Source organism: Suillus subaureus, assembly GCF_016647635.1.
Source record: "Suillus subaureus strain MN1 chromosome Unknown BJ212scaffold_68, whole genome shotgun sequence".
NCBI classification, from domain to species: domain Eukaryota; kingdom Fungi; phylum Basidiomycota; class Agaricomycetes; order Boletales; family Suillaceae; genus Suillus; species Suillus subaureus.
Window position 1 is genome coordinate 1 of NW_024538624.1, and position 119,442 is coordinate 119,442.

Genomic DNA, 119,442 nt, shown 5'->3' on the forward strand with positions numbered 1-119,442 from the left:
AATTTCCTACTCCCAGTGAAATCTTCCTAGGCAGAAACACATACTATGGAACAGGATGATGAAAAGGAGGTTGGTGTAGGCACTAATCAACTGTCTGAGCATGCAGTGCAGGGGCTCTGGGATCAACCACAGGGTGAATCTAGTAAGCAGAAGTAGTATCTCTATTCCACTAGAGATCTAACTGCAAAGGGAAAGTTCCAAGCTTGCAGGATGCACTAATGCAGTAGGATAATGGCCAATGGTTGACAGATGGTAATTCTGAGGACTCTGGCAATACATTTCCTTACCCTTATCCAGGTGGTGTTAGAGACAGACCTTCTGAATCTACAGTTGCAGCTGACTCTGGTGACTCCACCTACTCACCTCCACTCATCTATTCTCCCATCATAAATAGTGTTTCCCTTCTATTCACTTGAGTGTATCCAGGTATCCTGAGGAATACAATTTATTAGAAATGTTCAGAGATAGCTTGATGAAGTCCTTCCACTTGGAATATGAGACAAGCATCAAACAGTTTGTGAATAATCTTAGAACAAGATTATTTTGTAATGTTTGATTTGGTTCAATTTCAGCCATTCATTTTTTACCCATGTTTTATATCCAAATACCTTGCAGATATTTGCCTGTGATGGGAGATAGTACTCTGGTGTATTCCAGAAATAGTGCATATGGTAGGATAAATCCCTCCCCTGTACTGGAGAGGCATCTAGGCTATATGGTCTGGTGGAGAAGATGGCAATGATGCTTTGCACTGCCTACATATCACACAGAACACACCTTGTAAGAGGTAGGGAGCTTTAGATTACTCTTTAAGGCCTGTTTAGCAGCTATGGCTATGCTTTGTGAATAGCACATTTCTTAGTTTGACTAGAATATCCTCATTTCCTTGCAGATCTTCTGCTAGGCCTTACCAGGTACTATGATATAATGCAAGGGTTACAGGTGACTTTACTGGGTTCCATATTAAACTATCTTACAATTAATTTCACCAACTTATGGATGTGACTGTTGCAACCTCTAGAGATGCCATTCTTTGTGAGGGAAAGCCACAGATAGAAAGACAAATTAGGAATACATCAAGGATTGGCTCTTACTATTTAGAGATTTCATTGTCAAGTATATAAGCTAATTACTCACCAGCCTCTATTTAACTACCAGAAAAATGGCTACTCTACATTGGCAAAGGGTAGGTGTTCCCAGCAGCTACAGATTCTGAAAAAAAGACACAACTCCACAGAATAATGCACTTCAGAAAGGAATAAATGAAGCAGTGAGATTTAGAGATGAGAGCTACCATCCCATGACATCTCCAGAAGTGTTGACATAGACAGAGAGGATAACCTGAGATATATGACTGAAATCCCAGGCAGGTGACTGAATGAAATATATGCCAGCTTCATATGTTCTATGAACTGCTCATTTGGTGATCCAGTTAGTCTCCAGCTGCCTAATGTCTGTACCAATACCAGTTTTCTTAGACAACAATAAGCTCAAAAACACAAAGAGGGAGTGCAGAGGTTTGATAACAATATTTTCAAGAAATGGAGTGATCTGAGTTTCCACAGGTGAGGAATGGGAGATCTCATGCAGAAATTTGCCACTGATTTTAATTAGATAGACTGGATTTTGATACATGACCTTAATCAAGATCATTTGGATATGGTTTCTGGTTGCTAAGTTAACTGGCCATTCCATATAAATGCAACAGTAATGGAGGTAGGTGTCTACTGCCATTCAATGTTTCATAATGAGTTAGTGACCATCAGGAGTGCTGCTCAATTCAACCAGTCCTTGGTCCCTGATGAAATTCAAGTGAAAGTTTGTTATGTGAGGGGACAGTTATGGGATCTTTTAAGATGGACAGGAATGGCCATTCAAGCTCATTTTGTCTGCTTGGCCATTGCCAGTGAAAATACACTGAACTTCCAGGTATCCAAACTTCTTTAACAACTCAATGATTTCCTGCAGATTGGTCATGCATTGACTACATTCCTTTGTCATTCTGGAGAGCATTGACCAAATCTCAGCATACTCATTCATGATGGTATGAAGTGCAGTGAACAGGAAGTGCTGCCTGACCTGCCAAGACATTTGATTATCCACTTGATATATGTCAGATCCTGGAGGCCAAGCATCCTGCACTCAATACAAGTCCAAATGTTAAAGATATCAAGCCAAAGGTACTCCTTCCCTACTATCAGGTAACTGGCCCAAAAATGATAAAACCATGCAAAGCTTTATTTATTCTAAAATACATATACATAATATCTATCATAAGTATAGTCCAAATAAAAAAGCTTTAAATACCTAGACTAAGTCAGGTGGAAACTACCAAAGGTACAATCTCAATAGTCAGTTTGCAATTACCCATCAAGTTGGCAAATATCCACAAAGCTTTAGAAGCCTAGAGGGCTTTGGACAAACTCACCAAAGACTCAAACATGTTGAATACTGTAGATGACTCATAGTTTATTTTTAAAAACCAATTTTATTAACAAACACATACATGTGCTACATACTAGTATATAGTAGGCTATGAAAGAAGAAGGAAAGTAATACTTGGAGGGACTATGAAGGAGGAACCACCCAAGAGCCCAAGAGGAGGGGACCATGAAGGAGGCCATAGAGAGACCACCAAAGAAGGCTGGGGAAGAGGGACCATGAAGGAGCCAGGGAGGAGGGACTACCAAAAAAGACTAAGGAGGAGGGGATTACAAAGAAGCCATGAAGGAGGATCCACTAAAGAGGGCCAGGGAAGAAGGTTCACCTAGGAGCCAGAGTAGGAGGGTCCACCAAAGAAGGCCAAGGAGGGACTACTAAGAAGAGGGAGCTGGAAGGACAAAAAACAATCTCAAGTAGAGGATGGAGCTGGTGTCAGAGTGAAAGAGTGAGCTCACAAGGACTTCAGCAAAAAAAATTGAATTCCCAGCTCCCATGATATGTAGTATGTATATACCTTAGTAAGGAGCTTTAAATTACATAATATTGCAATTGCATAAATGACTATCTTCAAGTATCATGAAGTCACACTCTATTAATGGTCTATTAACATTTATTTACCATGGGTCACACTTGCAACATCTTACATACTGACATCAGACTTATGGTTTTCTTGTAGTTTCTTGTCATGCTCCACTTGAGCCCCTTTGAGCCTCCACTTTGGCTCAGACATGTTGTTAAGATCATACTCAAGGGCTAATGAATCCTAAGGGCTTCAGCCTCAGCTCATGTGCTGTGCCCCTTACTGAGTATTACTCCTTATTTCAGGAGGACAAGACTAACATGTCCGGAGGGTTGGATGAGTAGCATAATGGATCTGGATGACTTCTAGATGTAGAATAAGTATTGTAAGACTAATCTGGATAAGTCCAGACTAGAAACTATTGGTAATGGGCTGTTGTAGACAGAGTGTTAAGAACCATGCTCAAAGGAGAGAGAGACTGACTCAGAGGGGCTTGGCCTCAGCTCGTATGCTGTGCCCCTTACCCAAGTATGTGCCCTTCATTTCAGAGGAAGTCCGATGATGGTTCGATGAAGTCTGGAGGACTTCTGGAGGAGCACAGGAAATGTCCAGAGGAGCATGGGAGAGTTCTGGAGGAGTACAGGAAGCACTCAGGAGAGTTCTCACTGCAAGGTAATACTTCTACAGGAAAATAGGATGGAAGGATAGGAGGTCCAGAGGACAGGAGGACAGGATGTCCGGAGGTCTGGAGTATGGAGGACAGGAGGTCCGGAGTATGGAGGACAGGAGGTCCAGAGGTACAGTGGACAGGACACGGAGGTATGGAGGATGGAATGTCCGAAGGTACAGAGGGTGGAAGATATGGAGGGCAGAAGGTATGGAGGGCAGGAACATCTGAAGGACAGGATGCCTGGAGGTCTGGAAGGAATAGGGGCTACATCAGACAAAGTCTAATGCAGAAGCAAACAGAGGTAGACTACCCTAAGGTAGAGTCGGAGGGACAGAAAGTGGACCTAAGTCCAGAAAGAGGGTAAGTGCCAGAAAGGCAAGACTCCAGTCTCAGGAAGCAATCCCTAGACTTGGGACAGAGACATAGGGGACAAATCCGAAGGTCCAGAATTCCGGCCTAGGGAATCCATCCCTAGGCCTTATGGAAAAGGACAAACTCAAATGGACTGAAGTCCAGAAGAAGATTGGGCAAGTCTAAGTTGATGAACAGGATCTAAGATGATATTCAGACTGAGGACTCTACTGTAGTTGTACAGGGGTTATATACTAGAGGCTATCCAAGAGGATCAGTAAGCAAAGGAGTAAGGCTATATACGAGCATGTGGAAACACATTGGTAAGTAAGACAGAACATAAGTAAATGAACTCGGAGATGAAACTAGTACAAGGATCAATCAGCAAGACAGAAACAGAGATAACCAAGAACCAGAAAGGTGGAGATGCCTAAATGAGGATAGGTGCAGGATCTTGGATGAAGGGTGGGAATAGGTCCTGGAGATCTGGGGATCTAGAAGGCAGGACAGAAACAGGACTGAGATATGTGAGGTGGTGGATGTAGTCCAGAATCTGAGAGGAGGTAAAGTCCAGATGTCTTGCTGGATGGAATGTGTGTAGGGTGGACAGGATAGGGGATCCAGGAATGAGTTAGATATGGGGTGTGGAAATAGGTCTGGAAAGTGTGTGAATATGATGGGATCTATGTCTGGCATACAGGATATGACACAGAGGTGGATTGTTAAGGTTGTACTCAAGGGCTAACTGGATCTGAAGGGCTTCAGCCTCAGCTCATGCACTGTGCCCCTTACTTGAGTATTTCCCCTTATTTCAGGAAGGCAAGACTAACACATCTGGAGGGTCAGATGGGTAGTGTAGTGGATCTGGATGACTTCCGGATGTGGGATAAGTATTATAAGGCTAATCTGGACAAGTCTGGACTAGAAACTAGCAGTAGTGACTGTCATAGACAGAGGTGGATGCAGATAGACTATAGGAATCAATCCTAAGTCTCGGAGGGTGACAAGAGTAGAGATACTCAGGTCTGGAGGACAGGAATGAGCAAAACTAAGTTGTTATTCAAACTGAGGTGCTACAGAGAGTTACAGGAGGTTATATACTATAGGTATCTAACAGAATGATCAATCAGCAGAGTCCAAGGCTATGTACAAAGCATATGGATAGTCTATTGGTAAGTAGCAATGGATCACAAATCATGAAACAGAAATGAAGCATAGGTAATGGATCAGTGAGCAGGATGGATATACAGGTAACAAAAGTACTGGAGTCAGGGGGTTACTGAAAGGAGATGAGCACTGGTTGTGGATTTAGATGAATTGTGGACTGAACTGAACAAGTGGACAGATTGGATGAGGGGATGTTGGATGGAGATAAGATGTAGATTGGATCTGAGATCCAGATATGCAGATATGACAAGGGGGAGGGAGACCTTGCATATCTCAAGAATGCAATTTTTTCTGGGAAATCTGGCTTAACCATCATGTTCAGAGGGTTCAATAACCCCCAGGACAAATAATCCTGGAGTCCTGGCAAGTCATGGGAAGCCTAAAACAATTGATTTTTGAGGCAGAGTATCAGGCAAACTCACACATTACAATTCATATTGGTTCAAAACACTCAGAAATCATCTCCAATCCATTTGCATGATCATTAAACAGTAGGAACACCATTTTGCACATCAGCATCAATATAAAATCATGCCTTTGGGTGGAGTAGGCAGGGGGAGAGGGTACCACAACTCTGAAACACAATTCTTTTGGAGAAAATGAGCATTGCCATCACATTCAGATGGTTCAATAACCTGTGTATCAAGTCCTATTTGAAGCCAGGCAAGTCACATGGAGGCTATAAAAAAATCAATCATTGGGTGAGGCAGCATTATAGGGGTGACTCTGCTTACATAAGCAAAATTGGTCAATTTGGATACAGGGAAGCAACTTTGGAACTTGACTTTGACAGATCAAATGGCTGTTGCTGCTTGATATATATGAGTTTAATGACCTCAATGACCTCAGTAATGAGCCTAAGTTCCATCCATGCAAGTCATATGAAGGCTGAAAAAATTGACCTTGGGGTGATTTATGGCTCTGAAGCACAATTTTTCACATCAAATAAGCATTGCTGCATTCAGATGGGTTCTAACCTTTATACGCTCTATGGCTATATTATATATATATCTTCATACATTTTCTTATTGTTTTGGATGTCTTATCTGATGCACTGCATCACTGGGATTGCATTGCACTAACTTTTAAGGAATTTGGTGGTCAGGATAATGAATTATGCTCATTTTACTGTTGGAACATTCATACTGCTGAATAGCTATATTAGGATAGCAAAATTCTATTACATGACCATGAGATATCTTAGACATGGCTCTATATATACCATACTGATGTAAATACATGGTTTTGAACAAATTTACAATATTTTCATAACATACCTCATAATAAAGGAGGAGGAGAAGGGCTATCACACCACAAAAAATTCCTGGTACTTCAAAATTTGCTGCATCATTATCTGTGGCATTAACAATGCTGGGAAGAAGTTTGTCTTAATGGCAAGGGGTCTAGGATTTATAGCTCCAGGTCATGCTCTGACTACCACATGCATCTAGGCTATCACATCATAAAAAATTCCTGGTGCTTTAAAATTTGGTGCACCATTTTCTGTGACCTCAACAATGGTGGGAAGAAGTTTTGTTGGACATTGATTGATGTCTGAGATCCTTAGTTCCAGATCAATCTTTGAATATTACACTCATCTAGCCCATTACCTTCTAAAAAATTCCTGATGCTTCAAAACTTAGTTTATCATCTTCTGTGACCTCAAAAATAGTAGGGAGAAGTTTATATAGAAGGTTAGTGATGTCTGAGATCCATGGTTTCAGATGGCCCTCTGACTATCATATGCATCTAGGCTATCACCTCATAAAAAATTGCTAGTGCTTCAAAACTTGGTCCATTATCTTCTGTGACCTCAAAAATAATGGGAGAAGTTTACATAGAAGTTTATTGATGTCTTGGATCCATGGTTTCAGATAACTATCTGACTACCATATGCATCTAGGCTGTCATCTGATAAAAAATTGCTAGTGCTTCAAAACTTGGTCCATCATCTTCTGTGGCCTTAAAAATAGTGGGAAGAAGTTTATTTAGATGATGAATAGTGAGACAAAGCTTATTTCAATGTTTGCTTATGTCTGGAATCTCTGGCTACCACATACACCTAGTCCATCACCTTGTAAACAATTCCTGACATGTCCAAACTGGTTCTATCATCTTCTATCATCTTTAAAATAATGGGAAGAAGTTTGATTAGATGTTTAATGAGGTCTGGGATCTCTGATTTCACATCCACCCCTGACTATTACATTCATCTAGTATCTTACTTTGGGAAAAATCACTGGTGCTTCAAAACTTGGTCTATCATTTGTTGTGACCTTTAAAATGGTAAAAGGAAGCTTACTTGCATGTTTGGAGATGTCTGGGATCTTTGGTTTCAGATTACCCTCTGACTACCACATACATTCAGTCTATCACCTTATAAAACATTCCTAATGCTTTAAAATTTGGTTAATAAATTTCTGCAGCTTCAAAGAAGGTGAGATACTTAGATGGATGTTTTCTGATGTCTAGAGTGTGTACTTTTAGATTAATCTTGGCTATCATATGAACCTAGCTTGCTACCTTATCAAAAATTACTAGTGCTTCAAAACTTAGCCCATCATCTTTTGCCACTTTAAAAATAGTGGAGAGGTATATTTGAATGTTTGATGATGTCTGTGATCTGTGGCCTCAGGTCAACCCCTGACTGCCATATGCACTTAGCCTATCATTTGCTAAAAAATTCCCAGTGATTTAATGCTTGGTACATTATTTTCTTTCACTTCAAACATGGTAGGAAGACAGTTGTTTATATGTTTGGTGATCTCTGGAATGTCTGGCTTTAAGTCATCCTCTGACTATCATATGATTTGGTGTGTCATCTGAGAAATAGATCCTAATGATTCAATAATTGGTCAATCATCTTCTACAAACTTGTGAATTGAAGTACATGAGTATATCAATCCCTATGCTAAGAAATACACTTTTGTCTGCTAATAAAGTGGACAGAGCATTGGTACCAGGTTGTTCAAATGATGATGTAAATGTCATGTGAATTTTTAAATCCACATGTCCATATATGTGCTTGTCTATCTCACATATGGAATCTTGCAACCCTTGTCTTGCAAAAAGCTTAAAGATGCATCATATCTTTAAAATGCATGATGTACTTTTTCTCATCTTTCAGATGGTCTATGCTTTTATTACCAATGGAGGTTCTGGAAGACTTGGTGCTTTTGCTGCACTGGCTGCAACATCTTCAACTATCTCTGAGACTGTCCTCCAGCTTCTATGGAGGAAATTATTTTCTATGGAACCTCTTATGTATCTCCTTCCAAAACATTTCATCCAAGAACTCAGACATTCAAATGAAGCAAGGAAGTTGGTAAGATACTCAATATATTTTGTGAGACTTTTAGATGCCTATGACTCATGCATCTTATAGGGATTTAATAGGACTCTGAAGCAGTCTGATCTGGCAAGGTTTCATTCATATGCACAGAGAGTCAAGGCTATCTATGCTGAGAGAGAAGCATTATCATCTCAATACAAGCATATCTTTCAAACTCTCTTGACCTTGCATAGCCAGATTAGATTTGCAGGCTCCCTTCTGCCACATCTCTACTACATAGAGTTGAGAAACAAGAAAGACTGTCTAATCCAATGCCTAGACAACAGGACTGGAAACTCTAATACTACTACCTCATATGCCTCAGTTTCCTAATGTCCAGAACTTGCTGCCTCATCTCCAGACCTTGGTCCACATCTCCAACTCCTTTCATATGGCCATCATTTTAAACTCTCTTTCCAGTTGCTTCTCTATGCACCACCTCACTTTGTCTTTCATCCAACCTACTATGATGACATCCTTGGCATCCCTTCAGCATCTCACCAGTCTAACTCTTGTTATCATTCCTAGATTATCAATCATGCAAAAGACTGGCTCTATTCCTAACCACCACATTTAGACTGAGGTTCTCAACATCCATGTAGAATCTGATCCAAGTCCTTCAAATAACATGGAATCCTCATCTGCCAAAACTGGTTTTCCAGCTCTCATATCACCTGACAAGGTCTTAGCATCAACATCCATCAAGAATATTACTCAGTAGATGTTCTGCATTTTTTCAATACTCTCACATCACTGACACCAATTGATAATGATGATAGATTCCTAGCTTGGGAGGATCTGACAAGTCTCAGATTAAAAATGCCATGGGATGAGAATTTTTTTGTGTTGGATGAAGAGAGTCTCCAAATTCCCAGAAATGGATTGAATGCTCTGCATAGACTAACCTATCTGACTGCTCTGGAACTGGAGGATATGGGAACTTGCAGGATTAATAACAATGTCTTGCTAAATCTGGCCCTCAGCTTGTCTTATTTTCAATGCCTTTTGTTAGGCACAAAGCCATTTTGGGAGGAACTTCCAAGGGCCACTCTATGGGGTATGTCTCTTATTCTATGCCACTGCCCTCACATGAAGTTACTCAGTCTTCTCTTTTGCTGCACTTTAGGAAATCACAAGATAGAATCTGCTGATATCAACACCTTCATTACCACATTGCAGGTTAGATTCTCACTACCTCACAGTTCTTTTACCATGACAGCATTTTTTGCTCACTCACTGCCCAACCTTGACATCATCATGGTGGAACCTAGAGAATCCCATAGGAAATATAGGACCAGCCAGACAGATCTTACTCTTCCTGACTATGATATCAGAATGCAGGAATGAAGCAGGATCTTGGAGTTGACCAAAGAGTTTGCAGATGTTTAATCAGAGCCATTCTGTTCACTAGCCATAATTATTTTCTGCACACTTCATCAAGTCTCTGAAGTTGCTGCAGATCATAATTTGACTGCTCTATCTTGCTTCATTATAAATCATAATTACCCAAATCAGGCAAAATTTAGTCATCCTATGGATCTGGCAATTTGGTCAGCTTGTCTGGTCAATCCTTATATTACATCTCTACTACAACTCCATGGCTGTCAATCACTACTTCTATCTTCAACACTTTGACAAGTGGTGGCATGATTCAAGTCCTGCTCATTTGAACTTGTCTGCCCTTTCAAGTTATCATCTTGGAAAATTTATCCCAGACACCAGATCTTATGAGCCATTTCACAACTATGAACTTATTGTCACAATTCCTGCTCATTACAAGAATGGCTTGAGGTTTCTTAACCACATTATCATTTGTCTGTAAGAACTGTTCCAGCATCTGGGGTCTTCATCTCATTGGGACATGATACAGCTCAGGTATGAGGCCTTTGGAAGGGAACTCTTGGTGCTAAGAAAAATAAGAGAGGAGTTTATTCAGGAGGTCAGCAATAGATATTTGTTTGACTAGCCTGGGGTGCAAAATGCACAGTGAATGTTACCTGTTATAAACTTCTTTCTGGCTTACATGTATTACTGCAGATCTATGAATCATCATCATAAATCTTATATGATGAGTGTGCTCATAGATGATCCTCAGACATACAGTAAGTCTGCAATTGATTTTTTATAGGTTAAAAAAGAGACTAATCCAACCATGAAAGATTAGCATGGTTGGGCAGAAAAACAAGAGATCCCTGGATTGTGGGAAAGACTGCCAGAGCATCCTATAGAATATCAAACTGCCATGTTTGATGGACTTCCAATAATAATGCCTACTGTACTTGGCACCAGATCACCTGTTGTGCGGCTACCCTCCTTGTGAAATTTGTGAGGGATGTATCATTGACCACACTGTCAACTTCAGTGAGCTTAGTTAGGGTACTGCTGTGCAAACACAATAATGGCTAGACACTAGATAAAGTGCCTAACCAAAAATATTGTTGTAGGTTGATGCTCTGCCTAGCTGCTACACTTGCAAGCAAGAACATTCAACCCTAAAGGAAATTGCTACTGAGAATGGCCGATGATACTAAAGACCTGAAAGTGTGCAGTGCACAGGTATGTAGAGCATGGGAATGTGAAAGTGCAGTCAATAAGCAGTCAATGAGTGGTTGATGCAGAAGTGTGTAATGCCAGGGTAAGGGGTAGGGAAGTCTTAAGGAATGGCACAGGTAACAAGTGAGGGCAAGGGTATTGATTGCACAGGTAAGGAAAGTCAAGACAAGGTATCCAGGTATAAGGTAACTAATAGGGGCTACAAGGCACATACTAATGGTGACTGCTCCTAAGTAAAACCTAAGGGAAGTAAATACAAAGTAGTCACTCTAGGCACTTTATACTAGCTAAACCCTCTTAGAAACAGAAGGGACAGGACAGACTGGCAGTAGGAATATGTAAAGACATGTAATAAGACTGCAACACCTGTTACAACACATGAGGCAAGGCAAAATACATACCAATGAGGTAGGGTGGACAATGGACTGATGCAGGACATCTGTAAGGTAATCTGAAGGTGTGGGAAATCGACCACAGGTATGCATGCAGCACAGTAGTGAATGTACAGGAATACATGTCCAGAGCAGGTTGAGTGCAGGAAAGGCAGTTAATGCAGAGTGGTTGTGTACTGATGTACCTAAAACACTTTACCAGGTGAACTGACAGTGTGTGAGGTGTGGGAAATGTGTGGGTTAAGGTGTGGGAACATGAATAGCAATGCATGTTGCACATAGGCATCACAGGAAAGCGTGGCCTAAGAAGTAGACAATGGTTTGTAGCTAAAACTAATGAAGGCCACATATAGGGGAGTGATGAGTGATATAAGGGCTACCTTTCCATCACCTATATCAAAAGATGGCCATTGCAAGCCTAGTGGGAATGTGATCATCACACCACCTTAACTCATAATTTTGAAGAGGATTACCTGTTCTCATCCTACCTTCTGTGTGAAATTTGCAAGTGTTGTATCACTGACAACACTGCCCACCACATGCCTCTGTCATGTCTATTGGCAATATTGCTATGCTCATCTTTTCACCCACACCCGACCCAGCTGAAGATTCTTTACTTCAATGGGCCCCCATACACCTGCATCATTTGCTTATTTGCCTTAATTGATGGTTATGCAATTCATGCAAGGTCTCCAACCATCCAGTACCCTATCTCTGGCTGAAATCCAAAGCTAAACAGAAGACTCATCAAACTCAGTACCACAGTAATGTCACTGTTATGTAGGAAGGCCAGAAATGTACATAATACTATAATGATCTGATAGCATACACTCACTGTTTTCCAGGGGTTGTATCCAGAACTTCTCAAGGGCAACTCCACTGTCCATGCAGGTTGCCTTCACATACTCATGTTGACTCACACCTCTTTGAAAGCCTCATGAAAAAAATCATGCACCCTGGCTCCATAGACAAAGTTGCATTACCTGATCATGAATCTCTCCTAGCTGCTGATGTTCCAATGGATTCTGCTGATGACGGTTACTATAAGTCAGCCATCGCAACACACTTAACACAACTTACACATCCCTCTCCACATTAGACACACTTGGTGAGCTCAAGTTCAACAAGGGTACCAATGGTGGTGCAACAGAAGACAAGGACAATGACAATGAACTATCCCATGGTCTATGCTCATCTGATGAGACACTACCTAATGGCCAGCATTCATGCTCCAACAACACCTCTCCAGCCACCAATCTCCCAACCACTTCCATACATGCAGCTTTTCATGCTCGCATACATATACCACTCAAAGTAACCTCCACACATGGCAACACATTTTCCCTCACTCATTCATTCAAAGGTGACACACTCCTCAATGTCAACCACTCTACCCCTGAATGCAAACCAAAGATCAATCAAACAGATGATGAGTGCTTCAAATCTAACAGTGACCCAAATGCAGATCAATCAGATGAAGATCAATCAGACACAGATGACAATGGCAAGCTGATGACACCCATGGACCTCAATTCACCATCTGACCTTGCTAACCCACTTGCCTGCATTCTCCAATGTAGCATTCATGTTGATCCTGTCTTCCATTGGACTATTTGTCTGGACTGTGCCATTGCCATCCCATGGTACAAAATGTGGGGCCATTGTCACAGGCATCATAAACAAGTATATCTCCTGCCAAAAAATTACTTTAACACCATCCTTCATCAATTAAAAGCTTATACACCAAATCACATCCCAAATGCCCCAGTATTCACCATTGATGGCATGAAAATCATCCTAGGTCTTTTCAAATGTACTGTGTCAGGCTGCACCAGCCATGCTCCCTTTAAAACCAAAAAATGCCTTCACAGCCATTGTGTGTAGGAACACAACAGTATTCTGTTGTCACATTGCACACACCATCAAACCATTGGTCACCAGATTGGGACATTTAGAGGTGATTTGTGCTATTTCAAATTCAACCCACTTTCTCTTGGATCCAAAAAAGATGCTCTAAGAGAAATCTAGGCTTTTGTCACTGAACATAGTCTCCATGCAAAAGAAATTAACCACTGCTCATTGAATCAGAGACCCAGGGGTCTTCTTCTCGCTCAAACTAACTGGGAACACTGTATTGAGAACATAGACCTCAAGACCCTCAGGCAAACTGTGTCTAACCCTGATGGCAAGCCAGACTTTCTGTACCCCATCAAGGTCATGCAACAATATTACCAGAACATTGCAGCTAACCTCATTTGTCTGTCAACCCTTACTCTCTGTGCACTGTTATTCACCAGTCCATCAGGTGAATTGGAGAAAGCACCATTTCAATGCCCCCAGGAAGATCCAACTCTTGAAAAAATATGGCACCTTCCTCACCAAATTCATCATCTCTACCACTCTATTAAAAACTTCAATGTTCCTTTACATCCGCAACATACTGCCAACCTCACCACACTTCATGCCCAATTGCAAATCATGATCTCCAAATGCTCACCTACTATCAACTTACTTTCTATCAACTCAGTACATGAAGTTATATTTTCCCTCCTCACTCATGTCAGTCCAGAGTTCTTGACAAATGAGATGAAAGACCTATTTATGCTATTCCTCACTACCTATCACCTCTCTGACAATTTTGGGAATACCAATCATGTATGCCAAGTACCCCCCCACAATCAGCAAGGCCCAGTGGTACTTCAGGGCAATGGCTGGTACAAAGATTTATATGAAAATAGGGTAATTCAATGACAACTCATTCAAGTATGTATTCACTGTCTCTATGTATCATACCATTTACTTACATTGTTCTCTCAGGACTTATCTTGCCCTTGTCTGCCCTTATCTCATCAATGGCAACCAGGTACTGTTTACCTGCCTTCATCAAAAGATGGCATTTCTGTCAACCCTATCTTACACAGAACCTGGCCTTCTAAGGTTCAGGTGGAACCCTGAAATGACTGTTCTGTCCATTGACAGGTTTGTGCTTCTGCTCAACAAATGTAGGGCCTTGATTGAATCATCCCTCCTTGATCTGAAGGAGATGATGGACTCCTTATTCTGTGGTTGTCCATGGCAAGACATTCTGGATTACATTGACCAACACACCAATCCTCCTGACTTGGATAAGTGGTTCCTAGACTGACTCTAGCAATCAGATCAAAACACTTCAATATTCAACTTTCAGGAGAATGGGTTCAATATTTACAAAGATTGCCTTCTCAACCACCTTACAAAACACCTCTCATTCTTTTCCAAAATACAAGGTGTTCACAAACCCTACCAAGGTCTGACAGTCCAATCATTCATGCTGTCCCTGCTAACCCTGGTAGTGGCAAGAGTCTAGCATTTTTTGTGACTCCCTTGATTCACCCTTGCACACTCTTCATGGTTATAACACCCCTTGTGGCATTGAATAGAGGATATGGCATGATAGTTGGTCATTATATGTATTGAGGGAGGCCAGCATCCCCACATCCAGAATGTCTTAACAGCTCAGATTGTGATTGTATCTGCTGATTAGGCAGGGACAGATGACTTCTTTCATTGAGTACAATCTGTTAAACAAAGGCTTATGTGTGTCTTCATTAATGAAGCCCATCACATTTTCACCTCAGACAACTACTGCAACTGTTTCAAACTGTTTCATCTTATCACTACCTTAACTAAACCCATAACATTTCTCTCAGCCATAATGTCCCCTATCTCTTTACCCAGATTGTGCTTGCAGATGCAGATCCCACAATCACTCATACATGTTATATGTAACATCAGCTACTCTGTTATCTTGGTATCTGCCCCACAGCTCAAGGAAAAGGTCATTGAAACTCATCACTCAATCATCCTCCAGGAGAAAGATAGGGGCATCATATATTACACCACTCTCATGCTGAAGTCACTCCTTCTCTCTATAGCAAGGTCATATTACTCCTCCTATCCATCAAATGCAAAGATACCACATACTGGGTGTACTGTTACAAGTGCTAGGTACCCTTTCAAGAACCTTGCATGCACCCTTCTCTACATTCAGGATCTCTGAGCAATCACCTATCATGCCCTTATGGCACCCAATTCCCATTCATCCTCCCAACAGTCATAGCAGTTATTCACAACAGCAAGGTTATCATTGATGGCCAACCCACAAACCCCTATCTACAAAAGATAGCAATGAGACTTGCTAGTTGATCCTACTCACTTGGCCTCTACTAGATCATTACAAGCATGGATCAAGCACAAACCCAAGGATGCAGACAAAATTCCACAATGTCACTCTTTCATGATTACATTTTACATTGAACCTATTCCACTGGATCAATTGGACAATGTTCACATGGAGGATGTTCAACCCAATATTACTGATGATGTGGAGATGGCTAACACTTGATCATAGATATATTAATGCTCACAAATGGGTTCATGCTTCCATGTTTTTGTTTTTTATTTGTCCACCCATGTACTGGTAATGGAAGAACTGTCATGAGAGGAATCAAAGCTATGTTGGGGACCTGAGGCTTTGCCCCAAGGTAAAATGTTTCAATAGGCAATGGACCAGTCACTGAATATATTCAAAGTCACATCTTCTGTTCTTGATTCCTAACTTCTCAGCTAGTCATTGGCACTTCAGGTATGCCTATTTTCACCATTCTGCAATTCCTGACATGTGATTCTGATAATCCATATAAGAGAACCCAAAACTCAAGTACTCACAACCCACCCTGACCTTCCTTGCAAAATTTGTGAGGGATGCATATTCACTCACCACCCCTTTTCACCTGTATACTCAACAATGCTTTTAACTAGCAAATCCCTTTCCCACCAAACTGCCTTCAATCATATGTTTTCTGTGGCAAGCAGTCAAATGAAATTGAAAGACATCATCTCATCCATAATGAGGACCCATGCTTGAAAATCAATTTTCTTGGCAAGTAACCCTGTCACTGTTCTCAACCTTTCACTTAATGACTTCATAGGAACCTTACTAACTGCCAAGCCAATGTCTAAGAAGTGCTATTATTGTCCCTTTGTAACTTGCCCCTTCATAGACCTTCCTGCTGCCCTCCATATGCATATCCTCACCCACATTAATGTAAGTTGACCTCTCGTGCCTTCCCTCTACACTAATTAACAGTACAAAGATCAAACCTCTCCATGGTGATGCACCTGCTCACTGCATCACCCTGCAAAAGAGGCCACTAGAAGACCCCTTTTCTTCATACGTGGCTCCTGTCCTAACTGCCCTCTTGGAGACACTGAAACCCCACTCAAAAAGAAGTGTGTATCACTGGAATCCCCCACCACACACCTCTCCCCTACTCCCTTGCCCAGTGATATCAACGAGAAGATTGTCATCCTCAAATCCTATCTGAATGACTATGGGTGGTTTGTGCTCTCCACAGATTATTGTTCTCACTCCCTCTTCTCAAGCCCCATACAGATCTACACACCTGCAACCTTGTTAACACCAACTTCTACCTCAGACACTACTGCAAGACAATACATTGTTACATTAACAAATGTATCTTGTGCTCCTCATGTGGTGGGTACAGAAGGTTCAAGCACCCTGTCTTGGCTTGTGACAATAATTCACTCCAAGACTTTTGGCTGGGCATCCCCTACCTTGTCTTTACCATACCTGCAATCACCCAAATTGTCTTCAATCTCCTTGGCATGCACTATACTGATGAAATCACAGATTCCATTCACTCATTTAGCACCTGGTTATACACACCTTCCACTAATGACACCATCCTCAGCTTAGGATACCCCTGATTATATGACCTTATTCATGCATTTTTTTAATCAGCCTCACAACTTTGGACCATAGATTGGGCAGTCACAACACAGGAAGCAGCTGCTCACATGACGTCCTTGCAACCACTCTAGGAACTCCAGCACAGATAGAAAACCCTGCAATTTATTCTCAATAGTAACTCTCTCATGCACCATGTACTTGTAGCCCCTATAGCCCCTGTACTGTTAGTTGGAGGTTGTTAGATTTGGGTCATTTTCCCTTGCAGGTATATGTAGGTCAGAATTGCACTCATAATTTGTTCTGTATTCAAAATTAGCATTTGCTTGCTGTTGCTTGTAATATATAGCATAATGTCCCAGGATTTCATGACTTTATACCTATGTTGTAAACTTACTCATAAGCAATGCATCATAAATTTACTCACAACAAGTCACCTAAGTCATGCATGTGATGTTGCATAAGTCCTTAAATATAGAAGCCACACTCAAACCTTCATTTCCTCAGATCACAGATTCATTGTCTGTGGTCTACGTATCTTTGGCCTCTACTTGGAAATTCCAAGTGGACACACTTGTACACTTCCTCACCCTTAATCTTCTCTTGTAATCCTACCCAGCTCCATGTCCTCCACACAACCTTCCAGTGCTATCTCATGGCATCCAAATCTCCTTGCCATTCAAGGAGGCTTGTCATTACTCACACCTCCTTCATAGTAAGCAGCAACTTCTCTGCCCACCACTAACATGCTCACATGTATTGCAGCTCATTCCCAAAGGACAGAAACTATTTCTGCTTAAAGGAGGTAGACTGGATCCTCTTTTCAGCCATGCAAACTGTGTGCCCATTCCCTTAGCAAATCAAACCAGATTTCACTCATGATAATCCCAACATTGAGACCATATTCTAACTGTGATCCTACCTCTCTTGCCATATCCAGGTTACTGCCACCCCAAACAACTCAGAACTAAAATATACAGGCCCACTCTTCCAGTGCCTCACTACCATCCAGATCATTGGTTCTGGCACTTCACACACTCCGTCTACTGGACAAAAAGCCAGCTGGAAATGGCTAGAGGACATGCTACACCACACCACCTCTATCTTCAGCATGGACTCCATACTCCCCTTGGAGTTCTCCATGCTACCCCTTCCCTCCTCCTACAGCTACCTTCACATCCACAAGAAGCAGTCCCATGCTGTTTGGTGTGCACAGAAATCAAGACTTGCATTCCATAGTGAGCCCCTTCAGTGACAAACTCTGTATTATATGGGTATGGGTCACCTGACCTACATAATATCCCATATAAGACAGGCCAGTGGACTATGGGCTGATGTTATGTATATCCTTGATGTTGATGGGTGGGCCCATCTATGCCAATGTTATAATATCCTTAATGATGCGGATGGCTGGATATATTCATGAGTGGGGCCATCTGGGTAATATGTAGAGTAGGATAGATATATATTATAGACAGCTGGGCTGAAGAGAGATGTATGGCAGATATTATTATATAGATGGGTGGGCCAATGGGGCAGTGAAATATTTATTATATATACAGGTGCATATACCTACCATCAACCATGGAAACCCAAAACCTGAAAGCCTGAATACACCATGTCTGACATTCACCAAGTACTGAAACCCGACACCCAAAACTCAAATATCAAAACAAACTTTGAAACTCAACACTCAAAACTTAAACATTTTTATGAGTTTCAAGTTTCGAGTCTCAAATCACTGAGTACCAAGTACTGAAACCTGAAACTCAAACATCAAAACTTGAAACTCTTCACTATGCCAAGTACCAAATGCCGACACCTGAAGTTTCATGTTGGGTGGGCCCAGGTAAATGAGTGCAATAAACATAACTAGGCTAAGATAGTTGGATAACATATGAATCAGTGTGCTGATGTAGGCACCAGAGAATCAAGCACATGGAGTACTTACCCACTATATGAGTGCATATACCTACCATCAACCACCAAAGCCCAAAGCCCAAAAACCTGAATACTCCATGTCTGACATTCACCGATTACTGAGTACCAAAGCCCAAAAGCCCAAAAACCAAAACCTAGTGTGCAACATATCCATTTTTCATTTACCATAAATCACCAAGTCTCAAAACCTGGACACCCAAAACCCAAACACCCAAAACCCAAAACTTGAGGCTCAAAACACAAAGCCTGAAACTTGAGACTTGAAAACCAAAAACCAAACACCAAATCTCAAAAAAATGTATATAACATGACATTTTTTATTTCATTACACAATTCACTGGTTGTTGAGTGCTGAAACCTGAAACTCAAAAACTGAACACCACAAACTGAATCTCAAGAAAATGTATATAACATGAAGTTTTTTTATTTCATTGCACAATTCACTTTGTCAAATGCCAAAACCCAAAACCCAAAGCCCAAAACTCAAGACTCAAGTCTTGAGTTTCAGGCTTGGGACTTTGGGTTTCAGGTTTTGGCACTTGACACTCAGTGAATTGTGTAATGAAATAAAAAAATTTCATGTTATATACATTTTTTCAAGATTTGGTGTTTGGTTTGTGATTCTTGAGTTTTGGGTTTTGAGTCTCAGCACTTGATACTTGGTGATTTGTGTAGTGAAAAATTCACATGTTGCATACTGTCATATCCTGTATGCTGGACATAGATCTTATAATATTCCCACGCCTTCTGGGCCTATTTCCAGACCCCACATCTGACTCATGCCCAGATCCCCTTCCACTGTGTGCTCCACACCTCAGCAGGATTAGCTCCACTATGGATTTACCCCTGAGCTCTGGACCTCTGGATCTTCACTACTAGCCCAATCTGTACACCCCTATCCTGCCCACCATATGCACATTCCATCCAGCAAGACATCCAGACTCTATCTCCTCTCAGATTCCAGATTACATCCACCACCTCACATATCTCAGTCCTGTTTCTGCCTTGCCTTCCAGATCTCTGGACTTATTCCCACCCTCTGTCTGAATCCTGTGTGCAACCCCATTTAGGCATCTCCCCCTTTCTGTTCTCAGTTACCTCTGTTTCCATCTTGCTGATTGATCTTTGTACTAGTTTCATTTCTGAGTTCATTTACTTATGTTCCATCTCACTTACTAATATGTTTCCACATGCTTGTACATAGCCTGACTCCATTGCTATCTGATCCTCTCGGATATCCTCTAGCATATAATCCCTGTACAACTCTTGTAGAGTCCTCAGTCTGAATATCAACTTAGACTTGCCCAATCTTCTCCTGGACCCTGGTCCACCTAAGTTCTGTCCTATTCATCAGGCCTAGGGATTGATTCCATAGGCTGGAGCCTTGCCTTTCTGGCACTTACCCTCTTTCTGGACTTAGGTCCAATTCCTGTCTCTCCAACTCTACCTTAGGGTAGTCTACCTCTGTTTGTTTCTATATTGGACTTTGTCTGATGTAGCCCCTATCCCTTCTGGACCTCTGGATGTTCAGTCCTCCTGTCCTCCTGTCCTCCAGACCTCCTATCCTTCTGTCCTGTTTCCTGTAGAGATATTACCTTGGGGTCTTTCCACTTTCTGTGCAGTGGGAACTCCTCTGAGTATTTCCTGTACTCCTCTGGAACTCTCCCATGCTCTGACTTTGAATTATTACCTCCTTTGATTTGGATGATATACAACTATCTAAGCTCTGTCATGTTACAATTATCATTCACCTGGGCCCACCTGTCTATATTATATACCACCCTTGGCCTACCTGTCTAATATAACATATTGTTACCTTTGGCCCACCCATCTAATATAATATACATCTGGGCCCGCCTGTGTATGTGATAACAAGTACCCTTGGCATACCTGTCTATCTGATACACATCTACAGTGGCTCAACAAACTGTCCGCATGTTTTGACATTTTTCACTATCTATGATATTGTGTGAGAATGAACAAATGCCTCAAGGACATGGTTATACCACATTGTAGTATGGTTTCAGGGCTTTCATTTGAGCCCTACACCGTGGGAATCGGTGGAGATATGGTGGAGACATAAGGCTTATAAAATGATGACTCATGTGGACAGTTTTTTGAGTGTATATTAAAACTATAGGGCTATATGGGATGGAATGGTGTGGGAATGCTTGCTGAGGTTGAGGGGAAGATGAATGCTGAGCAGTATGTGGACATTTTAAATGACCACTTGCTGCCTAGCTTGGCAGAATCAGGGATTGATGAAGAAGATATCATTTTCCAACAGGATAATGATCCCAAGCACACATCCAGAAGAGCTAAGGAATGATTTGAAGAACATAACATCAATGTTCTTGACTGGCCAGCACAGTCTCCTGATGTCAATGTCATTGAACATCTCTGGGGAACACTCAAGAAAAAGCTTCAAGCCTATGAAAACCCCCCTAAAGGAGTATAGGAGCTTTGGGAGAGAGTAGCAGTGGAATGGGGAAAGATCACAGCTGAGGATTGCCAGAAATTAATTGAGAGTATGCCTAGAAGGATAGAGGCAGTAATTAAAGCCAAGGGAGGTCATACAAAATACTAGAATACCTGGTTATTATTGTAAAATACTTGAGTCAAAAAACTGTCCGCATGAGTCACCATTTTGTGAGCCTTGTATCTCCACCATATCTCCACCGATTCCCACGGTGTAGGGCTCAAATGAAAGCCCTGAAGCCATACTACAATGTGGTATAACCATGTCCTTGAGGCATTTGTTCATTCTCACACAATATCATAGATAGTGAAAAATGTCAAAACATGCGGACAGTTTTTTGAGCCACTGTATGTTGGTACACCCATCTACATAATATCCAACTACCTTGGACCATCCATCTATAGAATATTCATGTCCATTGGCCCACTCATCTACTCTACATATTCCCCACATGGGCCCACCCACCTCCATTGGGAATAATATCCCTTCTGGCTCATCTGTCATAGTTGAGGATATCTTTACCTTCAACCCATGGTCTGCTGGCCTGTATCATATGGGATATTATGCACATCCATTCACTTGTATAATACAGAGATAGGTTACTGCAATATGTGCCACAGTCTCATAGGGCTCATCAACTGGTTCTATGGGTGTGCTCTTGTACAATACAAAACTGCCAACTATGCAGACCCTTAATGCCCACTTTCTCCCTCTTGTACTCTCATTCAATCTTGTCTCAGTGAGACCCACATATATGATATCCTTGATGCACTACAACTGGAGGTGCTTGGCAGATGTGTCAGTGTTGTCTTTGACCCCCAATTCTCAGCACTTTGGATACTATACCCTTATCTCAACTGCATACATGTTCCTGTATTGGTCAAGATAGGAATGTTGAAAGGTGTCATATCCCGTATGCCAGACATAGATCCCATCATATTCCCACGCTTTCCAGACCTGTTTCTGGACCCCATATCCAACTCATTCCTGGATCCCCTATCCTGTCCACCCTACACACATTCTGTCCAGCAAGACATCCGGACTTTACCTCCTCTTGGATTCCAGACTACATCCACTACCCTCAGTCCTGTTTCTGCCCTGCCTTCTGGATCCCCAGATCTCTGGACCTCCGGATATTAACTGTACTATCTCCGGACCTATTCCCACCCTCTGTCCGAGATCCTGCGCCTATCCCCATTTAGGCATCTCCACCTTTCTGGTTCTTGGTTATCTCTGTTTCCATCTTGCTGATTGATCCTTGTACTAGTTTCATCTCCGAGTTCATTTACTTATGTTCCATCTTACTTACCAATGTGTTTCCACATGCTCATACATAGCCTTACTCCTTTGCTTACTGATCCTCTTGGATAGCCTCTAGTATATGACCCCTGTACAACTACAGTAGAGTCCTCAGTCTGAATATCATCTTAGATCCTGTTCTACTTGCCAATCATCTTCTGGACTTCAGTCCGTCTGAGTCTCGTCCTTTTCCATAAGGCCTAGGGAAGGATTCCCCAGGCCAGAATTCCAGACCTTCGGATTTGTCCCCTATGTCTCTGTCCCAAGTCTAGGGATTGCTTCCCTAGGCTGGAGTCTTGCTTTTCTAGCACTTACCCTCTTTCTGGACTTCCTGTCCCTCCTACTCTATCTTAGGGTAGTCTACCTCTGTTTGCTTCTACATTGGACTTTGTCCAATGTAGCCCCTATTCCTTCTGGACCTCTGGACCTCCTGTCCCTCATATCTCTGGGCATCCTGTCCTTCAGACGTTCCGCCCTCCGTACCTTCAGACGTTCCGCCCTCCGTACCTTCAGACGTTCCGCCCTCCGTACCTTCAGACGTTCCGCCCTCCGTACCTTCAGACGTTCCGCCCTCCATACCTTCAGACGTTCCGCCCTCCGTACCTTCAGACGTTCCGCCCTCCATACCTCCAGACCTCCTATCCTTCCATCCTGTTTTCCAGTAGAAGTATTACCTTGCAGCAGGAACTCTCCTGAGCATTTCCTGCATTCCTCTGGAACTCTCCCACGCTCCTCTGGAAGTCCTCCAGACTTCATCAGACCATCATTAGACTTCCTCTGAAATGAAGGGCACATACTTGGGTAAGGGGCACAGCGTACAAGCTGAGGCCAAGCCCCTCTGAGTCAGTCTCTCTCTCCTTTGAGCATGGTTCTTAACAAAAGGCATATTTTATACCAATACTACAAAAATCACACCTTCTATCTCGCTGTTCCTTCCACAGAAGAACAGCTCTGAATCTGTGCAATGATCAACAAAACCATCACAGATAACTTCTGGCCAGGCTTCTCTGATCTCAACCCTGACAGCCTTCATCAATGGAACACCCTTGTTGAAGGCTGGAAATCAGCACACAAGCTATTCACATCATGAGCATTTGACACTGTAAAGGAATGGGTCAACAAAAGACTTCAAGCTGCTCTTGATTCTATCAGACCCACTCAAAGAGATGGAACAAGGTTCTTTGTATGGTATTGTTTGGAACAAGGCAGGTTCTGCAGAGAGCTCAACCTTGAAGATGCCAAGAAGGAGTTCAAGACCAGACACTGGGTGGAATTCACCTATGACAAAATCTCAAACTAATGGGACATCTGCTCCCTATTTGACAAGGACCGAGATTTACTTCACAATAACACACAATTTGACCAACCATTGCAGGAAATTCTTGCAATGCCAGCTCCCCTACTCAGCAAACCCCCTACCCTCCCATCCAACCATAATAAGATGGGAAGAATTGTGGTGCACCAAACAACTACTGGGCAGGACATGCTGTTTTCTACATACCTGGAAGACATTTTATACAGCTGTTGTGGACTGCTCTGCAGCACACAAGACAAAATACAGTCTGCAAGCAACTTTATGCACATCAAAGACTCCCAGATCATTGATACCTACACTGTTTGCAAATACATCATGGAGGCCAATCTCCCACTTCAACACCACAGCAATGAATTTGCTATCCAGTACTTTATATCCTCTTTCACACTTGAGGTTCAACCACCTTCAATCCTATGGGATTTACATCCCAAGCATGCTCAGCAGCTCCTAAACTGCAACATATATTTCAAGGTCAAGCAGGTGAAGGACAAGAGTCTACCTGGCTACCTGGTCCTCCCTCTTGTTCCAAAATATGCTTGCACTTGGAACTTGTTCCTCGGAAATGCCACCTCCATCATTTAGTGCATTAGGGAGCAATGGGGACCATCCTCAGAGGGCATGATACTCCACTTATTCAAGTGCAGTATACTGTTCAAACTGCTGTTCCATGTCACCTACCCTGCCATTCCCTGTCTCATCCCACACATATCTCTATGACACATTAAGTGAGCATGAGATTGAGATCCTATGCAGGATATACTACATTGACACAGGTACACCTCTTTTCTACTCCTCTGATGTATCCCCCTCATAACCTTGTCCACAGACAGATGTGCTCAAACCACCACATTGGCATGGTGGTCCAATCCTCAGCTATAAGATTTATCTGGGCTGGACACAGGATATTGGACCCTTTCCTGTGAACAAATGTTCCAATGCAGGCTAGAGAAAATCCACACAGGATCTGTGTACTTGCTCACCACCAAGCAGTGGAAGTCCAACCTTAAATATTAAAAGAATCAAAGCAAGGAAATCTTCAGCCATATTGACACAGAATGTCACCAGTTGTAAGAATAATCATTGCATGCATAGTAATCACATCACTGGACTGGTCTCACAATTAATTAACATATTAATACCTATTGACATATCTCATACATTTCCTTAGTAGTAGTTTGCATATGTTCACCCTCTAGTTGCTCACACACATGTATCCCACACTTTGACATTCCAATCAATTCCTGTGTATCTATTCAATTTATGTGGGAAGACAGTGTGCCCATCGCACAAATAATAAATGTCCAAATATGATGTGCTCAAAGCCTTTGAACTCTTTGAACTCTTCCAACTATGTCTTTGAGGTCTAAAGTTACACATGCATCTTGAAAGTTTTGAAAGTCACATCCATGGCCTCAAAGTTGCATATGTCCTCATGAGTTTGAGGACATAATAAGGCTTCCAAGACATACCACAATTCATCATCTTTAATGATCTTATGTAATTGTCCACTTTGTGACACTCATAGTAATATACATACTCTTGTTTGACCATGGCCCTAACTCTCATCTTATCACAACCTCCACACATTAACTTGTGCCTAATTCTAACCTGTCTCCATTTAATCTGTCTCCATATATCTTACTGAGGAAATTCCTTGCTGACATTACAATATGATCAAGAAGCCAAGACTTCAACACACCAATCTCACTCACTCTGACCTCACTCCTGAGGAAAGGCAATGTGAATGGATAAGACAATGGCTTGCCAATGAGAAATCAGATCCAGTTAGGGCCCTTCAGATCAAGGAGTGTAACACCACAAATAAGCAGGCATGGAGAAAATGCAAAAGAAAAGAAACAGAGAAGACCCAACAAACCACATATGCAAGCACCCAAGGTAACCCTCCTCAAAAGCAGTGTTGGCCTTCACCTACTGAAGCATCTTCCAATATTGCTAGGCCATCTAACTCTGCCCATGACCCCATCCCCACTGCTGAAATGCCTTCCAGTCTTGATGGGCCATCTAACTCTATGCATGGACCCATCCCCATCAATCCCATCCTCCTGAACCAAGAGGCCCCCATAGTTGCTGGGACTCCCCATCTAATGTGTGATATTGAAGTGATGACAGACACATCTGACTCCCTCATCTACTTGCCCTCCCCTCCACATGTCCAAACATCCCCCTCACCTGCCTTGTCTGTATTCACTGACCTGGACTCTCATGATCTCTCCATGCCAATAATTGGCTCTCAAGTTCACAAACAGTCAGAAATAGTTTAATGGTGTGATGGATCCACCACTGTCCTTCCATGCATCATGAAGGACAGCATCAACAAATGTCAAGAAGACGCCAATGCAGTGTCTTTTTTTGTGATGCTTCCAGAGTCCCTCCCCAAGATGTCACAAAATGTTATTGACTTACAGTATAGTGACTGGTGTGCCAAAAGTTGACAGTTATGTGACAAGATCTCTGCAGTGAGTGCTTCACATCAGTAAAGCTGTCATCATCCAGCAAGTCAGTGCACCTGAGCCCACAACCTTTGATTTGGATTATATTGAAGATCACAGTATGTCTGACCTTATGTGTGTTATGGTGCATAGTGAGCCTGTTGAAATCCTTTATTTTCTGACTTGATATAATGCAATAACCAGATGCCAAACAATGAACAAAGGATTTCATGTATCCCCACCAACATACCACCCTTGTGCAATTTATGAGCAATATACACAATCCTCACAAGATCCAGTGTATACTCAACATCCCATTTTTATAAGGCAGTCTCCCATCATTTGTGAGGTGCATAAATAACTCTTGTATGTCATTACAACAGTAAACTGTCTATCCTCAGCACTCTCAACCATGGTATCATTAATGGATGGAACCAATCTACTGTTGACTGCCTTGTCCATAAAAATGTGCACCTGGACAACTTCACTGTGTGTTTGTAGGCTTTTCTCCACAGGCCCACCTATTGGATCAATCCTGATCACAACTCTGATGGTGGCACAATTTTTATCCAAATCAAAACTGGCCAGAAAAATAAGGCCTTTTTAGGCTGATTAATGAGGACATGGTTACTCATACCAACCTCTTCTAGATGGCCCTTACACTGGTGGATCTTTACTGAAACCATGAAAATATCCAGGAGAACTGGCATGGTGAAATTGTAACTCTCTTGCCTGGCAATATACTGTGAGTCCATCCTGACATAATATTGAGTGTTACTTAGAAGTGTGAGTATACAACCTGCTGGGCAGTTCCATGCAGTTTACACACCTGTTGCCTCATTTGCAACAGGCAGGCACTTCTACAACTACGAGTTCATGCATTTAACTGAACTGTCTCATTACATTGACCACACACTAGGAAGGACCCTCACTAACCAAGTTCATGAATACTCCCTCACAACATTTCATCAAAATGTTTGTCAACCTACCATGCATATTATGTTGTGTTAGTCCGTTCATCTATGAATCACTTGATGTTGGGCACCTGTGACATGACTTCCAGAGTTATATAGCCACTGCCTCATCACCCTTTGTATGATGGTCTTAGAGTGCGACAAATATGTGGCCATTGGCACTCAAAAATTGCAAGCAAAAATGAGCACATGATATTGCAAACACTACAATTAAATATTTCTGGAAGAACATGAGGACTGCAACCAAGGTGTATTGCAAGAAGGAAACAGATGGCAGTAACAGCCAAATGCATCCAGGGCAGCTTATCAGCAGGGAAGAACTACTTACATGCCTTGAGACATTTATGACACTTTGATACCAAATTGCTCTGTGCATACCTACCTAGAATATACCATTGCAGACACTGTATACAACCATAACACTGGATTGGTTAGCATTTTTATTTCAGGACTCATGCTTACCAATGGTAGTAACATCTGCCTTGTCTCCTCCATAGTACAAATATTGCTTAGGCTAGTTAAAACAGCATGGAAGTATATGGACCAATCAGTGCAAATGCCATATGCAAACTTCAAATTTGCCAAGCCAACCTCAACATCCAATGTTGCAATACCTGTTAGCCACCCTTTTTGGACCTTTTCCTTGTAATTCAAGGAATATGTCTGTCTCCCAGTTACTACTGCTTCAACACAGTGGCTGGCATGCAAAGTATTAATTGTCAATAAAAATATACCTCATCTGATATTGCTTGACACATCATGTTTAATAGATCACAGTATCAATGATAACCCTCATATTTTTGACCCAGTTAGACTTTATTGCACAAAACTTGTGCAAGACTAAACTCCCCTTTGGAGGAATCTGCATAGGAGACTTGCACTGCTCCCTATCCTTCTAACTCATTTCATAGATCATAATGTCAGGTGATTTTCTCCAATTGCTTCTGATACCATTGGGAGGCAAATCTGTTCAATTTGCTTTCCAATCTCTGGCATGGGACACTGCCTTCAAATAAAATCACATCAGGTTAACCACTGTATATCAGCAGAATGAAGAAGGTACACTTGTCCTAACTACAACTACTGATGACTAACAATCCATCATACAAGGGTTACTCAACATACTCAAAGAAATCAGAATGAATAATATCATGCCCCAGTTGCAAGCACTGCTGGCCAAGCAACAAATGCCAATCCCAGCATCCTACCTACCTCATCTGGAGACTGTCTGTCTGTATTGTATGCTAAAGCTGGCCAACCAAGTCAACAGCAAAAGGCTGGACAGAATCAACAGTCAAGCTATGATATACAGCTCAAAGTTGGAGCATACATTGTCCTATGCAAAAACATAGTCAAAGGTCTCTTTAATGGCAGTATGGGGATCATCTTAGGTTTCTATTACTCACACCACATTTTACCACCAGATCAGAGGGCCAAGAAGCCACAAACCTTACATTCCATTCATAATATTAGAGTTGACAACAATGGCCTCCTGATTCATGCACTGCCAGGTCCAGTTTGCACACTCAGAGGCCACAAACAAATGCTTTCCTCCCTAGTCAAGTTTGAAATCAGCTCAATGCATGAACATGTTCTCATTCTTGACGAGGACTTTGTGTTTCAATCAGTCAAAGGCAATAAAGAATATATGGCCACATGCTTTCAGGTCTAACTCTTATTTTCCAATTGCTTACCCATTTAGATATGCATTTAGATCCCCCTCTCATTAGGTTGGGCCATGACTATCCACAAGAGTTGGGAATTGGGCTTTGAAAAGTCATTGTTGATTGTAAACAGTCATTTGCTGATGGTAAGCCTTGACCATAATCTTCTCAGTTCATGTACAAATACTGTTTCAGGACAAATATATATGGGGCTGTCTTGGGTGCAGTCTCTTAAGGGCCTTCAAGTTGTAGGCCTAAATGTGGCAACAGCAAGTGCATTGATCCAGTATACTTTACCACTAACATACCTGATCCAAAGGTCAAAATGAATGCTATCACTGCCAAATGGATGAAAGACAAGTTTGGTTCTGTGTAGCTTAGCACTGTTCACCCTTTGGTCCATGTATAGAGGACTCCTTTTTTGCCCAGATGGATACTTTGCACACTAGATAATAACTCAATCATACTGGTACCAGATCCCTTCATCATACCAATGTCCCTTTGTCTTAAAAGTCCCTAAAGTTGCAGAGATCTCTGTTGTTTGTCTTGGAAGTCCCTGAAGTCATAGTATGGCTTTGAAGTCTTCAAAGTCACACCTGCAATGATATCCTCAAAGTGTTTGATATCTTCAAAGTCTTAGGTTTGAATACTGTGCCTGCCTTTTCTAAAACTCTAATCAAACACGACTGTTCCATGGCTGCAATGTATCCAAGTCATACTTTCTGATTGAAGTTCCCTATCATCTGTCTTGGAAGTACCTGAAGTCATAGTATATTATTTGTCTTAGAAGTCCACTGTTTAGCTCAATTTGGCAACTATAGATAACCGAAATGAAATTTCCACTAGTTTCATTTTGTTTGCTTAATTTAGTCCTCATCACTTGTTCCTTCCCAACATCATCACATACCCAATACCACTTTGACTTCTTGTTGGAAATTCCAGCAAGTCGCAGTTACCATGACTACATATGATCATCAACAACATCTGCTTCACATCAATATCACACAGGGCCAACTTGCAACCTCCATGGAATTGATCACTCATCACCAACACCCTCTAAACTTCTCCTTGGAAATTCTAGCAAGTCATTTCTGTGTCAAATGGAGCCCTAATGCCCTGCTATCCTTACAACATTAAACCCAGGGCTCCAAGCTCCAAGCCCTGCAAAAAGGTTCCAGTCATGTTGGTGCCTCATCCAATCCAGGTGGAGAGAGCCCCTTCAGTGACAAACTCCATATTATATGGGTCACCTGACCTACATAGTATCCCATATAAGATGGGCCAGCGGACTATGGGCCAATGTTATGTATATCCTCGATGTTGACAGGTGGGCCCATCTATGCCGATGTTATAAATATCCTCGACAATGGCAGATGGGCTGGAAGAAATATTATTACCAATGGAGATGGGTGGGCCCATCCAGGCAATATGTAGAGTAGGATAGACATATATTATAGACAGCTGGGCTGAAGAGAGATGTATGGTAGATATTATATAGATGGGTGGGCCGACATGGGGGTATATTAGATAGACAGGTGGGCTGATGGGGTGGGGAAATATGTATTATATATACAGGTGGGCCAATGTAGGATATATTAGATAAACAGGTATGCCCAGATACATATCATTTAGATGTATGGGCCGAGGTATTGGTATAATATATGGACATATGAGCAATGCTGTTGCACTAGTTTTGATCCAAGTCATCAATGACATTCAGACTCAGATCCTGTCAACATCAATCAAAGTCAACACAGCGAGTACTGAGTCCTGAAACCCAAACATCAAACCCCAACCATCAAAACCCAAAACCCAAAACTTCAAAACACCAACATCAAAACTCAAAACTCAAAACTCAAACATTTGTATGACTGTCAAGTTTCCAGTCTTGAATCACTGAGTCCTGCATACTGAATGCTGACACCCGAAGTTGTGTTGGTACTTGGACTTTGGGACTCAGTGATTCAATACTTGAAAGTCATACCAATATCTGAATTTTGAGTTTTGAGTTTTGAGTTTTGAGACTCGAATCACCAAGTCCCAAGTCCAAAACTTCTGGATATCCGGATCCAAGATCCAGATCTCAAATGATCTGATCTATCTTTATCTCCCTTCTGGAATCCAATCCCTATATCAGTGCCCAACCCCATTTAGACTGCCCCTGTCTCCGGATTGCAGTTAACCATGTTTCTCTTTTGATTATTGATCTGTTACATACATTTCATTTCTGGTGTTCATTATTTGTGATCTGTCCTACTTACTAATAGACTCTACATATGCTTCATACATAGCCTTTATTTTTGCTGACTGATTCCTATATGATACCTACAGTATATAAACCTCCTGTAACTCTCAGAAATACTCCAGTTTGAATATCATCTTAGTTCCTGCTCATTCCTGTGTCCTCTGGACTTGAGATAAGTCTCTTGTCATATTCTAAGTCTTAGGATTGCATCCTAGACTACATTTATGACTCTACCTTAAGGTAGTCTATCCTCTGATAGTTTCTAGTCCAGACTTTGTCTGGATTAGTCTTATCTGCTTGCCCAAGTAACATCCGGATGTCTGTCATATTTATCTCACATTTCAGATCCGGATGTTTGTTATCCGCCCTAGTCAAATCCCAGAAACTCCAGATAACTGTTCTAGCCCCCAGAAATTAAGGGCACATACTTGGGAAAGGGGCACAGCATACGAGCTGAGGCCAAGCCCTTGTGATCCAACCCCCTTGAGCATGCGACCTTAACAGAATCACTGAGTCCTGAGTCCTGAAACCTGAACATTGAACCCCTTATATTGAACCACAAAACCCAAAACTCAAAACTCAAAACTGATACATTTTGACAAGTTTTGAGTTTTGGGTTTTGGGGTTCAATATAAGGGGTTCAATGTTTGGGTTTCGGGACTCGGGACTCAGTGATTCAAGACTCAAAACTTGAAACTCATACACTGTTATGACTGTCAGGTTTTGAGTTTTGATGTTTGTTTCTAACTTTCAGGTTTTGCTACTCAGTACTTGAGACTCAGTGATTGAATAAATGGACTGGCAGAGGTAACATTCATTGAAAAACTTGTACATATGTATATCACTATGCAATTATGTAGCCATGTCAACCTCCTCAGAAGATGCTTCAACCTTCACCTCAACATCCATGTCATTGGAAGAATCATATTCTGGGACCAGGTTGCCTGGATCACCTGGGTCCACAATTTTGCCAGACATATCTGGAACCTCTGGTTGAACAACCTGGTTGTACTCAAACAGGAGGCCCTCAATGGCAGAGGCATCCTCAAATTTTGAGGGTGTGGGCATCATCTCTCCAATCGAGAGATCAATGAGAGGGGGGAGTGCAGATGTGGATGGTGACATGGACATGGGGACAGATTGATCAAGCAACAAGGATGTTGCATTGGCCAGAGGTTCAGGAAGTGGGAATGTGGGGTGCTGGTTGATGATTTTGTGCCTAAGGCCTTCATGGAGGCATTGCAGGGTATCAATCTTACCATCCTGCTCTGCCACATGAGCCTCAAGAATGGCAATGTGAGCTGTGCCATCCCAAATCACAATTGCCATGGCATGGAGATCCGGCATGGGCAGGTTGAGTGCTGCAGCAGGGACTGCTGAACTCAAAGACAGAAGTGCTACAAGGGAAAATTAAGGTCAGACAGTGATGAAACAAAACTTGGGTGACTTATGAGCTGGTACAGGTGCGGGTGCCTTGACAGCAGTGATGGTCTTGCTGCAACCACATGTCTAGGTCTTGGGGGTTATCATAGCCATGACACCTGGAGTTCCAGACTTGCCACAAGACTGACTGCAAGTCTAGGCCTTGGATTGGGAGGTAGGGGGAGCTTTGGAGGGAGCCTTGGAGGGCATCCTGGATCTTGTGTTCCGGGTGGTAGAGGACCCATGAACACATTTTGGCAGGGTACCCATAGTCACTAGGATGCACTTGACCTTCTTTGTTGTGCAGTGGACGCATGACATACACAGATTCCCAGTCCTCTTGTCCAACTGAGTTGTGCAGGGCCACTTTAGCTTGATGCAAACCTGGCATGGGTTGTTGTGTGGGTCGTGTTAGTGAATGGACACTTGTCAAATAAATCAAAGTACTCACTTGTCCAGGAATGAGAATATCACCTCCATTGATGACTGGGGGTGCCTCCACTGGGCTTTTGGGAGTTGGCTGGGAGGGCTCAATGACTGCTGGGTGACTGCTGGCAATCACCTGGTACATTGTGAGCATACACCTGAGTCCCAAACACATAAATGTGACTTACTGTAGCAGGGCAAAAGGGCTTTTTGGTCAGAACCTGGGGTGATCTAGATGAATTGGAGAGCCGGGGAAGGATGTCATCCAGCACTCCACCCAAAAATGGCTACAAGAAAATGTGAGCCAAGTCAAAGATGAACCAGATGACATACCTGAATACCCACATCTTCCTCATCTTCCGAGTCCACTAGGGGCTTGGATGTCACCCAGTGAGAGGACTTTGCACGCTTGCGAGTCTTCATCGCAGACTTTGGTGGTTGGAAGAAGAGTCCCAAAATCATGGGAGACTTCCTCTTCCAACTCCCTTCTGCTTCAGGCTCTGGGTCAGCATCAATGGCCTTACCTTTCCCCTTGTCCTGGAACTCAGTGGTGGTACTGGTGGATAGACCAGTGACATTGCCAGCATGGATGGTTCACTGCCTCATAAGACTTGGTTCTTCTTTCCACTATTCTCAATTATGAAGTCTATAGTGTATACTGTATTGGATAGTAATCTTTAGAAACAATATGATTGACTTTAGTGTAAGACTGGAACTTTTCCTTTCTCCATGTCAATCATGATTTCACTAGGTTGAAGATTCTCAAGATCTATTTTGACTTCAGGATGAGAATTGTCCCACTACTTGCATTGTTTGTTCCACTGCTTGTATTGGTTGTCCTACTACACTCTATCCACATCCCAAGATGCTCTAACTTCATTGACAACAGAAGAAAGGCAATCTCACTCAAAGGTTAGCTCTGCTAGCTTTGGCTCACATCTGCAATGCACTATTTCCTTCTCCTTAGCAGGCTGTACTACAACCCTAGCAGCCTCAACCTTGGTCTCCAGTGGTGAATGTGCTGAGTCACATGCTAAAGTATGAAGTGGCTCTGGAGTCTCACAGGGCCCATTGTTCTAGTTATTGACCTTATTCATGGCTGTGTGAATCTGCAGAAAAGGTAAGTCTAACCATGAACTTAGCATAGTGATACAATGCATACCTCAGGCTTGCCTCTATTAATACCCTGTCATCCCTGTATGCCCTCAGCACTGTAATCTTCATTATCACTTCCACTTGCATGAGGGTCATTCACATATGAAGTACTGCCTCTTAGGCCTACTGTGTGGTTAAATTCCACTAGCTGGGCTTAGCCCTGGGGGGTATTACTGGGGCTGCACTGTGGGAGGGTGAGGTAGTGGAGACAAGAGCCTGGCACCAATAATCTATGTGAGTGTAATTTTGGTGACAACTTCCACAAAGAATTCACCTTTAAATGACTATGGCAGAGTGTTGCCCCTGCATGACATAACAGTGCATCACTTCTCATGTTGCCTAAAGCAGTGTTGTTGTAACCATTGACTGGGTTGCTTGGTGTGTGGAGTCACTTCTTTTTGAGGGTGGGATCTGGGATATGCTTGGTGGATGCATTGACTGCATATTTGCACTTTGGAGACTAAGGCATTACAGTAATTGTAATACTGCTGTGTATGTATGTGAAGCACATACCTGGTGAGAATGGATCAGTGGCTATGGCAGATGTGGGTTATCTTGTCTGATCTAAAATTAATAATATTAATATTAATTAATGCCTGGCATTAGCATGGCAAAGTTATATACTGTGATGCTCCTACCTTGCTCAAGCCAATCCAGCAGGACTCAACACTCCTTAAGTGTACCCCTAGCTTCTCTAAGGATGAGTGGCCCAAGTAACCTGGCTTTGGACAGTCAGTATGGGAGCAGTAGCAGGTAAAGCAACCATCACCATTTTTGGTGACAGTGATGATCTACTGACTAGGACTGAATTGAAAAGTCTCGATAGCACCAAAGCAATATTTGTGGTAGTTCCTGCACTCCTTTTCTTCTGGAAATGTTACAGAACACTTAGTGCAAGAATCAATGTTTGAATATGGCATCCCATGAAAGTCTAGCCAGTAAGGGGTTTGAGGGAATTGTCTCAGTCCAAGTATGCAACTTGAAGCCCTGAACACATTCTTGCCTGGAGAAAAAAAATACCAAACTCATCTGGACCAGTATTGGAACCACCTTCAAATGCTTTCCAGAGGAAAGTTCTGCAATGATTATGCAACTTTATCACCTAGCATTCCTGTTGGTGGAGAGGACCTATATGTTACGAACTCAGATAGAGTGTCGTTCCAATAAAGGAATCAGGATCAGAGTCAATCAAGGACTAAGCCTTATCAAGTTAACGCCTCCCTCAGGAGTGATCACTTAGACTCCCGAAGGATCTAAGGTTCAAATGGGACAATGGCTAGCCTCCTTCCCAAGGAGCTAGAGTTCGAGTATCAAAGAGAACTGAGTAGATTCAAGTTAGAGAAAATACAAGTGGTAACTAGGGTTTATATATGTAAAGGAATCATGCACAGACCAAGCTGGGCAAAGGGTAACTAGTACTGGAAATGGAAGGTTCATGGGAAAACAAGGTATGAGTTAGAGATAAGAGAGACCATGAGGAAACAGCACAGTGAAAAGGAAGCGTTAGAAGTACAGCCATATAGGAGTCCGCAGTGATGATGAGAAAAAGAGTGGGGCATTGTAACACTATACATATAATGTAAACAATGTGTTAAGAACCATGTTGCTCAAGGGGGAGAGAGATTGACTCAGAGGGGCTTGGCCTCAGCTCGTACGCTGTGCCCCTTACCTGAGTATGTGCCCTTCATTTCATATGAGGTCTGATGATGGTCTGATGAAGTCTGGAGGACTTCCAGAGGCTGGCTACTCTGCTGGAGAGCACTAGAGGACTTCTGGAGGAGCGCGGGAAACATCTGGAGGAGCACGGGAGAGTTCCGGAGGAATGCAGGAAGTGCTCTGGAGAGTTCCCACTGCAAGGTAATACTTCTACAGGAAACAGGATGGAAGGATAGGAGGTCTGGAGGACAGGAGGACAGGAGGACAGGAGGACAGGATGACGGAGGACAGAAGGACAGGATGTCCAAGGGTTAGGAGGACAGAACGTCCAAAGGACAGGATGCCCAGAGGTACAAGGGACAGGAGGTCCAGAGGTCCAGAAGGAATAGGGGCTACATCAGATGAAGTCCAATGTAGAAGCAAACAGAGGTAGACTACCCTAAGGTAGAGTTGAAGAGACAGGGATTGGACCTAAGTCCGGAAAGAGGGAAAGTGCTGGAAAGGCAGAGCTCTGGCCTAGGGAATCAATCCCTAGGCCTGATGGGTAGGACAGACTTAGGTGGACCAAAGTCTGAGAGGGGATTGGGTAAGTCTAAGTTGATATTCAAACTAAGGAACTACAGGAGTATCTACAGGGGTTATATACTGAACAATATCTGAGGGGATCAGTAAGCAAAGGAGCAAGGCCATGTACAAGCATGTGGAAACACATTAGTAAGTAAGTCGGAACATAAGTAAATGAACTCGGAGATGAGGACTCATACAAGGATCAATAAGCAAGATGGAACAAGAGGTAACTGAAAGCCAGAAGGCAGAGAATGCCTAAATGGGGATAGGTGCAGGATATTGGACAGAGGGTGGGAATAGGTCCGGAGTTAATATCCGGAGGTCTGGCGATCTGGGGATCCAGAAGACAAGGTGGATACAGGACCAGAATATGAGAAGGTGGATATAGTCTGGAATCCAAGACAAGGTGAAGTCCGGATGTCTTGCTGGATGGAGTGCACATAGGGTGGACAGGATAGGGTTGTACAGATCAGGCTAGCAGTGAGGATCTGGAGGTCCGGAGCTCAGGGGTAAATCTGGAGCATAGTTGATCCTGCTGAGGTGTGGAGCACACAGCAGAAGGGGATTTGGGAATGAGTTGGATATGGGGTCCAGACATAGGCTTGGAAGGCATGGGAATACTATGGAATGTGAGTCCAGATTGTGGGATATGACACAATGCTAGCATGCACTTGGCTATTCATAATAGAAGTATGGCATGCCCACTCTGAGGCTTTCTACTTCATAGCAGGAACAGTACTTTTTCTGCTGCCAGGCACAGTGATCTGCTTTGTGGCTAGCTCAACTTGCTCTGGGATTTGTTCAAGCCTCCTTAGTAGTCAGCTACTTACATCCTGGGCCTACTTATATATTTGCACCCACCAGACAATCTAGACTGACAGAAGCTTCACATCCAGTGAACCCCATGAAGGTAATGTCTAATTGATTATCTGTGATAAATTTGTCTGAATTAGTATATTTCACTTCTCTAGAGACAGTGCATGGCATGTGTAGCTATACTGCTGTCACTCAATAAATCACATTCAAATGCACATTGTAACTCACTATTTTCTGAGGAAGAATCATCTGATGGAGATAAACCCTTTCCTCAAACATCTATGGAAAGTGCAGATGGTGATGCTGGTAGAAGTTAGTACCAGGGAGATTCTCCCTCTCATCAAGTCAAGAGGAGAAAGACTGGCCTGCCCCAGGACTCACTGTTTTCTGAAGCAGAGTCAGGAGCAGATAGTGGCTCCAATGCAAGTAGTAATGAGGATATTTCTCCCTCTTATGAAGTCCTCAGGAGAAAGACTGGCTCATCCCAGGACTTGCTTTTTTCTGAAGTGGTACTGAGTACAGATGATAGCTCCAATGCAAGTGATGACAGTGATTTTTCTTTCATGAAGTCAAGAAGACTGACCCAATCCTTGTAAGGTACACACAAGGATACATGATTCCAGAAGCACCTCATCCTGTGGTTTGCAGGCATAGTAATAAAACATGCACTAAGGTATATCGCACAGAGCCTCACCCATTCTCTGGCTTATTTAGTTCTTTGAATAGCTCTTGCCCAATTCTCTTGAATCTTCATATAACTTTTACACCATATAGTTTTGCCTGTCATATTCATGCCATGCTAATCTCTCCTTCCTATTTAAACATCATATGGAAAAGCATTGTATGACTGGGAGTAGAGATGTCTGGAAGGAAGTCATGGCACACTTTCTTGGCAGTTACCACATCACAGCTGAAACAGGCTGTCAGGAACTCATGGGCAATCTTACTGAACCAATGTCAGGACTAGAGGTATGCAATGCCTTTAAATGTCCAATTACTGGCTGTCCTGGATGGTATACTGGTCAAGATTCACTTTGATATCACTTTAAACATGACAATTCCCTTCCTAAAGTTCCCTCCTCTCAACTATCAATGGAATGCTACATAGTCATCTTTATTATAACATCATTAGTCATGGAGATAGCCTTGGCCATCATATGTTTGTCCCATCAGGCATAGTGATCTTGTCCCCTCACTTGTGTCTTCATCAGCACTGTTATGCATGGCATGTGATTCATACCATGATACATATACAACAGGAGTGATAAAGGAGCCAATTCAGTAACTTTTTCCTATGTTAGATCATCACCCAAGGTGGGCCCATATTAAGATTGAGTTAAACTGTCACTATCAGTTAGGACAGAAGTGCTGGATATGAAGAGAACTCACTTGGATTAGTATATACATTAATCAAAGTCAATGCCAGTTGTGCACAGCTCAACATTATTTGGACATCAAGTTCTATGGGTGGAATGATGCATGGAGACTGAGAAACATGGGACCAAAACTGATCCTTGATGTACTGGCTGGCTAGACAGACCTTGTGTAAAGCCCAATCATTGGGCATGTCAACATTGTGCATGCAGTGTTGATGAATGAGCAGAAAAACTGTGGGCAATATCTGCAAGGATATTTTTTTATGCATAGGTTTTGTGATGCTTACTTAATTCTTTAAGGCTATGTGATTAGACTGAAAGATGAAAGATGAGCAATTTTCATTGGTTAACTACACTGGGGGAGTATCATAAGATACATATTACATAATGTCATGAGTCACAAGATAATTGCTAACATTGAGAGCTTGCTCAAAGATGACATACATGTGATATAATACAATTCATTACATGTAATATTGCTATGTGCAGGTGGACTAGCATGACTATAAAGTGGTGATCATCTGTCTTGCACAATTAACCAGAGAAGCTTTGCTTCTATAGCATGGCTGATATTGAGGTCCTCCTGGCAGCTGAGAGACTTGGCACTAAGGATGGCCTTATTCAGTGAACTTCATCTATGGCACATGTTGCTACAGCCCTGACAGCAAGAAGCTGTCTGCTAAGCAAACCTCCTTGAAAATCATGGTGATGGGTAAAGCAGCCAGCAATGCACCTTCTGGCTGCCCTATGTCAGCTGACAAACTGAAAAAATGCATCTGAATGCTCACTCATCGCTCAAAATGTTCTTTGACAAATTCCATCACTTCTGCAAAGCTCAACTATACACCTGGAGTCTGTTATATGCCATTCCAGACTCCTAACTCTAAATCCAAGATCCGGATCTCTAATGATCTGATCTATCTTTATCTTCCTTCTGGAATTCAAACCTTATATTAGTGCCCAACTCCATTTAGACTTCCTCTGTCTCCAGACTCTGGTTAACCATGTTTCCCTTCAATTACTGATCTGTTACATAAATTTCATTTCTGGTATTCATTATTGGTGATCCATCCTACTTACTAATAGCCTTTGTGTTTGCTAACTGATTCCTATATGATACCTACAGTGTATAAACCTCCTGTAACTCTCAGAAATACTTCAGTTTGAATATCATCTTAGTTCCTGCTTATTCCTGTGTCTTCCAGACTTGAGTTGAGTCTCTTGTCATAATCCAAGTCTTAGGATTATATCCTAGACTATATCTGTGGCTCTACCTTAGGGTAGTCTACCTCCTGTCAGTTTCTAGTCCAGACTTCATCCAGATTAGCTTTATCCACTTGTCCAAACAATATCTGGACATCCGCTGGATTTATCTCATGTTCCAGATCCAGACATCCATTGTCCACCCTGGTCAAAACCTGGAAACTCTGAACAACTGTCCCAGCCCCCAGAAATTAAGGGCACATACTCAGGAAAGGGGAACAGCATACAAGCTGAGGCCAAGCCCTTGTGATCTGACCCCCCTTGAGCACACAACCTTAATAGAGTCTGAAAATGCATGTCTTAGCTGTCATTCCACCAGGAATAGGGGTAATGATCCACCAACCAATGACCTTCCCACAGACATAGATGCTTCTCTGCATGACAAGCTGGGAATGCAATAGCGATATGCTTGTTGCAATACAACCCAACTTTCTACCTGCCCACAAGACTAATAATTTGCTCCAGAAAGAATGGTAGGATGGACTGCATGTTTGTACCCATGCAGATGTTCACAAAGGTTAAGACAAATATCTTCACAAGGGATCAATGCAATGGTAGCAGATTCAAGAATCAAACTTACCTGTACTTCCCACATAATGTGCTTTCTGAGCATCTGGTTGACTTTAGGTGTGTGCTTTATGGTAGCTCTTGCCAAGAGCAGTCACTGCAGGCATTTTCCCATTTTCCTCCAAAAAACATCCAAAAAACATTGATTGACAAGATAGAAATTTCCTCTCATTTTACCTGTCAAAACATTGAAAAAAAAAATTCATGTGTCACAGATTTTCTGTGCATGGGACATGATGCAAAAATTTGTCATGTTCTCTCAAGGATAATACTGGATTTTCTATCTATTGTCTTTTAAACAGCAGTTTATAATAATGTTAATTTTTAGTCCAAATATACTATGTTTTCAAATGTTTTGTGTATATTTAAAAACACAGACCAGAAATTTAACCTCATTGTAAACTGCTGTCTAACAGAAAATAGATGGAACATCTAGTATTATCCTTGAAAGAACATGACAGATTTTTGCATCATGTCCCATGCACAGAAATCTTTGACACATGAATTTTTTTTTCAATGTTTTGATAGGCAACATGAGAGGAAATTTCTATCTTCTCAATCAATGTTTTTGGAGAAAAATGGGAATATGCCTGCAGTGAGTGAATGGCAAGGAATCTGGATATCATGAACTCAAACACATTGAAGCATCACAAAGTGTGAAGTGTAGTAGTGGGTCATTATTGTCAGTTCCAAGACTATTTTTCTGAGTTGTTAGCTAATAAGGAGCATAGAAATGACTTCTGCATGAAAGTTTGATAGGCAGAGAAGACTAGCCTTTGCCTTAGCTCATCAACACTGGACTGTAGAGGACTGGAAGCATGTTATATGGTCAGATGAGACCTTGTGGACTAGTAGATATATTGTGTGATGGCATAACTAGATACCATACTTACTGTTACCTTATATCTCTTGGACTCCCTTATGCACTGAGGCCAGATGTTATTTTGGTTGCATAGTGCAGTCAAGTATATTGATCTTTGCATGCAATGTGACATTATTAGTGTATTGTCAGACCTTCTTACATGTAAATATCTTACAATGCTGAAATAACCAAGGCCAATAATGATTTGTTGACTCCTGATACATGTTGTGGCTGAATATCTCTTGACAAAGTGACCTACAGTCCACTTCATCAGGAATTTCCAGTGAATGTACATTCAACAGGGCATTGTTACTCTTGGGTGAAGTGGCCACAGAATGCATCTCAGCCAACAGCAAGATAGTCCGCTTGTTCTAAAATCACCATTATGCCTACATCCATATTTGAACACCACTATAAATTATTTGCCCATGCTGATCAATCAAGGTCATCACTCACTGAGCTTAACATTTGAAGATGTAGCCATTCCCAGTATGCACAGTGAGAGACCCTGGTTGTGCCTCCTGCATGGGTCAGCCAGATGAAGCTTGTGTCACCTGCCATGAGCAGTGCACAAATTGTATGTTTATTTTTTGCCCAATGTTGCTAATTTTTACTATTCTAAAAGTGATCATATCATAGTCATCCAAAATAAAGATCCTCCACATTCACATGGGAGTTCATGTGATTCTTTGAGTGATGGGATACTGCTGGGAAAATGGCTGAACAACTGGGATGTGAGTGCTAGGAAGAAGAGAAAGATTGATCAAAAGAAGTTTGGAGGTAAATGTCAGGAAGGTGGAGCAGCATCTCGAATGCATGAGGGAAGTTGGCAAGAATGCCAAACTCAGGTGCAAAGAACTAAGGCAGCAGCTACAGTGCATCAAAAGGCATCTAGGGAATGAGTAGTTGTGGTGCTTTCAATATATTGTACAATTCTCAAATTGCTTTTTATTAAACTGTGGTTGTCCTAATGTCAATAATATTGTACACATTTGATGCATTCTATGGAAGAAATTAGGTTCTGCATTGCAGCCATCCTGTCCTTGCCTAGTGATCTTTGCCTGAATCACAGTCAGTATCAAAGGAGTTGAAGAAGGGTGTCATAGATTATATGTGTCTGAAGTAAGTTATAAGGACTATTATATGGTAATGGTTAGTGGTGTGGGAAACATTTAATATCAAACACATGGGTCCAACTGATAGGTTACAGGAATGCATGATCTATGAAGTTGATGATTGTGTCTCTGATAACAGCATCAGCTTGGTACCTCTCCATCTCATCTTCAATGTGAGGGCTGGTGAGGTCCTCTATCTTCTTCCTCTGAGCATTTGTTTGCATGTCAAGCCATTCCACATTGTTCATCCAGATGTTGAGTATCACAATTTTATATTGAACCTCTTCTTCCAAATCATCAATATGGTCACAATAGCTCTCAAGGTCTTCATATTTCTTCCTTATCTCATCTAACTCTTCTTTATGCCTTTCTATGATCTCCTCAAGCTCCACATAATTACAGACTTCATCATTCTCAAGATACTTGATGTGGAATTTTACTCATTCAAGTGTCTCTTGCAATTGGACAGTGTATTCCCTCTTTGTGGACTCAGATACCAGATACAGAGCCTCCTTCTCCACCCCACACTGTCGCTCCAGATTGCTCGCATAACTGCTGCTTGCTACATCTGGCCATTCTGTTCCTGTGTGTCATATGCCATTCTCAACTCTAAATCTGCTTCTCCAGATATCTGTTATGAACTAGGATGGTCATAACAACAGCAGCTCAATAAGAGCAATGGCTGCAGTTATAGTCAAGACCTTGCAAATGCAAGGGTCGTAAGACAAGACAAAGAGAGTGTCTCTGGCTTGAATATCAGTTCAGACAACTTAAGATTGGAGGTCTTAAGTGAGAGAATGTTCAGGTGAAAACCTAGTAAGATTAAAGTAAAGAAATACTAAGTACATTGTCAACTATATATATGACTGTAGACAATTCAGGGCAGGCTCAACAATGAGTCAGAGATAAGAAATGAGTCATCTAGCAACAGCAGTGGCGATCGTGATGTAATACAAATATAGGAAACAGGTCTAGTGGCAGCATCATGCAGCTCATGACGTAATACAAGGATAGTAAGGAGAAAATGAATAGGGGCACTTGTGACTGTAACAATATCTGGATCTCCAATTATGTGATCTATCTTTATCTTCCTTCCAGAATCCAAACCCTATATCAGTGCCCAACCCCATTTAGACTTCCCCTGTCTCTGGACTCCAGTTAACTATGTTTTCCTTCTGATCATTGATCCATTACATACATTTCATTTCCAGTGTTCATTATTTGTGATCCATCCTACTTACTAATAGACTTTGCATATGCTTCATACATAGCCTTTATTTTTGCTGACTGATTCCTATATGATACCTACAGTATATAAACCTCCTGTAACTCTTGGAAATACTCCAGTTTGAATATCATCTTAGTTCCTGCTCATTCCTGTGTCCTCCAGACTTGAGCCAAGTCTCTTGTCATATTCTGAGTCTTAGGATTGTATCCTAGACTACATCTTCAGCTCTACCTTAGGGTAGTCTATCCTCTGTTAGTTTCTAGTCTGGACTTCACCTGGATTAGTCTTATCCACTTGTCCAAGTAACATCCGGGTGTCCATCAGATTTATCTCACATTTCAGATCTGGACATCTGTTGTCTGTCCTAGGCAAATCCTGGAAATCCCAGATGACTGTTCTAGCCCCTGGAAATTAAGGGCACATACTCAGGAAAGGGGCACAGCATACAAGCTGAGGCCAAGCCCTTGTGATCCAACCCCCCTTGAGCATGCGACCTTAACATGCTCCATACCTCTCATCCCTGAACTCTGACACCTCCAGCAGATCTCATTTTTTCAGATATACATTTCAAGCTTCTAAGGCACCCAGGTGAGTGTTTGTTTTATTGAGGTCTGATGGTTCAAACTTACTCCTCTGGCACAACTTTGTAGTTTTGATTATAAAATCACTGTCACAATGACAATCTCAGCCTGTGGCCCAGGAGGAGCACTTTCAAGTCTGTCTGAGGCAGCAGTGAGGGATGTTGTCAGGTTTCCAGACAACTTGCAAGCCTTCCACAAATTCACCTGTAGGTCCTGATATTTCTTAACAACACATGCACACAAGTCTCCATCACTGATATCATGAAGAGCAGGACTATTTCCAGTGCAAATAGTAGCAAAACACAGATCTGTGATAACCTGTGATAACCAGATACTCTCAGATTGTGCGTGTGAAGGCAAACATTCACCTGTGATAACCAGATACTCTACTTGAGGTAAGTAAAAGTGAAAGTAAGTAGATAACAGGTATCTTACCTCAGATTGTGTGCATGAAGGCAAACATCTGAGGTAACAGTGTAGAGAATGAGATTCCTCTAAGCATATATCGCATATATTTTGACTCACAATGATTGGTATAGTGCACAACTCACTACCTATGACTTTCCTACAAAACACACCAGAGGCACAACACATTCCTGTGCTTGGTTGCCTTATGTCATGTAGCATCTGGGAGCATCCATCTATCATCCAACCAGTTCCCTAGTGAGTCCTTTCTCATTTATTCTTACTATCAGACCATTTCTGGTGTTGTATGATATTTTATTCCATCATGGACCCTTACATTACATCACTTACATACATAGAGTGCTCCCTATTCACTTCCAAGCCCTTGGAGTGCACCTAGGCACAGCTTACCTATGGCCTAGGAAGTTTTTCATATACCAACCACCATCATGTCAGTAGTCATCATCTAGAGTCAGAATCTATTGTCTTCAGCCAGCATGCATCAGTCATCGCCCTAGCCCTCAGCAACAGTCCATTATCATCAGTCACCATTCAGCAGTCTTAGTTCACGTCTTCATGTCTTCTACCAGTCTTTATATGTTCATGCACTGCATGCACCTTATTCCCATGCTTTGCACACCTACATGCTCCATATTCCTGCACATGCACTTGTTGCACTTCACCAGAGTTGACCTGGTGTCACTTCATGGGTCCTTGCTTTCTTTGCTTCCCTTAAGGGTCAAACATATCACCTGGTGCACTTTGACCAACAACTTAGAGAGTCAGTAGGCTTTTCTCTCTCCCCAGAGTGAGAGCCATTCTTTCTTTCTTCTGCTCTGGAAGCCAGCAGAGTTGTTGAACCTTCAACGGCTCTTATCAGCAGTAACTAAATACAGTGACTTGCAAAACCATTACAATGTTTGGTACTTTTTCAGTGTACACAATATAGCACCTATGCACATGGGAATCATGCTTAGTGTTGGTGGGGGCGTGTGAACTACAAACCCTTGGCTACAGACTGACACTTGGATCATGTGATTTGGTTAAGGGGATGCGAAGATATGCCTATTTTAAGACAGAGATACCATTGTAATGGTTTTGCAGCTGTTGATATAGATAGAGGGATCTCAGTCAAATCAGAGGATGGTTACTGTTATTTGCTTATACAAATAAAAATATACATAAAAATATTATGTCTGAGTTTGAAATTGCTCCCATGCATCTTTATTCCCAACCATTGCTACTATTTCCTTAGGGGAATGCTCATACTCTGCAAGTCTCCTTTTGACAAGGTCCCAGAGATATTCCAATGGGTTAAGGTCAGGAGATTGTGCAGACCACACCATAGTCCTAAATTCCTGCCAATCTAGTCACTTCTTGATCTTTTTGCAGGTATGCTTAGGGTTATTGTCTTGCTGAAAGATGACATCAGAAGCATTAAGATTATAAAACTCCAGGAAATCCTGAAGTTTATCCTTCAAAATTTGAAGGTAAAGATCTCCACCCATTCTACCATCAATCTTAGCAGCATAGCCAACTTCTTCACAGGTCATACAGCCCCATATCATCACAGAACTTCCATTAAACTTGATAGTTCCTTATACCAATCTGTCACTATGCCTCTCTCCTGACTTTTTCCAAGCCTATTTGCAACCATCTGACCCTAGGTGATTAATTTTGGTCTCATCAGACCATATGACCAACTTCCAGTCCTCCAAAGTCCAATTTTTGTAAGTATAGGCAAAGTCTAAGTATGCTTTGCAATATTTGGCAGATAGTAGAGTGTTTGGACTTGACTACAGCCCTTATCCCAGCTTTTTCATGTAGCAGCAAGTGGTACTTGGGCTGGGGGGCTAATTGACAATATTTGAAAAAGATTTGAGCACTTGGATAGCAGTTTCTGCCTGCTGAGTAAAGATGAAACAAATAGGATGACAAATATTGACTGAGGAAAGCTTGGTTGAATGACCACCAGTCAACTTTTGCAAGTAGGAACACTTGTTTTAATGAAGCTTGGAGATAGTAGTAGTGCTAACACCAGTTGTGGAGGCAATAGAGTGAATAGAATGACCAGCATTAAGCTAAAAGAGAATAGTATTCTTTTGAGTAGTAGAGAGAGATCCCATGGTGGTAATGATTAAAAATAAAGAAGCATGGGAGCAATTTCAAACTCAGGCATAATATTTTTATGTATATTTTTATTTGAATAAGCAAATAACAGTAACCATCCTCTGATTTGACTGAGATCCCTCTATCTATATCAACAGCTGCAAAACCATTACAATGGTATCTCTGTCTTAAAATAGGCATATCTTCGCATCCCCTTAACCAAATCACATGATCCAAGTGTCAGTCTGTAGCCAAGGGTTTGTAGTTCACACGCCCCCACCAACACTAAGCATGATTCCCATGTGCATAGGTGCTATATTGTGTACACTGAAAAAGTACCAAACATTGTAACAGTTTTGCAAGTCACTGTAGCTTGAGTGCTCTTATAAGTATATGAGACTGTGACAATGGAGGATGGCGCTGGCCATAGCAAACAAAAGTTTTTAGTGTACATAAGAGCATATAATTGAATGAGAAAGACAAAGGTGAAACACAATAGAATGAACAATGCACACTTTGTTCTGTCAAACAGACTTGGTATGAGCATGCTCGATGTCCAAATTTCAACAATTGGAATACAAATAGTTGAAATGTTGATGCATATATCTATGATACTATGCACTACTCATGAGACTCACACAACAAATGCACACAACCTGAAGTCAAATCAGAGGTAATATATCTGAGAAAGGATAAGAGGAATATCAAGCACAAGGTCATGAAACTTGAGATGATGATTGCTTCCATGGAGGGTGCTCTTAAATCAACATATTTTTGGAGTATCTTGAGTGATATTGATTGACTTTACAAACATGGAGACAAAAATCAACATTATTTTAAGCTGTTATTTAAAAGACAATAGACAGAAAATACAGCATTATCCTTGAAGAAACATGATTGATTTTTACATTGTGTCCTACACACAGAACATGATTGAAACATGAATTACTTTTTTTCAATGTTTTGACAGACAAAATGAGGGGAAAATTCTATCTTCTCAATCAATGTTTTTTGGATGTTTGGTGGAGGAAAATGGGTAAATGCCTGCAGTGATGTGTATTCACTAACTGTTACAAACTCAGATAGAGTAATTCCAATAAAGGAATCAAGGATCAGGGTCAACCAAGGATAAGACCTTGTCAAGTCAATGTCCTCCCTCAGGAGCGATCATCTGGACTCCTGCAGGATCTAGAGTTCAAATGGGACACAGGCTAGCCTCCTTCCCAAGGAGCTAGAGTTTGGATATCAAGGAAAACTGAGTAGATTAAAGTTGGAGAAAAGTACAAGTGCTAGCTAGGGTTTATATACGTAAAGGAATTGTGCACAGACCAGGCTGGTAAAGGGTAACAAGTACTAAGAAAGGAAGGTTTATGAGAAAGTGCAATATGAGTCAGAGATAAGAGAACAACATGAGGAGATAGCAAGGTGAAAAGGAAGTATAAGAAGTACAGCCATGAGGTGTCCACAGTGATGATGGGAAAAAGAATTGGGTACTGTAATACTAATGAAATATTAGTCTCAGGGGGAAGTATAAGGCTGCAACTGATCATTTTGGGATGATTAGTGCTGGTGTCAACCCTCTTGACCCTCTATCTAAAGTAAATCTTTGAGGCAAGTTTTATTTTAAATCATTTAGATTATCTGATCAAGCTAGAAACATTGCAGTGCAAGTATTATCTGAATTTCCATGGTTTGAAGACCTTGATGCACTGTGGAAGGACAACCCTGCCTTTGCCCCAAAGACCTTCTCCTCCATTCCTGGAAAAGATTACAGCTGGTGCCCTCCATGCACTAACAGAGCCTAAACACAAACAGACCTCTTACCCTACTGGTAAGCAGGTTGCCTCTCATCCTGCAAATTCCAGTGCCACCACAGATGATTCCATGGTGTACTCACAAGCAAAGGGGAAAGAGAGGGCTTCAAATTTTGAACCCAATGATGCCCCTCATCCTACTGCCTCCCAAACTCTTTCCAATACCAACCCTAACCTTGATAATATGGACGCTGATCTCAATGATATGGATGCCAACAATTCACTTAACAAAGGTGTGCCCCCTGCTACCTTTATTTGGGCCCACAACCCTCCATATAACCCTACATACAATGATCCTGACCCTGCACTTGAGGAGTGTGACCCCAGAAATTGGGATGATGGCACTGAGGAGTTGGAGATGGAGGTGGATAATGAGGAACAGGATAACACTCAGCATCCAAGCAATAAATACTCACACCAAAGGTCCCTCTCACTATTCCACATCTTCAAGCCAACAAATCACACCTCACAGTATCATTGTCATGAAGTGGCCTTCACTGGCAAGTCTCATGTTACTCATGCCATGGAGCATGGCTCCCCTCATGCAAAAAAGCCAGCATCTATGGTGTCCTCATCAGTGAATACCCCCAGCTCATCTGCATGGACATTTGCTTCATTATCCTGCATGGTATCACAAGACTTGCAGACCTTGCTCAGACCTGGCTGGAAAAAGACTGCACACAAGTGCAGCCTTTCAGAGCATGTTCAATTGGGAACATCAGATGTGCTTGACCAAGTGGGGTCTCTCACTGACAATATGAGCTATATCTACTCTGCAAAGCAATTTGCCTCTGAGTACAAAATTGCCAAGGTCAATGCACTCTGCCATGAATACGATATACAATTCCAATGGGAGCAGGGTGTAATCGAGCACAGTAAAGCTGATTCAGTGCACCAGCGGTCACAGGAGGCAAAGACACTCAAGCTTTGTCTTCTTGAAGCCCTAGGCCAAAGTTTAGTCAGAGAAGGTGGTGGCCCTTTGCCTCAAAATTGAGTTAATCACTCTTAAAGAAGGGTTGTCATCAAAAGAGACTTGATTTGTTGTTTGCTCGCTCACAGCTGTTGCTGTACTTGTTCATGTTTTCATGTTGGAGCTTTCATTTGCCATTTGCATTGGCTCACTTGTTCACATGTATTCATGTTCAAAGTCATGTGCATTTTTTGTATGCCTAGTGTACCTTACATGTTTTATTCACTAATGTTATGCATTGTACCTTGTTCTTGCCTACCCCTGCCTCCTCTCCAGGGTTTTGAGCAAGTAGTCCATCAACCAACCATGAGATGCCTGTCCAGGTGTTCCATCATGCAACATATTACCAACTCTGTCCTCACTAGCATCCTCCTCTCATTCCTCCTCAAACCTGTCCTGCCCTGTGGCCCATTGAGTAGTAGATATGTGGTGCTCTTCCTCAAATTGGATAACCATGTTGTGGAGAATCAAGCAGCACATGATCCAGTACAACATATACTCAAGGTGTTTCTTGGTTTGTATCAGATGCCAAAGCTCACAGAGAGATTGGAAATGGCCTTTGAGTGCTGCAAAGACATGCTCAATGCGAATGCAGACCTAACCCCAAAAATCAGTAAATAGATGTAATGAAAAAAATAGTATACATACCATAAAGAGATTAGAGTTGAATTTGTTTTGCATCCTGCTTAGTGTGCCATTGCATGGCTTCTTGAATGACATGATGCACCATGGTTCCAATGGGTAAGTGCTGTTGGCCCAGATCCAGTGGTTGTCTCTAAGGAGCACCTCATGGTCTTGAAAAACATGTGTAGAGTAGAAAGTATATGTGTCATGCGCACTACTGACATGGCCAATCAAATAATCCATGATAAGAAGATTATGAGGCATTGCTACTACCTAGACATATATTAGTTGAATGTTTTAAGAAAAAAATAAGAAATACTTACCTGGCAATTGAGGGAGTAGTCAGATTTTGTATTGAAAAATGTCTCTCCATAGAGCCCTGGCTTGTTACAGAGATTGATCATAGAGCCATCAGTAGCAAAGATACTATTGCAGCATTGTGGGCAGATCTTTGAGATGTACTCTTGGGCATGAGCAGTGTCATTAGAATTGAGACTTGGGAAGAAGATGAACTGGTCATGATACTCAAGTAGAGCAATCATGACACAATTGGTACAATTGGTGACCGATCCAATGCTAACACCCACCCATTGGCAGACATCTTCATTAGATATCATGTTGCCATAGTACCCCATGTAATTGAGAAAAATAGCTAGTTGCAGGGCAATGGGGAGCTGGTGGTTATTGGAATTGTTTTGAAAGATGGGATTGTTGCTGATACAGTCAAGGATGTTATCAAAAATGTTGGGGTAGACACACAGTTTCTGGCAAAAAAGATCTGGGTGATGGGCAGCAAAGTGTGGTAAGAGCTGAATCTGTGGTACATGCATGGGGGGCTCATCAGGGTGATGGAGGACTTGTGCTCTTTCTACTTCATCATGAAGTGCCGTGATATCCCCCAAAAGGTGCAGATAGTGTAGATCAACATTGCAGAAGTTGGTACCTAAACTGTCAGTTGAATTATCTGATGTAGTATCCAATATATTTGGTGAGATAGGGGAGAGTGGGGATATGATCATGGGACTTGGTATCATACTATTGGAGCCTGAACTGGAATCATCAAGATCTAACTCATGCCTAGTGTGCTCTATCTGAGCTATTGCAACTTCTATTGAAGCAGCATCTAGCTAGTGTAAGAGGTTTTGATGTGCAGATTGTCAAGGCATTGTGTCTAAGGTAATCAAGCAGAGCTTAACATCACACTGAAAAAGTTTCATGGCTCTTTCAACATAAGTTTCAACACACTTTCAGTGTATTTCAAAATCTTACTTTGAATGCCACTATAGTGTTGTAGCCATATTTTGTATCCAGAGACTGGTTTGTAAAGTCTTTTGATTTGGTGGGTGAGACTACTGCAGTAATTGTGATGCCTGCAGCAAAGTTGTTTTCCATCATTTTCTTGATTTTCTCATGTTATGGCAAGAACATTAATGTACAGTCATATGAAGTTACCATATTACATCAGGTAACTGACCTGAAAAAGATAAATTCTTAGCAAGCTTTATCTAGCATAAAATTCCTATAAAAACTACCAGAATTATACCCCACATGAGAAACCTTTGAATACCTGGGCTTACTTAGATGGAATCTGCCAAATGTGTAATTGTGACAGTCTTGTTGCAACTTATCACCAAGATGCCAGATAAGGCAACACCTACCTGCCATGGCAAAGGAAGATGAAGTTGTTCAGAGTGACCATGGTTACCAACTTGAAGATTGCTGACAACACCCTATTATTTTGCCTTGAGCTGGTTATGACATGTAACAATTGGCTGTTTTTGCTTCCTTCACACTCACTGAACAAATGTTAGCCTTGGGTAAGTGTCTATAGGGCTGGACTCTATATTAGCACAGTACTGTTAAGGTCGCATGCTCAAGGGGGTCAGATCACAAGGGCTTGGCCTCAGCTCAGTATGCTGTGCCCCTTTCCCAAGTATGTGCCCTTAATTTCCAGGGGCTAGAACAGTCATCTGGAGTTTCCGGGATTTGACTAGGGTGGACAATGGATATCTAGATCTGAAACATGAGATAAATCTGACAGATGTCTAGATATTACTTAGGGCAAGCAGATAAGACTAATCTGGACGAAGTCCGGACTAGAAACTAACAGAGGATAGACTACCTTAAGGTAGAGTTGGAAATGTAGTCTAGGATGCAATCTTAAGACTTGGAATATAACAAGAGACTTGTCTTGAGTCTGGAGGACACAGGAATGAGCAGGAACTAAGATGATATTTGAACTGAAGTATTTCTGAGAGTTACAGGAGGTTTATACACTGTAGGTATCATATAGGAATCAGTTAGCAAACACAAAGGCTATTAGTAAGTAGGACAGATTACTAATAATGAATACCAGAAATGAAATTTATGTAACAGATCAGTAATCAGAAGGAAAACATAGTTAACCAGAGTCCGGAGACAGGGGAAGTCTAAATGGGGTTGGGCACTGATATAGGGTTTGGATTCTGGAAGGAAGATAAAGATAGATCAGATCATTTGAGATCTGGATCTCGGATCTGGATATCTGGAGAAGCGGATTTAGAGTTGAGAGTCCAGAATGGCATATGACAAGTACCAAGCTGTGCCTGTGTACTTGGGTGATGCAAGCAGAGCTTGTCATTGCACCACTGACAATAACTTCCCTGATGCTAATATTAGACATGTAGTTGTGACACTAGCCTGCAATGCTTAAGTCTGCTAAGTACATACTTTGGACTATGCATAGCAGTGGATTAACATCTAGCCCAACCTTGGTGAGCTGCAATAATAAAATACAAAGAGGAATGCTAACTCTAAGATGTTGCTGACAATGAGCAGGAAGCACCTGGCTGGAACAGTGCTACTGGAGAACCCCATCACATCCTTTGCAATCCCTGTATTAAATGTGGAAGCCATGTTCAACAGGACAGAAACTCCAATTGAATTCCTTGTCCTAGATGAGATTAAAGGCATCAACAATACATCAAAGGAGACCTTCCAAACTTGCTGGGTCCCCACTATGAAAAGTAACAAACTCTTAGGATACATACTCCTGCCAATGTGGTACCAGGCCACTTGGCTTAAATTGTCTTACTGCATAGTTCTTCACACCCAGATGTGAAATATATGGGTGGTAGAGGAGGAAAATGCAACAAAGGACTTGGTAAAGGCTAAGGAGATTATTCTCTATGAGAACTGCAGTACATTGGTGGCACAACACATGCTCACCAGATTACTTGTGGTGGATGAACTGGTTGCCTGGGTAGAAGAGCATCTGTGTTCTTGATGAATGGAAAGTCTGTTGGTGCCAGGATTGGTTGAACAGTAAGTATGTAAAGGTCACTTACACAGAAGTGCAATTCCTCAATGCTGATCAAATCAGGCCAGAAAACAAGGCATTCTTCAGTGAGGACTTTTTCTCAAGTCTCATTTCTTACCTTGTAAATGTAGAGTAGGATTGGAACATAAATACCAAGGGCAAGGGCCTGTTGTTTCCTCCTGACAACCTGCAAGAATGGTTTGATGATGAGATCAATGGGCTCAAAGAGCAAATATTGAAACAAGAAGCACTTGTGGCTTTAAAGAAGCCAGACAAGTACACTGAGACTCATTAGTATGAAGGGGCAAGGTTACCAGGAATATGGCACAAGGGTCAGAAGCTGCTGCCATATTTCTGGACCAAGTGGGTATGGTTACAAATGGTGACACAACAGTTGTGGATGAGAGTGCAAATCTATGTGTAGCATGAGGCCTCAGACAAGATTTCTGAAAAAATAGGTATGCTATGATATATACAATCATGCATGATGGCCAATTGATCTGGCCCAGATGCTACCAACATGTTCAATACATTTGAGGCTTGGTTGGTCCTTGAAGGACATGTTTGCAGGCATGATGAGCAGGAGCATAATTAAGCCTGGGATGTTAAAGATGACATTCTCTGGCAAGCACTGACCAAAGTCAGCATCAAAAAGAACAAATCTGGTTGGAAATGGATTGTGTCACAGATCACCTTGGGCAAAAACATAACAGATGTGTTGAAAGCAGCCATGCTTTGATGGATGGAGAAGTTGGCCAGATTACACAAGGATAAAAAAGCCAGAGAGTGAGAAGCTCAATGTAAGCAGGAACAAGAGAATGATGAAGTGAATGTGAATCTGGGTGGTGCTGAATATTCAGGTGAGCACAAGACACAGTTTCTTGACCTAGCAATCAAAATTACAATCCTTGGTTCTAGGAGATGTGAACACACAGGTGAACAATAATCATGATTGATCTGGATCTTCTTGTTAAGACACAGAGGTCATTGATGCCAGAAAAAAGACTAGTAATCTCACTTTGCTTTGCTTTACCTTGTGCTGACATGCAATGTAGGGCACTCTGTTACTCTTTGTGCATCCTTTCATTTTGCATTCTTTGAACTAACTGCCAGCAGCACTTCTATCTATTTCATCTTTGAATTGTTGTAGGCCATGCATGTCCTTCCAAGTGGACTGCTACCTTTATGAGATCTGGGGGTTGTTTGGGTTGTGTCCTTCTAAGTAGACTGTCACTTCTTTGAGTTCTGGGAGCCCTCCTCTGCAGTCCCAACTATCTACCACACTACTCCTTGTATGAGGAGGCAACTCTGGCATTGGCCAGCCTTGTGATAGGCAGGATGGTGCTCACTCTGCCCTTTAGAGGGCAGAGTATCAGGTCATATGGCTTGGGTGGAGTTGTCATCAGGGCTGCTGTCTTGTTTTTTTTATTGAAATTTCAGAACACAGAGGAGCTGAGGTCAATCTTTCATCAACACTTGTATGAGTTTTGATTTGTGATGTGTACTTGTATGTTTGGGCCAACTGTAAAGAGCTGAGCTTGGATCAGACAGAAAGATAGTGTGGCTGGATGTCCACATGAGGTATAAGTGATGACAATCACAAAATCATAACTGTTTTCATTAATCACCATTCAAATATATCAACTTCCTGGTGTTGCATCACCCAAATATGTGTCCTAAACAATTTGCTGATGCTGCAGGACTGTCCATGAAAAAGGCCAAGGTCAGTGCAATTTTCAGTGGCATCTCAAGATCTGCTCCTGGCAACATTAACATTGGCAGTATGGTCAAATTGTCCAGCAATCCATCACCTCAACTCAAGGCAAATAACCTTATGAACAACCAGAGCACCATAATTCCTCTTTCTATGAAGGTAACAACTGGCACCTTCTGGCACTTCTGTGGCAACCACACAGAGTCTCTCTCCAAACATGAATGTGTTGATTGTAGGGCTATCATATGTGAACAATTTGTTCTGTGCAGCAATGGCTGCATCTACCATAATACTGTGGAGATTGCTGAGAAGCATTTATGGTGCCCCACATGCTCATGAATGGGAGACAGGAAGGACAAGCCCTTGCAGTACATGTTTATTAGCTTTGGGAGGCAAAAAAAAGTAAAGATAATGTGGTTGATAAACCTAATTAACCTGAACCTGGAGTTGATGAAGGATGACTACCTGGCCAAATCAGTGATTCTGGAGGTGAAAACCCACTTTCAAAACTTTAATGACAATGTAAGTGCAGCAAATTGCTACTGTGATTTTAGCATCCAATAATTTACCTACTTCATCGACAGTTGTTCACATACATTTGAGTCAAAGAAGCTGGCCCCTGGCATACAATTCATTACTCACAACATCAAAGCTGGTTTATCTCCCAACACCTTTCTTGTCATGGACATACATTATAATGAATACACTGGTGGTACCAACACCACTATCACCAAAATATTGACCATGTACCTTGGACATGACTTTCTAAAATCAATAGCATTATCTTCCAATGCTGCAAGAAGTGATAAGACTGTCAACAGAATGGTGAATGGGAATGCACCTTGGTACAACCTAACTCCTCATGCTAGGAGAGGATGGAGAGGATTGTTTATGGCGAGCTGTGGCCCTGCTATTAGAGTCAGTCACCACTTTGAGGCCATGAAGGGTTTGGTGGAGAAGTACATATGTTATTCATCACATCAGCAGCCCACTCATCTTTTTTCAGCAATTTTATTGATTTCATTCTGGCATTCAGCATATCTGGGACTTTGCTGGCCATGGTGTCCAATATAGTCCACTCACTTGTTATGGATACCAGCATCTTTGGATGCACTAACATCTGGTTAGTGCTTTGCAAATTGATGGCTTTCTTCAATGCATTCTTGGAGTATACCACTGCAGTGATTGTATTCATCAGCACAGTCAATGAACACTGTGTTGTAGACTACCATCAGATTGCACAAGAGATTCCCAGATTTGGCACCTTTGGATATGAGTTTAAGTCCTGTCCTATACCAGGTTGCCAGCCCTCCCCTGCTGACATGCACATGTGCAATCATGATGTCAAAGTGCACCTCAGGTGCTTAAAATGTAATTGGAGGTTGGTATCTGCTAGGACTGATGCCAACAACAAGCATTTCAAGAGAGTAAACAAGGTGGTGGCACCTTAACTCTTCTGGCATCATTTCCCTCCTTCAACTGACCTCCAAAATTATTTCATTGAGCTCACTCATATTGAGCAAGTTCAAGGTACATTATCCTACCAAGAGAAGAAAACTGGAGATAAGAAATAAAGAGAACAGCAAATGTTGGGAGCAAATCATTGTTAGTATCCAGAAAGATTCAGAGATGGCACATGGGGACTCTTATTGTATGTGTTCATGATGCTAGTGAAATGATGTACTGCTGCCCTTTTGATTACTGTACATGCACATGGTGAAACAGTTGTTCATGTAGATTAAGACTTCTTTGCCAAGCAACCTCATACTGTTAATGCATGTATGATCCTAGATGCATCATCTTTGACTTGAATGAATTGAAGGCCTGTGAAGTTGACTGTTGAATCTTGTCTACAGATACCATATTCTATTGCTTTACAAGGAGAGTATGCTCAAACAGACTAAAGAGAAACAATAACAGTATCCACCTGGTTTCAGCTTTGGAGTTGAATAATAGAGGGTGGACCAGTCAAAATAGACTGAGCACTCTCTGCAGGTATGGTATATGCTTCCAGGGACTCCTTCACTAGATTTTGGAATTTCCTTTGGTTCTGATTTGATCACACTGATTAACATTTACTCTACCAGTATTTTAGACTGTGTTCTATAGGTGTCCAAGCTTAAGCAAATAGCAACAGTTACCACACAAGACCAGGATTGTATATAGCAGAGTGCTTCCAGCACATGATGCAAAGGTAGCTAATGAACATGCTGACTTTGATGTTACAGTATATTGGATCCCAGGTCACTTGGACATCCACACCAATGAAGATGAATATGTAAGAAATTTCACTCCCCCACCCCAGAATGAGTGTCATATCCCACAATCCAGACCCACGTTCCATCATATTCCCATGCCTTCTGAGCCTACATCCAGACCACACTTCATATCTAACTCATTCCCAGATCCCTTCTGCTGTGTGCTCCACACCTCACCAGGATTAACTACACTCCAGATTTACCCCTGAGCTCTGGACCATCAGATCTCCACTGCTAGCCTGAACCATAACCCCCTGTCCCATCTACCCTGTGTACACTCCATCCAGCAAGACATCTGAACTTTACCTTGTCTTGGATTCCAGACTCTATCTACCTTCTCATATCCCAGTCCTGTATCCACCTTGTCTTCTGGATCCCCAGACTTCCAGATATTAACTCTGGACCTATTCCCACCCTCTGTCTGATATCCTGCGCCTATCCCCATTTGGGCATCTCTGCCTTTCTGGCTTTTGGTTACCTCCTGTTCTGTCTTGCTGATTGATCCTTGTACGAGTCTTCATCTCCAAGTTCATTTACTTATGTTCCATCTTACTTACTAATGTGTTTCCACATGCTCATACATAGCCCTGCTCCTTTGCTTATTGATCCCCTCAGGTATTCACCAGTATATAACCCCTGTAGATACTCCTATAGTTTCCTTAGTTTAAATATCAACTTAGACTTGCCCAATCCTCTCTCGGACTTTGGTCCACCTAAGTCTGTCCTACCCATCAAGCCTAGGAATTAATTCCCTAGGCCGGAGCTTTGCCTTTCTGACACTTACCCTCTTTCTGGACTTAGGTCCAATCCCTGTTCTCTCCAACTCTACCTTAGGGTAGTCTACCTCTGTTTGCTTCTACATTGGACAAAGTCTGATATAGCCCCTATTCCTTCCAGACCTCTGGACCTCCTGTCCCTTGTACCTCCGGCATCCTGACCTTCGGACATTCCATCCTCCTAACCCTTGGACATCCTGCCCTCTGTACCTTCAGACATCCTGTCCTTCTGTCATCCATCATCCTGTCCTCCTGTCCTCCTGTCCTCCTGTCCTCCTGTCCTCCTGTCCTCCTGTCCTCCTGTCCTCCGGACCTTCAGACCTCCTATCCTTCCATCCTGTTTCCTGTAGAAGTATTACCTTGCAGTGGGAACTCTCCTGAGCACTTCCTGTGTTCCTCTGGAACTCTCCCATGCTCCTCCAGACATTTCCCGCACTCCTCCAGAAGTCCTCTAGCACTCTCCAGCAGAGTAGCCAGCCTCTGGAAGTCCTTTGGACTTCGTTGGACCATCATTGGACTTCCTCTGAAATGAAGGGCACATACTTGGGTAAGGGGCACAGTGTATGAGCTGAGGCCAAGCCCCTCTGAGTCAGTTTCTCTCTCCTTTGAGCAACATGGTTCTTAACAATGAGCCTCCTTGGGCTGATCAAACACATGCAAGGTAACTGGTTCTCTCTGGCACTATGGTTGTATTTAGCTATAGGGTTCAACAGGTAGTTCTGAAACTATTATAATTTTCTCTCTTGTGAGCTCTTTTGCTGGTATTACTCTTCTATGGGGATCAAACCATTTATAATGCTGTCAATACATTTTGCTTGTGTAGCTAACTTGGCAAAGTGGTAAATTATTTCTAGGTTGCTGCCAGCATGTGGAACTGTACTAGCACAGTGTGAGTAATGACTCAGTTAATCCTATCATATGAATGCATATGTATTGTACAATGATTTGCTATGATGGATCATTTGTCTCAATGCAGCATCCAGGCCTTGCATGCACATACATGTTACATTGATATCTACTTATCCCTGCATTTTCTCAGGCTGTGATTCTTCTCTAGTATAACAAAAATCATGGGTGTAATTGGGACTTGCACTGTTGGTGCTATTGAGCAGGTTGCAAAGCTGCAAGAATAACTTCAAAGTATTTGTTGTTTCTACCATGAACTAGCATAGACACACACAAGACATCTGGCAGAGGCATTACTGAACCTTCTTTATTCCAAATATCTTCACAGGTATCCCACATACTTGGATGAATGTAGGGCATTTATTTCAGGTTTTGATGATCCAGCCAGTGAGAAGATGCTGTGTCCCCACTGTCATACTGACTTTGGATCTCAAGGAACATCCTCTAGCTTTCTTTTACATATGCTATTGTGACCCCAACTGAGACAATACTGTGTGGGAATGACTTTTGTGCCTGATGTGGTATTAAGACATTTCTGGGCCCCAGACTCACCTTCACCATCACCACTCTCCATTGCTTCTAGGATTCCCTGTATAAGCTCTTGTGATCAAGAGAATGATGTTAGTACCACACATTTTTTACACTACATCATTTACAATGAGTCACTTGCAGGTGACAAAGTGACCAGCCTCACCTATTGTCCAAATGTGAACCAACAAGTGCTACCTACCAACAAAGGAAAGGCCCAGGAAACAGCCAACATAGATGCCAGTCCAGTATGTTTCCTCATTTGATATAACTTTATGGTATTCTCTAATTTGCTTTATAGAAATATAGAAATATGTGTGTGCTTTGTACTGGCTAGTGCATTCACACCCTGCTGGAATGATCTATCCACCAGTTCCAAGGAGGTATGTGCTACATCATGGAGAACATCCTATGTTGACTCAGGACACTATACCATGGATACAAATGATGGGCCATGGCACACACAAGTGTTGTCATGCCTACTGGTTTGATAGACTGTCATACTGACTAGGTTTTTCTACTACTACATGTCAGCTCTTCAACACTCAATAGCATTTGCATGTGAATAGTGGGCAGTATAGTAGGAACAGCAACCTTACTATTATATTACACCCTGTTGACACATGTAAATGCCTATCTAAGCTCCTAACACCATCAAGAATCATATCTACACTGTAGAAGTAGAAATTCGTCTCACTCTGTATTTTTTGTCTTAACAAGTCACATTTTATTGAGAGACCACAAACCAGTTCAATCAGAATCATCACTTCAATGTTTATCGACTTCTATTTATGCATATGAACCTCTGAATCATCAATTATCACTGGGTGGCAATCCTGAATCCCAGTACATCACATGACCGTGTCATGTCTGTGAATGGCATGAGAATGTCATGTGATGTGAAGTTGATATATTACACTTTGGCAAATTTTGCTCTTTCTTTCTTACCATTACCTTCACAGGTGGTTTCTCGCCTCTATGGGCATTTACTGTCAATGATGGTGGCCATCTTGCTGCCCATTGGTTATTTTGGTATCACTGTTAATGGCTACCTTTTGCTGGCGTTGCATTTCTATATCTTTGTATCAGTGTTTTCCTTTGTCACTGTGAGATTGTAAGTGTACTATAGTGTACGTGAGATTTAAATTAATTAATTCATGTTTGAATACAATGTGTTCAATGTCAATTGTATTGTATTTCATGATTATGCTGCATCATTCTTGTGTCATTTGGCTAGGTATTCAAGTTAAGATGAGTGTCATTAGATCTTGTAGGTGAAAGTGTTGTGCAATATATGATTGTGTATCATGCACTTGATGTTGTGTATTGCTCCAAGAGGTATTTTCAATGTGCCAACAAGCTCAAGTAAAGTATATCAATTGTACCCACTCATCTGCATGACTGTCTTGTCACTCACTTTCTCATTTCCCTTCTGTCACCCAAGTGCCTCCAATAAGCAGGGGACCTCAATCAGGAGTAAGAAAAAACCTGGAGTTCATACTGATTGGTGGCACAACAGGTTCTAAAGAGCATGAGAGGTGGCCCAACACTTGGAGTTGTGGAGAGGTTAGAAAACATTCAGACACTCATTGACATAGATGACTATATAGCCTTTGAGATGGTATCATGTAGTACCAAATCATGCACATGACACAGGATACCCCATTGGAAGTTATGTGGCATGACACTAATGAGCAGTGACTATCATATATATACAAAATATGATGGAGATGGAGTGATAGGTCAAGGAGACAGAACATAGATAAATAATGTCTGAAGTGAATGATATTTGTACATTTGATGATCATCCACAATCATTATACAATGCTCAGTAGGATCTATATCTTGCTAGTAATCCTGTGAAGTGCATCACATGTCCAATACATCTTCAACAACAAAATGCTTACCATTCACTGCATTTAACAATTGTGAACATTAACTATGAGCAGTGTGATTGTGAACACCAGTCTGTCTTAGTCACTCATCAATAAGGTGAAGTCTGTCCTCACTTCACACTTTCTACAGCCTACATCTCAACCACATATGCCAACTATCAACCATCACTCCATTTGATCCTTCATTATGCCTTCCACTGGTGGATGACCTGCAGGACCATTGAGACTGCCAACTAATGAAGGTATGCACTGTCTTGTGTTCAGTTCACATATTATACTAACTTCAGCCAACTACATCAGTCATTGCAGAACAACCCATTGCAGATTGCATGGATGTGCATGAGCACCAGGCACAGGTCATTATGCATGTCAGAATGTACTTGCACAATGTGACACTCAGCATATATGACATCTTTCAGGTTACTATTGATCTTGACAAAATGATTATCTTTGACAACAACATTGGCAACCGCAACATAGAGCATAAGGCCATCATGTAGCAGAACTGTATTACTGTGCACAAAATGATTAATCTTGCTAAGGTGCAGAAGCTTGAGGTGAACAAGGTGATGGAGGAGTGCACAACCTGGGAGGAGACTGATGATGATGGGGCATATATTGACACACTAATGAAGAAGGTATTGGAGATGCTTGGTGAAATCATTGCAACAAGTGCAGTAATCCTCAAGACCATTGATCCAGTAGTACTCCATCACAACCATACAGCATTATGCATGGAGAGGAGAGCCATGAAGGTAGAGACAGATGTTTCATTCATTGTCACATTGTGTACTGAGTTACAGAAAGAGGTGGATGATGCCCTTGCACATTCAGAGTTCTGGTAGATCTAATAGACCTTAGGGTACAAGGTCAAAAATGCTATTATAATGATATGTAATTTATGTAGGGTGTTCAAATGTTGAATAAATGGTTCCTTCATGTTGCTGCCACCATTGTCGAAGGCTCTATGACCCAGGAGCTGCTTCTAGAGTGGCTTGAGAATACTGTCATAAGTCTTGACATAAATATGTACTGTTGATGTAGCAAAAAAGACTTTGCCAGCTCCCAAAGTGTACAGCCCATCCTGGTACCCTCAGTGTCCATATAATGGACAATGTGAAAATATATTACAGTGCTGAAGTTCACAAGGTTGTTGATTGTTTTGGTGTGTGCTTTACTATATTTTGTGTTTGTAGGTGTGAGTATTCAATTAAATAAAACACTGACTCCATCACCATCAAGACTACTATCTAGCATACAGTATATATGCAGGCTATTAGCACCATTATTTGCAAAGAAATCCATTTGTGTAGAAGTCCAATCTAAGGCAAGGACCTGTAACATTACATTTTTGTATCGTATCAAACACATAGGACAGATGAACCTTCAATGGCATCACATAGTGCAGCAATCTAGCCCAATTGGAAGCTTATCTCTTTCAACTTGGCAATTGTAACAATGTATAAGGACTGAGCTTCCTTATATGTGTTCTCAGTGACATTTACACAGATATTTTTGCTGAACTCATATTCCGTGCAGAATTTGTCAAGTGGTACATCCATCCCTTGAGCATGAGATGGGTACAAGAGTGTAGCACAAGCAGAGTCAGATGAGTCTGACACAGAGGATACTTCTGGTGTGGCAGTAGGCACAGGCAGTTGCTGTGAGTGAAAAATATGGAGAACCTCAGTTCCAATAGTGAAGTTGAAGACTGGTGTAGAAGGTGTTGTGAGAGTCTAGCTGTTGCTCAAGAACAGGACTGATCTTTCGAATATGAAAGAGCTTATGATAAGGCGGCTTCTCCAGTGTTGCTGTCAGGTTATCTTTGGCCTTTATGAATCACCATGTGTAGCAACAGGCACCTCTTTGATAAATGACTTGCTATTGCAGATGCATACAAAACACTCAAAAACTGCACCTACTGGTTTTTCCCCCTTCTCATTCACAGTCAATTCAATCACAGCCTCATTTTCCTTGAGTTTGTGGTTCTCCTTCTGAACAATTGTGACATGAATGGCTGGATTGTTGCCTTTCAGATCTTTTGCTTACTTCACCAAAACATTGAAATCTTTCTTGTTAAGGAGGGATAGGACAGGTTTGGAGAGGACACATGGAATAAGCCAGGAGACCTTGTAATCCTCATGGCTAAGAAGTTGAGGGTTCAGTGCATGTGAGATTCTGATAGAAAACTGTGCTTTCATGGTGTCCTGAGGCTCATCAAGATTCAGTGGACAGGTTTGGTTCCTCAATGTATATTTGCTTGCAGGTTTCTTCATCTCAGCTGCATAGGTGATGCTCATGATGAAGGTGACCTCTTTGACACCTGTTAGAGGGTCAGAATCAGATGGTGCTGCAAAACAAGCAATCAAGCCATGGCCCATGTATTAGGCATCATTTGTAACAGATGTTGGCTCTGCACATTCACCATTTGGATGGGTTTGGAAGTGATGTAAGGATCTTTGTGGGCTAGGAACTGCTCAAGCTCATCATCTTTAGCATCATTGTCAGAGTCAGCTTCCTCTTCCTCCACAAGTTCTTTGATTTGAGTATTGTCCTCATCAGACTCATTGGAGTCAGGATCACTGTCATGCTCTAGCAGGCCCTTGTGTTTTTGGGAGGCAGGAATAGGTATGGATAGGATAATGATATTAAATTACAGGAGATGAGTGCATAATGAGCAAAATTTCACTAAGTCTAACATTTTTGCTAATTGAATAAAAAATTCACACCAGTGCCATCCTTTATGCAAAGAGCTGACAATCACACAATTACACATATACTACAGTACACTCATAATCTCACTGATGAAGAAAGACAAAGAAAAAGTACTTAGTGAGAGATGTGGGAATGTGACAATGAAGCAAGATGGCCACCATCATCAATGGTGAATGCCCATAGAGATGAGAAACCACCCAACATAGTCCAAGGTTTGCATATGGATGATAAGAGTTGGATTAAGAAGGGGGAGGTGGCCACCATAATTGATGGTGAAAGCCCATAGAGGCATGAAACCATCTGTGAAGGTTATGGTAAGGAAGCAAGAATGAAATTTTCCAAAGGGCAGTATATAAACTTCACATCATGTTACATTCTCATGCCACAGCAATAACAATTGGATTGATTAGTAGGGCTGTTTGACATTGGCAAAAGGTCTGTGACCCTGCCTAAAGCATACCATGCAGCCATGACCATATTGATGACCTCAACGAGCTTGCCAATCACTCAGTGAGTGTAGTATAAAAAGATGTTGGTTAGTGGTCATATTGCATTGGGTTGAATCCATGAGAAGTCCAGTGTCTTGCACATTAGCTATGTATAGCTAACTCTATAAGTATCAACTATCTCAATGACAACAAATTGACTTGCTCGATCCTGAGCATGGAACTGCACTTGAGATGAATCAAATCAGGTAAGATTCTTTTGCCCAGATTGCCCCACTCATAAGAAAGGGTGGTGTCTTACATTGTGATTAACTTTGTTGGACAATCCTTTCATTATCAAGAAAGGTGTCAACTGCACTGACATCCTTGGATGATGGTGATAGAGTGATCTGATTTTGCATTGAATATCAAATCATTCCATCAGTCAGGTAGGGGATTCTGTCCAGCTGACCCCATGCTGATTTCCGATGACTGAAGATCTTGCATAATATTGTTGCAAGAGCATGTACCAGTGATCTGGCGAAACCAATGTTGTCATATCCGCATATCCGGATCTCAGATCTGACCCTTATCTCATCTCAGATCCACATCTTATCTCTGATCCTATCCACATCTTATCTCCCTCCAACATCTCATCATTCAATCTGTCCACTCATCTGGTCCAGTCCACAACTCATCTGAATCCACAACCAGTGCTCATCTCCTTTCAGTAACCCCCTAACTCTGGTGTTTTGGTTATCTGTATATCCATCCTGCTCCCTGATCCATTACCTATGTTTCATTTCCATTTCATGATTTGTGATCCATTTCTACTTACCAATAGACTATCCACATGCTTCATACATAGCCTCAGACTCTGCTGATTGATCATTCCGTTAGATACCTATAGTATATAACCTCCTGTAACTTTCTGTAGTACCTCAGTTCAAATATCATCTTAGTTCTACTTATTCCCATCCTCTGGACTTGAGTATCTCCACTCTTGTCACCCTCTGAGACTTAGGATTGATTCCTATAGTCTATCTGTATCTGCCTCTGTCTCTGACAGTCTATTACCATTAGTTTCTAGTCTGGACTCGTCTGGATTAGCCCTATGATACCTATCCCGCATCTGGAAGTCATCTGGATCCATTATGATACTTGTCCGACCTTCCGGACATGTTAGTCTTGCCTTCCTGAAATAAGGGGCAATACTCAGGTAAGGGGCACAGCACACGAGCTGAGGCCAAAGCCCTTCAGATCCAGTTATCCCTTGAATACGACCTTAACAAATGTCAAGAAAGAAGCTTTCTGCTCACTTGGCCCAACACAGTTGGGAATGACTATTCTTATACAATAGATTGGCCATTTACTATTAATGCTGGTTCCAATATGCCCCATCAGGTGCTCACTATATATGGGGCATCTGTAAGCTAATCAACATCCATTTCCTCATCTTGCTCCACAGATGCTGTTGTGTCCATTGGAAATGGCCTGGATTTCCAATGATGTGGGGAAGGAGGAACTCACTTGTTTCTCTTCACCATGGTCATTTTCTTTTGAATCTCCCAACACTTTTGCCTCTCTGTTTTCCTTCTTAAATTCTCATCAGTGTTGAATAGTTGTGAGTCCATCAGGTCAGCTGCAAAGATACACTTTCCCCTGATCAGCTTCATTGTGCGACATGCTTTTGGAGCCTTTCTCTGACTCTCCACCCCCTGTCCAACACAGTCAATCCTGTAAAATGCAGGATTTGTTGTGAATACTATGGTATCATGCTTCTGCATCCACATTCTTATGCCACTTGCAGGGAGATGCAGGTCAGAAAACACCTCACACAACCCTTGCTTCAGCACTGCCTGCTGATCCACTTCCATCAACTTCATCATCCTGTGAAACTCCATGATATACTCATCTCCCTCCCATAGTGTAGACCACTGAGTGTTATTTTTATGTGATGCATCAGGGTCAGGAAAGAATAGTAAGCACCTGTCCACAAATGTTCTCAACCTAGGACTCATGCAACCTGGAGTTACACCCATACTGTTATGCAGCCCAGAATTGTATGCTTCAAATACTACTGCAGTGAGGGTGTCATCAATGCTAGTAATCATCTATCACTTCATGGCCTCCTGAAGTGAATTTGGGCAGAGTCTGATGCCTTTAAATACTTCAGGCATGAGCATCAGCCACATGTGCCTTGTGAATATCATGATCAAATGCCCAACAGAAAGTAGACCATTGAATAATTTGGGCAACCATGTCCATGGTCTCATGATCATTGCAGGTAAGTGTGCAATGGCTGTCCTGAGTTGCATCCATATAGGTGTCCAACCAAGGGGACAGTCCTCCAGTTCTGACTCATGGCCTTGCCATGCATCCATCTGTCCTACCACTCTATCCCATTGAGCCTTTGCATTGATGCCCATGAGGGCCAGCACATTCACATCATCAATTTGCTATACCTCATCCAGGCAAGTGTCACTGTCAAGATCAAAGTCTGGTAAGAAAAATATCCCTGCTGTCTCAAGGACATTTCTATATTCAAGGAGGGCAAGGGATTTGTGGACATGAAAGTTGTAAATGATAGGGGTTGATGTAGTAGAGTGAAGCATGTGATTCAGCAAGCCAGTCAGTATGCCAAGATTTGGAGGATTCTTCTTGACGATAGATATCTGTGTTCTCTGAATCTCCTGCACCTGTCACCTGATTAGCTTGAACCAGATCTTGGATGGGATCCACAGGATTGGATCCAACTGCAGATATTCTCTAGCCTGCATGCCAATTATTACCAGGAACATTTAGCTCACATGTCAATAATGCATATTATGTGGATTACTAACCTTCATATCAATATTATCCAGCATTATTCTAGCCACATGTCCAGTGACCCTATACTCATCTCTAACACCATATGTTTTCTCCTTGCATCCATTGACCACCTTGGTGATTTCAAAACATTCAGCCATGTGGGGGGGGATAGCTTATATGCATCACTGTCAGATGCAAAATGTGCTTGGTTGGTGTTTGATCAGATTGCCTCATAGTATAGGTTGTACATGCTCCTGAATGCAATGTGTGTCTGCTGTGATCTCTCCTGCTGTATCTCAGCCTGGATTGTCCCATATCAAGAGTGTGTTGTGATGATGCATATTCCCTTTCTTATAGCCTCCTGCTCCAAATGAGGCTTCCAATGCATCCAATCTCCACACTCCAATGACCAGAATATCTTGAGAGTGAGGTGTGAATGAGATCCCGACATTCACCAGCAGTTCACTGTGTTTTCAGTTCATCATATATAGCCAGTCAAGGTTGGACAGGTTTTGATACAGTGCCTCTTCTGGTCCTGAGAAGCACCCTCTCTGACCATCCTTCATGAGCAGCTTGATGCTCTTTCCTTCTAAAATAAAGAATAGCAACCCAAACATGCTCAGCTTGCCTTCCCCATTGCATATGTAAGCTTCCATGTGTTTCTGGACATCCTTGAAGTCATCATCGGACAGGGGTATTGTCTTAGGGGGTCCCTATTCACCTTTGTACCCATATCCACCTCTGGCCTTATATCATGCCTCCTCCAATGTCTGTTTAAAGTAAGATGCCCAACTCACATCAGTACAATCTCCTATTGATGGAAGTAGCACTCTATCCCAGAAGATATTGAGAATGTCCTTTGGCATCAGTGTGATTCTTTGCCCATTCACTAGGTGTTGATGAATTGTCCTTGGGAATGCAATATACAGATTAAGGGTCAATGAAGCTGAGGATATGTGCTCGATACAGGTGTGAGGGATGGCAGATATTGGAAATCTTTTGGACAGCCATTCAGTCCTACCACCAGGTGCACCAGCATTGGCTTCTGACTGTGGAATCATGATGTTGACATATGTGTGATTGTGCTTGAATATACCAGGTTTCATTTGAAATGGTGGAGTAAGATAAATTCCCACAGACCCCTTGCATCAAAAGACCTTTGTGGTCCAAATGATACTGTCTATGTCAACCAAAGTCTCTATCTTATCTTCTGAGAATCTGACAGCATCTTGTTCTAGGTCAATATACAATGAAAGGCCATTACCAAAACAATAACTAGTGTGGCCACACACGAATGCATTATGTCCAAACCTGCATTTATCATATAGCAGGGGATCATGTTGAGCAGAAATGATGAGTTCAGAAGCAGACAGTATTTCTACATCTGTGATCTGTGTGTGGTGTCCCCCCTCCTCTGACCCTAGCTGGTTTAGGCTGTATGCACCTGTCACTCAATCTGGAACCTGATTTGAAGGATCATAGGAGTCAGTTGTGCCAATTGGCATAATATGATCCATGGTGGCTATGGGGTCATATTGATAGAATATGTGAAATGAGCCAGGGGTAATGTGGTACCTGTGGTCAACCCAGTCCACCCAGACAGTAGAGATCTGAATTCCACTAGCTTGGAATGTCATCACTGGATTAATATCTCTTGGAGTGATTAACATTTCAATTATTGGTCTGCCATCATAATCATTGAATGTGTGACTGTCCTGGAGCCACCTCCTACCTGCATATGCAGTAAGGGCAGGTGGTGCAATGGGATGTGGAAATTGTTTGTTGCTTCTGAGATGCCAGTCTTTTACCTTCCTGTGAGATGCTGAAGCAGATACAAAGCATTGTGAGTCATTGGTAGCCTCAATATTAGGTAGCATGTCCAGCTCCAGTTGAAGGTGTGTGCCAATGGCATGGGAGACTATAGCATTGCAATTTCGAGATCCAGTGTGGGAAACACAACAAGATGAGAACTGGAAAGTAGATTTCTAATGTTGGGCTAAATGTGCTATGCCTAGCTGCTATTCAACCCTAAAGGGTTTCTGGACTAAGCTCAGTGCTCAGAGAGGATAGGAAATCATGCTAATAACTCTCAGTCTTAGACTGGTACTGGTAGATGGTGAAAACTATGATGATTACATAAGCACCAAAAGTGCGAACATAACACTAAGTAATATCTGCCTATACAAGCCCACAGAATATGAAATCCCTATACCAGTCAGTAGCCTGCTTGCTTTAAAAAGCTTTGCAAGCTTCACATTTCTGTCTACAGGCAGGGCCATGCCCAGGGACTCCTCATCATCACTGGGGGGTTGTTACTATCCTAATAAACCATTAGACATTAACATTTGGAGTAGGTTACACTCACTATGGTCAATTTTCACAGGAGTTTTAGGCATTCAGACTGATGACGCCCATTTTAATTGCATTGATGATATCTTCATCTAGTATATCATCCTGTCACTAATCATCCAGTGAGCTGTCAAGAAGCATCAGGTAGTCACTACAGCAAATCTTGATACACCCAGTGATTATATGCAGCATGTGAATCCACAGTCTGTAGCTGTGTTAAGGTCACATGCTCAAGGGGGTCAGATCACAAGGGCTTGGCCTCAGCTTGTATGCTGTGCCCCTTTCCTGAGTATGTCCCCTTAATTTCTGGGGGCTGAATAGTTGTCCAGAGTTTCTGGGTTTTAACTAGGGCAGACAATGGATGTCTGGGTATGAAATGTGAGATAAGTCCAGTGGATGTCCAGATGTTGATTGAACAAGGAGGTAAGGCTAATCTGGATGAAGTCTGGACTAGAAACTGACAGAGTATAGACTACCCTAAGGTAGAGCCGGAGATATAGTCTTAGATACAATCCTAAGACTTGGATGATGACAAGAGAACTAATGCAAGTCCAGAGGACACAGGAATGAGCAGGAACTAAGATGATATTCAAACTGAAGTATTTCCAAGAGTTACAGGAGGTTTATATACTGTAGGTATCATATAGGAATCAGTTAGCAAACACAAAGGCTATTAGTAAGTAGGACAGATTACTAATAATGAATACCAGAAATGAAATTTATGTAACAGATCAGTAATCAGAAGGAAAACATAGTTAACCAGAGTCTAGAGACAGGGGAAGTCTAAATGGGGTTGGGCACTGATATAAGGTTTGGATTCTGGAAGGAAGATAAAGATAGATCATATCATTGGAGATCCAGATCTTGGATCTGGATATCCAGAGAAGCAGATTTAGAGTTGAGAGTCCAGAATGGCATATGACAAGCTGCACTGAATTTGAAACACCGGCAAGTCATCTGCTCCCAATCCACAAATATCACAGATACATCAGTGACATCCCCTATCTTCCAGCCATGAAGCACTCCGATTCTCCACCAATAGTCCAGTCCATTCTACTCATTCCAGTTGTCCAGATCCATGTCATTGATATCCATCACATTGTCATTAGCAGTAATATAGTGACCAAGGACATGTGCTTTGCATTGTAAGATGACTGAAGAAATGTTGGGAATAATGGACTACAAATCTGATGGGGAGAACAAGACATATCCCCTTGCAAGGCAAGAGATTGTTCCTCTGGAAGTTCTCTACTTCTTCATCCTCTATGTCATTTGCAGATACTCTCACTACATGCAGACCAATATATCTCATGCGTGATTTGCCAAGCAGCCCATACCATGTGTGGGATAAGTCAAAGTCTGCCACTATCACCTCAAGCCACTCATTCAACCCAAGGGTTGCCCAGGTGTCTAAAACAGCCATCCACACAACCAGTTTGGCCATTGCATGAGCTTTGGTTATGAAGAATAAATACATGTTTAATGCTATGTAGGATTTATTGCAAACTAAGCATTCACAAGCAATTTCCTTGACTGTCAGTTTAGCTGTAACAGGTGTTGGCACTTTAAGTGAAGGTGACTGGCCAGTTGCTTGTGGTGGTGGAGATGGCCTGTACTCATTGTCTTGTAGTCTCTGTCCAGATGGTGCCATACTCCCTAATTATTAATATTTAATTGATGTGTATAACAGCTGCAAGAACATGTGAGACTCCTACATAATTCTGTGTCCTGCAAATATTCATTGCCCATGTAGTTCACTTAAAGACTACCTGAAGGTGATTGCTGAATGAGCTGACATTGTGATACATGAAGAAAGCATGCAATGTGACACAGATTTGGTTGTCAGACCTGTCACAGACAGCAAGAAAGATGTCATACAGACTGTCACTCATGCCACCCCTCAAGATACTTGTGAAGTAAGTGAATGGACACATCTGGGGACACAATGTAATTATTCAGATAGAAATAGTTCCGCATGATGACTCCTGTGTCTCCATGACATGATGCATTCTGTGTATTACAAAAGGATGATCACTGTCAGGATGACACATGCCTGAGCATCACTGTTAGTTGTACAAAATCAATTGATACACAAGGTCATATAGTCTCAAACATTCTAAGCATGTGTGAGACTACCAGAAATTGTGACTGTAATCTAAAGGGCAGAGATACTGACTTGATGTACATGATAAGCTACTTTGAGCAAGGCACTTATGCCTGATGTCATGCTCCAAGATTGTCCATTGTAGTGCATGAGTTATTCACCACATGATCTGAAAAGCCTGCCCTAAATCCTGTGTTGCAAGCCATTCCAGTTCCATCATATTGCTGTCATTGTTTAATGACCATAATGTCATTCAAAAATCATCTTGATTTCACCATCAGCATTGTTGGAACACAGGTATCATGAACAAGCCCATCCATCACATGGAGAAATGGGTATAAGACTGTCCTTCCCATGATTTTCAATGGTAATGATATGAAATTATGTGATGAAGTTGATATCCTGCTGATCAAGTACATGGTGCAATTGCCAATATCTGATGTCCATTCTCAATGTGTCCATCACCTCACCAGTCATTCATTATCAACCTCAGACATCATGAACATCATTTCTAAATCTCTGTCAATCAATAAATGTGTAAAAATTACCAGAGTACCATTCACATCATTGCACAATCAATTTAACCTGTACTACCTTGATGTGGAATTTGGGATTTTGCCACCTAGGCCCATGCAAGTCCATGGTATACTGTCCATATGCATTTTGATCACAGACATTATTCAGATGTATTATAGATGTTGAGGCGCAATGCCATGATCATGCTAAGCCTCAGATATTTAGCACCATCAAATCCTTTTTTGACTCACTGAATAATCCAACAAAGATCCAATGCATCCTCAATGTACCTCTCATGCAGATTTCAATGCCAGACCAATTAAAGTATCTTAACAATCTCGTGCAATGACAATCTCAGTGCTAATGCTTTGCCTTAGAAATCTTGATCATGGCATTGTTCACAGGTGGAACCAAACATGCACCTGTGTGCTGATAATATCCAAGCTCCATCTGGAGAATTTCACCACCAAAGGATGGGGACTGCTTCATTATGCAGGTTTCTTAACATATCCACATCATGACACAGAGGGGACACTGATGTGGCTTGGAATGGAGGTTGGTATTGTTATAATCATGTATGCCCCTATTCATTTTCTCTCTCTTTACTGTGTATTACATCACATGCCACATGCTGCCACCACTAGACTTATCTCTGACTCATGTGTATTACACCATGATCACTACCACCATTGTTAGGTGACCTATTTTTGCTATCACTTACAGTATCCTTTATCTCTGACTCATATCCATTCTCACATCTGCCCTAAAGCACTTGTAGTTCACTATATAGCTCTCCTGTACACTTTAGTTCAACACTTTAATCTTACTAGGTTTTACCTGAAACATCCTTCACTTGAGACCTCCAATCTCTTGTCATCTGAACTGTACTTTAAGATAGAAGCACTCCTTCTGTCTTAGCTTACACTGAACACTTGACTTATTGTCTTGTGTAGAATCTCAGCAGAAGTCTTGACTCTTATCAAGTCATCTGTTGTTAGAACTATCCTAGTTTGTAACAGGTATCAAGTTCTGGGTCATTTTCAGGTTGAAAAGTGGAAGGAGTGATCATATTCAACTGTGGAACCTCTCTATCAAACTTGCAGATTATACCAGGAATATTGCATGGATTCAGAAGAACTGTGATGTGAAGGTCATCACACTTATGCCAGGAGACATGTTATAAGTCTTGGGTCATCTATCCCATGTCACATTGACATTTCAATATATCAGAATACTTTCTCCTGGCATTGTGCAAGTGGTCTATATGCCAGTGCCATCATTTAGCACCAGAGGTCACTTCTACCATTATTTGTGCATGCATCTCACCAAACTTTCACAGTTCATCAACACTGGATCCATGACCATGACCACCAACCAAGATATGGAGCATGTATTAGAGACATTGTGTTGTATGGTTATTGTGATTCCCTATCTTTCACCCAGGATAGGTCAGTGAATCTGTTCTGCATGTCACAATTGAGTTTCACTAGCCATCAGTTCTTTACAAGAGACCACTTCTTAGTCTGTGCATGATGGCAACAAAGGGACAATACTACCATGTGAAGGGCAGTAGTGCACAGTGTGCAGAGGATACCAAGACTGCACCACTGACCAGAGATATTGCTGACATCACCTATCAGCATTTTGGCATCACAAAGCAGGTGTGCACCAGTGATATCCTATATACTGGCGACCAGTTTGACCCAGGTTCTGAGATTGATCATGTGGAGGTACTTCTATGGTGTTAACAGATGATGCACCTATAGGGTGTGCAGTCTTTCATTCCAGTTATGTTAACTCTAGCATTGTACATCATATGAAATATACAGTGGCTCAAAAAACTGTCCACATGTTTTTGCATTTTTACTATTTACAATATTGTGTGAGAATACATAAAGACCTCAGTGACATGCTAATACCATATTGTAGTGCTGCTTCAGGGCTTTGGATTGAGCACCACATCGTAAGAATCAGAGGAGATATGGTGGAGATACAAGGCTTACAAAATCATGACTCATGCAGACAGTTTTTTGAGCACATATTAAAACTATATAAATCATCATTTATGACACCATAACAATCATGCCACCATTAAATAAATTATAAAGTGGTGTCATTATGTCATTTTAAAACCATATCTAACTATACAAACCAAAAATTTCCATATGTCATGGTTATATTCACTATGAAAGCCACCCCCCCTGCTCAAAGGGATAATATCCTCTCTCTTTCCTATTCTGGCCTCTCTGCTTGTCAAATTTCCTCTAGAACTGGAGTATCCAAGTCCACTGTGGCCAAGTTCATCAAAGAAAGTCACACAGACAAGGAAAACTTCTGTGAAGGGCATCCATCCAAGCTCACCTCTACTGATAGGAGGGCTATTATTCAACATATCACTACAGGAAAGGCTGATAATGCTGTCCAGGTCACCTATTACATCAATTCCACCATCACATTCTCTGTCTCTTCACACACTGTGAGAAACATTCTCAAGACAGCTCATCTCAGGTCAGTAACAAGGAAGAAAAGGCTCTCCTCTCTATCACACATATGCAGAGATGACTAACCTTTGCCTTAGCCCATCAGAATTGGATTACATGGACTGGAAGCATGTTATATGATCATATAAGACCACAATAAATAGGATTGGGTCAGATGGCAAGGTATATATGTGAAACAAGAAGGGTGCTAGTCATCTCTGCATATGTGTGATAGAGAGGAGAGCCTTTTCTTCCTTGTTACTGACCTGAGATGAGCTGTCTTGAGAATGTTTCTCACAGTGTGTGAAGAGACAGAGAATGTGATGGTGGAATTGATGTAATAGGTGACCTGGACAGCATTATCAGCCTTTCCTGTAGTGATATGTTGAATAATAGCCCTCCTATCAGTAGAGGTGAGCTTGGATGGATGCCCTTCACAGAAGTTTTCCTTGTCTGTGTGACTTTCTTTGATGAACTTGGCCACAGTGGACTTGGATACTCCAGTTCTAGAGGAAATTTGACAAGCAGAGAGGCCAGAATAGGAAAGAGAGAGGATATTATCCCTTTGAGCAGGGGGGGTGGCTTTCATAGTGAATATAACCATGACATATGGAAATTTTTGGTTTGTATAGTTAGATATGGTTTTAAAATGACATAATGACACCACTTTATAATTTATTTAATGGTGGCATGATTGTTATGGTGTCATAAATGATGATTTATATAGTTTTAATATGTGCTCAAAAAACTGTCTGCATGAGTCATGATTTTGTAAGCCTTGTATCTCCACTAGTATCATAGATCAGTGAGTTTTAACTAAGCTTTCAAGAATTGTATCACAAGAGAGCTAACCTTCATGTCATCAATAATTTTGAAATGTTTTTGTTAATATTCTTCAAGGATCATCAGTGTCATTTTTGTGCAATGAGGTATATCTTTGTCACTGATCCTATCATGACCAAGGTAGAGTCATTACTCCGAAAATTTGGGGCATTCAAGATTATTGATACACTGTGAGGATTGACACACACACTGCTATCCATTCAGTTCACTAGCAATACTACTGGCAGTGGGAGCATGATTTACATTGACATTTGGCATCATGTGACCTGTTAACTTATGCCTGAGAAATGAGTTTGTAATTCCTGTTGGTGTGGCATGGGAGCATCACATGATGTCAAGTTGATATATTTTCCTTTTGCAAATTTCTTTGTTCCTTTCATATAATTACCTTCCATTGGTGGTTTTCTTGCCTCTATGGGTACATACTGTTGATGACAGTGACCACCTTGCTCTGTCCTCTTTTGCATGCTCTACTTCACATCTTCTTCTCCTTGGGCTATGTCTATTGGTTTTCTCGCCTCTATGGGCATGTACTGTCAATGACAGTGACCATTTGGTTCTGTCCTTTTTCATGTACTCTACTTCATATCTTGGACTATTTCTGGCAGTTTTCTTGCCTCTATGGGTGTGTACTGTCAATGACAGTGACCATATTGCTCTGTCTTCTTGCACACACTCTCTGCTTCTTATTTTCATGCTTCTTCTGCTGCAATCAGTATATTTGATAGTCTAGTCCATGCAGTGATCAATACAACAATGTTTGCATCCCTTTCTATAAGTGCTAGCAGTTGCACTGCAGATAAATGCAGATTATGTCTGGGACACATCTGGCACAAATCTAGACATTCACACCACATTTGTTGCACATAACACTTACATCACAGCAGCACTGGGATTTTATACTAATCCTCTTATGATGACCAGATCCTAGCAATATTCTACCCTAGATCTGTTGAATTCAGGATCATTTTTTTGTCCAAATCCAAAGTTTTGTGTGCATAGAAACCCTTAACCCAGCAACAACACTTCTTGCAATGACATGACAATGAACACTATCTGCATACAACTCCAAGGCTATGTTCGTCCATTTCACATATTTGCCTGCTATACTAATAATATCACATGGTTGCTCATGTACCAGCCCAAGGAGATAAGAGAATGTTGAAATAAGCATCTGCCCCAGAGTACCAAATGTTTTCCTTGCAATAGTGAGGTAATGACACTGCTTGCAGGAGTTTTTATATACTGAAGTATGGCTTACAGATCTTCATTTCTTGAGACATGGTGTAGGCACCTTTAGCAACCAGTGAGAGTGATTAATTTCTCTGGTTCTGGTTCTGTACATGGCTAATTCTTCCCTGTAACAGTACAATTTGTGTCTACTGAACAGAGTAGTGTTTTCAAATGGGTGAGTGCTAATCAAAGTTTTCAAATGTTCTACTGGTATGAAATCAAGTATTTCCTTATGGCAGGATATTTGCACCATTTACCCTTCCCTTCTCCAATATTCATTGGATAGTCTGGGAAGTGCTATGCATTGACTTTCTGGATGCCTAGCAGAATTCTGAAGCTTTGACCTACTAGATCCTTTGTTCAAGCATTCTGTTCTGTTTTTTTTGCCACATGACATACTAAAAGGTACGTACCCTGAATTGCATCATCAACTGCATGCTGTTGATCATTCTTCTCTCCCCTCACATTCATGGTAGTTTACTGCCCACTGCTATCTACCTGCTTACCCTTGTCATTCATTCTCTATACCTGTACCATCATCTGCTTCAATATATTCAATGCTGACTTACACTTTGATGCATCGCAAACACCCATCTGCATCTTTCCATTGTAACTTCAGGTGCAAGTTTTTGGCTTTGAGAAGCTTGTTTTCATTCTAAAGGAACTGGAACTCATTTTGTGTTTGGTCTTCTAGGGTTGAAATTTTTGTTTCAAGCTACTCATGGGTGACAATTGTGGTATTGGGTCTCACAAGGTTCACAGACACAGTGAGGGGGAGAATTGAACTGTACCATTACTCAGACATCATACAGTGCTTGTAACTACATCTGAGATTCACCAGCAGAACTGCTATATGATCTGCTTGTCACTATGGCCAATGGGTTGGAGTATGAACAGTAATCAGTGCACTATAGCAGGCTGCAGCTGGTGGTGGGGAGTACTGAGTAGGTGGTTGGGGATTATAAAGCAAACAAATTACACAAGAATCTATGTGAAATGAGATACAAATGCACAAATATTGTGACCAATTATTTAACATTACAGCTGCAGCAGATCTGACAAGAATCTCACATGAGTCTGCTATGGATCTGGAGGTTTTTGCCACATCTGTCCCATACATAATTGGCCTTTTTCTGCAGTGTTTATTGCCTCCTTCAATAGGCCCTGTTCTTTGATCCATCTGCTACCTGAATTGACCCATTAGAAGCAACTCTTGCCTGTAAAATGTTTGAATTAACACAGTAAATACAGATATAAAATGAACATAAATGAAAGCTATCTACATTTCCCTCACATGTGGGGTCAGCTTGGTAGGAAACACCTTTCAATGTAACAAGTGGACTTAGCTATGGGGAAAATCCTACCTGACTGCAACTACAAGTTCTGATAGTTCAGATTAATATCAGAACATGCAGTCATGGTGAGGCAAGGGCATTATTCCACCTGACCCCTGTGGTAATATAGAGTTGCTGACCAGTGAGTCAGAACATCTTGTATCCATCAGGAGATGGTCCACCCATGTAGCAAACATTCACCAACCATGATGGTACGCTCAGATATTCAACTGTAAAGTATTCCAAATGCTAGGTGTATTAAACACAGATGGCAAAATCACATCTTGCATTACTAACTACCAGGACAATGAATCTATTAGGACTTCATCAAACTCTTCCAATGACTGATGATATAAATTGACAACTGCCCACACACATGATTCCATGTTGCCTGCTCTCCCCTTTCATGATTGTGCCTGCTCCTTGGTGTAGAACTTCATACAACAGTGCCTGAGAATTGCCCTACTCCTAACAATTAGTTGACTTGTGAGATCCAAGATTGTGTTCATTTGATGGTCGACATATGCCTTCCTTGGTCCTTCCAAATTATTGTCATCCAAAGCATCGCAATCATTCTTCACATGCTGCACCTCAATCCTGAGTGCTCACACCAGCTCCACAATCCTCCAGACCATCCACAAGTCCAACTTTGTGCTGTAGATCACTTGTGCTAATGTGGTGTGTCTCTTCCTCTCCTGGCTCAATATGGCATCCTCAGGTAGCTTGCTCCTGGTGTCTTCATGCAGGGATAGCCCATTCATTGGCATCATTGGTGTGGCAAGCAAGCTGAATGACTCTGCAAGAATGTTATGGAGGCCCTTAGCACAGATGTCCATGTGCTAGCATATGCACATATGGACTGCCAAGGCATGTGGATTGCCTGCATGGTCAGGATCCATTCTGTCCATTGATGGCCTGTATTCCACAATGATAAGATCCTTGAGGATGGAAGAATATGATGTTGCAGTATCATCTGCTACATCTATCACCCATCAGCAGTCAGTCAGTGTGTGGAGATGAACTGAATGTATCACAGGACATACAGTGACCAGACATTGGCATCATAGGCCCTGGAGGCTTTCCACCTATGCATGACATGATGTTGAAAACAATGTAATGTGCCAAATTGAGAATATATTGAGGTTGCAGTTGTTTCTGACTAGTCATGGAATGTGTCTGACCTCAGTTGTAAGAAGTATTGTACAGTAACAGCTAGTAGTGTGGGAAACATTTAATATCAAATGCATGTGTCCAACCAACATGTTACAAGAGTGTGTGATCCATCAAGTTGATGATTTTGTCTCTGATGATAGCATTAGCTTGGTACCTCTCTATCTCATCTTGAATGCAGAGGCTAATGAAGTCCTCTATCTCCTTCCTTTGAGCATTTGTTAGCACATCAAGCTGCTCCACATCATCCATCTGGATGTCAAGTATCACAGTGTTATATCATACCTCCTCTTCCAAATCATCAATATGGTCACAATAGCTCTCAAGGTCCTCCTCATATTTCTTTCTCATCTCATCTAACTCTGCTTTATGCCTTTTTATAATCTCCTTGAGCTCCATGTGACTATGGACCCAATTGCTCTTGAGATATGTGACATGGGATTCCACTTGTTCAAGCATCTCTTGCAACTGGATAGCATGTTTCCTCCAAGTGGACTCTGGCTGTGGGAAGTCTCCAGGGATGCACATGGAACAAGGTATGTGCATTTAGTGGGCCCTGAATTGACCACTCTCTCATCTGGACAAATGTCCCCAAATGATTCATTGATACCACCACCGTCCATCCTCCTACAACTCACACAGCTGAACTTCCAACCTCACATGATAGAGTCATGGAGCTGGGGTGTAATGCAGACCAAGCAGCTGTTGTTGCTGCTGACAAGGTATGTTGTTATGCATTACAACTTTGTGGCTAATGATTGATTGATTGACCTGGGTGACCACAAGTGCTAGTATTAAATGCCCAGGCAGTCTTCTCATTTTGAACAAGTCCTGTACTACTACATACTTGATGCTCTATGTACTGATTCAAATATCATACTGGGATAGAAAAACAATCGGTAACACGGATGTGCTTCACTAGTAAATTACTCAAAATCACTGACACTCTATGTCCACATCAATACCTGACTGATACCCATTCATGATGCAGAACAATACACCTACAAGACTCACCACTGTTATGACACACTCACATAGGTACTCTATTTACAAAACATTGATGTTAGAAGAGAAATGAATGCTTTTGTATGAATTCATCTATGAGAGCATTAATGGTTTGTGAGATCAGTCATTTGTAGAAGAAGGGTTACAATAAGATATAAAAGAAGTTTTACACAAGTTGTTCATAGGTGAATGGGTGCAACAGGTAGCAAATGATGTTTTCACTATGAGATAAAGAAATATGTCAAACAATCAGTTGTTCATAGGAGAAAGGGTAATGTGTACAGCAAGGATTACAAGTTAGTGCCATCAAACAGTTGAACAATGTCAATGCAAGTGTCTCCCTGCAGTTCATACCATCTTGAATGCCTCTGCTAATAAATCCATTAATGTCCTTCTTATTATGATCATTGTCTACCTCTAGCCATTTGACGTTGTTGTTGAGGATGTTGAGCATTGCCCACTGAAATTGCACCTCTTCTTCCAATGTGTCAATGCACTCCTGCTGCCTCTCAAGCTCCTCATCATGCTTTCTTTGCAACTCATCAACCTCTTCAAGATGTCTCATGTGTGCCTCCTCAAGCTCCCCTCTTTTGTGGAACTGATTGGCCTCTAAATCTTCAACCTCATATTCAACCCTTTCCAACATCTTGAGAAGCACATAGGCATGCTCCCTCATGGTGCAGTCTTGTATTGATGAAGGACAGCAGTTGCATTGGTTGTCCTTTGTATCTATAGTGTAGTTAGTATCAGATATATATTTAAGAATAATCCAAACATACCATTGTTGTCCCTTCAGCTGACTTTAAACAAGGGTGCATTCATTTGCTTGCTTTTGTAGGTGTAAGATCAACATCAGCACCACACTTCGATCTAGACAAGCACATAATTGATAGAGGTATGAGGGCAAAGTCAGTGCGTTACTGACTACAGATAATGTTTGGATTTGAAAGCAGAGGGATGCAGGAATGCAACATTTGAACATTGTATCAAACACATCTTAGGTAAGCACAAATGCTATCTCTACATACTAACTGGCATTGCTTATACATAGCTGATGCAATTATGGGTGATACTGTAATACAAGTATGTCCTGATTTCCATGATTGTATTACATGTTTTCATTTTGTCACACCTGTGTTAATAATACATGTGATTCACCTGCACTGACTTGCACTTGCATGGACTTGTTTGAACAATTCCTGGCCCTCATGTACTTGGGCTAGCTCCTATTAACTTGCCTGTCACACAAACCTGTCTGCATGCCTCTGCACTCACATGTATGTGCTTTTACCCCATGTACATGTCTGTATCATAGCACAAATGCAAACAATACAGTGCTAGAATGATTTCAGTAAGTAACAGTACACCTTGATAACTGACTTAGTGCTTATCATTGTCCAAAATCAGCTGGGGGAATACCAATCACTCAAGAAGGCTAACAAGTGGTGCTGTCTTCTGACAATCACTCCAGTTGTTTTCTTGTGATCTGGGTGGTATGCTAATGATAGAATACCAGACACAGAGCCTCCTCCTTCTCCACACACTGTTGCCCTGGATTGCTTGCATAACTCCCTGCTCACTGCATCTGGCCATTCCTGTGAACTGATGTCCGAATTTGCATATCTCACACAATCTCTGTGGCTCAGGCTCACACTGGTCAGAGCCTTCTGGCCCATGACAGCTTGCAATCTCTGGAGCTTCACATCCCACTTACCATCAATCATCAAGCCTCGATGGGTACAGCCAATATGAACAAGACATTTGGTCCTGCATATTCTGGGTGGCTTTTGCATTCGACTGGTTAAATGGCATTCTGAAACACATTGATATACCTTATTGCTCTTCCTGCTGATACCCATTCATGACCCACTTATAGCTTGCCTCAATTTCCTCAGGATCCTTTGGATCTCCTCATGCATGGTGATTGTACTGGGTAAGTCATGTTTCATGTTTTCTTCCTTTGCAAGCCACTTAGCTAATTCTATTGATTGATGTGCTTGATTTTCAATTTGCATTTTGACATCTACAATTTTTATCAGCATAAGTGTCAGGCTTCAGCAGTTGTTGTGATACTCACAACATTATGTTGATATTTTCCAGCATCCAATGTGAAGGGTCCTGCCTTTTACCCCTGTTCATTCACTTTATCCTTATCCTGTGACATACAGGATTTTGTTAGTTCTGCTACTCACTTCTCATCCCTGAACTCTGACACCTCTGGCAGATTCTCATTTTTTTGGATATGCACTTCAAGATCATAAATGTCAATGCCATCATCATTGCAAAATTGGTTGAGGCCATCAACAGACATGCTGGTGTGGTCATGGACCTTTTGCCAATGTCAAATAGCCCTCTATTAATCAAACTCCAATTGTTATTGCTGTGGCATGAGAATGTCACCTGACATGAAGTTTATATACTGCCCTTTGGCAAATTTCTTTCTTGTTTCCTTACCATTACCTTTACAGGTGGTTTCTTGCCTCTATGGACATTTGCTGTTGATGATGGTAGCCACCTTCCTCTTCTTTATTCAACTCTTGTCATCCACATGCAAACCTTGGACTATGCTGGGTGGTTTCTCGCCTCTATGGGTGTTTGCCATCAATGATGGTGGCCATCTGATTGTCCATTGTCCATGCTTTGTAGCATATCTGTGTCTTCTTCTGGAACATGGGGGGCTGGTATTTTGCCTCTATGGGCATTCATCATTGATGATGGTGGCCACCTTCCTCTTCCTTCTGTCACTCTTGGTATTTATGCAACCCTTGGACTATGTTGGGTGGTTTCTCACCTCCATGGGCATTCACCATCTTGTTTTATTGTCCCATTCCCATTCCTCTCTGTTTTCCATGGAAGCTTATAGGAGTGGTAGCACAGAACTTCTTCCAATCACCTCCCCATGGGATGTTCTTGAGGTGATGTTCAACATGCTGCATACTGTCAAGAAACTCACTTGCTGACCAGATCCAGGCCAAGTACAACCCTGTGACAATTAATAAGCTGCAGGTATACTGACAAGAATGATTGACAAACAATATCATTGTACTAATTCCAGTACAATGTCCAATCCAGCTCATGCTGGTCAACTTCCTAATGACCTATTATGTCTTTTGGACCCTGGACACAAAATATTGGCTCCTCATGCTACCAATAAATGCAGGAACACTCACATGATCCTCATACCACTTAGGTGTGTATTCAGTACCATGGAACTTTACTGTTATGACTAAGCAAGCCTGCAAGCAGCAGTTATAGTTTGATGGAATGTTGATCAGTCAGGCAGTGTACTCTTAAGCAGCATGTATCATGCACCTGTGGGACACCAAGTCAGTCCAAAACATGTTCATTATCATCACTCACATAATACATGGGTCTATCTAACCCTAAAGCCTAAAGGTGCCTAGACTAAGAACCAGAGATTCAGTCACAGTGGCAGCATTGATATCTAATGCTGTCATTCCAAACTTGCCATGTCATGGCAAGGCATGCTGTGACAGTCTAGATTCCACATGAAATGCACAAACAGTCAGGGTTTAAGTTATTGCCAGAAACCATTGAATAATATACAAAAAGAACACTGCACATGATGCTTCTATTCATCACTCCCACCACTCTTTGGGGGACACTTGAGGGACATTGGACTGCAGAGGGTAGTAGAGCATGGGATCATTTGAGGACAACTGGGGAAGATCCACTTTGGTCACCCCATTTTAGGTACCTCTTAGGTTGTATTATGTCTATAGCAGTAAAGGCCTAAGAGGTGCTTTTGGGAGGTCTAGCCCATGTTCAAGGGTATTTCCCTGAATATATAGGGACCAAAATGTGATGTATTGGGAATGGTCCAAGGATCATTATAAAAATCAGGCAGAAAATACCACAGAGTAGCTTTGGACCACAGATACATTGGGATTCCCTGTAGTGAAGGGGTGTCAGGGGTCCTACCATGGCCAAATTTTCACAATAAATTTTCGAAATTGATAGCAGGATTAGGTGCAGGTAGTGCTCATGGTACCCATGGTTTTACTGTGCTAATGCATAAGCTGAGATGAGAAGATGATGAAATCACTATCCCTGGTGAATAGGCAGGATCTCTGGTCTCATAAGATGCTGGAATCACTGTATCCCTTGAGAATATGCATATCCTGAGGGGGGTCAGCTGCCTTGCAAGACACTGGAATTACTGTATCCCTTGAGAATATGCATACCCTGAGGTGGGTCAGCTGCCTCGCAAGACACTGGAATCACTGTATCCCTTGAGTATAGCTTTGCAAGACGCTGGGATTACTGTATCCCTTGAGAACATGCATATCCCAAGGGGGGTCATCTGTCTCGCAAGACGCTGGAATCACTGTATCCCTTGAGTAATATGAGTATGGGTATACTGTGGGTACAGATGCGGGTAGACCTCAGTCCCCTGGGAAAGACCAGATTATGAGGGGAAAGACCATTGGTACTTTTCACCATCATCGGGAAGGACCAGATCATGAGGGGAAAGACCATATCAGGGGGAGGGGGGGCGTGGGAAAGACCAGATCATGATGGGAAAGATCATTAGTATGTTTTAATCTAACTGGGAAAGACCAGATCGGAGGGAAGAACCATAGTTACTTTTTAATTTGCACTTATCAAGAAAGACCAAGGTGTTGTGCACATATTAAATTTATTATGTAATATCTATATGCAATACTATCTTGTAGGACATCTTGTAGGGGATGATGGCATAAAATCATCTTCAATGTCATCTAGGTCATCATCAGGGTCTATATCATACCTATACTCATCCACCAATGCAATGTCTTCAATTGCATCCATCAGTTCATCATCTCCAATCTCACCACAATCTGAATCACCCTCGTTATCCTCTTCCACAGGTCCTACACTCTGGTCATCCTCATCCTGAAAAGATGGCTGCACCTGTTCATGTGTGGCCTGAAGCAAGACTTCATCTGAAGGTCCCCAGCTATCCACAACTGACCAGGCACATGGAATACACTGAACTTTTCTTCTCCAAACAACACAGATGTTAGCAAGCTCATCTGTGCATGATGTGAGATGGAAAGTCAACACAACATCCTCCACTACAATACGAATTGAGAACAGACATGACATAGGGTCACAATCACGCACCTGCATTTGACAAGGCATCCTGTATACCCTCCCACTCCATCAACATCCACTCCTGCATAACAGACCACTTGCGCATCAGTTGAGCCTCCTCCTTGAAGCAATGATCTACTTCAAGTTGCAACTGGATACCGTTTCTGATGGCCTCATCTGATAACCACACTGGAGGGTTGACAGTGGCATTGTCAAGTCCAATGTCTTGCCAGATATTGTCGTCAACATCGAGTTGGAAGATGCCATCATGCAGAATGGAGTGAGGGGGGATAGCAAAAGGTGGCGCTCTCTGTTGTCATATAAGCAAGCATATGTGAGAACACAAGCCATTGTAAGTTGAGACTAACTTGAGAATGCCAGGTTTGTGACGTTTGATGGAGTGTTGCGTATTTGCGTGAAGTTTTTCAGCTGTAAAGACCTGAGATTTGTCATCCAAGTGGTGAAGTATAAATGAATGCACCATTGATAGATGCTCTGTATGACCTCTCAAGTCTCTCCAATTTGAACTTCCGTTGACGAAGACGGTCCTGAATGCGAGTTTTCACAGTGCGAGCATTCAATCTGGCTGTGAGATAAACGTCCTTCTTCATCTTCTCGAGTTCAGCCTTATCTTCCACTCCAAGTGCAGATCTATGATGTCGGATAGTATTAGTAACTTTGGTACATCGCAAACGAGCATCAATCAGCTGCAGATTGAGCTTGACCATGTCATCAACATGACCACCATGTAACCATGCCTCCAGTTCATGGACAGAAGTGTCATGTGCGTCTAAAGTCTTCTCCAATGCAAGAAGAGTGGTAATGACCTTGGCTGCCTTGTTCCTGGATTGACCTAGACACTTCAGTAAGACAACAACAACAGGTATGTATCCTCTTATGTGGAGCGGTGTAGGGATTTCATATTCTGTGGGCTTGTATAGGCAGATATTACTTAGTGTTATGTTTGCACTTTTGGTGCTTATGTAATCATCATAGTTTTCACCATCTACCAGTACCAGTCTGAGACTGAGAGTTATTAGCATGATTTCCTATCCTCTCTGAGCACTGAGCTTAGTCCAGAAATCCTTTAGGGTTGAATAGCAGCTAGGCATAGCACATTTAGCCCAACATTAGAAGTCTACTTTCCAGTTCTCTTCTTATTGTGTTTCCCACAGCGGGTCTTGTCTGGTGCACAATCTGAGCCTTCCACTCCACACAAAGCATATCCTTGTTGAGGTCCAAGTCTTGTAAATTGTCCAGAGCTGCATTCTTCTTCATCTGGCAGTGAATCCAATGCCAATGAAGCCAATGGCCAAATCCTTGCAGTGATCTCATATCAAGGTGGCAAATTTGAGTATCAAGCACAAAAAGATGCTGATTGAACTAGAGTAGAGTTAGACTTGTAGAATGATACATGGGTGGTACTTACTCCAGAAACACGTAGGGGGGGATGAGTTGCTTTAGAGAACTCCATAGTCGTTCACACCCCTCACCTATTAGACAGTCCCAAACCTTTGTGTTTCCTGGGATGGTAGATAATTTGACAAGGCCACTGGTGACCATAAGTGTGGAATACAGCAACTGCAAAGGTGATTTGCGATAAAATAGATTCATCCAGAAGACTCCATTTGTGACAGCTCTGTTCAAGTTGGCATCTGATGTCGTACAGAAGCCCAATGGTCATTTGAGGGGGTAGATGCTTGAACAGATGGTCCAATAGAGCAAGCAAGTAATGTTGTTTCTCCCCCACCGATGTGAGGTTCATGATCCAGAGAACACAATCATGTCTACAAAGCAGTGCCATAAGGCCTGTATCAGTAAAAAAAATGAGTGCTTGCCTTCTCCCATTTCTCATCTGCAGCCATGAAAGATTCTCCACATCCATCCAGGACTGATACTGGCACACTCATCCCCATTTCATAGCAATCCTCTTCTGGCTCCATCCTTGAGACCCTCTCCCGATGTCTTTCTCCTTGACAGCACTGCATGAACTCATCCATTGCTTGCACATCATCCTTTGGTAGAAAAAAGGATGGTGTCAGGTTGGGAGGGTTGTGACCATTGGCACCATGAGGGTTGGTGGAGCACTTTTGAGTAAAGCATGCATCTATGCAAATGATAATATCTGGCCTGAGTGTGATCAACTGAGTATGCAGCACCATAGCTACATAAATGAACTTACATGAAATGAGAATCTTTTGCCTTTTGCCAATCATTTGCCCCTCAGCAAAGTGGGCAGCATGAACAAAGGTATTCAGTAGGTTGTTTGACTGCCATTGGTTGCAAACAGATCTTGTCCTTCCAGGTGTCGGCAATAAGATTGGAGATGTGATCACGAGCTAAAATGGTCAACACCTGGTACCAGTGAAATGCATTGGAGAAGTGATGGCACAGGCTATGCTAATACAAGGTTAAACATGCTATGTACATGGAGGATCAAATGCTAACCATCAATGTCAACTTGTATCCCATTCCATCTAGAAACATCTCCACTGCATTGCACCACGCAGTATGGTTGGGGGACTGACGAATGAAAAGAAGGTGGACAAACTCTAGAACATGTAAGTCCACTGCAAGTGAGGGAGCAACAGGAGCACATGGGAACAGCCCATGACGAAGGAGCTGGAGAGGGGCAGGAAAACAGGGGCATGCAATGATATTAATTTCTGACAGGCCTGTAATGTACATTAGATTAGCCATTGGGGGGAGAAAAGAAGGTAGACAACATACTGTCAAAGAACACACATGCAACCTTGATACTGCATGTCCCACATCCAGCATGACAAGCTACAGTATCTCCATGTGGCTGTTGTACCATGTTGGCATAGTGTAGCATTGAAGTCTCCTGCATGTATGCTAGATAGGGCACTATAAGCAATAGAATAACTTCTTCTGACCATCTGCACCACTGATTGGTCTTTTTCTGCGAGCTGGTGAGATGATGGACACTGGGATCATTGAAGAAATAGGGAGTTACTAAAAGGATCTGTGGGTCCATCATGATCTTGGGGGGTAACCATCCTAGGTGCAGATGGAAGAGATAAATGCTGAGTGAAACACTGATGTCTGGGCATAATCAAGACAGGGGGTGGGCCAGGAAGATAGAGGTCTAACTTGCGAGTCTGGCGGGGATGTTGCCATGCCTTGTTCATCCAAGGTTGACAGACTATAGTATTTGGGGGCAGTTCTTCCTGTGTGGCAGATGCCACTTCCAGAGTGGATACTTTGTGACGTCCAGGCTTAGGACAATGGACTGCCATAGCACAGCACTGTAAGAGTCAATATAACGGGCACCACACACCAATGACACAAAGTCAATTGGAGTAAGTGAGACACCAATGATGCGAAGTCACTTGGATGAACTTGTGAATGGAAGTCACCAATGATGTGAAATCAGTTGGAGTAGCTGTGGGGCTTGATTATCAGCGACAGACAGGAGAGATCAATAAAGGTCAAGCATGCAGGCTGACCCACACATTGAATGAAAAGGGAGGGAAAAAAAATGAAGTATAACAAGTGGAAGCAAATGATCAATGGGATAATAATTCAGTATCAGAATGGGAAAATATGGAGGGAAAAGGTTTGCATCGTCCCTTCAGGTTAGCCTGATCAGGCATCGACCACATGTCATGGATGTTCTTGTCATCTCACTCAGGGAGGCACAACATGCGGCAGAGTAAGATAATGGAAGGAAGTGGAGGATGGAGAAGGTAAATATAATAAAAATAAGAATAAGTCAGGACAAACCACTTAAGTTGGTGGCCACAGAGAATATGAACACATTATGTCCCATGCCTGCACAGAAAAGTCAAGCAGAAGGCTGGAGAAACAAATACACGCACCATGTCACTAAAATGGGATTAGAGGAAACCATGGAAGCATCCATTACAGCTGAGGGAACATAATATTTGTACACAAACACGGAAGAAAATGTAATATGCGATGTAGCATTATGAAATCATGATTACAGAGGGAGCGAGTGAGGAACAATGGGAGGCCTACTGAAGTGATCGAAAAATGTCTGAACATAAAATGCAGTCACAGCGTGAGTGACTTCCCACAATTTTGTGTCTGTAAAAGTCTCTTGCATGAGCAGTGATGTAAGAAGGGGGGGCACATCATCCCAAGAGCACAGCAGCTGTCAGAAACTTTCAAGGTATGGAAGAACACCAATTAAGGTATGATTCCACATCCCATAATTGTCCATTCGGAAACAGCTCCAACCACATGACAAGGCCAGCCTCACCAGGGAAGATGGCATGCAGCAACTGTTTGCGACCAACTGGATCTTCTGCCCAGCATCCCTTGGCCAAGTGACAATCAAGATCCCTCAATTCATAGTGGAATCCAAGCTCAAACAACTCCCAGGTAATCTTTTGGGCAAGGAGCTGGGGAGGGTTGGTGAGACTGGTGACAGGGACCTGTTCACCATGAAATTCTACCATTCCTTCTGGCACAAATAAATCTCCATGAGAGTCCACCATATCATCTCCAAACAAATCCTTCATCATTCCCTTGCACTTCTCTGCCACAGTAAGAACTTTTTTTTCAGGAGCTTTTGCTTTGGGTGCTGCGGCTTGTGATTGGGCAGAAATCCCGCTACTAAGGAAGTCATGCCATAGTTGAGGGGATGGGTAATTGTGAGGAGGGTTGTGATCAACCCATCTGATCCATATTGGATGACAGGCGAGCCAAGTGGTTATGTATCCCTGAAGGTGCTCCGGCAGCTTGGGACTGAATAGGAGACCTGGTTCGGGGAACCTGTATCCTCAGTCAATGACATAGGGAGTGCGGACACAAGATGAATCCTTGATGCATCTTTTGAGGGCATTATCCCAATGAAGCATTGATGGCGGGAAGTAGGGGCTCTCAGGATCTTTCCATTTGTCCCTAATGGATTCACCTGACTGGTTGTGGTGCGCGGGCTGAGCATCTTTGACGTCTAATATTTAGTAGTTAGTTGTGATACATAAGAAAGAGGGGCAAGTAGTACTTACAGGGCTGGTGCCTGTGCTTCTTGTTATGATGTTTTGGAAGGGCCTTGCCTGCAATGGATGGTTGAGAGGATGGCCCAGCAGTAGAAGAACTGGGTGTAGATAAGCTGCTCGACGAAGGACCCAACAAAGGACCTGGCTTGGGGTCTCTGAATGTCGTGCCCCCATAGAGGTGGCGAACATGAAGCTGACAATTGTGGCTGCCTGGGCTGTGATAGATGATTTTGTACAGTTGAATTTTGTTGCCCTCTGCGTACATTGCAAGGATGATTTGATCAGGACAGGTGAGTAAAATGGGCTGTTTTACTGTCATATTCGAAGGTATGTATGCCATGGTGTGGACATACCAAACAGGGATACCAGCAATGTACAGCTTGTTGCACATGTCGCTGTTGTGCATGAAGGCGCCCATCCACTCCAAGTTGACGATGGCAGTCCTGTCACTGGCAGTGATATGAGGCTGAGCAAGGAGGATCCAGTCCATGAATGAATAAATCTCAAGAAACAGCTGTTGGGCATCAGTCACAAACATGAGAAGGTCGCGGAATGTAAGGGGATGCATCTTCAACTGTGAGATGCCATGTTGAAGGGACAAGACACAACTGACAACAGCATCATTCTTGCCTTGCCAATTAGCTCTCCAATCCTGCACCCACTTCTCTGTCAGTTTGTGAAGAGAATCCAAGCCTTCGATCTTATCCAGTTGCGAGTGTGCCTACAGGGAACAAGTTGCCTGGGATTGGCTTGAAGTCTTCTTGGGTGGGAGTGAACCAAGCCCAATGTAGTGGATGCGGGGAAGGGAATGCCTCCTTTTAAGGAATGCAAGTTGAATTGCAATACTTTTTCCTCTATAGGATGTATGGAATGATCGTCTGCTCGTCAATACTGACTGAACGAACTTGGTCCTCCTTGTTGATGCCAATGATACCATTCATTGCTTCATGCTTATGGTTCATGTACACACATGTGCCACTGTCCAGGTCATATAGGTGAATGAAACTGTATTTCATGACCAGCAAGCAATCTCACTGTTCCCACTCATTCATCTTGGGTTCTAGCTTGGCAGGTACCACTGTCATGTTGCATGCTAGCTTGTTTGGCTGTTTGGTATGAGTGTCACTGCCAGGGAGGAGATACCCTTTCCATTTGGGTGAGTCTGGAACTTTACTGTCCTGTGATCAATCACTGATTGCGATGTCAGGCTCTTTTTTTGATGTTGTAATGCAGGTGTTATGTAGTCATCACCTCCGATCTTCTTCAATAGAGTATAATATTTTCAAAGCTAGCTTTTTATGCATACAGCACTGTACATGGTTAACACCTCTGAATTATAAGAAACCGAATTAATTCTTTCATTTTTGGTGCTAGTGGAGTTTGGCTTTCAGGGTGATCACAGTAGCACCCATTCATGTTATAAAGGCAATCCTCCAAATTCTGAGCATCTCATCCCCATAATATCATTGCAAGCATTCTTAGCATTTCCCTACCAATTATTGCCTTGCCTGACTTCGTGTCGCAAAACATTGTTGAGAAAACTTTGAGTTCTCAACTTAAATTCTACGTATCTTCGTGATCATTGGAATATTATTTCAAATGCCTACAACCCATTCAGGCCATCAAGCCAGACCCTCACGTCTGCCCAATGGAACCCTGGCATGCAATGTGACGAAAACCAGAATGGTAATAGCTCTTGATATTTTGTCTTCACTAACTAACTGTGCCCTATATCAAGACCTGCAGGGCAAAACATCCTATGGAGTCCAATGCTGATGATGTGGAGGCAAGTTGATCTTTTTCAAAATTTTTGAATGATTTTTGATGTTATTGATGTTCTAGCCCCCCGAACATCCCTGCATCAACCCCAACCAAAGCCCTGTCCCCTTCCATGGTCCTCCACATGGTCAGGTCCCATGACCTCATCAGCTGAGGAGGGGATTTTTCTCTTGAATTTTTCGAGGTGCCAATCCATCCAAAAGACATCCACCTACAACAATTCCAAAGCTGATACTGATGGGTAGCTATGGATGGTGATGAGGAATCAGGCAAGCCCCTTTCATTTGGTGAACATCTACCTTAACTCAATGTTTGCTAGCTCCTGCCCCTGTCTGCAATTCAGTAGTTGTCACAGTAGGCGACAAGAACACTCTGGGTCTGTCACTCCAAATGTTGCATTTTGAGGTCGACTAACTGTAGTTTTAGTCTCCACTGCTCAAAGCCAATTGGACAAGCCAAAGGATGCCACTGACGTTTGCAAGGATACATCAGGTATGTAATTTTGAGCCATTCTTATTGTCTATCCCACTTACAGTTTTTGGTGTCTACTGCCCAAAGTGAATCAAATGTTGCAGTTGCTCTCCCCTTGTGTAGGTCAGATGCCACCAAGACAACACCTACCACAGTTGATGAAGCTCTGAATCGACACCACTCAGGAGATGTCACAGCATGTGACAAGGACACTTCGTGTCTGTCGCTCCCAGCATTAGATTACTAGGTCACACCTAACTATCCCTTTAGTCACCACTGCTCATTGATCGGACAAGCCAAAGGAAGCCACTTACGTTTGTAATGATACCTCAGGTATGTCATTCTGAGCCATTCTTATCTTCTAATTCACTTACAGTTATTTTAGTGTCTACTGCCCAGAGCAAATCAAACATTGCAGTTGCTCCTCGCCCGCATAGGTCAGCTGCTGTGAAGTCCTACACACATGACCACAGCGATGGCGCAGAGAGTTCACCCTCTGACAGTGACTGGGCTGCAGATGAAGAAAAGTGCAAAAAGCTGCACATCCTTTTGCCATTGACAGTGACAATCCCCCTCCATCTCCACTCCGATTGACCTGCAAAGGAAAAGGAAAAGGCAAAGCCAAGGCATTTGATGAGGGTGACAACAATGAGCAGGACTATAATGAGGAACAGGAGGTCAACGAGGATAAGAGTGATGAAGGCCCTGCCAAGAAGGGAAGGCTGCCATTGGAAGCAGTCTCCAAGGCACAGGAACTTGGGCGAACCACTGTCGAAGCAGTGAAAGCATTAGGGATAGAATATGGCAAAAGTGCGAGGGTGATCCTCATTGAGGCAGGGCTGGCCACAAAGGCAATGTGCAATGAGTCTCCTTAGAATCAGCACCAAACGTGGTTCAAGACTTTTAGCCCCCCCTCTCAAGAACGTATGTATATTCCTTTGCAGGTGTGCATGGTATGCTTACATTCTTCGCAGAGGATATCAAAGCTTGGAAGGAGGAGCAAGCAGCACACTACAAGGCCCATCTGTACAAAGACCCCAAACATGCAGCATTGTGGCAGAAGATTCAGGAGTATTGGGATGGTTCACTTGCTGGTGCAACTGAGGACTTGATGTCACGATCTGCTAGTTCTCTGATGCTGCATGTTTGTGATGATTTTTCAAAGCGGTGAGTCTCGCATTAATAGGACATTGATGGAGAGACTAAGTATTACACAGGCTGGTTACTGGTACCGCACCCATGGTATTCATATTTCTGGTGTTGCAATATTTCCTGGTCATGAGGATGCTGGCCACCAAGCATCAGGGTTTTTCTCTGGGTCTGATATCATGAAGGACATCATCAATGCACAACAACTTGACATCAGTTGTATCTTGGATGAGCTCACAACCATACTCAAGTGCATTTTCTGACAATACTGCCGGATATTGCTCACTTCATTATAGGTACAAAGACTTAGAGGCTGCGCAAGCAGAAGGGATATCTTTTAGTTTTCTCCCTTGCTCTACTGCTGTCCCAAATGGCATGCTTTTGTGCAATGGCAAGTCCGCTAGGGACAGGAACAGAAAAGTCGCACCAATGATCATCAGTGAGAAGTTTGGTATGTTTTATTTTATTTTATTGTGTCACTAATTACTGATGGTGTGTCTCATTGGTAGCTGAAGCTGGCCATCCACTCAAAACCTTGAACAACAGGTGGTTGGACATGCTCAATACTCTTTATGTTGAGCAGCTGTTCATCCTTAACTGGCCCGCTGGTGTACTGCCCCCTGGCCCCAATTTTGATCTCAAAGCGTTGTCAGTGAGCCAGTTGCATGCACTGGTAGTTCCTTACCTGAGGATGCATCTTGGGGCAATGTATGAGGTTGACTTAGGTCAAGATGATGAGGACGACAATAGTGAGGCAGAAACTGCAAAGACAAAGAAGTGTAAGGGTAAATCCAAGAAGTTGAATGACAACAGAAGGATGAAGGGTACAATAGTGGAGGAGCTGGATGTTGTGTTGTCCATTAGAGAGTGGTCTGAGTGTATGTTTTTAGTTGTCTCTTTCATGCACGCACTAATGATACTACAGTCAATGTTGAACATTTAGAGTCTTAGTCTCCCTCAATGTATTCGATCCCCTTGGTCATCGACACAAATGGCGAGGTCCTCCGTGAGCTTCAGGACTTGGTCAAGTTTTTCAAGGACTTCCCCCTCCCAGATCAAGCTAGTACCAAGCAGGTAACTGAAGAGCTCCCTTTGTCTGACCAAGAAGCTGTGCACTTGACTCCAGTAGCTTTGTGCCCAACCCAAGGGAGGGCTTCATGCCCAACCCAGGTGGCTTGTGCCCAACCCAGGTAGCTCCACGCTCCAACCACAGAGCTCCATGCTCCAATCATAATGCTAGGCAATCTTTCCAGGAAGCTTCATGCTTGCCTCAGCCTACTCACTGGGAACCTCATCAGGGTCTTTCACCCTCGTCTCCTCCACTAACACTGTCAACAATTGTCTTGTCTTCAAGTCCTGGGTCTACCATTCTAGTTTCCTCATATGCCCATGATTCTGTGCATCCCCCTACTTCTCGGTATGAGCATTCTCAGTATGAGTGTCCTCATTATGAAGGTCAATGTCAACATGGTGGCCTATGTGACAACAGTCATACTTTGCCCTATGATTCAGATACTCACAAGCGGACACAGGAACAACTATGAAACTGCACACTGAGGCTGGTGACTTGGAGAACAAGATGATAGTGGAAAGGTACCATGCCAGGTTGCAAGGTAATAAGTATGTTGTTCTTCTAATGTTAATGTATCTCAACTAACTGTCATATATTTTCCTTAGTCACTGTATCCCATCTGGTTGTCCTCAGTCACACCCACCTCCACCAATTGCCAGCACCTCCTATTCTCAGTTGCCAGCACATTCCTCACACGCACCTGTCTCTCACCATTCTCAGCTGCCAGTGCATTCCTCACATGCACCTGTCTCTCACCATTCTGGTTCCTCTCTGCACCATCATCATCCACATGCCCAATCTATTGCCATCCAATCATTGACATTGATGAGGTGGATGAAGATGAGTATAACTAACTTTTACAGCCTCAGCTTTCTCCATAGTGTCTACAACTTGAGTCCTTGGCTTATAATTCAGTGATCTTCATTTTGTTTATTCTACTTCCTCGTCATCCTATGCATCCCATGTCTCTCAATCCTATGTATCCTCCTCTCGTGTATATCCACCCTCATATGACACATGTCTCCACCTATGATATCACTTATGTGCATTATATATGCCCACCCCATTATGCTCTATCCTCCATTTAATTCTAGTGATTGACTGCCTTGTTTCAGATGTTGGCACCTTAGAGAACATTGAGCTGCAACATTGTCTTTTTGTATTGATTGAGCTGTTGTGCTGTTTCCTCCTTCACCTTTCCAGTAAATAAGACTTTAACTGGCAAAATGAAGGAGGGGTCCAACATTGCAACAATATCATGGTGAGGTGTGGGGGGAAAAGGGTGAGGGCTTTCTGTCAAGTCTGTGACTCAGTCTGCCCTTATTTACATCTTTCAATTGAATTGTAGTGGGATTCTTACCCTCAGAACCGGAAACCATTTGAGATAGTGAGTCTAATTCTGAGCACCATGACAACTAGAGGGAAGGGCTGGACTTTGTGTCCTACAAGATAGTATTGCATATAGATATTACATAATAAATTTAATATGTGCACAACACCTTGGTCTTTCTTGATAAGTGCAAATTAAAAAGTAACTATGGTTCTTCCCTCCGATCTGGTCTTTCCCAGTTAGATTAAAACATACTAATGATCTTTCCCATCATGATCTGGTCTTTCCCCCGCCCCCCCTCCCCCTGATATGGTCTTTCCCCTCATGATCTGGTCTTTCCCATTGCTATGTGGTCCTTTCTGATGACGGTGAAAAGTATCAATGGTCTTTCCCCTCATGATCTGGTCCTTCCCGATGATGGTGAAAAGTACCAATGGTCTTTCCCCTTGCGATCTGGTTCTTTCCAATTACAGTGAAAAGTACCAATGGTCTTTCCCCTTGTAATCTGGTCTTTCCCAGGGACTGAGGTCTACCCGCATCTGTACCCACAGTATACCCATACTCATATTACTCAAGGGATACAGTGATTCCAGCGTCTTGCGAGACAGATGACCCCCCTTGGGGTATGCATGTTCTCAAGGGATACAGTAATCCCAGCGTCTTGCAAAGCTATACTCAAGGGATACAGTGATTCCAGTGTCTTGCGAGGCAGCTGACCCACCTCAGGGTATGCATATTCTCAAGGGATACAGTAATTCCAGTGTCTTGCAAGGCAGCTGACCCCCCTCAGGGTATGCATATTCTCAAGGGATACAGTGATTCCAGCATCTTATGAGACCAGAGATCCTGCCTATTCACCAGGGATAGTGATTTCATCATCTTCTCATCTCAGCTTATGCATTAGCACAGTAAAACCATGGGTACCATGAGCACTACCTGCACCTAATCCTGCTATCAATTTCGAAAATTTATTGTGAAAATTTGGCCATGGTAGGACCCCTGACACCCCTTCACTACAGGGAATCCCAATGTATCTGTGGTCCAAAGCTACTCTGTGGTATTTTCTGCCTGATTTTTATAATGATCCTTGGACCATTCCCAATACATCACATTTTGGTCCCTATATATTCAGGGAAATACCCTTGAACATGGGCTAGACCTCCCAAAAGCACCTCTTAGGCCTTTACTGCTATAGACATAATACAACCTAAGAGGTACCTAAAATGGGGTGACCAAAGTGGAAGATCACCCACTAGCACTGTAAAATTCCCCAATATCAGAAACAATGTCTGAGGATCTTGAACATATTGTGAATTGGATGAAGTCTTGGAGAAACAAATAAGTAATGATGGGGACTCTGTTGGAGTGTCACATACTCTTCAAGTTGTTGTGGTACTGCTAATTCATCAGAGTTTGATATGTAGTGGGATGTGAGCTGCTCGGCCCAGGTAGGCTAATCAAATTGACTTACCCATTAATGTCAGCATTGGCTAGGCCCCCTGTCTGCGCATTTTTGTCAAAGGCCCATAATTCCTTGATGTTGTTAAACAATTGTTCAGAGGCCATGAGTTTGAGTAAATGTTTTGAATGTGCTAGAAGCACATACTTATCCAACTAGGCATGCAGTTCGGGAGATAATTCGCCACTTTGGCTTTGGCAAGCCATGACCAAGCTAGCTATGTCCTCTGGGGTAAACATAATGAAATTTGGGTCGCCAGGGAGTGGCTAGTGGTCATTTAACATAGGGATAGACTCGCTAAGAAAACAATAAGATGAAGTCTGTCATTGAACTCAAGATTGAAGACCAACCTATCAATTTGCATTTGAAGGGAGTGAAATGAAGAACTAGATGCAAAAGGCATTATTAGATATGAAGATATCAGGCTGAGATGTGAGTAGACTTACATAGACATATTGATCAATCAAACAAGTGAAGTGAACAAAATAATGATGGGGGAGTTTCTAACTTGTGACAGGTGGAAAAATGGTAGACAAAGACACCAGGCCCAAACTTGTTGCAAGGCATGGACCACTGACATCTGCAGTTTGGATGATTTACAGGCTTTGGCCAAGACACATGCTGGTCATGCTACTGGATTTTGAATGCATGAAATCTCTGCTGGATTGCTACAGACCCCATCCTTGTGTGAGTGACCCAGAGTGTGAGGATGTAGATGAGGCATGTCAGTGCCATATGTGTTCTGTTGGATCATGTTAAGAACCATGCTCAAGGGAGAAAGAGACTGACTCAGAGGGGCTTGGCCTCAGCTCATACACTGTGCCCCTTACTTAAATATGTGCCCTTCATTTCAGATGAAGTCTGATGATGGTCTAATGAAGTCCAAAGGACTTCCAGAAGAGTGCAGGAGAGTTCCGGAGAAGTACAGGAAATACTCAGAGGAGTTCCCACTGCATAGGAAGTGGAGAGACCCCAAGGTAATATCTCTACAGGAAACAGGATGGAAGGATAGGAGGTCCAGAGGTCTGGAGGACAAGATGTCTGAGGGTTAGGAGGGCAGAACATCCAAAGGACAGGACATCCAGAGGTCTAGAAGGAATAGGGGCTACATCAGACGGAGTCCAATATAGAAACAAACAGAGGTAGACTACCCTAAGGTAGAGTTAGAGAGACAGGGATTGGACCTAAGTCCAGAAAGAGAGTAAGTGCCAGAAAGGCAAAGCTCCAGCCCAGGGAATCAATCCCTAGGCCTGATGGATAGGATAGACTCAGGTGGACCAAAGTCCAAGAGAAAATTTGGCTAGTAGAACAGGAACTAAGATGATATTCAGACTGAGGACTCTACAAGAGTTGTACAGGGGTTAGATACTAGGGGATATCTGAGAGGATCAGTAAGCAATGGAGTAAGGTTATGTACAAGCATGTGGAAACACATTGGTAAGTAAGACGCAACATAAGTAAATGAACTCAGAGATGAAACTAGTACAAGGATCAATCAGCAAGACAGGAAGCAGAGATAACTGAGGATCTTGGATGGAGGGTGGGAATAGGTCCAGAAATCTGGGGATCCAGAAAACAAGGCAGAAACAGGACTGAGATATGTGAGGTGGTGGATGTAGTCCAGAATCCAAGAGGAGGTAAAGTCTAGATGTCTTGCTGGACAGAATGTGCATATGATGGACAGGATAGGGGTGTACAGATCAGGCTAGTAGTGAGGATCCAGAGGTCCAGAGCTCAGGGGTAATTCTATAGCAGAGCTAATCCTGCTTAGATATGGAGCACACAGCAGAAGGGGATCTGGGAATGAGTTGGAGGTGGGGTCTGGAAATAGGCCTGGAAGGCATGGGAATACTATGGGATATGACAGATCAACAGAATGTGACATTGGCAATAAGCATGACAACAGAAAGAACTTCATTGTGGAGATTAGGCATCATAGATGAGCAAGATATTCAATGAATGAAATACACACTCTTGACAATGCTAACAATTCTCGCACAGTCCACCACCCATGTGTGAGCATGCAGATGAGCTGGCCCCAAAATCAGAGTCAGTAATGAAGAGTCGGTGTGAATTGGCTGATCAAGTTATTAGTCTATCCCACTCTGTGAATCAGAGAACAAGTGACACACCTGCAAGCAGTTTCTGAATTGCATATGAGAGAGTCCTGGTTGGGAGGATAACATACACTCTCTGATATATACCTCAGCCAAGGTCAAGCATTGCAAACATGCAAGTGGGAGTGGGAGGCTAGTGTCATCCCACAATCCGGACCCACATTCCATCATATTCCCACACCTTCTGAGCCTATGTCCAGACCTCACTTCATATCCAACTCATTCCCAGATCCCCTTCTGCTGTGTGCTCCATACCTCAGCAGGATCAACTCTGCTCCAGATTTACCCCTAAGCTCTGGACCATCAGATCTCCACTGCTAGCCTGATCCATACCCCCCTGTCCCATCCACCCTATGCACACTCCATCCAGCAAGACATCCAGACTTCACCTCATCTCAGATTCCAGACTATATCCACCTCCTCATATTCTGGTCCTGTATCCACCTCATCTTCTGGATCCCCAGATCTCCAGACCTCCAGATATTAACTCCAGACCTATTCCCACCCTCTGTCTGATATCCTGCGCCTATCCCCATTTAGGCATCTCTGCCTTTCTGGCTTTCAGTTACCTCTTCTTCCGTCTTGCTTATTGATTCTTGTACAAGTCTTCATCTCTGAGTTCATTTAGTTATGTTCCATCTTACTTACTAATGTGTTTCCACATGCTTGTACATAGCCTTGCTCCTTTGCTTACTGATCCCCTTAGATAGTCTCCAGTATATAACCCCTGTAGATACTCCTGTGGTTTCCTTAGTTTGAATATAATCTTAGATCCTGTTCTATCTGCCCAATCTTCTTCTGGACTTCAGTCCATCTGAGTTTGTCCTTTTCCATAAGGCCTAGGGATGGATTCCCTAGGCCGGAACTCTGGACCTTTGGATTTGTCCCCTATGTCTCTGTCCCAAGTCTAGGGATTGCTTCCCTAGGCTGGAGTCTTGCCTTTCCAGCACTTACCCTCTCTCCAGACTTTGGTCCACTTCCTGTCTCTCTGACTCTACCTAAGGGTAATCTACCTCTGTTTGCTTCTACATTGGACAAAGTCCAATGTAGCCCCTATTCCTTCTGGACATCCTGTCCGATGCACCTCTGGGTGTCCTATCTTTCAGACATTCTGCCCTCCATACCTTCAGATGTCCCATCCTCCTAACCCTTGGACATCCTGTCCTCCAGACCTCTGGACCTTCAGTCCTCCTGTCCTCCATACTCTGGACCTCTTATCCTTCCATCCTGTTTTCCTATAGAAGTATTACCTTGCAGTGGGAACTCTCCTGAGCACTTCCTGCATTCCTCCAGAACTCTCCCACACTTCTCCGGATGTTTCCTGCATTCCTCTGGAAGTCCTCCCACATTCTCCACCAGAGTAGCCAGCCTCTGGACTTTGTCAGACCATCATTGGACTTCCCCTGAAATGAAGGGCACATACTTGGGTAAGGGACATAGTGTATGAGCTGAGGCCAAGCCCCTCTGAGTCAGTCTCTCTCTCCCTTGAGTAACATGGTTCTTAACAGCTAGGGCAAACCCATAGGCCAGGAAGCTCTTAATGCTGATACACACATAGGAGACTGAGGAGGATAAAAAATCTGTATACAAGGCTGCATCAGACAGAATGGAGGGGTATTTAGGTCAGCTTGGACAAGCACAAAACAAAAGAGGAACACACAGGATGGATGACAGGTGTATGACCAAACATAGCCCATTGAGTGAGCAGGTGTACAAGTGGCAGAAACACTTACTCGTCACCCTGATTCCAACTCAAGATCTCACAAGACAAAGCCATAGTGAAATTATGGGTTCAAAGTAATATTAAACTGTTAGTAATCATGTGCAATTTCATAATGAACACAGGCAATGCACCTGACCTTAAATTGAAGTTAAAAGGAAAAGTCAAAAGGTGTGGAATCACCTAATATAGGGACAGCCACATATATTCAAAGTCTGCTGGAACTGTCCATCACCCATTATCCTGTGCTTACCACTATTTTCTGGTGGAGTTTTAATTACAATTGGTTATCCCTATATGAACCTCATCCATAACACACACATTTCCTTTTCCCCCTTTCTCACATACCACCACCTCACTACATTAGTTTTAGCTACATACCTAGTCCTTAGTACTTTGCTACTTGTACAGTATTGCTAGTACCCTTATGTGAAACATATAAATTCCTAAATTCCCATGGCTGTGTAATGTTGAGTCTCACAATGCATTGTTCATCACAGAACCCAAAAAAATCAACTATATGCTGTTGCCACCCATCACACAACAGTGAATACTCACTGCTAGGACAATCTCAACATTCAAGCAGAAGTGCTAGGTATGTGTTGGAAACCCAAGCCATCATGAGTTGAGTTGATCATTGCATATTTTCAGTGCACTCACAGAAAACTGAGAAAAGTGTCTACAACATATGCAAGGTAAATCTTGACAAACATGATTTTTGGTGGTTGAATTCTGACATTCATGCTAACCAGCACTGACTGACTACAGCATTTGCATCTGCACAACTACCAGATGTCATCATAGAGCACCTGAAGTACACTGGCACCTGCAAACTGCTCACCCATAATGGTGGTGACCAAGATCATGCAAATGGACCTCTACCTCTGGTGAGTCTTCTCTCAATTGACTGCCCTGTGGTCTATGTGAGTGTATTGGTGGTCCTACTGAGTGTCAGTACTTGAGACTTTGGAATCAGTACTCAGCACCTAGGAATCAGTAGTCAGGTACTCCAGCCAAACAGTTTGCAGTTGATTTTACATGTATTCCCATGAGCTGCAGCACTTGCAGGCATATTACATACATACTTTCAGACCTGGAATTTCGACTAGCATTCCAGATTTCTACATACTTAGTTAAATACCATGCAGATGCATAGGATACCTTACCATTTACCACCTCTCCTTACCTCTCTAGAGTCTTGGTCACTAGATACTCCTGGTACCTTGGTGTACTTTGGAATATATCTTTTCACTCATTTTCTGGACCCATATTTTGGAGACTTTGTCTCCCCTTGTGTTATCACTTCCTCGATAGTCTCTCCTTTGTCAATACCTCATCTATACCTAGTCCCTTTGCATTCCCTTTGCTTTTCCTTAGTTTCCAAACCTCATTTTACCATACCCTTTCCACTTCCCACTCTGGCTGAAGGTTCCTGCACTCTGGCCAACACTTTTTACCTCCAGACTTGTCATTTCTACCTTTGGGTTACCTTTGCATAGCTTCATGTTTATTGATATCATAACTATTAACACTCATCTAGTCACAGATCCCTCATGGGTCAAACATTCTTGCTTTTGCAGGTGAAGCAGCTAGGCAGATGCAGAACCATATAGAGTAGAACTGTTTTATTACACTCTGACTTGTTGTATGTTTGTTACATCAGTACTCAGTAGTCAAGACTCAGTTATTGATATTGATGTACTGCTTACTGAGTGTCAGGACTTGGTAGTCAATCTAATTCCCAACTTTATTTGACCCCCTGAAGCACCTTACATCACATGATGTGAGTAGCAACAGACAGAAGGCTGCAAGAGATGAAAAACTCAGTCTGAGAACAAATAGACTCATTATAATATGTATCTATGAGAGATGGAAGACTATGGTAAATGTTTGTGATTGCAGTAAGTGAGTGTAAAGATAAAAGAATGAACATCAATAGACTTGCACATTATGTCAAGATATCCAACATAACAAGCCTGTGATGTGATCAGAGACCTGGAATAACTCCCATATATGTCCATTATAATAGCCCTAAAAGCTTAGAAAGATCCATAAAGGATTGATGTAATGACAGGCAAAAATAACATGTGTGTGAAAAGTGACAATAGGCATCTTTTTACACAAAGTCACATTTAGATATGATTCAGGCCAAAGATTTCATTAAAAATATGTAGGATAGATTGTAAACTACCTAAGGAACCCATTCTGCCTACTGCCCTGAGGGTAGGGAGTGAGTGGAAGGGATGTAGTGAAAATATGAGTTGACCCAGCATTAAAGTCCTACCACTGCTTCACTGACCATTTTCGATGCTTTCAGTCTTTGAAGTTTCCCACACTCAATTCCTTGTCTATTCCACTTCCTCAGCACTCAATTCTTGGTGGATTTGTCTGTAAATTTATGTCTATGATACTTGATATATTTTAAATATACTCCAGGTTTCTGATTATTAAGATTTGATGTCTTGAAGGTATGGCCCCTTATCAGTAGAAATGGCAAGCATACACACTAGCTCACAACTCCAGCCTATTGTGAGCTGATCTTTGTCATAAGAAGCAAGAATATAAGCTATGCTCATTATATATCAAAAGATTGGATCATGAATGCAAGGGCAAGATACTGAAAATCATGAAAAATGTCAAAAGTGCAATTGTCTATGCTTTGTTCCTGGAGAAGGATCATGTGTGTCCTGGGCTGGCTATATGATATATCTACTCCAAATATGCTCAGGAATAGACTCCCTACTGTCCTTGAGGTCTGGTCCTGCAGGGAAAAAATACCCAGGGAGTGAACCACCAGGAGAGGGGGAGGTACACTATATAATAAAGGATTACCCTATGGTCCTGAGCTCCTGATACATTGTTTCTATTGCTGAATAGATGACGGGGATATAATTTCAAAGTCTATTCACCTAGAAATAAACACATAGGAACATCTTTTGTATTTTTATGGATACATGCTATATCCATTTAAGTTAAGCTGTCCTGGTATGGGAGTACTGATAATTTCCATACAATCACCCTACCTGGAAATGGCCTGGGATTGACTACTGTCTATTTGCCTGCCTCAAATGCCTTCCAGTATTCCTCATAAAATTCTGGAAAGGCCATGCAAAACATTGCAGCAAAGTGCAAGGCCAAGACCTCAGTCACCTGGAAGTATGCATAAATATGTGAGGTACCATGAGGTCCAGACACCATGTCTTTAGACAGGTGAATCCCATGCTAGTGTTAAACATAAGAGAAGCAAGTTGCAACATGAAGAAACTGCTAACCATTTCAGGATCATGGCCTTGCTCTGGCCAGCTATGAATAAGGTGTATTACACCAGTGCTCTCTGATGCAAACCCATCATCTTCATAAATGTACTTTGCTCCCTCTCATACAAAACTTCCTTGATTGTTGGTCTCAGTAAGGATTTCACCTGGAGGAACACTGGCCTTAGTGTACTTCATTAGGATGTCCCCTTGGTTGTAGTGACCATCACAAATAGTGTGCTACATGCCAATATGATGGATGAGGAGCTGCATAGATACCAGCACTTTATTAAGCATCTGTGTCTATATATATAGTTAGACAGATCATACCTAGGGCAATCACAAAAAGCTTTACCTTGATTTCATCAAAATACACTCTGCTACCTGCACTCTCTGTATTGTCAAGACACTCTGAAGATTGCCCCATTACCAATGATATGTGAGGTCCTGGAATGTAGTGTGTGTATCCCTTCAATGATCCACAGGTCTGGTGACCTGTCAGTTGATCCTCCTGCCAAAGTAAATAAGCACCCACCTTAACATTAGCTTCTGCTCATCTTCCAAAGTATGCAATGAGAGTGTTGCCCAGCTTATACTGGAAAACTTATGTGCCTGTGCTCTATCCTTGAGACCATTTTTGATGCAAGCCTAGAGTTCTTTGAGGGAGATACCTGCAAGCCTGTACATAAGCACCTTACACACCCAATACTTCAAGTTGTGATTCACATTAATGATAAAGTGTTTCACCAGCTGGCTTTCCAACCACTTTCACTTGCAAATAATTGGTCTCAGAAGGGTGGTCTTAGGGTGCAGAGTCCTTGTTTACTTCCAAAGGGCACACTTAGGGCTGTCTTTGAGCATGGCAGCCACTTGTGAAACCAACTTGCTGCCAGTCACAGGTTGCAGCATTTCACTGTTGCAAGAATCATTCAATAGCTTAGTCAAGCTGCTGAGGGATGATCTATCATTGTCATCAATGTCTTGCAGCATGAGTCTTAGGGAGGAGGTCTTGGGAGTAAGTATGCCCCCTGTGAATATCCATTGACTTGCCCAGGTCCATATGTGTAAAACTATCATGCAAGCATGTAATTACTACCTACTGAATATGACAAGTAATGCACTTAATAGGCCTGCTGGGTGCAAAGTTTACAACTAATACATGCAATCAGATGAACAGCCTCACCTTATGCTCCACACTTCTGCCACACAGTTTCCATCCTCTGAGAGCTCTCATTCACCCAACTGTCACAGGATGAGACCATAACATATTTTAAGCAGAATAATCAACAAGATTTTTCTCTTTTGTACTTCACTTGGATGAGATGTCCATCCCACTTGTTGAAAACAAGGTGGAGTGCCTGATATTGGACTGAACCTTACCATTGAAAACACTATGAAGATGGGTTAGTCCAAGAAAGCAACACAGTCGAAACATACCTCATGGTAACCTGGTTATTGGCAGCATCACCAATCAACCACTCACTACCCAAAAAGGACACAGCACAGAGTGTAGCATGGTTACCCTTGTCATTGGCATGATGATCTCAACTCCATTGTTTTGGCAAGCACTTACACACCTACATTATTGCATAAACATTAGCAATCAAAAATCTGATTCTCAAACTTACCAGTAGTCCACATGCAAGCCCCACCATCAAGCTTTCCCTCCATCATAAGATCCATATGATGTTTATAAATCAGACACCATAATTAGACATGTGAGATCTAGAACAGGTAACTTGGAATGTACCTCAACTTAAAGTCTTTGACAGGTTTGCTATGAAAAACTCTATGCTTTAATGTCATTGATAATTAAGTCCATCATTGATGCACCTCTAGAAGACTAGACAATACAGTCATCTATCAAGTCTATGATCAAAGCCTGTCTATAATTAAGTCTGTGATTGAAGTCTATACAAGAATAGACACTACACTACTACATCTGTCAAGTCTATAATTAACACTATGATCATGACTGAAGCCTATCTATAATTAAGTCTACATGTGAAGAATACTAGACATGTCATGTATCCAGTCTATAACTTAAGCTAATCATAGATACTAAAGACTGTTGTTCAGTACATATGCTATAGACTATAGACTTTGGATGCATGGTGGATCAAAAGAGGAATTAAGTTGGTGTTAAGGACCATGCTCAAAGGAGAGAGAGACTGACTCAGAGGGGCTTGGCCTCAGCTTGTATGCTGTGCCCCTTACCCAAGTATGTGCCCTTCATTTCAGAGGAAGTCCAATGATGGTCTAACAAAGTCCAGAGGACTTCCAGAGGCTGGCTACTCTGGTGGAGAGTGCAGGAGGACCTCTGGAGGAGCGTGGGAAATGTCTGGAGGAGTGCAGGAGAGTTCTGGAGGAATGCAGGAAGTGCTCAGGGGAGTTCCCACTGCAAGGTAATACTTCTACAGGAAAACAGGATGGAAGGATAGGAGGTCTGGAGGACAGGAGGTCTGGAGGTACAGAGGATAGGACATGGAGGTATGAAGGACAGAATGTCCAAAGGACAGGATGCCCAGAGGTACAGAAGACAGGAGGTCCAGGAGGAATAGGGGCTACATTGGACTTTGTCCAATGTAGAAGCAAACAGAGGTAGACTACCCTAAGGTAGAGTCGGAGGGACAGGAAATGGACCTAAGTCCAGAAAGAGGGTAAGTGCCAGAAAGGCAAGACTCCAGCCTAGGGAAGCAATCCCTAGACTTGGGACAGAGACATAGGGGACAAATCCAAAGGTCCAGAATTCTGGCCTAGGGAATCCATCCCTAGGCCTTATGGAAAAGGACAAACTCAGATGGACTGAAGTCTAGAAGAAGATTGGGCAAGTCTAAGGTGATGAACAGGATCTAAGATGATATTCAGACTGATGACTCTACAAGAGTTGTACAGGGGCTACAGTGGCTCAAAAAACTGTCCACATGTTTTGACATTTTTCACTATCTATGATATTGTGTGAGAACTCACAAATGCCTCAAGGACATGCTTATATCACATTGTAGTATGGCTTCAGGGCTTTCATTTGAGCCCTACACCGTGGGAATCTGTGGAGATATGGTGGAGACATAAGGCTTATAAAATGATGACTCATGTGGACAGTTTTTTGAGTATATATTAAAACTATATAAATCATTATTTATGACACCACAAAAATCATGCCACTATTATATAAATTATGAAGTGGTGTCATTATGTTATTTTATGACTATATCTAACTATATAAACCAGAATATCTCATGTATCATAGTCATAATCACCATGAAAACCATCTCCTCTGCTCAAAGAGATAATATCCTCTCTCTGTCTTATGCTGGCCTCTCTGCTTGCCAAATTTCCTCTAGAACTGGAGTATGCAAGTCCACTGTGGCCAAGTTTATCAAAGAAAGCCACCCAGACAAGGAAAACTCTTGTGGAGGACGTCCATCCAAGCTTACCTCTACTGACAAAAGGGCTATTATCCAACATATCACTACAGGAAAGGCTGATAATGCTGTCCAAGCCACCCATTATATCAATTCCACCATCACTACCCCTGTCTCTTCACAAACTGTGAGGAATGTTCTCAAGGCAGCTCATCTCAAGGCAGTAACAAAGAAGAAAAAGCCTCTTCTCTCCATCAAACATAGGCAGAGAAGATTAGCCTTTGCCTTAGCTCATCAACACTGGACTGTAGAGGACTGGAAGCATGTCATATAGTCAGATGAGACCAAAATCAATAGGATTGGGTCAGATGGGAATGTATATGTATGGGAAAAAAAGGGAGATGGCCTAACAGACAGAGAGGTTAATGGGACTGTCAAGTTTGGAGGAGGTTCTTTAATGGTATGGGGCTGTATGGGATGGAATGGTGTGGGAATGTTTGCTGAGGTTGAGGGGAAGATGAATGCTGAGCAGTATGTGGACATTTTAAATGACCACTTGCTGCCTAGCTTGGCAGAATTAGGGATTGATGAAGAAGATATCATTTTCCAACAGGATAATGATCCCAAGCACACATCCAGAAGAGCTAAGGAATGATTTGAAGAACATAACATCAATGTTCTTGACTGGCCAGCACAGTCTCCTGATGTCAATGTCATTGAACATCTCTGGGGAACACTCAAGAAAAAGCTTCAAGCCTATGAAAACCCCCCTAAAGGAGTATAGGAGCTTTGGGAGAGAGTAGCAGTGGAATGGGGAAGATCACAGCTGAGGATTGCCAGAAATTAATTGAGAGTATGCCTAGAAGGATAGAGGCAGTAATTAAAGCCAAGGGAGGTCATACAAAATACTAGAATACCGGTTATTATTGTAAAATACTTGAGTCAAAAAACTGTCCGCATGAGTCACCATTTTGTGAGCCTTGTATCTCCACCATATCTCCACCGATTCCCACGGTGTAGGGCTCAAATGAAAGCCCTGAAGTCATACTACAATGTAGTATAAGCATGTCCTTGAGGCATTTGTTCATTCTCACACAATATCATAGATAGTGAAAAATGTCAAAACATGCAGACAGTTTTTTGAGCCACTGTAGTATACCAATACCTTGGCCTTTATGTCTATGGACTGTCTTCCAAGGTATCACTGGATTCTAAGTCAACAGGGTGCTTGGCTGTGTTGACTTTGATTGACATGGACAGGATCTGAGTCTGAATGTCATTGATGACTTGGATCAAAACTAGTGCAACAGCATTGCTCATATGTTCATATAGTATACCAATACCTTGGCCCATATATCTAAATGATACATATCTAGGCCCACCTGTCTATATGACATCCCCCTATATTGGCCCACCTGTATATATAATAAATATTTCACTGCCCCATTGGCCCACCCGTCTATACAATATACAACTACCTTGGCCTACCCCTATATATAATAAATATTTCACCACTCCCTTGGCCCACCTGTCTATATAATAACATCTGCCTTACATCTCTCTTCAGCCCAGCTGTCTATAATATATGTCTATCCTACTCTACATATTACCCAGATGGGCCTACCCATCTCTATTGGTAATAATATTTCTCCTGGCCCATCTGCCATTGTCAAGGATATTTATAACATTGGCATAGATGGGCCCATCCATCAACATTGGAAATAATATCCCTCCCAGCCCACCTGTCAACATTGAGGATATACATAACATCAGCCCATAGTTTGCTGGCCCATCTTATATGGGATATTATGTAGGTTGGGTGACCCATATAATACAGAGTTTGTCACTGAAGGGGCTCAGCAAAGACCTTGCTCCCTACCCCTTATCTCCTGACAAACCTCAAATCACATACAAATCAGCCAGATGATGTTGTATGCAAAAGTGCTCCTAAATATCACCACTAAGAAGGTGGATAATTGAGGTTATGGTAAAATGACCTAGTTATGGTGCTGTTAAGGTCACGTGCTCAAGGGGGTTGGATCACAAGGGCTTGGCCTTAGCTCGTACGCCGTGCCCCTTTCCTGAGTATATGCCCTTAATTTCTGGGGGCTGGAGCAGTTGTCCAGAGTTTCTGGGATTTGACTAGGGTGGACAATGGACGTCTGGATCTGAAACATGAGATAAATCCAATGGACGTCCAGATGTTACCTGGGCAAGCGGATAAGACTAATCCGGACAAAGTCTGGGCTAGAAACTAACAGAGGATAGACTACCTTAAGGTAGAGTCGGAAATGTAGTCTAGGATGCAATCCTAAGACTCAGAATATGACAAGAGACTTATCTCGAGTCCAGAGGACACAGGAATGAGCAGGAACTAAGATGATATTCAAACTGGAGTATTTCCAAGAGTTACAGGAGGTTTATAAACTGTAGGTATCATATAGGAATCAGTCAGCAAACATAAAGGCTATGTACGAAGCATATGCAAAGTCTATTAGTAAGTAGGACAGATCACAAATAATGAACACCAGAAATGAAATGTATGTAATGGATCAATAATCAAAAGGGAAACATGGTTAACCAGAGTCTGGAGACAGGGGCAGTCTAAATGGGGTTGGGCACTGATATAGGGTTTGGATTCTGGAAGGAAGATAAAGATAGATCAGATCATTTGAGATCTGGATATCTGGAGAAGCAGATTTAGAGTTGAGAGTCCAGAATGGCATATGACAGGTGCCCACTAAGTGTGAACATTTCATCCTGATGCAAGCTCCACACTCCAATGTTGTGGGCTATTGGATTTTTTACTGTGTACTGGCTCTCATTTAGCTTGAGTTCACTTCCCTGAATGAATGCAGCTAGGACAATTAAATGTTTTTTAACCCACCAATCAGAAATACAAGTGAAATTCAATGGTGACCTGATGTGGCAGTTAATGTAAAATTGAATACCAGTAGTGTGGTGTTTGATGTAGTCAATGCAAAAGAGTCTCAACCCTGAAACACATTTTCATCCCACCACCCAGTACACACACATTTATTATTGCACACATGTCAGTCTTTGAACCTAAGACAGTCCCTTTTCTCAAGAACTCAACAGCCTTCTCCCCTCTTGAGCACAATACCTTTAAGAAAAATTGGAGGGCTAGTGTGAGTTTATCTTGCTCTTGAGCAGCTTGAAGCATGCTCGGTACAGGTGCATATCCAAAAAAATAAAGCCAGCTGCAAAAATTGTGACAGCAACTCAGGAAATGTATTATTCCATGATGCTTCCCATGATTTTTTTTCTTTAAATTCAATTTCTGTCCTTTCAGAGTAGTACTCTATGTAGTACACTACAATCTAATCTAGAGACCCCCAGTGTCTCAAGTGCATCTTGGGCTAGCAAATGCCCTGATGTGGAGTGTGCTCCCATCAGTCTGCCATTCCCACCAGCCATTTTAGATGCTCTGCCCTTAGGTTGAGATGGCTATGTGTGCACTGTCAGTGTATGGTACTGCTGTGGTGTACATATGTTTTAATATGTACTTGGCTGCCGAGGGCAGCTAGTACAGGAATTGGGAGGGATGCAAACAATGTAGGTAATAATTAACTGATGCTCTGGTCAATTGGTATCTATGTTGTTTGGCTGAATTCCACTTCTTTGGCATGTGGTTCTGTGTAGTCAAGTAAAAGGTGATGTTACAGTTTTTGGTGGTGATATAGAGAGAGGTATAGTTTTGATGAAAAGTTTGATTTGTTTCTAGTGTGGTCTTTGTCTTGATGTGATGGGGCTATGAAGTGTGCTGGGTCAATCTGGCAGTTTATGAGGCAGAGATACTACATCAAAGGTCTGTCTGAGTCTGCCTGTTGTGTTGATGAATCAGACTAAATGCTGAGTTGTACTGGGGTCTGATATGAGGAATGGTAGTGAGGTGGCTTTATATCCCAGTGAGCAGGTGAGAGTATGACATTCATGATGGTATCTCACACAGTCTACAAGGAGATGCAAAACAGTTTCATTGCTGTGATAGTTTATTGTGACAAGCTCTCAGTAGACTCTGATATTCATTGATAGAGATTTTGATTTTTTTCAGCCTCAATACATTAATTGATTACCATGCCATCAAGCATCTTTTCAATCAGCTGATTATTGTGGATGCTAAGGGTCACAGTACACATGCTCTTGCAGGCCTGGTGCTTTTATGGCCTGATATAGGAACCACAATCAAGATTGATGGAAAGGAGAGCAGCCCATATTCTTGAGCATTTCAAATAGTGATGTGTGCAACATGATTTCTATTTGTCCCTTGTCTGGCATTTCAAAATGGAAGAGAGAAAACACCTCCCACAAATCACTATTGATGATACTGTGTGATTCACAGTGTTGAGTAGGACTTGTACTATGTGAAAGACTGATCAGCATGCCTGTGCCAGTAATATCCTATATGTACTGTATGCTCATGGATTAGCTCAAGGATACAGTTGGAAAGGTGAGTTGCTGATTCTTGCAAAGTTCCTATATGAACCATGGGTATTGTGGTTGTCCTTCTCAGAATGAACCCTTCAATTTCACCCACATGATTTCATATTACAGGTATACAAGCTTACTCCAGAGGAAGCAATGACTATTGCCAAAAAACAAGCCAGGATAGTATCAAAAGTCAGAAATCTTACAACTTGAATTGGGAAACAAATGACAGAAGTCCAGAACACTTCATTTGCTGTGTGATGCCATCTATGAATCAGTTTATTGCTGGATCAGCACTGACACTGGTCTGTCATATCTCACAATCTGGACCCACATTCCATCATATTCCCATGCCTTCTGAGCCTACATCTGGACCCCACCTCACATCCAACTCATTCCCAGTTCTCCTCCACTGTCTGCCCTACACCTCAGCAGGATCAGCTCCACTGTGGAATTACCCCTGAGCTACAGACCATTGGATCTCCACTGCTAGCCTGATCTGTACCCCCCTATCCTGTCCACCCTATGCACACTCCATCCAGCAAGACATCTGGACTTTACCTTATCTCGGATTCTGGACTATATTTACCTTGTCATATCCTGGTCCTGTATCCACCTCATCTTCCAGATCCCCTGATCTCCAGACCTATTCCCACCTTCTGTCTAATACCCTGTGCCTATCCCTATTTAGACATCTCCAGCTTTCTGGCTTTCAGTTACCTCTTGTTCTGTCTTGCTTATTGATCCTTGTACAAGTCTTTATCTCTGAGTTCATTTACTTATGTTCTGTCTTACTTACTTACATGCTCGTACATAGCCTTGCTCCTTTGCTTACTGATAATCAAGCTGATTGAGGCTTGATCAAGAACCAAATTCACAAATCTGAATACCCCAGAAATATGTCAAAGAAAAAGTAAAGGTGTCCCAAACAGCTGTATGAAACTCCCTCTCCAGGAAATGAGGGCTTTTCTGAACTTGATTTTATCATGATGTCAGTGCTCCTCAGAATTATGCTCCTTGCAAACAGGACACAAACATCTGCCTTGAGGGGAGGCCAATTGGAAGGCTCATGCCAAGAGTCTTGAGCATGAGAAAAACACAAGTGCAGTTAAGAACAATTAAATGCTTACCTCTTTTCCAGCTGAAAAATGCAAGCATGCAATCAGCAGTTGTTGCTGGTCCTGCAAAAGCTTGGCAGCCCATGACTTGTTCTGGTGAGGCTAAAGTTGCCAAACTCACTACTACAATGGCAAGTGAATAGTTACTATCACTGTGCAATGACAATGAATTAATACATTAGAACATGCCAGCCCCATCATGCTACTGGAGGAAGAACTAGTAAATGAGTCATCACCATGTAGTTTTTGACTGCAGTTGGATTACCTCTGAGTATTCCTGTAAGTGCAAGTGAAGAGCTTCATTCATGGGTTGAAGGTGAGCCCAGGCAAGAAATCAAGGAAGATCAAGACTCTCAGGATGGTTAATCAGGCACTCAACAATACTTTAGGATGTGGAAAGACACCTGAAGACCCTGCACAGTGCATGTGCCATGGTAGTGTTACACACCATGCCACACCACCTAGCTGTGTCTAGCAGTGGTATGTTGGTACCTATGCCTGGCTCTGAATCAGGACAGACATCTCACTCAATTGTTATCTGTCATATTGCTTGGGAAGCATCTGATGTGAGAGATAGTCTAGACATACCTTCTGCACCAAAGCCTTGTCTGACCATTGGTCTTAATGGTAGGAGGTAGCCTCATCTTTCCCCAAGCAGGTACCTCTTGGGCAGAATTGAATCACACATATTGGCAATTCCCTGCAGAGTTTGAAGTCATCTAAGCATACATTTCATGTCATCCTTGCATTTCTGTTCAATTGATCAGACTTACAAGAACAGCTTTGCCTCACTCATTCTAACATTTGCTGAATGGTTTGCACTAAGCAAACAGGATGCCCCTGGCCAAAATACCTTGGCAAGGTGCTTTAATACCATATCAAACCTGTTTGTATACAGCATCATGTGATGACTGCAACAAAGTCTGTAGTAAAATCTGCAGCAAAACATGCTATCATTAATAGGGCACTTCCTTAACCAATCCATGACTTCTGCATCCCTGTTACCAAGGCCAAGCTATGTATGGACCAGTGGGATGCACAAGCACCTCAGGATCCACTACAGCATTCCAGAACTGATGAACTATGGTGCAGGGGATACCAGTCAGCTTGAGTGTTTGTGTGTTCCTGTTGTGAAGAATAGGCAACTTCTCAGCTATGTGCTCCTCCCTACCAGATATCATTCATTTTGAGTATATCTGTGTGGAGTACTGGCTTGCCATATGGAAATGTTGGGATAGTGAGTCAAAGAAGAAGCAGAAGAATACAAAGAAGATGAATATAAAGACCCAGCAAGAGAGGGTGGGTCTGATCAACATCTTTCACAAGAATGCCAGTGCATGTTTTCTTCAAGCTATGGTTACCAGGAGAACCATGTTGGAGGAGTATATGACAAATGGTGTGAATGATGAGCAAATTAAATCACTCAATGAGTTCGTCATTCACAATCACTGGGATTGGTTATTTGTGGAGTTCAATGAGTTGCCTGATGATGCGGACATGTATTTAGAGGCAGATCCATTGTATATGGAGAATAAGAAGCTTTTCAGTAAGAGTTCCTGATGTGCTCATGTGCATCTGCACTAACTTGTGATGGCCTCAGAAACAGGCTGGGGTGTAAAGGAGGATAACATCCTAACAATGCTTGGTCAGGTGGACAATGCATGGATGTTAGAGGGCCTCAACCCCTCAGAGATGTTCAAGAAACCCATGGAGGCAGCCCTCAAGGAGCTCAAAAAAGGGGGGGAAGGGATTAACATTGCATACAATGAAAATGTGGAATTGCCAGACAAGTGGCACGAGTCTCATGAGCCTCCAATTCAATTCATCAGTGAATGAAAGGACAAATTTCTGTGCAATGATCAGCAGTGGATTGCCTCAGTTACCTGCCTGAACTAACATTTCTTGTGTTTTCTCACAGGATTCATTCTTGATAAACCTCTGGTCTTTTTTTACTATTGATTACAGGCCAAGGAGAAGGTTGAATGTGGAGACTTTCTGAGGGAAATTATGGATATTCTTGTCACTGACAAGACATGACAATGGTAGTCATTGTGCATTGCCTAGCTAATTGATAGTGAGATGACATGGCATGACTTCAGTAATTAAGTGGCTGATGAGTTGGATTTGGAGTTGGATCAGCAGGTCCAGGTATGTGCATTCATGTCATTATCACTCCTGTGGGATCACATGACATCACCATGATTGACAGACAGTGTTGAGCCTGACCTCCTGTTTCTCAAGTTGGATGCAAGAATCATAGTGTGAGCTTACTTGTGGAACTTGACAAGCAACCCCCACACCACTGCAAATATATTTCTTCACAGCATCAGTTAATTTTCTGATCCAGATGTGGGATTGGGTTATGAAAAAGGCCAAACCTGACACAGTGACTACAGTGCTGCAGAGAGCACATGAGCACCATTTGAAATCATCAGATAGTCTCCAAGGTACAGTTTTTGTGTGCTGTATGTACCCACATCTTACATTTATATACATCATGTATTGTAGCTAATGAGGCTGCCAGGCTAACCATTACCAGCCACACACATGATGCACACTAATGCTCACACAGCCCTTCATATGACACACAATCAATACCTCCTGCTAATGCTATGCAATCTGATGTCGATGTGGATCAGGTAGAGGCAGCATCAAGGGGACATAGTCCTGACAATACTGTTCCAGACAGTGAATGTTCTGCAGTTGAAACATATGTGCCCCTGTCAAAGATGATAATTCCTAGCTTATATGACCATGTTCATTTGAACACTGGCAAGAACCAGGGGGATCAGCTAAAAACACCATCAAATGCCCCTCCTGACCATACTCCTGATGCCATTGTTGAATACCAGAATAATTAACAATTCGCCCCAGAACAAAAGGAAGATGGCAGGTCAACCAGAAATGATAGCTTCATCCAAGAAACACTCTTCTCCTTGGCAGCCATGCAACAGGCCATCAATGCTTTTAGTTACAATGACATTTTGTTTAATGAGTTCCACAACATATTATTGACTGACATCTCCCAAATCCATGTCAAAACTGTATATGAAGCCCTGTGAACACTTGATTCTGATCATGCAGATAGGAAGACACTTCATGTTTTGCTCAAGATGTTGCAAGAAGAAGAGACATTGGCAATGAGAGTTGACAGTGCATCCATGAACTGATTATAATATGTTTGTGATTTACCTGTTTAATAGTACAGTGGCTCAAAAAAGTGTCTCAATGTTTGTGACTTTTTGTGTAATTGCTGTATTATGAGCTAGGGTGTGAGAATATGACTAAGCCATAGGGAGGTGTGGGAATGCTCTGCTTCTAAGCCTTATGTTTGATCCCTCTAGCATGAGAAAATTATGTCACCAAGTGAAGATATGGTTGATTTAATTTGGTGACTCATTAAGACACTTTTTTGACTTTCAGTTTGACCAACACAATCTCTATAATTCTGGTACTTGGTGTTTCCTCCTGTTGCTCTAATTACTTCTGCCACTCTTCTATGCATACTATCTATCAATTTGAGGCATTCCTCATCAACAATCTTGCCCCACTCTGCTACAACTCTCTCCCATAGTTGAAATAGCCCCTATTGTGATTATCATCAGCTTTGCTAATCTGTATACCAGGCAGATTACTACTAAAGCTGGTCTGAGCAGGGTTGCTATCATTAGGATCATAAAAAGTCATTCCAGATAAGAAAAATATCAAATTAAATTGTCCTTTCAAGCTTACATCATATAACAAAAAATCTCTTGTTTATAATATTCCAACTAGGCAGGCTGCCAATAGTACTCAAGCCACCAAATTCATTAATTACATTATCTACACTACTCTCTCCACTCAAATAATCAGGGGTACTCTTAAGGCAGCCAATCTTAAAGCTGTAAACAGGCAGAAAAGCCTTTCTTGTCTTCAGCCTACATAGGAAGGAGATTGGCCTTTGCTTTAAAGCCTCAATATTGGACTGTTGAGGACTGGAATAGGGCTACCTGGTCAGATGAGACAAAAATCAACAGGATGGGGCCAGATGGCTAGGAATATATATAATGAAATGCAGAAGAACTACTAGAAGAAAGAAAGGTCAAGAAAACACTAAAGTATGGAGTAGGAAACTTGATGGTATGGTGTTGTATGAGGTGGAATGGAGTATGAATTCTCTGTGAGATGGGGGGGAGGGTGAATGCAAAGCAGCATATTTCAATTTTGGAAAAGGATCTGCTCAGAAGCATGCAAGAATCAAGAATTAATGAAGAAAACATTGCCTTCTAACAAGATAATGACCCTAAGCATACTTCAAGTTGACCATCAAATGGTTTGAAAACTATGGTATCAGTGTTCTATCATGGAAAGTCTAGTCCTCAGACCTCAACCCTATTAAACAGCCCTGGTAATTACTCAAGATATCACTTGCAGTCAATCAAGATCCTCAATAGGGGTTATTTCAGCTGTGGAGAGAGTTGCAGCAGAGTGGGGCAAGATTGTTGATGAGGAATGCCTCAAATTGATAGATAGTATGCATAGAAGAGTGGCAGAAGTAATTAGAGCAACAGGAGGAAACACCAAGTACCAGAATTATAGAGATTGTGTTGGTCAAACTGAAAGTCAAAAAAGTGTCTTAATGAGTCACCAAATTAAATCAACCATATCTTCACTTGGTGACATAATTTTCTCATGCTAGAGGGATCAAACATAAGGCTTAGAAGCAGAGCATTCCCACACCTCCCTATGGCTTAGTCATATTCTCACACCCTAGCTCATAATACAGCAATTACACAAAAAGTCACAAACATTGAGACACTTTTTTGAGCCACTGTATGTTCATTGTTGCAGCATCATCTCTAAATGACCTCTAGTTCTGTTTGTAGTGTGATTAAAAAATGGAGCTGGTGGTCTTGTTTGATACTGTACATGAATTTGATCATTCCTTTAGATGCTACCTTTAATGGATGAATTACTACCATCTTCTCTTCAGACATGATACACATGTGCAGCAAGACAGGGCTGCAAATCAGTTCAGCAGCTCATAGTAAAGAACATGAATATTACCTCCCTGTGTGAAGTTGCTTTGTTTGTTGCTGTATATTCAATGATCTGACCACCCACAACTGCAAATTTTCAAACATTGTGTCTCCCCTGCATAACCTCTCTGAGATGGGTTAGCCTTGCTACACCATTCAAGCATTTGTAGTAGTATTCAACAGGCCAGTCATGAGCCC

At 42.2% G+C, this 119,442-nt stretch overlaps 18 protein-coding genes across 18 annotated transcripts; 9 read left to right on the top strand and 9 right to left on the bottom strand.

Moving 5' to 3' along the window:
• Positions 1-14,079: 14,079 nt before the first annotated feature.
• BJ212DRAFT_1304607 (uncharacterized protein) lies at positions 14,080-14,571 on the top strand (the record flags this gene model as incomplete). The annotated part of the gene is made up of 4 exons (XM_041333635.1): positions 14,080-14,165; positions 14,244-14,289; positions 14,317-14,405; positions 14,433-14,571. The coding sequence occupies 4 exons, from the start codon at positions 14,080-14,082 to the stop codon at positions 14,569-14,571; spliced, it is 360 nt and encodes a 119-aa protein (XP_041186514.1).
• Positions 14,572-16,404: 1,833 nt separating this feature from the next.
• BJ212DRAFT_1304608 (uncharacterized protein) lies at positions 16,405-17,372 on the bottom strand (the record flags this gene model as incomplete). The annotated part of the gene is made up of 7 exons (XM_041333636.1): positions 16,405-16,543; positions 16,595-16,686; positions 16,729-16,796; positions 16,871-16,909; positions 17,054-17,098; positions 17,155-17,191; positions 17,286-17,372. 7 exons carry the CDS (start codon positions 17,370-17,372, stop codon positions 16,405-16,407), a joined length of 507 nt encoding a protein of 168 aa, XP_041186515.1.
• A 426-nt stretch (positions 17,373-17,798) lies between these two features.
• Positions 17,799-18,786, top strand: BJ212DRAFT_1304609 (uncharacterized protein; the record flags this gene model as incomplete). The annotated part of the gene is made up of 4 exons (XM_041333637.1): positions 17,799-17,890; positions 17,941-18,013; positions 18,116-18,381; positions 18,738-18,786. 4 exons carry the CDS (start codon positions 17,799-17,801, stop codon positions 18,784-18,786), a joined length of 480 nt encoding a protein of 159 aa, XP_041186516.1.
• Positions 18,787-25,879: 7,093 nt separating this feature from the next.
• BJ212DRAFT_1487072 (uncharacterized protein) lies at positions 25,880-26,491 on the top strand (the record flags this gene model as incomplete). The annotated part of the gene is made up of 1 exon (XM_041341222.1): positions 25,880-26,491. One exon carries the CDS (start codon positions 25,880-25,882, stop codon positions 26,489-26,491), a length of 612 nt encoding a protein of 203 aa, XP_041186517.1.
• Positions 26,492-32,394: 5,903 nt separating this feature from the next.
• On the bottom strand, positions 32,395-33,852 carry BJ212DRAFT_1487073 (uncharacterized protein; the record flags this gene model as incomplete). The annotated part of the gene is made up of 5 exons (XM_041341223.1): positions 32,395-32,939; positions 33,004-33,348; positions 33,412-33,526; positions 33,579-33,677; positions 33,724-33,852. The coding sequence occupies 5 exons, from the start codon at positions 33,850-33,852 to the stop codon at positions 32,395-32,397; spliced, it is 1,233 nt and encodes a 410-aa protein (XP_041186518.1).
• Positions 33,853-42,856: 9,004 nt separating this feature from the next.
• BJ212DRAFT_1487074 (uncharacterized protein) lies at positions 42,857-43,343 on the bottom strand (the record flags this gene model as incomplete). Its single annotated transcript, XM_041341224.1, has 2 exons — positions 42,857-43,206; positions 43,265-43,343. 2 exons carry the CDS (start codon positions 43,341-43,343, stop codon positions 42,857-42,859), a joined length of 429 nt encoding a protein of 142 aa, XP_041186519.1.
• A 5,451-nt stretch (positions 43,344-48,794) lies between these two features.
• On the top strand, positions 48,795-49,898 carry BJ212DRAFT_1487075 (uncharacterized protein; the record flags this gene model as incomplete). The annotated part of the gene is made up of 1 exon (XM_041341225.1): positions 48,795-49,898. The coding sequence occupies one exon, from the start codon at positions 48,795-48,797 to the stop codon at positions 49,896-49,898; it is 1,104 nt and encodes a 367-aa protein (XP_041186520.1).
• A 3,409-nt stretch (positions 49,899-53,307) lies between these two features.
• On the top strand, positions 53,308-54,091 carry BJ212DRAFT_1304613 (uncharacterized protein; the record flags this gene model as incomplete). Its single annotated transcript, XM_041333638.1, has 5 exons — positions 53,308-53,503; positions 53,615-53,739; positions 53,789-53,801; positions 53,860-53,882; positions 53,933-54,091. 5 exons carry the CDS (start codon positions 53,308-53,310, stop codon positions 54,089-54,091), a joined length of 516 nt encoding a protein of 171 aa, XP_041186521.1.
• A 1,374-nt stretch (positions 54,092-55,465) lies between these two features.
• On the top strand, positions 55,466-56,627 carry BJ212DRAFT_1304614 (uncharacterized protein; the record flags this gene model as incomplete). The annotated part of the gene is made up of 4 exons (XM_041333639.1): positions 55,466-55,669; positions 55,967-56,032; positions 56,114-56,428; positions 56,547-56,627. 4 exons carry the CDS (start codon positions 55,466-55,468, stop codon positions 56,625-56,627), a joined length of 666 nt encoding a protein of 221 aa, XP_041186522.1.
• A 5,770-nt stretch (positions 56,628-62,397) lies between these two features.
• On the top strand, positions 62,398-62,718 carry BJ212DRAFT_1304615 (uncharacterized protein; the record flags this gene model as incomplete). The annotated part of the gene is made up of 1 exon (XM_041333640.1): positions 62,398-62,718. The coding sequence occupies one exon, from the start codon at positions 62,398-62,400 to the stop codon at positions 62,716-62,718; it is 321 nt and encodes a 106-aa protein (XP_041186523.1).
• Positions 62,719-63,918: 1,200 nt separating this feature from the next.
• Positions 63,919-66,166, bottom strand: BJ212DRAFT_1487079 (uncharacterized protein; the record flags this gene model as incomplete). The annotated part of the gene is made up of 2 exons (XM_041341226.1): positions 63,919-64,196; positions 66,091-66,166. The coding sequence occupies 2 exons, from the start codon at positions 66,164-66,166 to the stop codon at positions 63,919-63,921; spliced, it is 354 nt and encodes a 117-aa protein (XP_041186524.1).
• A 280-nt stretch (positions 66,167-66,446) lies between these two features.
• BJ212DRAFT_1304616 (uncharacterized protein) lies at positions 66,447-67,982 on the bottom strand (the record flags this gene model as incomplete). The annotated part of the gene is made up of 4 exons (XM_041333641.1): positions 66,447-66,507; positions 66,544-66,950; positions 67,185-67,472; positions 67,857-67,982. 4 exons carry the CDS (start codon positions 67,980-67,982, stop codon positions 66,447-66,449), a joined length of 882 nt encoding a protein of 293 aa, XP_041186525.1.
• Positions 67,983-79,946: 11,964 nt separating this feature from the next.
• On the bottom strand, positions 79,947-81,534 carry BJ212DRAFT_1487081 (uncharacterized protein; the record flags this gene model as incomplete). The annotated part of the gene is made up of 3 exons (XM_041341227.1): positions 79,947-80,087; positions 80,139-80,354; positions 81,274-81,534. 3 exons carry the CDS (start codon positions 81,532-81,534, stop codon positions 79,947-79,949), a joined length of 618 nt encoding a protein of 205 aa, XP_041186526.1.
• Positions 81,535-85,544: 4,010 nt separating this feature from the next.
• BJ212DRAFT_1449924 (uncharacterized protein) lies at positions 85,545-88,953 on the bottom strand (the record flags this gene model as incomplete). The annotated part of the gene is made up of 12 exons (XM_041338775.1): positions 85,545-85,654; positions 85,694-85,894; positions 85,986-86,263; positions 86,300-86,384; positions 86,437-86,791; positions 87,129-87,338; positions 87,385-87,413; positions 87,468-87,764; positions 87,835-88,080; positions 88,202-88,355; positions 88,404-88,630; positions 88,686-88,953. The coding sequence occupies 12 exons, from the start codon at positions 88,951-88,953 to the stop codon at positions 85,545-85,547; spliced, it is 2,460 nt and encodes an 819-aa protein (XP_041186527.1).
• Positions 88,954-90,106: 1,153 nt separating this feature from the next.
• BJ212DRAFT_1487083 (uncharacterized protein) lies at positions 90,107-91,481 on the bottom strand (the record flags this gene model as incomplete). The annotated part of the gene is made up of 5 exons (XM_041341228.1): positions 90,107-90,682; positions 90,737-90,897; positions 90,953-91,153; positions 91,207-91,247; positions 91,297-91,481. 5 exons carry the CDS (start codon positions 91,479-91,481, stop codon positions 90,107-90,109), a joined length of 1,164 nt encoding a protein of 387 aa, XP_041186528.1.
• Positions 91,482-92,969: 1,488 nt separating this feature from the next.
• BJ212DRAFT_1487084 (uncharacterized protein) lies at positions 92,970-95,293 on the top strand (the record flags this gene model as incomplete). The annotated part of the gene is made up of 11 exons (XM_041341229.1): positions 92,970-93,009; positions 93,042-93,098; positions 93,149-93,214; positions 93,570-93,720; positions 93,756-94,011; positions 94,069-94,117; positions 94,168-94,337; positions 94,411-94,592; positions 94,639-94,793; positions 94,852-95,220; positions 95,268-95,293. The coding sequence occupies 11 exons, from the start codon at positions 92,970-92,972 to the stop codon at positions 95,291-95,293; spliced, it is 1,521 nt and encodes a 506-aa protein (XP_041186529.1).
• Positions 95,294-105,091: 9,798 nt separating this feature from the next.
• Positions 105,092-106,977, bottom strand: BJ212DRAFT_1304623 (uncharacterized protein; the record flags this gene model as incomplete). Its single annotated transcript, XM_041333642.1, has 12 exons — positions 105,092-105,190; positions 105,220-105,262; positions 105,313-105,343; positions 105,462-105,534; positions 105,574-105,597; positions 105,705-105,741; positions 105,830-105,942; positions 105,997-106,048; positions 106,136-106,207; positions 106,732-106,776; positions 106,868-106,871; positions 106,923-106,977. 12 exons carry the CDS (start codon positions 106,975-106,977, stop codon positions 105,092-105,094), a joined length of 648 nt encoding a protein of 215 aa, XP_041186530.1.
• An 8,620-nt stretch (positions 106,978-115,597) lies between these two features.
• Positions 115,598-116,263, top strand: BJ212DRAFT_1304624 (uncharacterized protein; the record flags this gene model as incomplete). The annotated part of the gene is made up of 4 exons (XM_041333643.1): positions 115,598-115,772; positions 115,827-116,054; positions 116,145-116,167; positions 116,192-116,263. The coding sequence occupies 4 exons, from the start codon at positions 115,598-115,600 to the stop codon at positions 116,261-116,263; spliced, it is 498 nt and encodes a 165-aa protein (XP_041186531.1).
• Between the last annotated feature and the right edge of the window lie 3,179 nt (positions 116,264-119,442).